Source organism: Gambusia affinis, linkage group LG11, assembly GCF_019740435.1.
Source record: "Gambusia affinis linkage group LG11, SWU_Gaff_1.0, whole genome shotgun sequence".
NCBI classification, from domain to species: domain Eukaryota; kingdom Metazoa; phylum Chordata; class Actinopteri; order Cyprinodontiformes; family Poeciliidae; genus Gambusia; species Gambusia affinis.
This window is the reverse complement of record NC_057878.1, coordinates 5,307,103-5,416,102: the sequence shown is the minus strand read 5'-3', so window position 1 is coordinate 5,416,102 and position 109,000 is coordinate 5,307,103. Positions and strand designations below refer to the sequence as shown.

General features: G+C 40.5%; 7 protein-coding genes across 12 annotated transcripts in view; 5 read left to right on the top strand and 2 right to left on the bottom strand.

Moving 5' to 3' along the window:
• Nucleotides 1-1,615: 1,615 nt before the first annotated feature.
• si:rp71-68n21.9 (kelch-like protein 9) lies at nt 1,616-19,070 on the top strand. Its single transcript, XM_044131730.1, has 11 exons — nt 1,616-2,112; nt 3,085-3,138; nt 6,555-6,688; nt 6,821-6,984; nt 7,131-7,263; nt 8,411-8,607; nt 9,101-9,176; nt 9,284-9,841; nt 10,757-10,936; nt 11,030-11,143; nt 16,956-19,070. The coding sequence occupies exons 1-11, from the start codon at nt 2,057-2,059 to the stop codon at nt 17,453-17,455; spliced, it is 2,166 nt and encodes a 721-aa protein (XP_043987665.1). The 5' UTR covers nt 1,616-2,056; the 3' UTR covers nt 17,456-19,070.
• Nucleotides 19,071-23,112: 4,042 nt separating this feature from the next.
• Nucleotides 23,113-33,267, top strand: hsd3b1 (hydroxy-delta-5-steroid dehydrogenase, 3 beta- and steroid delta-isomerase 1). 2 transcript variants are annotated; one of them, XM_044131728.1, is made up of 4 exons: nt 23,113-23,242; nt 24,064-24,701; nt 28,911-29,075; nt 31,265-33,267. In XM_044131728.1, the coding sequence occupies exons 2-4, from the start codon at nt 24,551-24,553 to the stop codon at nt 32,071-32,073; spliced, it is 1,125 nt and encodes a 374-aa protein (XP_043987663.1). In that variant the 5' UTR covers nt 23,113-23,242; nt 24,064-24,550; the 3' UTR covers nt 32,074-33,267. The 2 variants fall into 2 exon arrangements, with proteins under 2 accessions (XP_043987663.1, XP_043987664.1); XM_044131729.1 differs by having other exon boundaries at nt 24,284-24,701; nt 31,265-33,212.
• Nucleotides 33,268-33,926: 659 nt separating this feature from the next.
• pla1a (phospholipase A1 member A) lies at nt 33,927-56,179 on the top strand. Of its 4 annotated transcripts, none has more exons than XM_044131722.1 (11): nt 33,927-34,378; nt 40,002-40,212; nt 41,533-41,710; nt 45,380-45,488; nt 47,989-48,090; nt 48,408-48,500; nt 48,677-48,859; nt 50,937-51,026; nt 51,117-51,222; nt 54,883-55,038; nt 56,049-56,179. In XM_044131722.1, the coding sequence occupies exons 1-11, from the start codon at nt 34,312-34,314 to the stop codon at nt 56,137-56,139; spliced, it is 1,386 nt and encodes a 461-aa protein (XP_043987657.1). In that variant the 5' UTR covers nt 33,927-34,311; the 3' UTR covers nt 56,140-56,179. The 4 variants fall into 4 exon arrangements, with proteins under 4 accessions (XP_043987657.1, XP_043987660.1, XP_043987659.1 ...); XM_044131725.1 differs by having other exon boundaries at nt 33,928-34,378; nt 48,695-48,859; XM_044131724.1 differs by having other exon boundaries at nt 33,928-34,378; nt 45,377-45,488; nt 48,695-48,859.
• Nucleotides 56,180-56,588: 409 nt separating this feature from the next.
• On the bottom strand, nt 56,589-69,297 carry popdc2 (popeye domain containing 2). 2 transcript variants are annotated; one of them, XM_044131727.1, is made up of 4 exons: nt 68,164-69,016; nt 63,544-63,652; nt 63,004-63,424; nt 56,589-59,485 (listed from the first exon to the last, which is right to left on the bottom strand). In XM_044131727.1, exons 1-4 carry the CDS (start codon nt 68,655-68,657, stop codon nt 59,403-59,405), a joined length of 1,107 nt encoding a protein of 368 aa, XP_043987662.1. In that variant the 5' UTR covers nt 68,658-69,016; the 3' UTR covers nt 56,589-59,402. The 2 variants fall into 2 exon arrangements, with proteins under 2 accessions (XP_043987662.1, XP_043987661.1); XM_044131726.1 differs by lacking the exon at nt 56,589-59,485 and having other exon boundaries at nt 62,864-63,424; nt 68,164-69,297.
• A 1,597-nt stretch (nt 69,298-70,894) lies between these two features.
• On the bottom strand, nt 70,895-74,197 carry LOC122840107 (cytochrome c oxidase copper chaperone). The gene is made up of 4 exons (XM_044132277.1): nt 74,105-74,197; nt 72,840-72,968; nt 72,651-72,759; nt 70,895-71,067 (listed from the first exon to the last, which is right to left on the bottom strand). The coding sequence occupies exons 2-3, from the start codon at nt 72,959-72,961 to the stop codon at nt 72,675-72,677; spliced, it is 207 nt and encodes a 68-aa protein (XP_043988212.1). The 5' UTR covers nt 72,962-72,968; nt 74,105-74,197; the 3' UTR covers nt 70,895-71,067; nt 72,651-72,674.
• Nucleotides 74,198-80,803: 6,606 nt separating this feature from the next.
• Nucleotides 80,804-102,101, top strand: hcn5 (hyperpolarization activated cyclic nucleotide-gated potassium channel 5). The gene is made up of 11 exons (XM_044132530.1): nt 80,804-80,991; nt 82,679-82,865; nt 83,382-83,486; nt 83,574-83,711; nt 91,292-91,453; nt 91,601-91,694; nt 91,795-91,922; nt 92,654-92,800; nt 93,374-93,611; nt 95,916-96,084; nt 101,975-102,101. The coding sequence occupies exons 1-11, from the start codon at nt 80,807-80,809 to the stop codon at nt 102,099-102,101; spliced, it is 1,680 nt and encodes a 559-aa protein (XP_043988465.1). The 5' UTR covers nt 80,804-80,806.
• A 1,303-nt stretch (nt 102,102-103,404) lies between these two features.
• The window catches only part of ska3 (spindle and kinetochore associated complex subunit 3), a 7,099-nt gene continuing 1,503 nt past the window's right edge, over nt 103,405-109,000 (top strand). The window contains exons 1-9 of the mRNA XM_044132448.1: nt 103,405-103,710; nt 103,817-103,878; nt 105,263-105,437; nt 105,552-105,978; nt 106,723-106,778; nt 107,092-107,285; nt 107,365-107,568; nt 108,483-108,659; nt 108,768-108,841. Of these exons, the coding sequence (XP_043988383.1) occupies nt 103,593-103,710; nt 103,817-103,878; nt 105,263-105,437; nt 105,552-105,978; nt 106,723-106,778; nt 107,092-107,285; nt 107,365-107,568; nt 108,483-108,659; nt 108,768-108,841 (1,487 nt within the window). The 5' untranslated portion in view covers nt 103,405-103,592. The remainder of the gene's footprint in view (nt 103,711-103,816; nt 103,879-105,262; nt 105,438-105,551; nt 105,979-106,722; nt 106,779-107,091; nt 107,286-107,364; nt 107,569-108,482; nt 108,660-108,767; nt 108,842-109,000) is intronic.

The window sequence follows — 109,000 nt, the reverse complement described above, 5'->3', positions numbered from 1 at the left end:
AAGTGAAAATGGAGAAATTATAGTGCTTGTTTGAATTTATTATGTGATTAATTAATTTATATCCTAGTTCAATAGATGTGTATTTATATAACACACCTGAAGTCATGCCTGGTTAAATGTTTGCGTCTCCTAGCCGTTTCCTTTGGCTCGATGTTTGGCCTCATGAATCCGTAGAGCTCATTGAAATTGTTTGGTTTTCTAGTCGGGTTGAGCGTGCGGCTTTTCGACGGCCTTTCCAGAAGCTCAGCAATAGCCAGTTTCAGTCTTTCCTAAACTGGTTGTGACGTGTTGGAGCTCCCCGTCCAGGTTTCAGCTTGCAACCCTCTGAGTTGAGATGATGCAAAAGAACATGGAGGCAGTCTTTCTTCATTGCGATTCCCTCCATCTTGTGTAACACCAATCGGTCTCAATGCTACTACGGCCAATTGTGTCTTCCTTGATTTGAAATCCTCCCATTGACTCCAAACATGCTTGTTATTTCGGCCAAACCGTATCGGTTGTCTCTCATAATGCTTTTCTACATGTTGATATTTAGGTTGCTCGTGTGCGTAGCTGTTTTTGTCAATATGATTGCTGAATCTTGAACCCTCTCTGTTCATATTGGGGTAAAACTGATTGATTGAAAATGGGTCTTTCTCTGAGTAGATAGATTTTCAACAGGCAAATAATGTCAAAAACATTAAAACTGATGTTGTATTTGATGACTTAGACTATTGTTAAGCTTCTGGGATGTTTTAAACTTTAGTGACAACATTCGTCATCTGTGTGTCAATCAATCAATCGAGCTTATTTGTATAGCACATTTCAGAAACAAGGCAAAGTGCTTTACATCATAAAACCACAAAAATGAAAAGTCATAAGAATATCATACAGTCACCGAATTAAGACACCAGTTACATACATCAAAATTGTCAATACACATCATATTCCAGTGATTATGGGCCAAAAGCGACTCTAACCAGGTGGGGCTTAAGCCATGATTTAAAGGAAGTCAGTGTTTCAGCAGTGTGGCAGTTCTCTGGATGTTTATTCTAGATTTGTGGTTCATAGAAGCTGAATGCTGTTCCTCCATGCTTGGTTCTGGCTGGGTTTTGGTTAACATCCAAATACATTGTGCAGATGCTATTCAGTTTGAGGTTTCACAGCCACCAGAGCTGAATTAGGAGTGTTTAAACTATAGGTTTTGTAGTTTTAACATGGAACTGGGGGTAATTTATCGACCACCACTCTATCCTGGGTCATTATTTAAACAGAATTGAGGAAAATTGTTAGATTGGCTTGAGGAACAGATTGGCACAGCTGCATTTTGATGGCCAAAAAAAAATTGTGGTGTAGGCGCAACTGGCTAAAAGTAGTATTTTACAAATATTGTGTCTACGATTTAGCAACATATGGATTAGAGAAAATCCATAGTTAGGTCAAACTCATCTTCGCAATTCTTATGTTTGAAATTCGTTGGTGTTTTTTTTTTTTTTTGCAGTATTGTCATTGTACTCTGAAAAATGTTTAATTCAAATGGGTCTTTGTAGGCCCAAACTTAACATAACATTCATGTTCATGAACAGCAGACGCTCTGGTTTTCATCAGCCGTCTGAACAAGTTAAGTCTTTGAAAACAAACAGAGCCTTCAAATGTTTCTGCAACCAAATCAACCTACAATGGGGGCTCAAGCTAAGACACCTGCACATGTTTAGGCATGAAAGGAAATAAAAGGTCACAGCGGTGCTGAGCAGAGGCAATGTCGTCCACCGTCTAGGAGAGCTTTCACCGGTTAAAAGTCAATTGGTTGTGTGTCACCCAGTCTTAAAAACCTTGAAAACTCAACAGAGCTCGCGCAAAAGAAGCAGTGACAGTATCTCAAATGTGACATAACTGGGCGGAGAGCAGCGAGATGCGGAAAGAGACCGAGAAGGAGAAGTGGTACAGGAAGTGACTGAGGTCTCGGTTGAGTTAAGAAACGGTGATGCTTGCTCAGATGCTCCGACTCTTCCAGCAGCTGGAGCGGCGCAGCAGACATTTTCTGCTCCATCTTCTTCTCCGAGTTGCTCTGCGTTAGATGGACAATCTGGAGGGGGGCCTCGGATCCAGTCTGCTGAGGAAGCTTTCCTCCAGGTAGGCTATGTACATCGACAAGCTTTTGATTTCTCTCTGCACTGGAAGTCGAATCATACCCAAGTTAGCTTAAAATAAAAAAAAAATATTTGATTAGTTGCCCTTCAACAATGGCCTCAGTCTCCATCATTAACTCCTAACCTATATCAGTCGGTTTGAATGTATTTTTTTTCTGCTGGAAGCCATTTAAGTTCTAATAATGGTGGCCAAAAAAAAAAAAAAGCCAATTTGGAAAGATGTCTCAAATTCATTTCTCAGCATGGGGTGCAGACGTAGCAACTGAAAACAATTCCCATTTAAAAGGATTTAAAGATTTTGTTTACGGAATTCTTTTCTTCCACAAATTTACTCTGGTACACATTGTCCAAACAACAGAACACGCAGAACCACTTTAGTAATTATTATTGTGAGGGAGGAAAGACGTTTCGCCAGAACAGTGTGCTCATTTTCTTTCACATCAATCAAACTGTTTTATATGCTTAAATGTGTGCTGGTAACTATGTAAAACCTGGTATAAAAAGTAGAATACAGTCGAGAGAAACCCCCCACTGCCCCCCAAAAACTAAACAAATTAAACTAAAAATACCAAAAACAAATCAAAGCAGCCGAAGGATAACATCAAACGCACTTAAAAGTGCACTTAAAATAAGCGCACTTACAATTTCAAACGGACATGTCTGCAGACGGTGCCGGGCGGACCCGATGTGGAATCAAGTGTGAAGATAATTACACAACTAAGCGGCAGAGTAATACGGTTAAATTAAAAAATTACAACCCACGTAGGTCGGAGTTAATTCGACCGACTTGCAAACAATGTTTCGCTTTTGTAGGCTGTTTCAAAAAGTTAACATCTGGTGCAGTTGGCGTACTCTTTCTATCAGATTGTTTTGTTTTGTTTTGTTTTGTTTGTTTGTTTTTTTCTGGGATGTAGGTTACAGTCTGCTGATTCGTCTCATTTTCTTCTCCTCGTAGGAAGTCTCACCAGCGCAACAACAGCCCTCAGCCTCCGGGGGACAACGAGCAGGGGTATGAGAACGTCTGGACTGTCCTTTCACAACATGTCGGCTCTTCGGGGTGTTTCGTAACAGCAAACAAACCCTCGGCTGTCGCCTAACCCGCAATTCTCAGACATTTTTGTTCGTTTAGTGTTACTAGCTTCAGCGTACGACATCAAAAAAAACTACACTGCGCATATTTGCAGGGGAAATATAACCGGTACAGCACTCGACGGGGTAAAAAGTCAGACAGGAAGTGATCGAGCCAGGCAGGAAGTGATTGAACTAGAGGTCCTAAACAGGGGAAACCTCTTGCTTTCCTGTTCGGAGGCCTCTCGTTCACAGCAGCTGGCAGCCTTCTACAAAACAACTCCCATCTGCTGCGAATTGAGCTTTTTTCCCCCCGCATGATAAAATGGCTGTTTGTTTTCAGACTGCGAGCAGAGCCAACCACACTTTGTCCGGTTCCCCGTTCACCGCTCCCACCGACTCCGCTTTTCTTTTCTTTTTTTTTTTTAATGTCGTCCCAATTTGATTCTTTTTAAGTCACGACGGATAATTTCTCAGATACTCTCTCTACTAGCTGTGGGAATTCTTTCAAGGAGCCATGAATCAATCTTTTGTTCACTAATTAATTTGATTCAGGCAGATTTAATGGTTCTGGGGTGGTAGCGTGCTGTGGTTCTATTTACTTCCATGTCTAGAGATGCAAAATGTACAAAAAAGAAGGAAAAAGTCGAAGAGCACTGACCAAACTATGGCAACACAAATAACATACATTTTATACAGGGTAAAAAAAATAATAAAGAAACCAGTGTCACCATTATGCTTTGTATTAGCCAGCAGGGAGTCCACGAAATGCAACCGCAGTGAATGGAAGCAGCTGAAAGTCAAATTTCTCTTCGCTTAAGCAGTTTTTAACCACACTTTGGTATTGTGAAAGTCGCACCACTCAAACATATTTTAGTCCAACTCTAGATAATTTATTTCGAAACACAGTAGTTGATTTTTGAAAAGCCCTGTTAAGCTCGGTGGACGGATGAAATAAAAAAAAGATGTCAAATTCGTAATGCGCAATCTGTTGCTCATTTGGCTTCGACACCGAGGAAAAAATAAGTCACTCCTGTGGCTAATTATCTTGAATTAACATGCAAGAGGAACACTTGCAGAGACTGGTTAGCAATTTAACTTAACCCTATAATTATTTTGACAGCGCCGGTGTCCTCAATGGACCCATCGGCTTTACATGTAAGGGGTTAATGACGAGATCTGAAAAAGGCAGCATATGTTTTTTTTACTGACGGTGAATCCCTTAGATGTGAAATACAAGACAAAATAAAAGAAAACACCATAGAAAATTATATGATTGCAAACAAGACGTGCGGTTGCTTTGAGTTGCACGAACCTGGTGGTGTTTCTTGTGCTCGACCCAGCCGTCGAGTTTCATAATCCCCCAGGGCACAAAAACAAAACCAAACCAAACAAAACAAAAATAAGGGTTTTGGAACAGATACCGTTCTTTGGCGTGTGAGTAAAAAGAGCCGCAGCCTTCGCCCCGTTACTTCCACAAATTTCATCCCCCAGCACGTCCTGCATGTTAGGATCCAAGGGAAAAGCATCTGTGACTATATAAGAACGTTATTTAATTTCAAAAAAAAAATTTCACTATTATGACAAATTACAGTTGGAACCAATTACATTACTTTAATCCTCCATATATGGTATCGGCTATTTTGCTTATGTATAAGACAATGGCTTTTTTGAAGATTACTCAAATTGAATTTTTTTTTGTTTCACTTTTGCATACATTAGTCAATATATATATATATATATATATATATATATATATATATATATATATATATATATATATATATATAAAGAAATACTAGAAAGAAAAAAAAACTAAAGATAAAACTAGCAGAGAAATAGATAAACAATATTTATGTTTCTGTCAAAATGAAGAAGACAAAGTGTGGACCAAAAATAAAAGTGTAGATGGAAGCACAAGCTATTTATACCGTCACTTTTTATTCATACAGCACAACTGAAAACAGAAAGAAAGCAGAAGAATATTTTCTGTGGGTTTTCTAAAACGTATCATGGAAATCCAGCTGAGTCGGAAAATCGAAAAACAAACTTATAAAAGAAAACAGTAAAACCTTTAAGTATTTGTTTAGCAAATGATTTCTAGACTTTAAAAAAAAAAAAAACAAACAGCTAAGATTGAAAATTATTTCACACCGGAATCTCTCTCACTGAGATACAATTTAATATCTCTAATATTTTTGACCAGTTTTTTAAAATAATAATAATAATGATAATAATAATCCTTCTCTCTTCTTTGAAAAACAATGTGAAGGCTGATTAGGATTTGTGTGTCACGAAATGTGCTGCATTTATCATTAACAACGGCACCAAACATATCCAGTAATAACAAAAACAGACACTGTTGAACCACTTTTGCTTAGTATGAGCATGCTAAATGTAGCGCTAGCTTTGAGGGTTAAGAGGTTGTCCAACCCCTACAAGCTGCTTTTCCACTCCAAAACAGATAGTTTCCATTAAAACATAAAATATCATTTGTTAGATTTACTTTCAACCAATCCCCTGTAAGAGTAAACAAAAGCTCAGAGTTGCAGCTCTGGAGGAGCTAACATGTTCCTTGTTATAATTGGGTCATTTTACATATAATCACCTTTCTAACATAATGGGCTAAGTCTATTTTTATTTATTTATTTTTTTTAGCCAAAAGTGATTTTTGGCTGGGAAAAAAAATTCACTTCTGGCAAAAATTATTTGACGAAGATGATGACAAAATTGACCTAATTGGGTAAATAAAAGTGTAATGATTTACCAGAGGAGGCGTTCAATTGTTGAAACTCCATCCTGATTTCTTATTTCTGCATTTAAGTGACTGATTGACAGGAACAAAATTTTGATTCATTGGTAATTTTTTTTTTGTTTTGTTTTGTTTTGTTTTATGTGCTTCTACAATGATCTGGTTTTGCAACGTTATTTTTTTTCTCTTTTTCTTTTTTTTTCTGTCTTTTCACCCCGCCATGAAAAAAGAGGAACCACCTTTCACCAGTGAAGTCTCTAGTTCCTCATTTTTAGATTGCACCATGTAAGGACAGCAAATCAGATGGAGGAGCTTTGCTAGTCCCACTGAGGAGAAGTAGCGTCCACTAATCCAATGTGTAAGAACAGAAAAGCCAAAGTTAGATTGTGGCTTTTAGCGACGGATCAAGTCAGAGTTAAGGAAGTGGCATTTTCAGGGGAGGACTGTGAGACAAAGGCCAAGACTGAAACATTCGATTTCCAAAATACCCAACGGCTGTTTTTTTTTGTTGTTGTTGTTGTTGTTGTTGTTATTTTTACTTCTATTATTGTAATCTGAAGGTTTTTGCATATCCAAAAGATTGGGCTGTATGTTCACCCCTGCAGGGCGAGCGGTGATGACAGCAGCGCCGGCAGGCTGAGCCGCAGACTGTCCCGTCTGGGCAGCAGACATCAGTCCAGGGAACCTCCGAGACCTCCGGCTCAGCCGGAAAGGCCTCCTCCTCCACCTGTCCAGCAAGGTGTGTGCTCTCCACCGCATCCGGCCACCACACGGTCCAACTAATGTGCACCTTTAAAGAAAAACAAAACCAGGACATTTTTCGACTATTGTCACAGCTTTCTCTTTACCCGAGTTGTGTTTGTGGTTGCAGATGACAGGATTCCACCACCTGCCCTCGCCCTGCCTGCAGCTTCGCCTCCAGCACCGGCTCCTTTCCCGCCCAAGCGGCCCGACAAATCCACCAAACCCAAGCTCCCTCCTCGGCCGCTCTCCAAGGTGTTCAGCAGTTACGAACACGGATCGAATGTGTTGCAGGTAGGAGTTGTTCCACTGCACCTTGGGGTTGAAGTAACTGCATTGTATGCTGTCATTAATGCAATGAAAGAAACTGAATTTCTAGCCAGTAATGTTGGTTATTCATGGAAAAAACACGTTGTATGGATTTCTCGTTCCCTCCAAAGGGCTTCGATATTTTCCGAGGAGATGAGACTCTGTGTGACGTGGTCCTGGTTCCTGGAGACAGCACAGAGGCTTTCCCAGTTCACAGAGTCATCATGGCTTCGTGCAGTGATTATTTTAAAGCAATGTTCACAGGTTTGTTCGACTTTCTATGATATGTGGCGACAGGCAATTTGAGAAAATTAAGCCCTTGATGTAGGAAAATGTTTGACTTAACTTGAAGATAATGACTTAAAAACAAACACAGCACACAAAGTCAATTACCCATCCTACTCTGGTAACGAAGATGGTTAAAAAAAGGCGATAATAACATAGTTGTGAGTTGCCGAACATCAGTTGTCTTCCACTTACCTGGTCTGGTAGAAACCAGCTCCTTGTTCTACGATTTGCTTCCTGCTGTGGTTCTGGACGCTCGACTAATGAGAAACGACTGCTTGCTGGAGGCGGAGACTGTGAGAAAGTTTGAAATGACTGGACTGACGTTTGGCCCAGATGCATGTAATGCACCAGTTTGAGGGCCGTCCTCCACTGCAGAGAGAGAAGCGGTGAGCCAAACAAGATGGCTGTTAATGTTAAATCAATATTTGGTTGTGAGGGTAACAAGTCCAGGAGGGGCACCCTGACATCCCTCTCACTAGTAAATTCTGGGTCTCCTTCCATTTTAAAGTGACTGGAAAACCTCCAAAAGTTTCCCAGACTTGGACAAAGCAGTCCATCACTTTCTAGTGTAGAAGCTCAGCCTTGGACTTGGAGCGAACTCCCGTCCTATTAACTTTACGTCTGTGTGCGACCTTCTGCAGTTTAGACTGAAAAAATAGCCTCAAAAAACAGAACTGGTGCATCACCTGTGAAAATGCCAAATTAAACCCCTTCAGAGCGTGTCATCACGTCAATACAAGGACCTTTAAAAAGATGCATCTGTTGCAAAGTCCTCAGGAAAAAATAGCTGGAAACTTTTTTGATTACTGAAGCTAAGTCGATAGCCCAATGTCATTGTTCTGCTGAAACAGACAGGCTCCCGATGAAACGGCACAGAAATGATCCGTCTTTCATTTTTGATTGCCATGAAAAAGGGAAACCGTGCCGACCTTTTTCACTCGCCCTCCTTTACATCGCGGCTTCTATCAAACCCTGGGCTGTAATCCTCGTCAGACGCGCCCTTTGCATCTCGCTGATTTTTGCCCTGCGTCTTCCCGCCAGCTCAAGACAAATCTCCTCAAGCGATGCAAATTCATGCGCTCACCTTGTGTCTGTCCCCTTGCACTTCGTTCGCTCTGTTCAGGAGGCATGAGGGAGCAGCAGATGAGAGAGATCAAGCTGCATGGGGTCACCAAGGCGGGCTTAAAGAACATCATAGAGTTCATTTACACATCCAAAGTCGTCCTCGACATGGGCAACCTGCAGGACACGCTGGAGGCGGCAAACTTCTTGCAGGTCATGCCTGTTCTGAGCTTCTGCAACGAGCTTCTGAGCAGCGAGGTGAGAAGCTTCTTGATGTTTTCATTACATGTTGAACAGAGCTGGTGTGTCAGCCAGGCCTCTTCCTCCAGGGCAACACAACAATAACTGCTTTTCCATTACAAATTTGCACAAATCTTTTGTCAATATTCTGCTAATGTAAAAATAAAACAACAACACACAATTTACGATAAATGCAGAATCCTGTTATTTGTGAGCGGCGTTTTGGGGAAACTGTAATCGGCAATTTTTACACGAGAGCTGTGTGAAGGAAAAAAAAATTGTTTCCATTGCAGTTTTGCCAAATAGATCTATTTTGATACGGCTGAAAAACCACCTAATCCTACAGCAAAAGAAGATACATCATAAAACTTTCAAAACTGGCACGTTTCCATTCAGACAATTTATTTTCAGAATTCAAATTTGGGCAATTTTATGGCTAATGGAAATACGGCTACAGTTTAGATGAAGCTAAACTAATTTGGTTGTTATTTCCATTTATCTTTTGGTACAGATTACCATCGATAACTGTGTGGAAGTGGAGCGGATTGCCACCGATCTGCTCCTTGGGGATGTTCTGGTGAATATTGGTAAGTTAAGACACGCAACCATCGTAGCGCTTAACATCTGTGTGCAACAAGAAAGCCCGACATACCTTGTTTCGTTTCCAGTTTATGATTGGTCTTATCAAATGTAGGCAAGTTTGTGGGGCAGAACCTGACCGCGCTGGTGGACTCCGGCCGCTACTTGCAGCTCTCCGAGACCAGCATCGCCAACGCTCTGGCCAGCAACTCGCTGGGCGGTTTCTCAGAGCTGGAGCTCTACCACATCGCCAAGGGGTGGCTGGAGCACGACCCTCCCTCGCGTCACTCCTCCGTCCACGCCTTGATGCGCCACATTCGCTTCCCGCTCATGAGCCCCGGTGAACTCATCCAGATCTCTCAGGACGAGGAGGAGGAGGGCGACCCCATGATGCGCTCCGACACCGCCTGCGTGAACCTGCTGCTGGAGGCCAGCAACTACCAGATGATGCCTTACATGCAGCCGGCGCTGCAAACCGAGAGGACGCAGATTCGGTCGGACGCCACGCACATCGTGGCGCTGGGTGGCGTGATGCGGCAGCAGCTGGTGGTGAGCCGGGAGCTGAGGCTCTATGACGAGAACACCGGCCATTGGAGGGCTCTGAAGCCCATGGAGGTGCCACGTTATCAACACGGCGTGGCTCTTCTGGGAGGCTTTCTCTTTATTGTTGGAGGTGAGGGCATCAAGCTGTCAGTTCAGACCTTAATGCTCCTTAAGCTGAAGTCGTAGTCAGTATTATACTTGAAACAAAGGGCGCTGAGACTAAGCTAAGCTAATTGTTGAGGTAGAAGGAACTTGATAGGATTTTTTCAGGATCAAATAAATGAACCGAAACTTGAAAGGTTCCCACAAGCTTCATCTGAAGTCCAACAGTTGAAGCTGTGGATTCGGTATTCACACACACCTTTCATACACCTGGGGGGGACACCACTCCCTCTTCAGTGTACCCACGCCTCCACCTTGTACCTAGTGCAGCTTTTACCAAAAGGTCACGGAGCTAGCACCACAATTTTCTGCAGTCAGCTTTCTACGTGAGCAACAATTTATATGCAGGAGTTACTAGCAATCTAGCAGCCTTGTTATCATAGTTATTTAGTGAAAAATTGTATCAATGTACACAATTCCTAGCCTGGTAAAAACCAACCCTTTTTGCTACATTTGGCTTTGTCCAGAGGGCCTGGGCTCTCTGCTGTTGATAAATAATTGCTTCCAGAAGGTGTGGACTGTGTGGAAATTTGAAACTTTATCGCTAATGTTTGTCCAATTAATTACCCATCGTTGACCCAGTCTCCTCATTCGTCAGCTGTTAACCTCTGGATAGTTGAAGCGTATTGGCCAAAGAGAAATGTCATTTCTGTATAAAACACAGCAACAAACTTCAGACCAATCAGGCAACACTTTGCACAGAGTTCTGTCTGTCAGGCCTGGTGTCGAGTTCGCCAGGCAGATGCCTCTGTGCGAACAAAACAATGCAATTTTCGTCACACATCTACATCAGTGAGAACTGATTTTGGCTCTTCGGACAAAGTACGTCTGAGCCTCTACGCTCAGTTTTGAAGCTTAACACCAGTTCTGGTTGGATTCTTAGGTCAGAGCACGTACGACACAAAGGGCAAGACTGCCATAGACAGCGCCTATCGCTACGACCCGCGCTTCGACAAGTGGCTCCAGATTGCCTCTCTCAACGAGAAAAGGACCTTTTTCCACCTCAGCGCTCTGAAGGGGAAGCTGTTTGCTGTTGGAGGAAGGAACGCCTCGGGGGAAATCGGTAGGCCCCTACGCTCAAAACTGTGAGAAATTTCTCAGAAGGCGCGTCCTTGTTGTCAGCATTCAACATCTTCTCTCTTGTCCTTTTGACCAGACACCGTGGAGTGCTACAACCTGAAGAAAAACGAGTGGACGTTTGTGACCAACATGGTGGAGCCTCACTATGGGCATGCAGGAACCGTTCACGGGGGCCTCATGTACATCTCAGGTGAGAGAACAATGCACAAAGACAGACAGGGGTACCTTTACAGTACTTAAAAGTATGTGTACAGATTTATTTGGTTGTGTTTTTGCCTTCTAAAGGGTTTCCAAGAGATTTGCAGGAAGTAGCTTAAATGCGATAAACTGGAGGATTCAGACTTAGCAGTAGAGCAAACTATTCCCTCCAAAAGTATTGGAACAAGAAGGCGAGATTTCTAGTTTCTGTCGTACACCGAAGACATTTGGGTTTCAGCTTTTATTTCCTGGCATCTACGTGTTGATGTGCTAAGCAACTCAGTAGACGGCGCCTTTTGTTTGAACCCAACCATTTTTCAAATGGTCAATACTGTGTTTGGCAGGTGCTTCTTGTTAAGCAGGTCTTGCCTTTGAGGTTGGTTGATCAAAACATTAGACATCCTTCTTGTTAAAGTGGGTTAACCAACGTGAAGACCGGAGAGCTCTTCATGGGAGAAAAGCAAGCCATTTAGGACCTGAGAAAAGTAGGGGAGCCAATCAGAGCCCCGGGACAAACATTGGGCACTGCAAGCATTTGTACTGTCTTGTATCCAGGAGAGTTTCTTCCTATCTTTTGCTTGTCTGGGAAAAACTGAAACTTTTCCTGGCAGTTAAGAAAAAAATCTATATATTAAGTACAATTATGGACTTTCACTCACACATGAGGACAATAATTTAGCAGCAGCTTATGGCAACTGAACATTTGTGTCGCTAACAGTGATTGTCATAATGTTCCACTGAATCCACTTGTGATTTCATATGTAGAAAAATGCATGATGTTAGCCTTTTTGTCATCTTTTATTTTTTTTACCGTCCATCGCTGCTGGCCTCGTTATTAGGCCAGCAGATTCTGGGCAGGCTATTTTTGTATCTGACAATTACGTCAATGTTTTAGTCACTTCGGTTCTCCAAACCGAGGTGACACAAGGCAAGTTTGAGGAAAAGCTCCGTGGTTTTCTTGGATTTGTGAAAACGAGTGTAGATGTTTTTATTTTATGAACTCTAACAGTTGAACAGCTAGAGCCAATTAGCATTCCTCACCTGTTTTTACAAGGATACTTCCTGAACGGTTTTGAAATAATAAGAGTGCTTCAGATCCTAACAGCGCTCTAGCTCAGGGTTAATGCTGCCTGTTAAAGTAAGTGACTGAAAGCAGAGCAAAGTCACATTACTGAACCCACAAAATAACACTTCCTTCTATAAATGATCTCTGTGAAAAAATGACTCATCACGAAAGGGGAGAGAGAAAGCCACATAAGTTGGGTTTTATCTGCGTATCCAAAAGGTCAGCTTCTTTTTATGTCTTTTCTACTTCCCCTCCTCAACAAGGTGCGTTTGAGTTTTGTTTTTTTAAATTGTATTCCCAGCCTTGAGAAAAGAGCTGATGAAAGCTTTCAATCACAATTCTCTGCACTTATATAATTTCCCAAAAACTCTCCATGCCACAGTTTTTCAGAGTTATGGAAAACTAGCTCTGGTGGTGAAAACAAACCAACGTGGACTATTTATCAGAGGGAGATTTGCTTCACGAAAAATTGACACGCAAATTAGCTTATGCAACCATATAACCGCATTCCCTCACAGGGTGCTTTTCACAGCTGTTAAACCACACAATGCATCTACTTTCCGTCTATCTGCTGTTCACATGGTTGATTGTCGCAAGAAAGCAGAGTGTGTTTGTTTTTTTGGTTTGTTCACAAATAAATTTCAGTCTTTCGGCACTGCAGCCTGTTTAATAATCACTCTCTGGTGTCGAATGTTTGATGCTGCCACGTTTGGCATTCGAGAAGAAAAACCAAGGACCAGCATATGTAGCTGCTGGTGAACTTTACAACTTAGAGCTTTGAGGAAACTCTACACAAGTATTAAATCTTCCCGTTTTTGGTATTTTCTGATAAGTATTTTTTTGGGGGGGGGGTTTCGTCAGGTTTTGTTAGCTTGTAGACGGCACTCTCTTAGCTGACCTAATTGAAAGCCTTTTCCTGTTTCTAGCGGCGCTCTCATAGGCCGCTCTCAACCTGATCTGGGTTTCTTAGCAACCCTTGGACAGGAAAACCACTTCTCGCAATGAGAGCGCAGTGCAACCTATAAGTTTCACATGTAGGACTGAGAACCAGGAAGCCCAAAGGCCTGTGGTTAGTGTGGGCCTCCGAAACTCAGCTCTTATTTCACTTCTCTCTTTTCCGTAGATCTACCTGTATGTGCAAAGGAGACAATGTGGAAACTACCAAACTCTGTACAGGGGTGTTACTTATTTTTCACCATTTTTTTGGATTGAAGTTAAAAGAAATTAATCAAATTGTTATCACCTTCTGTAATAGTGCAACCACAAATGTCAATGTATTTTTGCGTAATGTATTATGCATGTTTTTATACTTCCATTTGGGTCTCAACTGCTATTGTAGCAATAATTTATTTATTTTTTGGTGTCTGGAAAATGAGTGATTTCAAAAACCTCATGATTGTTGAGTAGGGAATTGGGGGGCACTGTGCCGTTGCCTAGCAACCCCAACCAAGTCAATCCATCTCCTAGCAACCCACCTGGTTTTACCGTTGTACGACTGTACAAAGGCTGCTGGAGAAGACAAGGGATTTTTTTTTTTGTTGCTGCATTCTCGTTGGTTGTGCAGAAGGCTCTACTTCTGCTTTTCAAAGACAAACGGTTATATAATTGAGCATCTGTTTGCAGCCATTTTCACGTACAGTTGTTAATGTTGAGTTGGGTGGGAGTGGGCGTGGCCATCAGCAGCTTATAAAGCGACAAGAGGCCCTAAAACTTCCTATGCTGAAAGGAGGTCAAAGTAGACAGAACTGACTAAAATCTTCTTGTCTAAGATTGATTCTGTGGAACAGGAATAAAACGAACAGGTTTTGTACAGCCTACAGTCCTGTCCTAACGCGTTCAAGGAAGAATTATAGGACTCCTTTAATGCAATTGATCAACACGGATCAATGTGAAAATTGTTTTTGCTTTTTGACAAGTTTTACAGTTTCTTTACAAGTTAAAAAATCTGAGATGCTTCACAACACTTTTATATTCAGCACCCTGATACTTCATAGAACCTGTTCACGCTGCAACTCTTTTGGCCTGTGTGTCTACAAACTAGGAAAACATTTGGAGGCTTAATTATTTTGACCCAATATGTTTTGCAGGAAATCTCATTGTTGCGTAAAATCAGTAATCATGTCTTTGAATGGCCTCTAGTACGGTTTCTTCCTGTTCTTATTGATGTACTTTCTTTCCATCTTCACATAAACTCTGAGAAGACTCCTAAAGAAAAGCACCGTGTGTCAGAGCGGATGCGGCGTGTTCGACACTGTTAGTTTTCAAAAATGTTAGGCCAACATTTTTCATTTTGGCCTAAAATTTCAATGTTGGTCTCATAAAACCAGAACGCCTTATTCCACAAGTTCTCTGTTTCCCTTTCATGGTTTGTGGCAAAGTGGCCTTCTTTTGTTTGTGTCAACAATGGCTTTTCTTCAAACGGATTATCCCACCGTAACTGTGGACCTTTGCGAGGCTGCTGCACGTCCCTGCTGTAAACACACTTATTTTGACTAACTTATCACAGTGTTAACATATAAGAAGCTTTCGAAAAGCTCCTTACACACTTCAGACGTACTAAAACTGCACTGATACTGAAAATAGAAAGAACATAGCAACTTTTGTATTAGTGAGCTTTTCTGCTGCTGTGCTGAAAACAACCTGATCAGTCAACGATTAAGACGGCAGAAATCTCCCGTCTAGCAGTTAGCCGGAGTCTCTAATCTGCAAGAACACATCGTAGAAAGTCAATAAACGTTAAATTCTTATGAACCTTTAAACACTGGAACTGGGAGACGTTTTGCCTGTCCCAAATAAACGAAACCAAACAACAGAAACGACAAACAGAATGAATTATTGGAGTCTGTGTAAACAAAAACAAAAAGTCTAGCTGAGATCAAAGCAGTGGAATAAAGAGCAATTTTTGGCAGAACGAGAGGAAATAGAGAATAACAATAAACTATTAAATAAATAACTAATCATTATTAGCGCAGTCTGCCGTAAGCAAACCTGACATTAAAAAAATCTGAGCTTTCTCTTCAAAGAAACTAACTCCAAAACAAGAAAACATAGAAATTAAACTTTATTGCAGTAATGCTATCAGAACAAAACATTTTAATGTGATTTTTCTTTTTTTTTTTTGGCTCTCATATTGCTAAAAAAAAAAAAAAGTAAGAAATGGGTCAAATTATGTGTTTATCTTGTATGTAATTGGTAATCTGTTCATTGTCATTTTGTAGTGCAGTAGATGACAGTTTAGAGAAGCAGTCTGAGGACGTGGAGCTCCGTCGCTGCGCCTTCACAGTCCAAACAGAAGCGGTACGGCGGCCCGCTATCTGTGGTCTGGAAAGCACCAAACGATTAGCGCAAGCTGCAACCCCGCACAAATATTTTCATCCTCATTACAAACACACATTTTGGCTCAATGTCAAAAGCGGTAACAATGGCGTCTACTCTTCAAGGAATTACTAACCCAATTGATGCTGAAGGCGGATTTCAGCTCCTGAATAATCATGTTTTTTTGGGTTTTTTTGTTGCTGTTTTCTAAGCAAATATTGTGGATGTAAAGTTTTCATCGTCTGACACAGTAAATACATCGTCACTGTCTGATCCGTCTCTGAACCTGGGGCACTTTTGATCCAAACCAACTGGGGATGCACCCATCTGCTTTTTTCACTACCGATACCGATACCGATATCTGAGGATTAGCATCGGCCAATACCGATACAGAAAAACATGCTATGTTAACTTAAAATGTTTCTTTAAATAAAAAAAAAAAGAAAGCAGGTATAAATTTACTGAATTACAAATTTATTTGATAACTCTGCACCAGTACAGCAAATTTAAATACACTAACAACTTCAAAAGCTTGATTAAATATGGAAACACTTTAATTTGTTCAGTCATTGCAATTAGGAGCCAATGTAAAATAACTAATAGATACACTGGCAAACACAACAGGCTGACTACTTTCATCAAAAAATAAACAAACCGTCTTTGAAATGGTTCAGAAATTATAGTAATTATTAAATTATAGCACTTTGAATATAATGTAAAATAAGTAATAAAGCATAGAAGAATAGAATTAGACTGATTAAATCAGGTCTTGTGAATTGGGCACAATTCTTTCAATTGCTTTCAGTATTGGGATCGATACAGATATCAATATCAGAGGAAAGTCTTTCCTCTGCCTACATCTCCCAGAATGCTGTACGGTCGGAGATCAGTGAATGATTCAACATCAGACGTAATATCTATTGATATTGATCATGTTTATCGCAATAAACTGTTGTTATTGATTTATTGCCCAGCCCTATTCTTACTTAAAATATTTTCTGCCATAATGTGTCACAGCAGAAATAAATACTGCACCTCACTTGGCAGGAAGGTCGTTCATCCAGCAGCCCGTTTTGTTTTTGAGATACATTTTTCTTAAAGTTGACGGGGAAATTTTAAAATATCATTTGACAATCAGGTGTTGTTGTAAGATTAAAACCTGAACACCAACTTTAAAGTCTTAAAATACTAATATTTTTAAAAGACTTTTAAAAAATGCACTGTTTAGCCTGGTGGGATACAATTTAAGCCTGGTGACCCGCCAGGCTTATAATACTCTGGAGGAAAAACTGATTTCTTAGTTTTCAACATTCCACTGGAAAAAAAAAAAGACATGTTTTCATTTTGAGTATTTAGAACCTTTGGTAGGCTTTTGGCTGCTTTTGCTGTGGTCACATGAATCTTATTCTTTACGGTCTCGCAGGTGGCATCACCCGTGACACCTTCCAGAAGGAGCTGTGGTGCTACGACCCGGTCTCCGACTCGTGGAGCCGCCGGGCCGACATGATGGAGCTCCGCGGCCTGCACTGCATGTGCACGGTGGGGGACCGGCTCTACGTGATGGGCGGCAACCACTTCCGGGGCAGCAGCGACTACGACGACGTTCTGGGCTGCGAGTACTACAGCCCGGACACGGACCAGTGGACGATGGTGGCGCCGATGCCCCGTGGCCAGAGCGACGTCGGCGTCACGGTCTTCAACGGCCAGATTTACGTAGTCGGGGGTTACTCCTGGAACAGCCGGTGCATGGTGGACATCGTCCAGCGCTACGACCCGGAGCAGGACGCGTGGGACCGAGTGTTCAACGTGCTGGAGCCCCTGGGAGGGATCCGGGCCTGCACGATGACCGTCCACGTGCCGGAGGGGTCGGTGGATGAGGCCGAGATACAAGATTGCCCGTTACCCACAGCTAAGAGCTGCTAGCCACATACATCAGGCTGCTTTTGGGGGGTTTCCAGCTTACGCCGTAGCAGTCAGAACCCAAAACAGGAAGCGGTGTGGGTTGTAACGCAAAGGTTTCATGTGCAGGCAAAGCCAGCTAGTGCAGCTTGACACACATGTCGTATTTCAGTTGTTTTCTGTCCTTTCCACAAGCTGCAGCATCTGCTCGTGTTCTCTCTGAAGACTAAAAACATGGAGCTGCTTCGCCAGACACAGAAGACCTCTGCTTCGCAGGTGAACCTTCAGTCAAACCGATTCATCCATTTCCCGGCACAAAACCGTCCGATTAGAGATGAATAAATCGAGCGGGAGCTGTCTTTCTGGAACGCGGCTCTGTTTCTCTCTTCAAGCCGAGCTCGAAGGACCGTACGGAGCTGCCAGACTTAAAATGGAGACGACTGTGAGTGAGTGCGTGTGCGTGCTAAAAAAAAAAAAAAAGCCACAGAGAGGTTCGCTTGTGTTTTTTTGCGAGTGGAACGTTTGTAGCTCAGTCATAAGACATCAGTCCCTGCCATGGCTACAAAGACCACACATCGTTATCATGTCGTAGCTTTGGAACTTCCTGTCCCCCTCATTAATTAGGCCTGTGTGCAAAATCCCTGCTTTCACACTTTGGACCTGTTGAACCGCCAGCTTTTGGCAAACAATGTTGAGCTAAGAATGTGAGAAAATCCTGACTTGCCGTTGCTTGATGTGAACATGAGGAGAAGCAAACAAAGGGCTCAGCGGTCCGGCTGCATTAATCCCAGTAGATTACGCTGGGAGAGGGAGTCTTTCTATTTACTCTCAAAGGCGACGAGCTGAACTTAACGACGTGCAACGACACCAGGTCGTCCTTATCTAAAGCCATGCTAACACACACACACACACGCACACACACACACACACTGACACTCCTGGCTGTCTGACGACTAAACTACCCTTGAATCTTTGTCCTTCACTTCCAGATAAGACAGCAGACAGCTGTGATTATGGCTGCTATGCCAAGGCCTTCTAGCTGCAGTGTTGAAATCCAGACTTCTACCTTGGGGCTGAAAATCACAAAAAACTAAAACAAATAAATAAAAAATGGAAAAAGAAAAAGAGCTTGATTGCCATGGCAGAAGAAATGGCCAAGGCTAATTTGATGGGGAGAGAGAAAGGAAGGAAGGAAAGAAGGGAAGAAAGAATGGATGACATCAAAACAGAAAAGAAAGGAAGGAAAGCATAAAGAAAAAAGAATGGAAGAGGAAAGAAAGTCTAGAAATAAAGAGGGAAGGAAAAAAAACAAAAGAAAGAAAGAAAGCTAAAATATGATAAATTTGAAAGAGCAGTTTATTTCTGTGACGTGAAAAGTATGGAAAAAAAAATACTGGAATCAAAATGTTTCATTTGATGTAATCAAATAAATGAAAACTGTAAAATCATTTCCTCGTGTCACTTAAAGCAGGAGAACAAACGTCTCATTGACCAGAAAACTGACGTCAAACAACCTTCAGGAATGAACACACTTTGCCATAAACCAATATTTATGTAATATAAATGTTGTTGTTTTATTAATTTGGTTAGATATTGTAATCTGAAATGTACATAACAGAAATAAAGGCTGGAAAACATCCGTCTGCAATGTGTTACAGTTGGTGATTTAAGCTACAGAAATTAAGTTTTCAATAATTTATTGAATATGATTATGTTTGTATGTCATAGTTTAAAGTTGAAAAGATGTACATATGTTTGTATATTGCATAAGACAAATATTTATTTAGAAAATCAGATCCTGTTATGGAGTTGGGCACATTATCCACGTGTTTTAATGGACACGTGGATGGAAAGTTAAGTGGAAGGAAGACGTGGTAAAAAAAAAAAAAAAGGTTGCCAAAACTGAAAGGATGACCAAAAGCCTTCAGAAAATTAGAAAGCACAACTCATTCAAAAACATAAAAATAAAAAAATGGGGGAGAGGAGAAGCACAACTGTGACTGGAGTCAGTTCTTAAAGCGCCACAAAACACAGACTTATCTGAGGAATGTTTTGCATTTTATTTGTACGTCAGCAATCCAAAATCTGAAAAAGAAGAAAATTCACTATGAAGATGCTAATTTCATTTTCCTTTTTAGGGTTTTAGGGTTTCCCCCAGTTTATTATAAGCCCAGCAGGCCACCAGGCTTTACTTGTGCCCTCACTAGTCTAAGAATTTTTTAAGACTTTATAGTTGGTGTTCAGGTATTAATCTTCCGATCTTTTAATAACATAATTATCAAGTGATATTTTCAACTTTCCAGTCAACTTTAAGCATTTTTTTAACTCAAAAACACAACGGGCTGCTGGATGAATGTCTGCTCCAACACCCAACCAACGGGGTTAGCAAGTTATCTGGGGGAAACCTTGACCTTTAATCACCATGGTGTATCAAGGAGCTTTTCCGTGATGTTCTAATTCACTGGGAGGCACCTGAGAACCACACAGGTTTGGAATCTGAGGTCGAGGTTTGACTAGTAAAGGCTCACATCCTACAAGATAACAAAAAAAAAAAAAGTCCCATAAACAGTCTGACGTCTTAAAGGTTTCAGCTTGTCCAAAACACAGGAAGTTGTGGGAGGATTAGTCCGGAAAAATCCCAGCGGCTGAAGTTACGATGTTGAATTTATTGTAATTAACCAATATGCCCAGTAAAACAGTGCATCTATGTTTGGTAATACTGGTCGGGAAAGGTAACAGTTTCCATCACTCAGCCACTCCACCTCCTGTAAACTAAAGTTTACAGAGCAAACAAGGGGCCAGCTACAACTAATCCTGCGGTATAATAAAAATACATCTGACCATGCATCAGACGGATCTTACCTTGAGATGACAAATCTTTCATTAGGCTGATATAACCTTGCCCCTCGCCTCCCACACACACACACACACACACACACACGCACACACACACCCACACACGCACACACACACACACACACACACACACACACACACACACACACACACACACGCCTACACAGACACACCAAGAGGAAATGAATTAGTTCCCTAAAATAGTTCAGTAAAGATTGAATCAACTTGTGTTTACTCAAGAAGGTTGCTAGTAAATTCGTCTTTATGAGGAAAGCAGAAAAAAAGTTAACTATAAACTGACAGAGGGAGAGAAAGTAATCACTTTGGCTAAGAAAAGAAGCTTAAAGGGACAGTATTAGGTTTTCCAGGCACATAGGGGCATTTTCATAGAACAACTAAGGAACTATATTACCTTCAGTTGTTACAAAAATTATATATATATATATATAAAATATGACTTAAAAGAAATTTCACTTTGTAATTTAATGCCTTGAAATTGGGCCTCTGTCTCTTGCTAGTCTGAAGGAGCTGAGTGGGGGAGTTGTGTGGGCAGGGCCGGATTTAGGAGGATGGGGGCCCCTGGGCTGGAGTCAGGATGGGGGCCCCTGGGCTAGAGTCAATATATATATATCTATATATATAGATATATATAGATATATACATATATATATATATATATATATATATATAGATATATATATATTTGTATGTGTTTGTTTTGTTTTAGAGGATGAACAGAAAATGACCGAACAGTAAGTTTTGACAACTTACAACTTTAATAAGCCAGTTGTCACAAACTACAAACAACTCTGAACTCTTTTCTAGAAAGACTAAACCACATGTTGGGGTTGAAACTAGAATATGATGCTTGCATCACAAAATAAAATCACTGAATAGTTATTGTTGCCTGGACTTCAACACAAACTATAAAACAGATTGAGTGCAAGAAATGCAATGCTCAAATCTACTTTTACAAAGCAAAGCGAGTAAAACAATATTTATACAAATATCCCCAGCATTTACAAGTCCATATAAGTACAAGTGGAATATATCAAAACTCAAACTTTTTCTTTGGTTTTAAAGTTCTTGGTAAATAGTGGAGGAAATAAATGTCAAAAAAGTGCTTCTCTGCCAGTCAGACAGAACATGGATAATAACAATATCTTCTGGAAAAAAGAGATCAGGCATACTGTAGTTTTCAGAAAATATCCTGACCCAGGTAACTCCAAAGTACTGCCCTCTGAAGGATTTTTTAAAGTTTAGGCATTTGCGTTCAGTTGCGTGCTTCCAGTCACTGAAACCAGTTTCAAAGTTTGACTGAGTATTAGCATTTCTGAAAATGCGGCATGCAAAACAAAATGCAGCTCCGGTGGATGGAGAGTAGAGCAGCCACGGTCTTTCGATGTACTCACCATTTAACATCTTGCGTTTAAAGTGAGATTTGGAGAAGTGACGCTTTTGATGCTTGTACACCTTCTGATGCTTGAAAGCCAACATTCATATTTTGACAGCTCTCGGTCCTCGTTCAGCCCAGTAAGCTCGCACGACTCGTCAATTTCCCCCAATGTGCCGGATCGGTACTGTACGGATCCACAGTCGTCTTTCCATCTGCGGAAGAAGATCCCGCTTCCACCAACTCTGACTCCACAGACGCCAGTCCAGCCACCGACTCAGTCACGGTTAAAGGTTCTGGCGGGATCTTAGTGCCGGTGTTAGCATAGCTAAGGGTTTGAGGAGCGGGGATAATGATGTTTCTGCTCCATCTCCGCTAACAGGTTTAAAAAAGCCTGTCAATTTAGGCATTTTGTTTGTCGCCTCTTTGGCGCGATGCTCTTTTTCTTTTCTCTTCCTTCTTTTCTGCTCGCTGTCATATTTCCTGTTATCCGCCATTGTACAATAACAAGCAAGCATTCAAGATGGACGTTTGCCAGAACAAATTGGAACATTTTTCATCGGTGCTGTCAAAATCATGGTAGTCATTGATTAAATTCTGACACTATCCATTCACAAAAATATAAAATATCCTTCGGGGCCCCCGAAATGCCGGGGCCCCGGGCTGCAGCCCCGGTAAGCCCCTGCTAAAATCCGGCCCAGTGTGTGGGAACATTTCTCTGTAACTCGGAAGCTCGGAAACTGCAGCTCCAAGGAGGACCTTCATCCTCGGACGTAGGTCCAACCAGGCGCTTTGCACAGCTGAATGGTTGCCATGGAGATTAAAGGACTTGTTAAAAATGTATGAAAAAATCAAAGCAACACTCCAGATGTGTTTTTGATAAAGGGAATAACAAAACATGAAGTAAAGCTAAAGAAAAATATTTATTTTACATAATACTGCCCTCTAAAAATACACACAGCAGTTACATTTCATACATTTTATGGAGCAACAAAGAACATTTCCAGAGACTGAAACCCAAACGTTAATAAGAGAGGAAGTAAAACAAGCACGGATAGCTTAAAAAGTCCTACCTTTACCCCAAAAAAAAAAAAAGAAGAAGAAGAAGAAGACTCAGCATGTCATTCACAATTTGTGAAAGAAACAAAGCACAGCCAGGTCCGGCGGCGTGCGCGGGTATTGGGGGCCATTGCCCGAGTCCGCCGTGTCCCCCCCCCCCCCCCCCCCCTGGACTGGAAGCTGTTTGTTGCTTTTACCTATAAGTGGCCAACTCTCTGTTATTCTTATATCGACTTGATACAGTAGGGGCTTCCGCACTTCCCATATCTGTGCCCTCTGTCACTTTCCAGCAGTTAAAACGGTTTAATCCGTTGTTAACACGTCGTAACCTGTTTTTCCGAGATGGCTTTAAACGCAACATGAGCGCTAAGACGCTCACGCTGGGTTTACACCTGTCCGGCAGCGAACGAGACCTGCTGCTGCTGCGCAGAGCTGCACAGGTGTGTTATAATCATAGCAGCAAACCAGCAAAACGCAAAGAACTTTGGACAGCTTGGATGCAGGTAATGTAGCTTGTTAACATGTAGCATGTAGGCTACTGGTGTTGTTTATGTTCAGCTAGCTAGATTGATTTTGCCCCACCCAAAAATAAGCCGATGACCCCCCTCTTAAAGCCGCCTTCAATTAGGTAACAACTCTGAATACTTTACAACCCCTGTATCACGCTTATAGCTGCCTATTTTAATACTTAACACAATTTAATTTGCGTTAATACAGACAGTAGCAGAAGTCCTAGCACTGTAGCAGCAGAAGCTAACTCAGGAGTAAGAAGAGCGCTCCTTGTTTGTGAACGGCAGCCAAAAACGAGCTAAGTAGCTTTGTGCTTCTGATATTTCATATATTTCACTTGCTGCATTTTATTTCAAGTATTTTAGGGGGAAGAAAGGAAACTTTTCAGCAAATAATTCAGAGTTAAGCTCTACAAACAAACAAAAAGAAACAAGAATTGGTGAATTGGGAATATTAAAGTAGGAATACATTGAGATCCACTGTACTGTTAATAAAGAAGAAATGTGTATGCATGTGTTTACATGTACGGCTTTATGTATGTAAATACCTATATACACGTGTTTAGAATAGAAAAGACTGGTAAATGACCATCGTTGACAAAATCTTAGTAAAATTTTAAAGAATGAGCCAGAAAAAAGCAGAAATAGAAGATGAAAAAACCCAGTCCTTCTACTTTAGTGAATTGAGAACATCAATAAAATTTTTGGAGTATAAAGAAGTAGGAATAACCTAATACGCTAATATATTAATTGACTTTACTCAGAATGTTTATTCAAAATACTTTCACTTTTTTCCTCGCTACCTTATTTCACAGCTGAAGATGTTACGCGCAGCAGGTGTGTGTGTTGTGCACACACTCCTAGATGTTGTCGGCCCATTGACCTTTTCCACAACTTCCTCCAGGCCTCGTTTTGCTCAGCACCAGAAAACATCCCATTCTACCCCTCAAGTAGCAGAGCCCATCCCCTTTTTTCCCACACTCCCTTGGAGCAAATAATACTTCTCTCTTTCTTTTCTTTTTTTTTTTTTTCTAGTAACTTTTCTTACAAAAAGTGGAGCACTGAGGCTGAGACAGCAGAAGGTGCTGCTGTTCTCCCACTGACGGAACACCAAGAAAGAAAACCCAAAGAAGCCCTAAAAAGTTTACACTCCTCCGCGGTCCAATTCCAGTGTCTCGTTTCGAGGAGCGTCCTCAGAAAGGAGAGAAGGGAGAAAGAAAGAATATTTCCCTTTTTTTATTATTTATTTTTTTAAATCATCATCGTTATCGTTTGTTTGCACTTTTCTGGGAGTTCCCAGCGATGTCTCTGAGAGGTGATGTTTGCGTGGTGACGGGAGCCTGTGGATTCCTGGGGAAGAGGCTCGTCCAGCTGCTTCTGGAAGAGGAGAAAGCGTCCGAGATCCGGCTGCTGGACAGAGACGTGCAGAAGCAGGTTTTGGAGAGTCTGGAAGGTAATAAGAAAAGAAAAAAGTTTCTGTTTTTCTTTTCTATTTTTTATTGTTTTTATTTTTTTTTACCCTCTTCGCCCCCATCACATTCAGAATAATGGAAAAAAGTAGCTGCGGGATCACGGCACTGTTCAGTCAAGGGTTTGCAATTAAACCCAGCGAGATGTTGTGATTGAAAATGCTTGCTTAATTAGACAGATAATTAATTCAAATCAGGAACATTTGAGCGTAAAGCAAGTCAAGTGGATAGGAGAGGATAAAAAAATAGAATGCAGTGATGGAGGATAAAGTTGTCAGAGCGGTTTGGGTCCGGTGTGTGTGTGTGTGTGTGTGAGTAGAATCAAAATAAAATATCAAAAAATCAGTCGAGATGTAAAAGCCGACACAACAGCAAACTCCTGACACACAGTTAAAAAAAAAAGGCGACTTCACGGCGCTCGGAAAGAGCAAGGACTCCAAAAGAGAACCAGATTTTGATGGACTTCATTTCCCGCGGCGTGGTATCAATAACGGGGGTTTACAGAAAGCGGGGACAGCTCACATACGCAGGAATGAAGGAAGCAAAGGATTGAGTGCCTGCAAACTTGAGGCTCTCAGACGGTTTTCTGGATTAACATCAGACATAATCCTAGCAGGATTTTCAGAATCACTTCATAAATCCCCTGTAAAGGACTACAGTTACAGGCTCGACCAAACAGTGCGGCAGAACTGACGAGTTAAGCATGAAAGGTTTTTTTTTTTTTTTACCCCTTTCTCTTTTTTGGCACCCGCAGCTGCTGTATCCTGGAATCCAAAGAGAGTCGGTACCATCCGGGTCATTGTCACTGCGCTCGTTTAAAACCGAGTCACGGATCATATGTTCAGAGCCCCTTTGAGCCGCATTTTTGATTTTTTTGTTTGAGTTTGTTCAAAGCAGCCTCGGTCCTCTTTGCTCCATTAAATTCTGAATTTGGTGTAAATTTTATGTCCGCCTGGGGTGAAAAAAACTAAACGAAACAAAAAAAAAAAGACAAGTGCAGGTATTTCGTGAATTGAAAACAAGCATTGATTTATAAACCGAAGCACATTCCAGCAAGAGGAGACCCAGATTTATGAACCACCGAGTGGACAAACCTCGCTGTATCTCTCAGAGATAAAAAAAGATTTACACATACTCAACATATCAAGCAGGTACGGCTTCCTCCTCCACATTCGGTCCGGCAGGGTTCGTTCTCAGTTAGCCATCCCTTAGAAGTAGATTTAAAAAGCAAATAAATCCTCAGATTGGTTAAAAAGCACCAGAATAATTACTGTTTTAATTCAAGTTTTCTCCAAATTTTTAGGGCTGATTATGAAGTTCACATTTGCTTTATGTCAGTGTTTCCCAACTCTGGTCCTCCAGGCTCACTGCCCTGCATGTTTTAGGTATCTCCTTGCTTCAGTCCAGCTGATTTCAATTGATGACTGATTAACAGGCGTTTGTTGAACTGCAGTCAGTTGAATCAGGCACATTAAAGCAGGGAAACCTCACAAACATGTAGGACGGTGGGCCTTGAGGACCAGGGTTGGGAAACATTGCTCTATGTAACTGTAAGCCTGACCTTGCAAAAGTTTTCATATCTCTTCAGTTTTCTTTGGTTGTTTTTTTTGCTCAAAGTTCACCCACCATCTTCGGGATGTTCTTCAAGGGTCAAAGGAGCACATCATAGTGATGTGGAAGGGAAATAACAGAGTTCATTTTTTATAAATATCTAAAAAAGAAAGAAAAGTAAAAGTGACATCCATCTGTAGAAGTCAAATAAAAACAAATATGAATATGCAGTGATCTTATTGAGCTCCTTTCTTTTCCTAGCGAACTGTTTCCGGCTTGCCTGTTCTTGCCAAGGGAAGTAATTCCCACAGCATGATGCTTCTACCACTATGTTTCACAGTGAGATTGTAGATGAGGTTGTAGTTTTGCATTTTGACCAAAAGTTCTATTTCTTCCTCATATCCTTTCCCACATCTTTAATACTTTTTGCTATATTACAGGTGCAGAATTATGTAAAATGAACTTTTTTCAAGCTTTACATCATGTTAGAATGTTATTCTTTCATCGAAAAACACACCTGGAGTGTTGCGTTGATTCTTTGATGCATATTTGAGAAATCCTCTAATCTCCCATGGCAACCATTCAGCTGTAAAATATGCCTGGGTGGACCTGGCTCTGCCTGCTAGGATGGAGCTCCTCCCCTGAGCTGCGTTTTCTAAGCCGGATCACAGAGCAGTCCTCCCCTGTGATTCCCCCACTTGGCTCCTTCAGACTAGCCAGCAGCAATTAGCAAAAACCTGGTGGAGCTGCACACCAGCTGAGCTCATTATAGGAGCTGCTTCTTAGAGAAATGCTGGTAAAAACGATGCTAAAGGGTTAATAGAGGAGCCATGTTGTGATGACTTCCTGGAGGCGGGGCTTCAGAGACAGAGCAGGAGTTTCTTAAAGTGACAGAGGCCTAATTTCAAGCTGTTAAGTATCAAAGTCAAATTTCTCTTAAGACATATTTAATATATGTAGCATTTTTATGGCAAGTACAGCTAACTTGACTGCTAAAAAAAAAAAAATCTGCTTGGAAAACACTAAATACTGTCTCTTTAAAAACAAAAGGGCTAGACCAGATCATTTCAACCGCACGCTGATTGCCTGACTATAAACACCGGTTCCCAAAACCAGATTGCTAATCCCAAATTAGCCGCCTTGCAGTCACCCACTGTTTCATGAAAGCTCTCTGCACAGAGGGAGAAACCACACACACCAGAGCGCCCGCAAAATCTCTCCTTTATTCACAGAAATCACAGCATATAGAGGCTAAAAGTCCCTCCCTTTCCCAATGGGGGATCAGTTTGCAATCTGTTGACAAATCACAAGCTTTCGTTCCGGGAAGATTCCACACGGCGTCACAGGGGAGAGTCACATGGCTTTGACCTTAAAAGAGGTCGGGACTGACCACCTGTGGAACCAAAGACGGTGGACATCTGGATCTACAAGGATAAAAAAAAAACAACATTCTCTCGATATAAATAGGTCAGACTTTTCACATTTTTATTTAGGGAAACATTTAAGACAAAAGAAGACTTTTGCAAGGTATTTGCACATAATTAAGGTGAACTATGTTAAAATAAACCGAACCTTCACCATCAGTGCTGCATCTGTTCACTTCACGACTTTTAAACGAAGCTTACACTGAATAAGACAGACAATTAATGTTTCGAGTTCCCAACTTGAAGATTTTGCATCACATTAAAAAAAACAAAGCAACGTGTTTTCCCTGAATGTCTTTCGTTCTTCTAGGCCAAAGGCTCAAATTCGTCAACTAAAAATTAGAGATGCACCGATCTGCCTTTTTTCCCGATACCGATATCTGATACAGAAAAACAGAGTTGAATTGACTTGAAATTTTCCTTTTTTTTAAAAAAACATAGACATAAATGTACTGAATTACACATTTGTTTGCTAACTCTCCACCAGTGCAGCACACTAAAACACACCAGTAGCTTCACAAGCCTGGTCAAGCATGGAAAAACAAGTTTAATTTGTTAAGTTGGTGCAATCAGCAAAAATAAGTAGTAAATTAACTGAAGCTGGCAAAAACAACAGGTTGACTACTTTGGTGAAACCTGAAATAAAATCATCTGCAACAAACCTCTCAAATCGTTGAGAAAGTGCAATTAGGTATTCAGAATATAATGTATAATAAATAAAACATGACGTCGCTCTGAGCACGAAGCATAGAGTTAGACTGAATAGATCTGCTCGTTTGGATCGGCCACATTATCCGATCTAGAATTTTTCAATACCTCGACCGATACTGATATTAAAATCATATTGATGCATCTCTGTTAAAAATACAAACCATGTTCATTTCAAAGCACGCAGAAAACATCAGCCACAATCATAAATGTGTTGACTAAAACAAAAAAAATTATGACATCAATGCCCTCCTTCATTTGATGGAAAGAACATTTCTAGTCTTGTGGCATCTGGTGGTTGCATTGTGCAACCTCACCTTAAGGTGTTAATAAATTTTACATGTTGCCCCTCTCAAAGTGCTTAATTTTAAATAATTAAAGTGATTAAATTAAGAAAAACCTAAAGGAATCAATTAGATTAGGCATTTGCTTTTAAGGATTTTCAAGTCATGTTTTGTTTTTATGTTTGACTAAGAGGTCCAAACGTCAGCCTGAATGATTCTCTTTCAGACTGCAGAGGCGAGACAACGCTGAGCGTCTTCGAGGGCGACATCAGAGACGGGGATTTCTTGAAAAAAGCCTTGCGTGGCGCATCGACCGTCTTCCACATCGCTTCCCTCATCGACGTTACCGAGTCCATGGAGTACAGCGAGATGTACGGAGTCAACGTCAAAGGTAAGACGCTCCAAACCGAGTGAAAGTCGATTTTATAAGTTGGCAATAATCTCTACCAAGTGAGAAGGCGTTGACCCCAAACAGATTTTTGATTCAAATCGCTACACTAATTTAAAATTTAAGCTGAGACAACCTTGATTAAATTCAAATAGCAGTTTTAAAAGGTTGATTTCATGACTTATTAGATGTAACATCAAGATGTGCCACCCTGGGTGTCACTGACATCTGATTGACGAAAATGCAAAGCAGTCCAATGTCGTCACGTTACCGCCACCATGTTTCGACTTTTGATAAAACTATTCCTTATATGCTTTGTTATTTTCCTCCCAAAATGTTCCACTTTGTCTTGCCAGTCCACTGAATATTTTCCCCAAAGTCTTGAGGATCACCAAGATATTTGTTGGCTAACTTTGAGATGGATCTTCGTGTTTTGGGGGGAGTTTTGGCCTTGAAACTCGTATTCATACAGTGGATCCAGAAAGAATTCGCAGCGCTTCACTTTTTCCACCCCATTCCACACGTTACAATCTTTTTTCTCAAGATTGTAAACACTCCATCATCATGATAATGTGGAAACATTTTTTGAATGTTTTGCAAATCTATTAAAATAGAAAAACCAAGAAATCACATTTATGCCTGTATTCTTCGTTTAGTACTTTGTTGATCCACCTTTGGCAGCAATTACAGCCTGAAGTCGATGATGCCACCGGCTCACTTCACCCATCTTTGGTCACTGTTGCCGATTCTTCTTGGCAGTTCTACTCAATCTTCATTGGATTGTTCACTGCTATTTTCAGATCTTTTTAGAGATGTTCAATTAGATTCTAGTCTGGACTCTGGCTTGGCCACCCCTGGACGTCCACAGAGCGGTTCAGTACTTTGGGTCGCTGTCCTGCCACCACCACGCTTCACCTCAGGGAGAGTATTGGTCTGGCGATGAGCCATACCGATTTTCCTCCAAACATGACGCCCGGCATTCACACCAAAGAGTTCAATCTTTGTCTCAGCAGACCACAGAATCTTGTTGCTCTTGATCTGAGTGTCCAGGTGTCTTTGGTGAACTCCTGACAGGCTGCCATGTTCCTTTTAGTAAGGAGTGGCTTTCTTTTGACCGCTCTACCAAGCAGACCTGATTGGTGAATTGTAGCAGAGATGTGGAGCCCCTGGTGCTCCCCGATACACGGTGGACGTCCCACGGTACACTTCCAAGAGAGAAGTGCCAATAGGAACAAGACGGCTGTTAATGTTAATTCAATATTTGGAAGCGTGGCCAACACGGACTGAACGTCTTTGTTCACTTCCTCCGCTCCTTTTCTGACCAGTATTGACTATTATCAGATTTGTGTCTACCAGTCTGGCAGAAATCAAGCCTGGATATGTAGCTGGTAGTGCAGAAACAAAAAGATGTAAATAATCACAGATAACTCATTATTTAATAGGGGGAAATTATATTTTGATATTGTGGCAGATTGGTTTGCATATAGCCAGCCATCACCTTCCTACGCAATTCTGCTCGATTCTCATCGGACTTCACTGCTTTGATTTCTCCCAATCACTTGTATTTCTCCAGCAGAATTTCGCCAATTCACACAGCAGAAGAAGTTGTAAACAATGATCAGTTTTCTGTGCTGCTTTAGAGTCGTAGTTTGCCTGTAGTTTTAGCAACGGCAGCGGAGGAAGTGAACGAAGCGTTCAGTCCGAGTTGGCCACACCTCCAAATATTGAATGAACATCAACAGCCGCCTCGTTCGGCTTGGCTCTTCTCTTTTCACAGTGGAGCATGGCTGTTCACAGCGCAGTAAGCTTTGTAAGTAGTCGGGTGGAGATTAAACCCTCCAACACAGCCCACGCCTCCAGACCGCAATCGCTTCTCACCAACCGAGAGTCCAAACCCTCTGAATGAAGCGAAGTGTAGAACAAGGATCTGGTTTTTACCAGGCTGGCTTGTTTGGATGAAATCATCATTTGAAAACTGTTTCTTTAGGCTATATTTGCCTTATAATCCATTGATTCTTTCGACTAAGAATCAATCGACTCCTTAATAGGAGTTTGTATAAGTCACCATGTATTTTCCCTTTTTTCAACAGCAACAAGAAAGTTGGCAGATGAAGAAAGGGGGAGCCTGTCCTCTCAGATGAAACTAATTAGTTGGTGATAAGCAGCTTAACTTGTGATCTCTTGCGTTGCAGGAACTCAGCTGCTTTTGGAGGCGTGTATCCAAGAGAACGTGGCCTCTTTCATCTACACCAGCACGGTGGAAGTGATGGGCCCAAACCCCCGAGGGGAGCCGATAATCAACGGCACCGAGGACACGGTTTACGACACCACCCTGAAGTTCAACTACAGCAAGACCAAAAAGGAGGCAGAGGACAGAACCCTTCAGGCCAACGGCGAGACGCTCCTAAACGGAGGCCGCCTCTCCACCTGCGCCCTCAGGCCCACGTACATCTACGGGGACGGCTGCCGCTTCCTGCTGTACCACATGGGCGACGGCATACGAAACAAGAACGTTCTCTTTCGCATGTCCGTGCCGGAGGCCCACGTGAACCCGGTCTACGTGGGCAACGTGGCCTTCGCTCACCTCCAGGCAGCCCGTGGCCTTAAAGATCCACTAAAAAGAAACGTGATCGGAGGGAGGTTTTACTACCTCTCCGACGACACCCCACCTATGAGTTACTCGGACTTCAATCACGTTTTGATGTCTCCCCTCGGCTTCAGCATTCAGGACAAACTCGTGCTGCCGCTCCGCCTCTTCTACATCCTGTGCTTCCTCCTGGAAGCGCTCTGCACGATCCTGCGACCGTTTGTGCGCATCGTGCCGCCGATGAACCGGCAGCTGCTCACCTTGTTGAACACTTCGTTTACCTTCTCCTACGAGAAAGCCAAGAAGGACCTGGGCTACGTCCCCCGGTACAGCTGGGAGGAAGCGCGCAGACGCACCACCGAATGGCTCGCCTCGCAGCTGCCAGCGGAGAGGGAAAAAATCATGTCCAGCTAATAAATTACGGTCTTAAAACTGGGAAATACGTTCCAGAATAACACACATTTCACTCAGTGGCTGAAGCCGCAGTGTGAAGGAGCTGCTCAGAAATAAATGAATTACATCTGGCTTATTTTAAACACGCAGTCACTCAAATTAACTCACGCAAGGTCCTTCACCGTTATTGGCACCCCTTGCAAAGAGGAAACCAAAAGCTTTAAAATAGATTGTGAAGGAGACTTGCTGACCCTAAAAAGCCACATGCTTGATTTATTTTCTTCTCTCTGCTCTTTCTTTCGGTTTCTCTCTTTAGTACTTTCTCTAAAATAAATCAGTTCCACTTGTTTTAGCCATTAGATTGGTACCAATCATTGTGAAAAAGCAGTTGTATTTTTTTTGCTGTTAAATAATGTTAACTTCAGTTCAATCTAATGTACAGTAATAGTTGGGAGGAGATTCACCACCGATTATAAGAAGTATTTATTTCCTAACTTGCCCCGGCGCTACTGTATAAAAATAACCAAATTAAAATGTGACATTTTCAGGGTGAATTATCTTTCTGCACCAGGAAGGACGCCGTCTTTCACTATGCGTTTGTATCAATAAATACGTATCGTTCTGCTTAAGTTGGGTAAAGAACGTCTCTGAGAAATCGTGCGCTTAAAAACAGAGTTTTATTCCAGATGTCCGTCTAATAAAAGTCACAGGGAAAATTTGTTTTTCTCACGCCGCATTTTCTGTTTTCCTCACCAATTTGGTGTGGAGGTTTTTGTAAAAGTCGGACTTTGAGGGATTTATTGGTTGATGCCACAATGGAATAAATCAATTTTCTCGTCACAATGTGATTTTTTTCTATTTTTTTTATTTTTATTTTTTTGCTATATTGAGTTTATTCGAACGTGTAAACTCGTGTTAATTGTGTTACACTTATACTGGAAAAATATTTACAGGGAAACAATAACACAGCACGCCATGAAGATATGATTATTATTAATCAATAAAATGAACCATTTCAATCATAAGTAAAATACAAACGGACAGTTGAATTCAAATAATAAGCTTTCAGTTTTATGAGTTGTGATTGGTTGATTTTTGACTGTATTGTTTAAATGAGAAAATCAGAAATAACTTTAAGATTATAGTTTGTATTTGTGTAGATTCCAAAAATATATATATATAAAATAAAATTTCTTTAAAAGAAAATATACAAAAGGACCCAGTGTGTGTTTTTTTTTCTCTTCTTTCATGAAAGCAAAATATATCAGAACAAAAGCTATCCAGATTTCCATTTCAGATCATAATTTCTCCACTTGTGTTTTTCATATTTTTCCGAGAAACTTTAGATTTTGGGGAAAATGTCCCCCCGTATTTTCGCGGACGGCTGCCAAAGTTGGCTTTTATTGCACATTCGTCCCTTTTCCCACTAAGGTCTTCGTTACTATTGAGCTCTGAACCCCATTAACACAACAAGACTGGCAGCTGCAGCTGCAGCTCAGACCCTTGACCTCTTTCCAGGGAATTACATCTGTGCGTGTATTCGTGTGACTGTGAGAGGGGGGGCTATGTGTGTGAGTTTGATTTATCTTTTTAAAAAAAAGAACAAGAAAGGATGAATTATATAAGGGAGTTAGAAATCGAAAGACAAATAAACCGATCGACCTCTTCCTCCCCGTCTCTCTGTGAGCTTGACCGCCGCTCACTTTCTCAGACGCTCCTCCTCCGCTTTCTTCCAAAGCGCAGAAACCACACAAAGCAGTGGGCAGCTAGGCCAGAGTCCAGCATTTTTAAACAAACAGCCATTGAACACAAATGAGGTCATGGATTCACCACCAGGCAAAGACCTCCAACTAGTCGGTGCCTCACTACAAAACACAAGCTGGGCGGAGGGGTGGATGGAAGACGGGAAAACAAACCGGCCACCAGTAAATGTGAAGGCTGGGATTAGCATAAATGGGGTAGAGGGGGGGAGAAGACGGGCAGAGAGTTGTTGTGGAGACACAAGTGGTTTAACTGGATCTTCACGAGAAAAGAAACACGGTTGACCAAAACCCCCAACTTGTTTCTCTTGCCTCATACCTGCTGGCTTCCAGTTAAAAGCCCGGAGTTTTGTTCCAAGGCTTCAGAGCTGGGATTTCCTCCCTCCGTCCACCAAGCAGCTGAGGCTTGCTAAGCTCTAACTAAAGCTCTTTGGCAGCCACCGGCCTGATTCAGTGCTCACTTACCAAAAAGAAAAGAAAAGGAAAAGAAAAAAAAAACATGCTTTGGGAGGACAAAGCCATTCTCTTCAGCATTCTGCTGGTCTACAGCTCATCACAGGTGGTGGGTAAGTCGTCTCTTTAGGCTAGAAACTTCCTCGGCGAGGCATTCTTTGGATGTCTTCTTGCATTTGGACAAATTGCACGTCTGCAGGATTTAAATGGGAAAATACCAATGAGCTTTCTCAGCTTAGACATGTTGTACTTGCTTAAAAATGCCTAATCTTAGAATCCAAGCAGTCAGTGCCTGTTATGTAAATAGATACTCATGTCTGTAGCCATGCTAAAAGAAAGTGTGCCTCTTTTAAATATGGTTTTATGTATTTCATGCATGTCTATGCCTCTTTTATTTTATTTTTTCTGAGTTTTCCCAAATGATTTAACTGTGACTTCTTTTTTATGCTGTATTAACAGTGGAGTTTGTTGCGTATGTGCTACACATACAAGCAAAGTTAAATTACACATAGCAGTGATCAAAATGATGTAAGGTGGAGCTTTGGTGTACTCTACCCAATGACTAGCAACTTAAATCTTAGTGATATGCACACAGAGTCAAATAATTCAAGTGTTGTTCTTAACAAATAGAGTATTCTTAGTTTAGCTTTTATTTAGTATTTTTACAGACAGGAAACTGGACACTCTTAGTGTACGACCAAAGCTATACAGCAGTTTTACTCCATTCGCTTCTATTTCTTTGTTCTAGATACTGACTTTTCTATTCTTGACACAACTTCCGAATACAATGGAAGGGCAAATTATTGTAATAACTTTGTGCAATATTTGAATTACCTTATGATCATTCAATCCAGGCGTGGGGGCTTTGGTTGTTGTAATCATAATGTCATTCTTGTAGCTGCCCTTCCAGATTTGTTTTCTTCCAAACGGCGTGAATTGTCGCGGGAGGCCGTGTCAAACCGTAGTCCTTGACGGCCACCGCCCTGCCACCTTTAGTTGTGTCCTTGGTTCTACAGTCCTGCTTACCACCTGATCCTTTAATTAAAGAGTGTTGAAGCATAGATGCATCTAATGAGGGTACAACTAAAAAAACTAGGACATTGTAAAAAAAGAAAAAAGTTATATATTTTTTGCCACTCATTTAAAAAAGCAAAACCCACTTTATAGATTTATTACACATGGTGTAATGTTTTGTAGTTTTGATTATTTTGGCTTAATGATGAGAAAATTTCAATGTCTCGGGAACTTAGAATATTAATAAAAAGTTAAACAGATGTGTCAGGCTTTTGAAAAACATGTTCATTTCTATGCTCTCAATACTTCGCTGGATGTCCTTGGCACGGAGGCGATCAACCTGTGGTTCTGATGAGATGTACCGGAAGTCCAGATTGCTTCGAAAGCTGCCTTCAGGTTGTCAGCATTGTTGGGTCTGGTCTCTCTCGTCTTCCTCTTGAATATATAACCCAAATATTCAGCATGGAGTGAAATGTCTGGGTAGCGTGTCGATCAATCGACCACCAGTACAATCACTGACGGTACCAAGTCCTGCTGTAAAATTAAATCAGCATCTCCATCCAGCTCATCTGCAAAAGGAAGCATAAAGTGCTCTAGAACTTTATGCCTTCATTGAATGTGAACTTTAGAAAACCCAGTGGAACAGAACCAGTGGGTGATATGGCACACCAAGCCATCAATGTGTGTGGAGACCTCACATTGGAAGACTCCACAGTCTGGAGTTGTGCCCCTCAACTCTTCCTTCAGGCTCTGGGACCTTGATTTTACCAATGAAATGCAGAAAATACTTTAATATCCAAACAGGACATTCAACAGTCTAGCCCTTTTTTTCACCTTAGCCCAGAAGTGTTCTCTCTGGTTCAGGAGTGACTTGACAAGAATGTATCATTTGTAGCCTATGTGGAGGATTCGTGTCTTAGTGGTTTTTGATGCACCGACTCCAGCCACACTCCACTCCTTGTGACACTCCCTCAAATTCTTGAATGGATTTTGCTTGACAATCCTCTTAAGGCTGCTGTTCTCCCTGCTGCTGGTGCAACTTTTCCTACCACACTCGTTCCTTTCACTGAGTCCTTTGAACAAGCTCTGATGCAGCACAACCAGCTTCTTTAAGAATGAACTCTTGTGGTTTACCTTCCCTGTAAAGGGTGTCAGTCACTTTCTTTTGGACATCTGTCATGTCAACAGTTTTCTCAAAGACTGTGAGAAAACATAGACAAACAGACAATGTGGAGGATAATAAAACCATTCAGGGTGTTGTATGAGTTCATTAGCTAATTGACGTGAAGCCACGATGTTCCAATATGAAGGTTTTTCCCGGTATTCAAAATCTTTGAGACCTTGAATTTTGGATTTTCATTATCTTTAAGGCATAATTGTCAAAATTACAACAAATAAAGGCTTGAAATATTTCACTCTGTTTGTAAATTAATCTGTATGAACGGCACAAAATATTGAACTTTTACATGGTATTGAAATTTGTTGAGATGTCATAACAGACTGAACAAAGAGTGGGACACATTGCAGATTTTGCTCCATATTGACACTATGAGACTAAACATTTACTCTGCATATATCTATGATGCAACTCTCTAGCTCCATCCCAAATATGCTCTATTTGATTGCGATGCAGAGCTCAAAATGAGCAGTGAGGTGACGTCATTATGTTCAACCAATTGCGTCATTTGAACGTTTCCCCCTGCGTTGTCCTGCTGGTAGCAGGCAGCTTCCGGAACATGGGTACACTGCTGACATAAAAAGATGGAGCAGGTCTTCGACAACACTCAGGTAAGCTGTGGTGCTTAAACACATTTATTATGGACTCAACACCGGCGGAACTACGACCGACAGCGAAAAGCGACAGTTTCCCGCCATTCAGGATGAACCCAGCACGCGGAACGCGGAAGCGGCAATTTTATTGTATCCTCACCGAGCAAGCTCCAAATGAATGGGTGTGTCTGTTGAGCCGTTTACACCTAATTCTGACCTTACTAGATAAAATGCGTTTCACCGTGTAACATTTTTCTCCTCTGACATTGACAAGACGCTCTTGTCCGCACAACCAAGGGAAGAAATCCCATTTCATTATTGGGGGGCACAATAAACAGTTTGTTTTTTTTTGGTGTTTTTTTTTATTTTTATTTTTAAGATCAATTTTTTGGTGGGGGGTCGTTCAAGTCACACTGAAATGTAATGTAAAATGTGGTTTAAAAAGTTTACAATATGTGTTAATGTGGGAATGCACATCAAACGTGTTTTTCTCAAACTGTTGAGACCCAGAGAAGTCAGTTGATCTGAGTTTGGTTCAGAGTCACTGATCTAATCTCTGCTACACCTTTACAAAAATGTAAGGCTCTAAAATAAAACAAGTTTTATTGAGTAACTCCACTTAATAAAATTTCTCAAAAATACTGTTTTATTGTAGTAACTCTCAATAGAGATTATGTATTATTTAAGTTATAAGTTTTAAAGTTGTTTTATTTTTAAAGCTTTTTTTTCTGGCTTTTCCATGTCCTGGATGGCTGAGAATTTATAAGTAGGGAGAAATAATAAAAATTTGGGGAGTATCATGGCTTAAACCTAACGTTGAAAGCACCTGCGTTGTTACAGAAAAATATTCAGATTTTATTTTGTGGTTTTGGAGGCTCTACGTTAAAGATGATAAGAAATAAAAGTATACTTTTTTTCCCCTTTTTTTTACTGTCCTCTGCAATAGCCCCTCTGCTCATACAGAGCTGTCAGCTAGTGGTAAGTTCAGCCTCTCCAGGTTAAAACTCTCAAAAGTTAGAGAGACCAATAAGACTGAAATATTGGCTACCTTTGACAGGGAAAAATAGCTATGTTTATCAAAGCAATGTAGCCAGTTTTGCTAATTTTGATTTCCAAGGCATATCGGGGCAGTTATCATAATTCAGTCAGAGTAATGAAACAACGAACTGTAGTTTGATTTTATTGTTAATGTGTTTCTTCCTATTGAGCAGTGAAAGTAATTTAAAGGTGTTACGTGTCTTTTGCTTTAAGTATTTACTTATTGGAGTTTTTTGTTAGCCCTTCAGAGCCAGAGCTAACAGCTAGCTCCTCACTTCAGCGGCTCGTTCAGAGCTGCTGTTGCTCCGCCTACAAGTTGGACTGAACCATTGTTCTAACAATGGTGGGTGTGGATCTAAAAATTCATCATCATTTCTTTCTTTAATGAAAAGGCAGAATTATTTAATTCTTTGTTTTTTTTGCCTTTTCATATTGATATAATTTTAATACAAATATTTCTTTTATGATTTCCTTGGGGGGAACAATTCTAGACTTTTTCAAGATTGAGGAGGTCCAGACTCCCCCACCCCCAGAACCCCTCAGGATTTCAGCCCATGCATACAACTGGTGCTTGCTGGATTTATTTATTTATTTATTTATATTTTTCTACCCATTATTTGAAAAAAAAAAAAAAAAAACTGAGTTGGGTTGTGTACAAATCCTAGTAGATTCAGAAATTTTCTGACCAGCATCCTGCGCCAAGAGCCACATTCAAAGTCAGTGGGGTCAACAGGTGTACCTAATATTCTAGGCAGTAGCGGTATATCAAAAACCCTAAAACTGAAACTCTTTTCGCCAGAGAAAAATAAATTCGGCAATAAAAATGTACTGGCTATTATTCTGTCACAGTCATGACACATTACACCATTATCTGGTCCCTATTGATGAAAAGTCTTTGGAAAGATGTAACAAACATAATATAGAGATCTCACTGGTGCAAACTGGAGGAGAGGAGGCACAGCTGTGGTCGGAATTACAATCCGGTGTTGTGTCCGTACACGTGCTTGTTTCCCAGCATTTACACCAAAGCTGAATCCTAATCACGTCGAGTTCCTTGTTGCTCATTGTTTCTGCAAAAAATCTGCTCATTATCCAGGGAGGCTGTGGTTGATTTTTATTTGTCCCTCAGAACATGAACTGCTTAAAACCCTTAAATTTTACTTCAAAGAATTTACTCCCTCTTTGACACAGATGTCTTTCATGACCTACTTTTCACTGTAAAATGCATTACCTATTCTGTTGAGGAGACTTGGTAGAACTAGTAAATGCTAATTAAATGCAAATGCATTTGGTGGTGGTACAAATGTTGACATGGATACAAATAGATCCCACATGCTACTTGCAGTCGAAAGCGTTTGCCAAGAAAGCAAAACCGAAGACACGGAAGAATAAACAATAAAAAAAAATGTAAACATCAGATCATTTATGTGGAAAGAAGCCAGACTGCAGTTAAATATATCACTTAGTGGTTTGTGGGGTGATGGCCAAGAGGTGTGTGTTGGTGATAGCACAAGGGCGACGTTGCCCAGGGCGATCTCTGGGTTGGTGTGAGTTGACGGTCCGATACAAATGCAATGCATTTTTCTGCTTTGGCCTGTCAACTTTCATGCCAAATACAGTCTTGATTAATTATGTTTAACCACACATTTAGGACACTATCTAAGGATTTTATTCTTGTAGCTCAAAACTGCTATTTCTGTAGCATTTTTAAAATGCCAAGACAGCTGGAAAGAAAGAAATGTATTTGGGAAGTATGATAAATATTTTAAAACACTTTAAATGTTAAAAAGTGTTTTAAATCAAACAAAATCAGGTGGGAAGACACATACATTCCAGCAGTTTCTGTCAAATTTAGGCTTTTTCAGCAAAAACGTAAATAAATACTCCAACATTTTTTTGTGTTTGTCCATCAAGCTTCAGCTGAGAGTCAGGAGGACGGCCAGTGCGCTGAGCTCAACAACACCAGATGGCAGGAGTACCGCCAGCAGAGGGTGGAGGTCCAGTATCTGCTGCTGACCAGGAAAAACCCGGACTGCGCGCAAAAGTTTGACCAGGACTCTGCCGGCAAGCCCACGTCTTACTTTAACACGTCCCGTCCGACGAAGATCATCATCCATGGATTCAGGTGAGTCGAAGGTTCAGAAGGAAAGATGTTTTCTGAGTTGGACAACAGAACGACGTCTGTGCAATTTGGCTTAATGTGATCGTATGAATGGGTTTTTATTTTATGGTTGAAGAGCCAAAGGGAAATTTCCATTAAAGTTTTTATCTTATTTTATCTGTCCCACGGATTAAAAGGATCTAAATATGAAGATGGTTGTTATTCACTCAAATCTGATGATGGAGTAAAATGGTTAATCAGCTCCTTTTTATAACTTTAAAGGGCCAGTATTATGTGTTTTCCAGACACATAGTGCCATTTTATTTCACAATCAAGTAACTATGATACCTTCAGTTATAAAAATGCTTTATATCAAATGTCACTTAAAAGAAAAATTACTTCCTAATTTAACACCTTGAAATTGGGCCACTGTCTCTTTAAGAAACTCAAACTCTGTCAGAAACTCCACCTCCAGGAAGTCATCACAACATGGCTCCTCTATTAACCCTGAAGCAACATTTTGTCACTGAGAAGTAGCAGATGCTCAGTTCCGCCAGGTGTTTGCTAATTGCTGCTGGCTAGTCTGAAGGAGCCGAGTGGAGGAGTAGTGGGGGAGAGATGCTCTGTGACCAGGACTCTGCCGGCTTTTAAACTGCAGCTCAGAGGAGGAGCTGCGCCTTGAGGGTGGGGCTAAGTCCACCCAGGCGTTTTTCAGAGCTCAACGGTTGCCATGGAGATTTAAAGGATTTCTCAAACATGAATGAAATAATCAAGGCAGCACTCCAGGTATGTTTTAGATGAGGGAATAAAATCCAGAAAGATGATTTTATATAATATTGTCCCTTTAATTGAGATTAAGAAGAAGAAAATGGTTAAAAGGTTGGAAGACATCTAGAGGCTAAACCAAACTTTTGGCCCACAAGGCTCATAAAAGCTGTGGTGACACACTTTTGAACGGCTGTCCTGTTCTTCGATTACAGCACTCAGGCAAAGAGGGAGACTGTTTATACATCTTCCCGCAGACTGACTCGAAGGTTTCTTTGTGTTTTTTTGTGTTTCTTTTGTACTCTTGTAAACATGGAAACTAAAGTTCTCGAACCAACGGAACAAAACGTCTGACAAACTTAACACAGCTCAACTCACGACCTCATCAAAACAATCTGGCAAATATAAAACCACATTTCGTTGATTTATTTATTCATTTTATTTTTTTATGTAGTTTCTGCTTTCATGGACCGCGGTTGACCCGCTGCCTCGGTTCCAACAATAACTCCACTCTTTTCCTTGTCTGTTTTTGCTGCTCCAACCCCAACTGAACCCCCCCCCCCCCCCCCCACCCTGCAGCGCCCTGGGAAGGAGGCCGTCCTGGGTTGCGGACCTGGCCCAGGCCCTGCTCCAGGCGCAGGATGCCAACGTGGTGGTGGTGGACTGGATTTACGGCGCCTCCTTCGCCTACAACCTGGTGGTGGAGAACTACAAGGAGGTGGCCCTCCAGGTCTCGGTGCTCGTCAACCAGCTGCAGGTGAGAGGGCCTGCAGATGCTGGTGCTGGACGGATGAAAAGAAACGAAGCAGAGAACGTGGCCAGGTTTTTATTTGTTTTCTTTTTTTTCTTCCCCCACACAAACCAGTTTGAGAAATTCAAAGGGCTTCAAAGAATCTCGTATCGGCATGAAATAATTCCAACCAGGTTTGACTGACATGGTTTATAGTGCTGGGTTTTTAATGCTTGTCTCAACTTAAAGTCATCTGTCTGTCTGTCTGTCTGTCTGTCTGTCTGTCCATCTTTTGCAGTAGCTTATTAATAAAACACCAAATTCGAATCTTGAATTAGTTACAACATACATTTGACAATGTTTGGTCACATTTTCATGTAATGTAATTAATTTTTTTTCGGACAGTGCCCCTCAATCAACGTTACCCACAATTCTTGGCAGTGTAAACATGCAGGAATTCGCACAATAGCTACGTTTCATCCTTGGTTCTAAGACAAGTCAGCAGAAGAAACAAAACGCCTCACTATGCAACGCTCACAGGACAGAAGTCGGCACACACAGTTCTATTAAAGGAACTATGTGTACTTTTAATAGAAAAAAACCCCACTTGACAGAAGAAAATATTTACACAAGAAATAACTAACTAGAAATGGTGTAAAAATAGGTTCCAAGATCCTCTGCCATAAGCAGTGGAAGACATTGTGAACTGGTTTGCTTTCCACCAATGCGTGAGGAAAGCCTCTTCTGATTCCATCTGTGCACATTTTGAAATATCGCATTAGAAAAGGCTCTAGGAAAGAGCAAAATTCAAAATAACTTCCTCAATTTTTGAAAAACAAAAACAAAAAACGTTTTTATTTTTATTTTAAAGCATTTATGAGAAGGAGTTAATGCAAAGATGGAAGCACATTGGCCGAATGCGTTCTGACGTAGCAAACTTTCCCAGCCAGTGTTTGGTCTGTGCTTCACTACAGGCACAAAAATCTGAAAATTTCAAAGTCCAAACCTCCAGCTCAGAGGGGAGGAGTCTCTTCATTGTACTGATATGTGTGGTCTGTGATAGTTTGCGTAATTCTTTTAATATTTGACTAAATTATGCTTCACCAGTAGATGGAAAAACGCCTAATTCGCATTTTTCTTTCTTTCTTTTTTTTTGTTTGTTTGTTTTTTGCAACCTTTTAAAAGTTGGCTCAAAATTCGCCTGTCAAATCAAGTCAAGTAAACTTTATTAGGAGCAATTTGCTGCACAAACAGCAGCAAAGACATCAAAACAATCACACAAGAAAATTAAAGATAAGTTCATATAAGCCTGTTGCAATAATTAATTAATCGCATGATGAATTAAAACAAGCTCAATAATTTCCTCTTGCATGATTTATCGTTTTTCTCTTTCGACCAAAAGCTGCAAAAGCTGATTAAAGTCTTCAGTCTGGTGCTTTGGTCTCAACTAGTCCCTTTTCTTGAAGAACAATTTTGTTTACAGAATGTAAAGTTTATGGAAATTTGAGAACGTGATCTCAAAACAACAATGTTATCATTTATCGCGATTCATTCTGATGGGAATTTATCGTCCAGGGGAGTCGGTTATCGTGACGGGCGTACGTCCATGTGACTGTGTGGACCTGGACTTGACAGCAGCAGGGATAAATAATTTTTTGTTTTTCAGCGTGTTGGTCTTACAGTTCTGTATCTCCGTTCAGATGGGGAAATTCTGCCCACACAGGAAAACTGGGATAATCCGAAAACACGGCCTGTGTTGTATGGAAATGACAACAAGCTATAAAAAATTTTTAAAAAGTGAGATAACTTGTACTCCTTCTTGACACAATTACGCCCTGGGCAGAGAGCCATACCGCTGATACCAAAAATTGCCACTGATTGCTTGTGTGAAAAAGAAAAGAAGAGCAAAAACAAAACACACACGTATGTCTTTAAGTAAAAGCTCTGAATCTGCCTCCTTTTCTCGCTGTGTATCGTGGAGCTGCTGCCAGATCTCCAGCTACGGCCGGCTGCCTCATCCACATATCTCAGATTTTTTGGGTAAATTCTGTGGCACGAGTCCTAATCCAGAGATATCACATCTGAATACTGTACGCTTCTCTGCTTACAAAGTAGATGCTATTCCATGAATCATATGCCATGAATCGAATACTTTTGCACCGCTCCGAGGAAGAGATTTTGTTTTACACACACACACACACGCACACACACACACAAAAACATGACCGTGAGAAGAAAAGCGCAGAGATTTATATAGGTAGAGATAGTGGAAGTGAATCTCACGGGTTCACTCCTCGCAGCAGCCAAAGCAAGAATCCGGCTGGAGCCGCGGCGCGTCGCCAGCCAGACATTTCCAGGAAAGTAAATCCGAGTCGAATGGGAGTCAGGCTGACCTTCCCAGCTCCACAGATTGATGCAAACATGACCTTGAGTGCCTGTCCTTCCCCCTCCCCCGGCTGTGTTTTAAACGCTCACAGCAAAGGCTATCAATAATATCGGCGAGAGCGGCTCACCGTATTTACTACCTGTAAGTTTGGCGGGACGGTGCTGATTTTGGAGAGTTCTGCTCTCGCTGCAAAGTACCAAAGCAGGCACAGGCGTCATTGTTTTAAGACGTTCGTGCGACACTTGATCGTGTGTCGCTGGTTCGTCGTGAATAATGCAAGACAGATGGGGAGGGGGGGGAGAGAGGAGAGAATTTTATTTTGTCAAGTTTGTCGGGTTTTCTTTGAAATTCTGCAGAACAGCCATTATTATTTTGATGGGATTTAAACTTTATGGCTTTGTGAGTAAAAATTTTTATGAAGCAAACGGAAGAAGATTAAGGCCACTAATCAAAGAAAGAAGAAGTCTGACTTTTAACTCAGCTTTCTAATTCTGTGTACATCCATGTCAAAATCCGAGTTAATAACCAAACATGTTCCGATGCTTGTCAATTATGCTGCTAGCAAAAAACGTCACAACTCAAATATTCTCCTCGTTATTGGACCTGCATTTCATCCATACGGAGGGCAGTCTGAGTTTTAAGACTGATGGCGCATAAATAATTTAAACAATTCTGGTTCTGAGAAAAAAACCGTCAGAAGTGTGAGATTGAAGTCAGAGTCTTACAGCGTCCATTGTAGATATGAAAAAAGAGAATAGTAGGAAACGTTTTTCTAGAAAAATCAAGGAAATTTGAGTTTGAAAAATGGAACATTTTCTAGAAAAAGCACTGACATTTTGAAATTAATCTAAGAAGTTTTGGGGGGAAAAAAATGTGGGAATTTTTGAGTTTGAAACGTGGAAAATTTGCTAGGAATAAAAAAAAAAAGAAAAAAAGTAAATTTCCAGAAAATTTCCAAAAGACGAAAATGTTAAACTTTTAAACCAAGTAATTTCCAATTTTTTTTCCTCTAAAATTTCTGAGATCAATCTCACAATGTCAGTGTCTTTTTAGCATATTTTTTACTTGTCAAACTCAGAAATTTCCTTGTCTTTTTTTTTTTCTCTCTCTCTAAAATTTCTGAGTTTTTTGGTAGAAATTTTCTCCTGTTTTTTCTTCTCTATCTACAATGACAGCAGTACGCTGTCGCAGAATTCTGAGGACAAAAGCCAGAATATCTTCGTCTTTTTTAAATGATTGTTTTCAGTGGCTCTAATCCTCTTCTGTAGCTTATGGTGGTAACGTGGCAGTAAGAATCTTGTTTTCAGCAGAAACACGGCTGCAGGCTGGAATCCTTCCACTTGATCGGGGTCAGTCTCGGAGCCCACGTGGCCGGCTTCGTGGGGACGGTGTTCGAGGGCAAGATCGGAAGAATCACAGGTGAATCCGCAGGGCCCACTGCTGACCGATGAGCTCAGGAAGGGACCCGTCTGCAGCTCTGCTCTTCTGGTTTACAAAAACCACGGAGAAGCAACCTGCAGAGCTGCTGTTTGGAGTGTTTCCTCCACAGTCAGACAGAGAAGAGTCTCGCTTTCAGCCTGGGGATGAACATTAGGAGGTCAGCAGAGCTCTTCAGATGATCTATGCAGCACAATGCGCCGCTGTTCACTGGAGCACGAGAGGCCCTGATGTCAGACTGGGGAGGATTTGCTTCAGTTTGAATGTTTCAGAGGCATCACTGACACTGGCCTGAACATATTTATGCTAAAAGGTGAAATGTGTTCTGTATGTCGGCTGTTGTAGGTGGTGGGGAAAGGAGGAGCAAAACTCTGGCAAAAAGATTCATCTCTGACATTTTCTAGAGAAAAAAAAGAAAATCAAGGAAATGTCGGAGCGCCAAAAGTTTAATATTTTTTGATACATCGCAGAAAAAAAAAAAAAAGAAAGAAATTTTGTGTCTACAAAAGTCAAAACGTTGCCAGGAAAAACTCCTACATTTTGAGAATGATCCAAGAGATTTTCTAGAAAAAAAAAACACAAAAAAAACCCCAAAACAAAAACACAGGAGCATTTCAGACCTCCAAAAGTTGAAAATTTGCAATAAAAATGCAGCAATTTTGAGATACATCTCAGAAAACAACAACAAAAAAGAAATGTTGTATCTCCAAAAGTCAAAAAGTTGCAAGGGAAAACTCCTAATTTTTTAGATTAATCCCAGAAATTTTCTATAAAAAAAGAGGAAATTTCAAAGCTCCAAAAGTTGAAAATTTCAGAGAGAAAATCTCAGAAATTCTCCAGAAAAAAACGTGGAAACTTTTGATCTCCAGAAGTTGAAGATTTTCAAGAAAAAGGCTGACATTTTTTTTTATTTCATCTCAGAAAATTTCTAGAAAAATTAAGAGAATTTCAGATCTCTGTACGTCAAACATTTTCATCTTTCCAAGCTCAGAAAATGTCCAAGTTTCCTCCAGAAAATGTCTGAGATTGATCTCAAAATGTCTTTTGGCGAAAATTCACTCCTCCTTTTGTGTGTTCTATTTATTTACAATTGTTCTACTTCAAAATCAAAATTCAATTTTTGGAAAAAAAATATAAATCTTTCAAAATTCCAAACACTTTCCTCTGGATCATTTCATAAAAAGTTGAAATCACTGATTGAAGGTTGGAGGTTTTTAAACCTCTTCATTGTTTGTGTTGGAAAGATAAACTTCTTCCAGTTGTTTTAGACATTTTTAATTGTTGCTATGACAACTGATAGACATTAAGACACGTAGCTGCTTCCTTGTAGGCGTTTCCCGCTTGATGTCTGACTTTATTTCTATGTTCTCTTGTCTTTCCTGTTATTAAAGTTGCTCAGAGAGCTTTAACAACATCATGCCATATTTATACCGAGGTGAAATGGAGTCAGACATTTATAAGTTACTCAGAAGTAACGTGAGCTCTGAAAGCAACATCACTGACCGAAACACAGGCAGCTTATGCTTGAACTCTCTAGTGTTGCTGACTTCAAACCAACCAAAGACTCTTCTAATCTAGAGCAAATTAAGAGACTCGTCATCAGTTGTAACAGTAAGAGGGCAGGTGTCAACATGGCTGAAAAACATATCATGATATAATCGTGATCAGTCGATATCAATGATTATTGATTAGTTTCTTTGCTTTAAATACTTGAAGCACAGCCAAACTGGTGTCATGACCTTTCCTGTTTTATCCACAGTTTTCACTTCACGTGATTTTTGTTCATTATTTTCAAGCCGTTATGAGTCACAGTGGCGAAACCTGAAACTATTGCTGCGCAAGTTACTGAATAGGTTGTTGCTAGGTAACCAAAGAGTGAGTGAGTTGCTAGGTAACCGGAAAGCGAGTGAGTTAGTTGACGCGACCAACCTTGGCGACAGATGGAGCAGCTAAAGACTTTCCTCCGCCTTCATCCCCCAGAATGCTGTGCGGTTCCAGACAGGAGTTCAGTGACTGTTCTATTTATTGAACATTGAATATTCTATCAGATGTATTATCTATTGGCATAGAAATGCATCTATAGCTGCATGTGTCGCGCTACATCTTGTTATTGATTTATTGTTCAACTGTTGCTCTTCTACATGCAGTCTAACGAGTTTGGGTTGCTTTATCCTGTTACTAAATAAAGTACTCTTATCTTTGATTGTAAACTTGGATGGTCTGAAACATTTGGGTGTGACCAAAAAGTAGAAACTGAACATTTTTGCTCCCGTTTGCCTCGTAACTGAACATTCACACATTAGAGATCAGGCTTTACGTGCTCCAGTTCAGAACTATTGTCTTCATTTGTTCCCCCGTTGAGAAAAGCCTTCACTGCGTCTAAAACTCCTCAATCTCTCAGATGAAAGAGCTCAGCGGTCAGCCATGTTCAGAAACAAATTCTGCCCGTTCCCGACTGTTTTGTGTCCGTCTGGTCCCGCAGGTCTCGACCCGGCCGGCCCCATGTTTAAGGGGGCCGACACCTACGACCGGCTGGACCCCACCGACGCTCTGTTTGTGGACGCCATCCACACCGACTCTGATCGTGAGTCCACCTTCCACTCGCGTTTCCTTACTGTTGGATGGGGATGCAACGAGCCTTAAACTAGGCGCTTCATGTGTAAAACCTCCTGACTCCTCTTAAGTTTAATGTCTCTCCGAATGCCATAATTTAGTTTGGTTTATTACCTTAGCTCTCCATGAGAAATTTTGCTGGAAGGAAGACATGGAAACTATAACGTCTTAAGTATTTGTTTCAGTCTTTTCTGCTTCCTCCCAAGTAAAAAACCTCTCCAGTATTTCTCTTTCCCTCTCTCTCTCTCTCTCTCTCTCTCTCTCTTTCTTTTTTTTTTTTATTGCCAGATTTTGGCATCTCCATTCCTGTCGGTCATGTGGACTTCTTCCTGAACGGTGGGATGGACCAGACTGGATGTGCTCGTTCCAGATTTGCCTCAAGTGGGTTTTTGAAAAGCCTTTTTTGTTAACTTTCCTCGCCCCCTGACGTTTCACCAGTATGTTGTAGTAAAAGTCAACAGCCTCTCACCTGAGGGAGGAGATTTTATTAATTTTTTTCCCCTCCGCTCTCATTTTGATCTAGTGTCTGTCAAAATCCGGCTCCTGTGTGTTGTCAGTTTTTCTACTGTTTCCAGTGTACGGTTATGTGATTTGTGACCACATGAGGGCGCTGCACGTCTACATGAGCGCGCTGAACGGCACGTGCCAGCTGATGGGGATCCCGTGCGCCTCTTATGAGGACTTCCTGAAGGGAAGCTGCGTGGACTGTGGGGTCTTCAAGGGCAGGTGTCCAGCTATAGGTAAGGACTCTCCTCAGTCTCTCACACTTGGTCTTATTATAAAGCATAAAAGTAAAAAATAAAATGCACAAACCCATCTTGGAAGCTTTGCATTTGTACTCAAGTTTATTTGTGATGCACATTTCAGCAACAAGACAGTTTGAAGTGCTTCGCATCATAAAACATCTCACGGTCACCAATTATGAAACAAGGAATAAACATTATATTTTGTCAAATACCATAATCAAAATCATCATTACTCATCAAATATGTTGATCAATGTTCCGGTTACTTCTAATAAAAGTCAACTAAACAGGTGCCTGGATTTAAAGAAAATCAGTGTTTCAGCTGTTTTGCTGTTTTCTGGACGTTTGAGATGTATAAAAACTGAATGCTGCTTCTCGTTGTTTAGTTCTGGTTCCTGCTGGGAACTTCAGTCGTCCAATCCTGGAAATGTTCTTCAGGTGATAGAAGGCCGACTTTGTAACTGTCTTCATGTGTCTCTGAATGTTCAGGTCAGAGTTCATCACTGCTCCCAGGTTTCAGGCCTGATTTGTGTAACTGTAATAACTGAAGCTGTGGATTGACTCTAGATGGTTCCTCTTTAGGTCCAAAGATAATAACTTCAGTTTTGTTTCTGTTCAGCTGGAGAAAGTTGTGGCACATCCACACATTGATCTGTTCTGGGAATCTGTGCAGTGATTGGATGGATCCATAGTCACATGGTGACATTGTAATGAAGAGCTGTGTGTCACCTAATCTTATTTCTTGTTATAACCTGAGCTAGAGAGAGCATGTAGATGTTAAATGGGAGGGGTCCCAGGATTGAGCCTTGGGGCGTCCCGCATGTGACTCCTGTCCACTCCTACTGAGCTACGTTTAAATTGTTGGAGGCACTTTTATATTTATGCATTATGACACTTTTAACCCCAACTCTGATTCTGCCAGTGTTTCTTCTCCCCTCTTTATGCTATTTTATTTTGGAGAACACAGATGTATGTGATTTTCACGGCCGGATTTACAAAGTTGTGAGCCCTCGGGCTGGAGCCAGTTATGGTGCCATATCCAACACAGAATAATTCTTCTAGTAATGCAAATTACAATACATTAATATGTTGTTTTATACATAAATTGATTCATGGTAGGTTCAATTTTTGTATAAAACATAAATAGCCCTATTTTATTCCACCAAAAATGACATTTTTTTAAATATTGGAATAGTGTTTTTTCATAAAAATCACCAACGTTTTGTTACAATTCATATAAGTTAAGTCCAGGGGCAGAAAATCATAACATCATAACATGTCTTCTTCCTGCTCGTATTTGAACAGACGATGTAAAATTGCATGTCAATTGGTCATGATAATGTGTTTTTCATTTTTATTATTTTTCTTCTTTCTTGCTTTTACTTTTGTCTGTTTGAAATAAATAAATAAATAAATAAAGTACAATCCATTTATTAAAAAAGAAAAAAGCATAGTAATAAAAATCTTTATGTCCCCATTAAGCTGAAGCCCTGGGCTACTGCCCTACAAGCCCTTCGTAAAGTCTGATGACTTTATCAACACTCTTAGTTTCTGTAAAGAAATTTAATTTGCAACCTTGATCAGAACTGTTGGTGGTGAGGTTACACACTGCATGTACAATCACAACACAGAAATGGAAAACCTTACTGCCTGTTAGAGGAATATTGTAATTTATGTCATAAAATAACAGCAACAACTAAATATATCCTTTAACACCAGCAGATTCGGTCTGTCGGCCTGGTTTTATCACACTGCAGCTTTCATCAGCACCTTTTTATTTTATTTTTCTGTAACTTTCCAACCCAGTTGCACATTCCTTTGGCCTGGAGCACATTATTTTTTATAACTTCACAATATTTATGTTGAAATCGTGCCCTTACTGTCAAACATCTTAATGTTTTATTCTGTTTTTCTAAATATTTTATGTTCAATCTTTGCTGTGATCGTCTGCCATTTTGCAGCACAGAAATTTCCCCATTTTCTGATGATGAATTATGTTTCTATTCTCTATTCTGTTGTTTCTCTGAATTATGTCCAACTAGAGTAAATGGTGCTGGTGGTGTGTGTTGCAGGTTTACAGGAAAAGAGCGGGATAGCCACGTCACCCGTTCCCGAACAGCAGAAGGTCTTCCTCCTCACGACTTCTTCGCCACCGTTTTGTGGTACGTTGGGAACTTTTCCAAACATTCTGCAGCTCTTCAGTCAACCAGATGAAATGTTTGATGAAATGAAATCAAACTTTTCTCATCTAGCGCATCATATCCTGCTGACGCTGGAAGTTTCCCCGTTGGATAAGAGTGCAGAGGTGGAGGTGACGCTGACGAATTGGAGCCAGGGAACGGAGCACCGCTTCAGACTGTAGGTGCAACCTAACTATCCTTCAGTTCAGATCATCACATCACTTATTGTGGCACTGAGGTTTCATCTTCCTTCTTCCTGACTCTTGGTGATTTACAGATTTCTTTTGTTTTTCCTTTTTGTCAAAAATATCAGCGTGTTTTGGCGCCCAAACTTTCTGCCGCATTGGCCAACATTATCAAATTGAAGAGACTAGTCGGGTACAAAAATTAAACTTTTTCTTTCAATAGAAAATTTTCAAAAATATTTTGTAGTGTTTTTTTTTTGTTTGTTTGTTTTTTTTGTTTTTTTTTACATACTCACCAAGAACTGTCCGATATTTTAATATAATGAACAAAGTAGTCAAATATTTGGAGAAATGGATCGCAAAGCGAATGAACCACTCAAAACATAAAAAGGAAAAATACAAGAAGAGCAGAATGTGGGTCAGTCTTCAAAAAAAAAAAACTTAAAAAAAAAATACTTGATGTATTCAGTTCACTTTAAAAAGGCAGTGCTATGAAAAATTTACTTTTAAAAACTGGTAAAAATGTTGTTAAAGGGTTAATAGAGTTTCTATGTTATGATGACTTCCTGGAGGCGGAGTTTCAGAGAGAACAGGAGCTTCTTAAAGAGACAGAGGCCCAATTCAAGGTGTTAAATTACAAGATCAAAAACTTTTAAGTCATGTTTAATATATACATATAACATTTTTATAACAACTGAAGGTACTTGATTATGCTATTAAATGATACTATATCCCTTGAAAATACATGATGAATGTGTGCATCAAAGTCTGCTACTGAGTAAAAGCTCCTCCATGTATATATTTCTACTTACGATGAAACTAGGATGTAAGAAAAACAAAGTTAAAAGTTAAAAAAAAGCATATCTTAAGTTACTTTTTTCCTTTTTAAGATTTTAATTTGTGTCTTTATATATCAACCACACATGAGCTTTAAGACACCCTTCATCCTACTAGACGCTCAATATTCCAAACTGGGACACATTGTCAGAATCGTCCATACTTCACAGATGTATCTTCGTTTGAAGCTGTACACATGCTGTCTCATTTCTTCGTGATTGGATCAAAGTGATGTATTCAGTTCACTTTAAAAAGGAAGTGCTAAAAACCGATTCAGTTTTCACTCTGAAAGAATCTAAATGTGTGGAGCTGAAATATTTTTCCAGCTTTGATCGATTTTCTTTTTTCTGAGTCAGTGTTTACTGCAGCCTCAGATTAGGCTGTTGGTTTATTAGCGCTAACCCGGTGAGATTATCACTCTGCTGTGGACGCCTTTCATCTTGCAGACGCTAATCCCTTTAATTCAGCTGTTCACCAGCTCAGCTCAGCTCTCTCTCTCTCTCTCTCTCTCTATCTATCTATCTATCTTTCTATCTCTTTCTCCCCGAGATTCCAGCTGTTCCGCTTGGAGGACAGAACCTCTGGGAACCAACATCCAAGTCGCTGATGTCTCGTTTCCCTCCTGTTAGCATTTCTTGAAGCTCCTGACCTGTATCCACACGATTTTCATTCTTCAGGCAAATATAAATATAACAACAAGCAGGCCCACCTGTGTTCCCTCTAAAAACCGAGCGTAACACCTCAGGTACCACAAGTAACGCAAACATAAAGAAACACGTTTGGTTCTTTTTTTTAGACTGATGCATGCTGGAACAAAACTGATCCCCTTATGCTTGCAGTTAAATCTAAACACATTAATTTAGGATAAAGTAGTCCAAATATGACTTTTTCCCCCCCTGACTCCCCCCTTTATTTACCCTTGGGTGATGGATAGTAATGCAGCTGCCTTACCAATGTGCTCGTAAGCAAATTCTTTGCATGCATTTCCTCCCTGAAGGGTGAGCTTCTATTCTGAGCCGAGAGGTGCTCAGCTCCGGCCAGGTGCAGCAAACCGAGGCAGGAACGCTGAGAAAGCACAAGCAGCTCCGAACGAGTTCGCCAGGATTTTCTTCTTCCACTCTTCGGCTTTTCTTTTAACACAACAGACAAAGCTCGGGGTCTGAAGATGTCTGTAGTTGGTGGCCGCTTGTAAATTGTGGGATTTATTAGGTTTCTTTGAACATTTTGGGCCCAGAAAATGCATTTTGTGTACAGAAAAAGCCATGCATGCATGGAAAAGAATAAGCGACAACATGCCTGAAAAATAACTAGAATTTTAACGTTCATTTGAAGTTGATGAAAAAAACGGTTGTATATTGTAATATTGTTTCTTATATTAGAGTAAAAAGTGTCCTATTTAAAGGTTGTGCTGCCTGGTTGTGAGGTTTTGTTTAAAGGGGATAAGCAGCTAACTTTAACTTGTAACTTTTATTTAAAATTGATTTATTTTTTTCTTTTACATATTTATTGAAATTGTCACAATCTGGTGATTATCTGGTATGAGACAGATAATCTGTGAAAAATATCGAGCTTTGTAAATTAGAAACAACCAATCAGAGGTCGGCTAGTTAGCATAGCTACCTATGACAGCAGATAAGATGTTTTCCTGTAACGGTAAGTTGTTTCTCCGCAGTTATTTACATTTAGCAGCGCGTGCATGAGATTGATTGACAGCGCCAAGACCCGCCCCCTGGCTCTGATTGGCTGTTTGTGGTGCATTTCTTCAGACAGCAGTAGCAGCTCAGGGAGGAGGTGGAGGAGATCGATCTTTTCGCAGATTATCTGTCTAATATCATACCGTCATGACATGGGGACAGTTTCAACAAACGTAAAAAAAAAACATATTCTGTATAAAAGTTACATACTGCAGCTTTAAGTTGGTCATACCTTTTATTTTTAAAGAGATGGTGTAGAACTCAAGCGTGTCGCCATTTGATGTGTCATTCCATTTTAGAGCTTTCTTGGCACATCAAGATCGGATAAGAAAGCATATTAAGAACCGTGGCTAGCTGTGTTGTTGTCTCCGTTCACCATCAAGCCTCATTAGTTGGTCCCAGAGGCTAAAGCTAACGGCTAGTGTACCTCAGGACTGTAGAGAGTGTCTACAGTGCCCAGACAAAATGGCTCCATTTCCCAAAAATGATTCAAAGTAGTTTTTTCCGAACACTGATTTATGAAGCTTTTATCTGTTGTCATGTTTTTAGTGGGAGGTTGTTTTACAAAGATGTCGATTATTATTTACATGTGAATTAAAGGAACGATGCAGAGTCCCAATGACAGGTCCACTCAAACTGAAAAATGGGTCAGTGCACAGTAATGATCTGAAAGAAGAGTGTAAAATTCAATAAAACTAAGTTTAAATTTTTAAATCTTATTTTCTTTTAAGTAAAAACATTGCTTAAGTCACTGTGAACAGAACATCCTTAACATCATGCTTTTATAATGTGTTTCCTCTCATGAAGATGATTGGTGGTGCAACGCCCCCTACCTCCATTTCCCATGTTTGCAGTCATCAGCTTCTCTGTAAATAAGCACCCAATACAAACGTAACGGTTTCATAGTTCATAAAATAATTTTTTTAGTTACTTCTGTGACTCTTTTAGAAGTTCTTTCAAGAACCTAGATGTTCTTAAAACGAGGTCTCTTGTTCTAACGTTTGACTTCAGCCTGCAGTTCATCTGAATTTATACAAAGTAAAGACACACAAACAACGATGTCTGTGATTGTTCAAAAGACATTCAGTGGCATTATTCCCACACTCTTTGCGCTTCCTGCAGTAAGCCTGAAACGACGGTGTACCGGAGGGTGTTGGCTCACCCCGTGGCCCTGTGCCAGATCGACTCCATCAGGCTGAAAAACACAGGCGCTCGCCTCTACAGGCAGGGAGACGTCCACGTCAAGTCTGTGTGCGTCTCGGAGCTGCCGCGCCGCAGGTTGGTGCACGTTCAGCAAGCTGGCTTTTTAGCTTTCTCTGCCGTCCGATGAGCAGAGACAATGTCCCGCTCTTTTTACTGACTGTAGGTTTCGCTAGTAATGCAGCTCACACACTCTTAGTAGGTTGTTTCCTATTACAAGTTCTGCAGAGAAAACATAAAATGTTATCATTAACTTTTGACTAGTTTCTAGTTCAGATATTGTAGTAGACTTTAAAAAAAGGGAAAAACTAACTTACAAGCAATTTTACAGCAAGAAACACGAGCTTGTTTTAAGGAAATAAGTCCCTAATGTTGATGAAAAAGTACAAGTACACTGGCAGATTATTTCACTTAGAACATGGAAAAAATGTCTTCTTATAAGTGAAGTAATCTGCCAGTGGAACTAGTCATTTTTAACATGATTATTAAGGAATTATTGATTAAAACAAGCTCCTGTTTCTTGCTGAAAAGTTAATTATAAGCTAGTTTTGTCTTATTTCAGGTATATTCGCACAAGAAACTAAACCGAAAATACGTGATTTTGTGTTTTTGCAGTGTGTGACTAAAACTGAGAGGACTCTGACGGGTGTTTTAAACGTCGATATGCATAATTACGTCCAACTTGTTGGGGGGAAACGTGTAGATGCTATAATTTCCAAATATGTTAAATGTTTGCCACTGAAATAAGAAGAAATGCATTTAGGATCGATTTAAGAAGAGAATATGGCAATTGTTCAGGGCGCCACGCCATCAAAGGGTGGCAAAAAGTTATCAATTGTGCTTATGAGATGTTTTTTTGGGGCCTGTTGAGTCAATAGAAAGTGGGTGTACTTATTTCCACTGGTGAATAGAGAGAGGCTCACATGCAGCAGTATTAATGTGAAATTCTCCATGTTTCCAGTGGAAGTGTTAAAAGCCTCTCCACAAAACATTTGAATCATTTCTGACCTTTTTACAGGTGTTAATTTGCAAACGTTTTCGGTAATCTTTTTAAGATTGTGTTTTTTTATTGTTATTTTTTCTGCCAGCCACGAGGCGCCGCTGTGTGTGAACGACATCGACGTCAGGCGGGGCGTTCCCTGGTCGCACGACTTCGTGCAGGTGTGTGGCCCTTCGTGACGGGCGAGTCCACGCCGAGGACAGCGAGTAGAAATAACATCAAAAATTAGACATAAGCTCGTTACCGTGGAGACCGTTTTGCATCGCCGTCATCTTGTTTGGATCAGAGAAAAAGCCTGTGAGTTTTGAGGTAATAAAACATTTTTGGTAACTTGGATACTTAATCTGATTAAGTATCCAACTGTGACCTGTTGGGTTTTGTTTTCATTTCATTTCTGAGTGAAACGATTAATTTGTCCTTAAAGACGAGTTCTGTCTCCGAAAAATGTTTACAAGACGAAACTTATTATATAACTCTGTCTTTCTCTTAGAAACACCTTCAATAATAAACAAAGCATCACTGTCTTTTTTTGTTTGTTTGTTTGTTTGTTTGTTTGTTTGTTTGTTTTACAAGGTAGCAACATTTCCAAAAGAGGATGGGGAAAAAAGAGCAAAAGCAGACCGAGAGGTAGTGTTTTTCTTTTCTTACAGTCAATAATTATGGAAACATTTTTAGCTGTGGAGAAAAAACAAAACAAAACAGAAAATAGTTTTTCAGGCGACGTTACAGCGTGCTGTTTGAAGATATCTTCAGGCCCTTGTAGTGATTTACAGTCAGTGAGTCTGGATTGTACAATCGCCACAGTCTGTATAATCCCGTTAAAAAAGAAAACATATGCACAGAAGACATTTGGAAAACATTCACTGCACACACGTACAACAGCCTTATGGAGAAACGTTGGCCCCATTGATTGTTTCATTCTCTGTCGTTATGAATAACAGAAACGGCTCAATTTATCGCTTTAATTTGCATACTTCATCGCCGGTTGTAAAACTCAACATGTGAGCTACAGGCATGTATGGAGTCATCTGGGAACAAAGGAAGAAAGGACATCTGCTGGGGAAATTCACCATCAGAACCACAAGCTTTCACACGTTTATGAAATTAGAGCAAGACATCGCGCGTTCAGCTCGAAGAGAAACTGAACCATTAACTTCGACAAAATACGAGGGGAACAAAAAACAAAAAAAAACCCAAGTGGATGAATTCATCGAAGGCGTACTCCGTCCAACAGGAGGATCAGGATTCAAAGAAATGGAAAGAAACACATTTCCTCATTACAGAAACGAGGAGAAATATGGAACTCTCATGAAAAGTTTTCCTCACATGTTCTTCCAGGACCCAGTTAACGCTGGGATTGTTTTCCCGTCTAGTTCCAGTGAATCAGATCCAGAGGATCCGTGCGAGACTCATTAGGGTAAACACTTTCATTTGTGAGACGAAACGGTGTCAGTAGACGTGAATCTTAAATCGATACGTGAAAAATGTATGTTTTGAAAATGGGAAGTATGATAAATCCCTCCATGAAGGTCTTAACTAATTGAGTTTATTACCATTAGAGGGATGCAACATCTGCAAAATAAAGAAATGTATCATCGTCAGTAGAAGAGCTTGTGACGATAATTTGGATGTTTTGTTTTGCTTTTCTTTTGATTCACGCATTCCTTTTAAAAACAAAACAAAAAAATCTGTTGAAGGTGAACAACTTCTGGCAAAAACATCTATCGGTGTAAAAAGTTGGATTCAAAATAACGTTGAGGAGGCCAACTGTGATTTTCTACTAGATTTTTACACATAATCTCACGTTTTCCCCTAAATGTTTTGGCACATCTGACTAAAAGGTTCCTGTTGAAGATCATGCGATGTATTTTTGTTTGCTAAATGCAAGAATGAGCTAATTCCTCTCTATTTTCTTTAATTTCTGAGATTCATATAGATCTGCTTAACGTATGACCTTTAAGCTGTATAGCTTGTGTTTGAGGTTTTGGGTTTCCTTCCACAAGCTCCTCCAAATAGTTAGCTAGAAATTAGCATTAGCATTCCTCTTGACAAAACGGGTTTTGCTACGTTTACATTCTACCTCTTTTTTTCTCATTTTTTATGGTTTGGTGATGGTCACTTCAAAAAAATCGACTTTGTTTTCCTCAAGCCCCTCCTCCACTTAAATTTGGTGATATTCTGGTCGTCCAATCAGAAGAGCCGTTTGGGACCAAGCTTTACTCGACATGATGCTGCCAACACTGTAATTTATTGCTGGAGTGTTGCGCTCATGCTAGCAGTGTTCTTTATATTTTTAACTAAACCTAATTGTAGTTGTTGTAGCCAAAACTCTTAACATTAGTAGAGATGCACCGATCAAATATTAATATCGGTATCAATCCCGATTTTTATTTATTTATTTTTTTTAAATGTAGATCAGGTATCAGTGACATTGTGCCCCATCTGTAAGGGTAGATCTATTAAATCTAATTCTATGCCTTGTACTCTGAGTGACATCATGTTGTTGTAGCTTCTTTATTATTTACGTTTGACCAAGGTAGATAGCCTGTTGTTTTGGTCATTTTCAGTTTATTATTTATTTCACATCGACTCTTATAGTGGGAAAATGAAAGTTGTGGTGTTTTTACATGTTAGCCCGTGAAGCTACTGGTGGATTTTAGTGAGCAGAATTATCAAAGAAAGTTGTAATTTGGCACTTCTATGTCTGTTTAAAAAAAAAAAAAAGAAGAAGAAACATTTCAAGTCAATTCAGCACTGTTTTTCTGTATCAGCTGATTCTAAACCTCAAATATCGGTATCGGTATCGGAAGTGAAAATAGTGGATCGGTGCATCCTGAAGATTCTGTTTCATCAAACCACAGAACCTGCCTCCATCAATTAAGGTTTTTATCTGCATTGAAAGACTGTTATACGTCCATATAGGTAATGGCTTCTTACTCTGAATGTCCTTTCGTCTCTACTAGGTATTTTGTTCATGTTCTGGGTTTCATTTGCGCATTTAACACCAAAACCCACCCTCGGCTGGCACAGAAAACCCGTCTCTTTTATAAACCGTATATATGGATGTTTCTACAGCGTTTCTAACAGAGAAGTGTGCCAGAAAAAGATGAACTCGTTCAGAGTGAGGAAACAATTTTCCCCCAATGCTTTTCACTGAACCTAAATCCATTTAAAAATGCTTGTACACCAATAAAGAAATAGTTCGCTAGCATAATTTGAAAATAAAGTAATCTAAATAGTGCATCAGTGTGACACGAGAACCTAATGTGGCGTGGTTAGGGTGACGGGAACGTGTGTGTTATCAGCGTCACTCGGCAAAATGATGCAGGGAAAAATAACAAAGATGAAATGTTCCACATGTTTGGGGCTGAAGGAGGTCCGGGTAAGAGTCTGCTTCGTTCTGCTGCACTGAAGACAGAAGAAGAAGAAGAAGCAGCTGGCTTCACAGCTTGGGCGTGTCGGTGGGAGCCAGCGGAGCTCTGCGTCTCTGGAACCGAGGAGGTAAATTCCCATCACCCTCTCTTCCTGCAACGGTGAATATCAGAGGGTTTTTTTAGATTCAGATCTCAATGAAAAATCTCATTAGTGCATTCATTTCATAGTTTCCTCTGAAATAAACTACTACATTCAAAGTCCAGCTAAATAAAACGGGTATAGAGTCAAAAATATATATTTTTTAATAAATATCTACAACAGGAAATCTGCCATAATTTTTAAAGGACAACCCCTCTGTTACTATTTTTATTTTTTTTTGTTCCCTACATTTTCTTTTAAGGAATGTTGATATTTGGACATCATTTCCAGCCTGATAAGAAAAAGAAATTCGTCTAAATAAAGATTATTGGTACTTTTACAGTCATTATGTTGTGAAAATTAAATACAAGTGTTACGCAAAAAAAACAAAACAAAAAAACAATGAAAAATAGATAAAACATGCAGTCACTGAAAAAAAAAAAAAACAATGGAGCTCCAACTTTTAAAATGAAGTAGTTAATTTGTTAGCTGTAACACAACAACGCAACACAAGCATTTTTCTAGCACCGGCCACAAACCTGGCAACGAAAGTAGCAAATAAAATAAGTATGGTAGTAAAATTACCCACATCCGCTCAACTTTCACGTTTTGTCATGCTACAACCAATAAATTTTCTGTGGGTTTTATTTGACAAAAATAAGTAACACGTCTCAGATTATGTATGAACCATTCATCACTTGCTTTAATTACACAATTATCCGATACCTTGTGTTGAATTTGTTAAATATGATTGTAATGTGACAGAAAATGAAAAGGTTTAAAGAGTCTGTCACAATAGGACATTTTGCTGGACGATAAATTGTCCCACAAGTTATTGCGATAAACAATAATATCGTTGTTTTGAGACCATTTTAAAGTAATATAATAGTGACGATATAGTAATCATGCACACATTCTCAAAGATCAATAAACTTTAAATTCCAATAAAAATTTAACACTGGAAATGGTAAAAAAAAAAAAAAAAAAAAAAATTTATATCCAAAAAGGACTTAGTTGAGACCAAAACACCAGATTGAAGACTTTTGTCATCCTGTTCCAGGGAGAAAGAGAAAAGAGAAAAACGATAAATCATGAAAGTGGAAATTATTGAGCTGGTGTTAATTTATCGTGAAACTAATTGATTGGTTGCTTATTGGGACAGGGCTAGCTGTGGATACTTTTGTGTTTCTGGGATGTTTCCAAGAATGAACTGCATTCTTGTAAAAAATTAAATTAAATTAAATTAAAATTGTGACATAAAATTGTCAAATATCTAAACCTAAACTAACCCAGAGGTGCAACAGAACAGGAATGATGTATTTTGGTTTGACGGACCAAAATGCTTTTTAGCTGCTTCACAGCTGTCCTGCAACCCGAGCCGAACTCTGACCTCCATGAAATGTGATCCTCCACCTGTGATTGGATTGGACCAGTGCTGCCACGGCGATGGGAGGGGCGGCGTGCCAGGGCTGAAGAGGGCAGCGGGAACAGATAAGCAGGCTGAAGGCTGAACGGTGGGTACACCAGATTAACAGCATGGCACTGGATTTTGGTTTTTTCTTCTTCTTTTTTTTTTTTTTTTTACATCCCCTGAATTTCCAAGCTGTAATCCCTAAAAAGAACACAGCTGCTTTGAGCCGGACGTCACAGCCGCTCTGCAACACAGACCCACTGCAGATCATCTAGCAGAACGGATAGCACTGACAGCACAATGTGTTTATAGCTGTAAAAACTGTTTTCACTGACAAGTCTGAACCAGTTTCACTCTGTTATTGCTCCAAAACATGACTGTGCTCTTTACGTACAGCAGCTGAAACAAACCGACTGACATGGAGGATATTTTAGCCTTAAAATTTGATTTGAAAACAGGAAAAATAATCCAGACAGCCCCACAGCAGAGAAGGCAAGCAGCATTTTTTATGCATCTCTATGTTACTCATTTCAGACATGAGTGCCAACTACAGCTGGAGTTACACGGACTGAGTAAAAAAAAAAGAATAACACAGCAATACACCTTATTTATGTTGTGTATGTTTGAATTACCTATGTTTTTTTTAGGGGGTTAAAAAAAAACATTTGAGACATTGCATACATCATTCTGGATATTTTTTTACTACTCTTTCCTTCTATGTTTGCAGTTTTTTATTAACCTTGAAGATTTATTTATTTTTTGTAATTGTAACTATATCTGTATTCAACTCAACATGCAGGATTTTTTATTTTTTTATTTTTGCGAAGCCCATTCTGTTTTGTGCATTGAACATATTTGTGTTTGTTTTTTTTAACTGCATGTAAAGTCATTTTTTAAATTAAATATAACAAAAAGGTTGTTGCTACATAATCATGTGATTGATCTTGTTTCTTGTTTTTATGTTTTTCATAACTCTTGCATTTTTATTTATGTATTTATTTTGCATTTGACACAATGGTTTCAAACACGAGTTTAATTGTTAGATGCACCAAACCAACACAAAACAGCAAAATGTGGTTTGTGTAGTCCCTTTTACTCTTAATACCTCAAAATAAACCAGTCGAGGAAAAAAGTGCATCCAGAGTTCTGCTATGTGTAATTTAATCTCAATATAAACAAATCTAGATTTTATTGGCAAAAAGAAATTAACTGTTGAGAGAAAGAAGATTCTCCCGCTAGTTGTCAGAGATAGAAAGCATGGGAAAGAAAAAAAGGTGTTTGAGACCAAAGCTCATTTCTAGATCACCTGCTAAAAACACCAATACAAAAACACCAATACTAGAAGAAAATATGTCGGAGCTGCTAACGACTTCAGACGGAAGGGAAGCCGGAGGACAGCAGCCCTAAAGAGACTTGAAAGTTCATGTTCACACAATTTATTTGTGCCATTTTGCAAAGAAGAATGACCAAAAAACGTTGAGTCTCCGGTTTGAAACCCTGGTAGAGGCATTTTCCAGAGCATCTGCGGCTAATATTGCAGAGAAGGTTGCTTCCAGGCCTCTCAGTCAGCTGAACGCTTCTATAGCTACCATTTCCACCCCCTTTCATAAATGCTTGCTGTTGGTCTTTCACAAGAAAATTCCAATACAGTACATTGAAGTTTGGTCTCTAAAATGGGACAAAATGCTTTTTAAAAAATAAATATCTTATTTAAGAGTCTGTCTACACGTATTGACAAGGTTTTCCCTAAACATTAGACGTATTTGTGACTAATTGCTAATATTAATTGAACCATATTAAGCCTCAAATTGTTAATTAATGCCATGTGAATAAGTATTGAGTATGAGTTATCACTTGAGGCTGTGATTTTATATCCCTTTTTTCACTATTATGTCATGTTAGTAAGAACTGTGCACTGCAAGTCATCCCTGCACACGAGGCCCCCATGCACCCCAATGCAGCCAAGTGAGGTACTTACATGTAGCTTAAGTGGTGACCCAGTGTGTTAGCTCCAGCACCCTGCCTCTCTACCTTAAATAATCTTTCTCACTGCCATAGTCCATTAAGGAGCCCGCCACATCAGCAAAGTCCTCCAGGACCAGGCTAGTGGAATCCTCACCAGATGGCATCTCCGGGTCTGTGGTCCAGGGGCGCTGATGGGGACCTTCCTCAGTGGACACATTGCTTGTCCTTGGTCCCTGTTGGTCAGGTTTGAGGGCCCGAGACGGTCCGGGGTGAGACGACTGATAGGCTGGTTCTAGGTCTTGGCTGTGTTGTTCTTTGCTGTCGCTGCCGCTGCCGCCGTCACTGCCCTGCGAGGAGGGCGCCAGGACGTGGTAGAGGCTCGGCAGGCGGATGTCCAGTAGCACGCCGCTCTTTATGTAGAGCTTGTTGTTGAGGTTGTAGAGCTTTTCGGAAATGTCGTAGCCGAGCATGACGGAGAAGAGGTTGTCAATGTAGCGGTCCTTGGATATCAGCATGTAGAGACGGCGGCGACTCCACGAGACATAGCGGGAGTCTTCTTCTGCTGTCAGCGTCACCTACAAAAAATTCAAAGACCTCTTGAATTATATTCCTTACAAAAAATCTGCTTTGTTCCTTGTTGGCAATGTTATCTCCCTGAAATGAGTGATAGTGTAAATATGAAGTGATCTCATACCTGGAACTTTCCTTCTTCATTTGGTCTGAGAGACTCCCACTCAGGGGAGTCAAGGAACTGGTGCCGGTGAATGTAATGCAGGAACTGACCCTCCAAAGATACATTGATCCTGTAAGTGAGAATAAAAGAGATAAAAATGGTAAATAGCCTGTACTTGTATAGTGCTTTATCAATCCAGAGGACCTCCAAAGCACTTTACAGTATATTCAGTCATTCCCCCATTCGCACTCTGATGGTGGTAAGCTACTTGATGGTAGCAAGGCAGCCAGACAGAAGGCTGCCATGCACCGTCACCACTGGGTCCTCTGACCACCACCAACAGGCAAGACAGACAAGATGTCTTGCCCAAGGACACGACAGAGGCAGAGAGGGTGGCAATCGTACTGACAACAAAGAATCGAATGCAACACAAACTACCACCACCATTGCCAAAGTCATCAGGTGAAAAACTGGGCAGAGAATAAATATAATATTGAAAACAGAGGGAGGTGGAGGTTTCTCCAGTCCCACTGAGTCTTGCGAGAACAAATGTTACAGTATCTGTCCGACTATCTATTAATTATGATTCCCCTCGCCGAGGTCTGGTCCTGAAGGTTGCTGGTTCAGAAAGAACACACAGTAGACTCCCACCTATGGAGAGCTACTCTGAACCATTTGCAGAAAATCTGTCTATTCGCAAATTTTTTTACACCACATATTCTATTGGAAGCTGGAATACTTAGGAGCAATGCTACATGACATGCTTTGACTGGCATTTGCAAAGCAACCAATACAGGTGCACCATTCATGTTCATTTCCAATGACTGGCTGTAACCTCAAGAGCGGAGACAAGGAAGACGGTGGCGGTTACTTACGGCGATTGTGCCAAGATGGTTTCCACTGTACGTATTAATTCATATTAAGGTATATTTGATGTTTGAACTCTTTAAATAAGCTGCTGTAAGGGTTCTTAGAGGAAGCCTCAAGTCTTCACAGATTTAAACTATTTGCAGCCAGTTGTGGTACCTAGCTCCTGTGGTCCACTACAAACATCCCTCTGCATTGAGACACTTGGAGAGACCAAGACATTTCCTAGCAGGAAGAGTAGGTTTAGTCAATTTAGCCACTCCTGATTCTGCTTTGGGACGTCCAAGGGCCTCCAAATGTCGGCCTTTATAGGCACCTTTATCAGAGCGCCTTCTTCTGATGTGGAGGAGCACAGCGTCTTCTCTAAGTGGGCCAAATGTATTGCCAACAAACAAACAGTTTGTTATTTAAGGTTATTTCAGATGTTTGCCATTTTACAGCCCCAGAACTGCAAGAAACTCACATCCAACCCAGGTTGGAGGGAGTATTCTACCATTTCCTGGTTGACTCTTCACACTCAGCTTCAACTGGCTCCAGTGAATGCTAAAGGCCGTAGGTTGAACATACCAGCAGAACCACACAACTTGCCAAAAATGAAGAAGGGATTCTGAGGTTCCCAAAAAAGGTCACTTGCCTCAACACAACTAGCAAACCACAACAGACAGAATCATGAACGAAGATTAAAACATGCGAGATGATCCAGTTTAATTGACTGAGTGTGATCAAGAGAAGATAACCTTAATAAAATATTCTTTGTCTTGTGACCTTGTCTGGAACATGTTCCCTTTTTTAGGTTTTACTGGCCCTAGTGGCCTTTATTTGAAAGAGAATTAACAGGAAAGGGAAGAAGACATGCGGCAAGGGTCACCAAGCCGGGAATCAAACATTGAAAAAGTAACTTGTGTAACATTTCACCACTTCCGTGAAAGGAGCTCTTCAGATATTTGTTTATTGTTCCAAAGCTGTCTCAGTTTCATTGCCAAGATTTAATTCAAGGTAAGGAGAGCTGTCTGCCTCCACTCTCCTGTTGCACATAGAAAAGATATCACTGAAACACTGTCGGATTGCACTGGGACCCACACCGATGAGTCACGGACAGAAATAATCTGTGTACAACATTTCTCTTCCGTAGCTTCCACAGATCCGACGCAGCTCCGTTTTGAGGATGTTTGGATGAAGAGAACACATTTCCTGTGAGGGTCAGAAGCTGCCAAGAGTCTGCAAGACTCAGAACTTTGACGTCTAATTTTAGCAAAGCTGCTGATAGTAGCCCAATATTAGACTTTGTTGTTTAAACATGTAGGGGGAAAAAAACAGAGAACCCTCTCTGGCAACTTGACTTCATATATGGAGAAAAAGGTTATCTTAAAAAGGGGATCAACTCAAAAATAAATATTCATTTAAAATTTTAAAGAGAAATACAAAATTATAATTTTGAAAGTTGAGGAGGGCCTTCAGCCAAAGTGAATAACCTAGACTTTAAAAAAAACAAAAAACAGTCCATTTCAAAACCAATTCTTTATGACTAAGAAAGTTGTCAATATGAACCGAATAGAAAAACACATAGTACGTTTGTGGTTTTCATAGCCAAAAATAGCAATTTTTTTTTCATTAAATTGATCAAAGTGATTTTAAATCAGTAAGTCATTTTCTTGTGTGAAATTTTTCTCAAACGTGTCAGTACACCACATGAACAGGGAAAAAAAATCTCCGTTCTGGGAAAACACTAAGAGCCTAAAACAAATACAGCACTGTGAAAGTCAGATATAAATAGATACATGGAAATAGTAGTAGCCCCTCCCGAACCGCCATTTTTTATTTTCTTTTGATAAACTACGATATTTACAAGTGTCACATGAGTGTTGCCAGCAGAGGGCGCTCGGCGTCGTATGCAACAGTTGCTTAAGCTCTGGCCGCCAGAAGAAGATCGCCAACGAAGGAAAGATGGCAGAGACAGTGGGAGGAAGATAGAACTGGTAGATGGCTGTACAGTATTCAAAGAAAAGTTGGTGCAATGAGGAGAACGGGACGAAATAGAAAAGAGGAAACAGTTATATCTAGGTTGCGTTTTGGACATACAAGGTTAAACAGTAATTTATTTAAAATAGGAAAACATCGAACTGGAAGTTGTGATTATTGTGGTCAAGAAGAGACGGTAAAGCATGTTTTGTTGTTCTGTACAAAATATTCTGTTGAGAGAAGGAAATTAATTAGTCGGTTACAAGAAAATAAATTACAGTTAAATTTACAAGATATTTTAGAAAAATTTCTACTTCTAAAGATATAAGTTATTTAATTAATTATCTCAAGAAAACAAAATTGATAGAAAAGATATCAGTTTTTTTTTGTTTTTTTTTTTTTGTTTGAGGGGGGTGTTTAAAGTTAGCGTCCCGATCCACACTCCATTCCAGTAGATGGCGGTAATGCACATCTAAAAGTTGCTTGCCAACTGCCATAAAAAAGAAGAAGAAGAAGATCGCCAACGCTTGACGTAGAAGTGTGGAGAGGACGCGCCTAGTAGCAGCTCCTATAACTTGCTATTTTGTAGATAAGCGGGGCGGTAAATTATATATAGATGATAGATAATAGTAGTAATGTCCTAAGTACCTTGCCACAGAACAGAGCTAAAGCTAACGAGTGAAATCACACGTTCATTTTTGATTGCAGGGTGGCGAAAATGGCGGACTCGTGGTCCGCGGCGGTGGCAGAGCTTTTTCCAAGTTTGTGTGAGCTGAAATTTATGACTTAAACTGAGTAAATATCATGTCTTTTTTTTCCAGTTGTTAAAATCTCTATATAACTAACCAGGACTCATATGTTTTCATGCAGTTAAATTTATTATGGTGATTTTATCTGGTAATGTACGTGGAAATAACATTGTAGAAATGTAGATGGAAACAGTAATGGAACTGGTTATAAGAGCTGTTTGCCACTGTTTGATAATTGGGGTTTACAGTACAACTGCATTGTGTTACTGTTACTGTAGAGCAGGAGAAGCTGGCCAGTGATTGACGGAGCCACCCGCTGTTTTGTTTAGTTTGCAGTTTATGCAAAAACCGAATATGCTGAGCGTGTTGTGGTGGCGCAGTGGGTTAGCACGCCCCACGCTTGGAGGCCCTAGTCCTCAACATGGAGGTCGCGGGTTCAACTCCCGGTCCCGACGACCTTTGCCGCATGTCGCCCTCTTTCCTGTCTGCCTACTGTCGCAAAAATACGAGCCACTAGCGTCGCAAAAACTCTTCGGAGTAAAAAAAAAAACCCTAAATATGCTGCACCATCATTTTCAGCAGTGTAACTGTAACACAAACTGCAATTCCATTTACGGTAATAATTATGCAGTTTGACATTTTGAAAATAAATTAGCTTAATGGAAACATGGGGTAAATTTGAAAACACTCATGTTTTGGTGCTAGGATTAGTTTTTATTTTATTTTATTTCGGCCGTATCGAATTTGGTTTATTCCACAAAAATGCAATGGAAATCCTTTTATTTATTTTTTTTTGCATCACACGATCACCAACTGGGGCAACATCCGCTGATGTTGCTGCTGTGGATGTTGACGACAGAAAGTAGCTGGAGGATGATGGTGTGGCATGTTTCTTAACGGTTTGAAAATGCTTATCCACGTGTGGATTTTAACGCCGCACCTGCAAAATTGTCCTTTTTTTTGACATTAGCTGAATATTGACAAAGTGTTGCGCGCATTTGTAATGGAAACTCAGCTACGGCTAGCTGTGTCGGTAGGGTTAGCGACCTCAAAACGCATTCCCCACCTCCCAGACAGCAGAAAAGAGAGCTGGTCGATGTAGGTCTTGCCCTCCAGGGCGTACGTCTCTCCGGCCTTCAGCTCCACCGCCTTGTTTTTGAACGCCTTGGCGATGTTCTTGAACGCCTGGACTGGCACGCCCAGCGGCAGGTAGACGGCCTGGTAGAGGGAGGTCAGCTCCTCACCGCGGAGGCCCTCCTGGTGAAGCCGGTAGAGGAGGTGGCAGATCTGCAGCAGGGCGGCCGCCAGCAGCAGCAGGTTCCAGGAGACGACGTCCGGGCCGCACACGGTCAGCCAGCCCCACACGGCGAGGCACAGGAAGGCGAGCGACAGGAAGCCGAAGATGAAGAGGGCGCCGAAGGCCCCGCTGCCTCCCATGTAGCCTAGAAACAGGATGGTGTTGCCCAGGTGGTAGAAGGCCCCCTCTGTGCTGTTGCTCCAGCCGTCGCACACCGGCAGAGAAAACAAGCCGTCCCACAGGGTCGAGTTGTCCGCGCTCATGTTTGCAGTTTGGTTGGACGCTCAGAACAAATAACGGAACGGCGACTGAAATAACTTCCTACGCACTCAGAGTTTGGAGAGCTACAAGCTGCAGTGTTTGGGTACAAAATATACAGCTGATTCTGAGTATAAATATATATAAAAAAGATTGTTCCCTTGCCGTGCAGTGGAAAAATTCCTCAATGTGAAGAAGTTCTCACGGCTCTGTTTGCTCCAGAAACACAGCTGGAATGGGTCTGTCCTTCTCCTCCCTCTCTCATCGCGAGTCCCCTTCCTCTGTCCTCGTCTTCGCTTTCCCGCCTGTTGCTCAACGCCGCCGGCCCGCACTGAGGAGCCAACAGATGGAGAAGAAGGGATAAGGGAGGGGACCCCGATAGAGCCTTAAAAGGATAACCATGTTTGGAATTGAAACCCAAGGAGGAGAGTGAAGGGACAGAAAGCAGGCCCACTACTTGACATAACAGAGAGAGAGAGACAGGAAGCCTGGGGTGAGAGATGGGCTACATGACAAGAAACAGACAGAAAGAAAAGAAATGTCACACACCTAAAGTTCAGAGTTTTCTCCAAACTCGATGAGTCCAGTTCCAGCTCTGTGTCTTCACGGGGGGAGCAATGAGTATTTAGAGGCACAGAAATAAACAGAACCGCATGGGAGCTCAGGTTTCAGGTGTAAACAGCTGCTAATGCCGCCGCTCTGATTGGGAAAGTCTCCGCTCACAACTCCCATCACAATGTCTCTGCTACGACGGCGCATTGGAGTGAATTTCCGCCAAGAAACTCAGAAACTTTCTGGAAAAAACAAGGACATTTCTGAGCTGCAAGTCAAACATTTGTAATAAAAACACTCAGAAATTTTCTGGCAAAAAACTTGGAAAGTTTTGAGTTTAAAAAAGTTGAAATGTTTTACTTTTGAAACTGAATGTTCACAAGTCCAAAAAATTATTTCTAGTAAATTTCTCTATTGATCTAAAGTAAAAATCTCGAGTTTTTTTTCTTGCAACTTTTGGAGCTTAGAAATTTTCCAGCTTTTTCTTGAAAATTTCTGCACTTAATCTAAAAACGTTTGAGTTTTCTGGCAGAAATGTACACATTTTTTTTTTTTTTTATCTACAACTCCTCAATACAACTCGAACTAAGCTGATATTAAATTATGCAGTGTCATAACACATAATAATTGTATTCAAAATAAATATGTGAATCAAACTCATGTACAATGAAAACGGACTGGAAGCGAAGAATACTTTTACAATGAACAGTTCATGCTCTAAATTGGGTGCTGGGTGAGTAACTGAGTTGCTAAAAGGCCAATTTTAGTGACTCATTTCATATTTTCGAATAGTATAATTTTTTTTTTTTATGATGATGATTAATCATCTGAGTTATTGTAATGTGGGATGTCTTGGAAATTTCTCTGCTTACATTCTGAAGAGAGCAACAAACAGAAAACAACCACATTACTGAAAGCATAATTTTTCTAATACCATCAATAATTAAGTCATTCTTACTTGGATCAAAGTTGAGGGGGGAGAAATGCCTTAATCTGTGTTACATTTAGAAAGATGGCCCCTGTTTTCACTGACAAATCTCAAAGTCTCTCCTGCTTTACTGCAGATCATTTACTGTCCTATAAGTTTCAGTTATCGCATTGAACTTTTCAAATCACAAGTTTCCTCCAAACGTGTTTATGACTCCATTTAATAAATCCTTGAGCGAAGCCAGGCGTGACAAAATAGGAAGTGTCCCCTTAAGAATGTGGCGCTGCAGAAGGAGAAGAGCTCAATAACAGAGGAGCTTCCAGTGGAAAACATTTCATTCTGCGTTCTGTTCCATCAGCAGTTTGAGCTCAAAGTTTGAGTTTTTGCCGATTTAATAGCCGCTTTAAGCGAGGTTTGAACTGCCTGATATTAAGCAGTAGCTCTGATCAATTCCAATATCTTGTTAATGAAGTGATTTCTTTAAAAATGAAAGGTTGACTAAGTGTGTAAAAGACAAACCTGTGTATCGCTAGTAGCTGTTTTCTAGCAGTGTGAGGATGCATGTCCACGGTCAGACACACTTCAGTGACACACTGTAAAGAATGCAGATATGCCAAGTATTGACTTTGCAGGGTCAAGAGTTATTTTTAAGCATAAGTGCATACCAGGGGCAGCAACTGTGGGCCAGCCACCCTTTTCAACAGGCATGAGAGGGACACCTATTTAGATAAATATATGACTGATAAAAGAGACTGAAGGGAATCTCGTTGCATAGGGCTTTTATTCATAATCACACAGCAGAGTTTACAGAGTTAGAAAAAATATTTCACTCATAAATCCAGCAGTTCGAGTGCTTCTGTATCACGTTTCCCTTCCAGAGGAGGTATAAATAAAGAAATGAATGTCCAGGGTCGTCTTCCACTCACACCATCACACTGCAGGAGAGAAAAGACAAAACCAATCAACTTTTGAATTTATCAGTTCATTTTTATAGATTGATTTGACAAAGTGCAAATTAACTTTGAGAATAAAGCGAGCTGGGGCTGCAACTAATGATTATTCTGACGATTAATCGGACAAATGACACTTTCTACATGTTTCCAATTCAACCACTTGAGCATTTTTTTACACGACATTAGAAATGCATTAAAATATGCAACTAATTCAAACCCTTTTATAAATAGGAAAAAAAAATCAAACCTTATGCAAATCTAAACTGGGTGAAGCAAAAACTAAGTCACTTGAGGAGTTTTCATAGACAAAGGTGTTTTTATCTTAAATGCAAAATGTATATATTTTTTAACAGTTGGGACTTGATTACTGCTTTGAATAAAAATGTTTTGTACCAATCGTTTCAGCCCTAAAGTAAACATGTAAGGTCCAGATTTTCCTACATATTTAGGAAAACGTTCAGCACACCCCATGATGACATGCAAGAGCCAATAGTGTTGAAGTATGAGAAAATGTTTCGTTTCGACGACACCAACCACAAAACTAAAACTGCGGAGTCAAACAGCTTCAGGCTTGTTTCCACATAAACAAGCAGGATCCCTCCTCAGGACTGCTTTTCATCTGTTCTTGCACGCTTTGTTTGAACTGATTCTGCCGTTTGTGCATAAAATCTGCGGCGACTAACAACCTAAAGCGACCGTATCTGGAGCAGATCAAAGATGGGCATTTTCACGGTTCACAGAAAGGGCAGATGGCAAGTTACACACCACACTGGCTCAGCTCAGCTGGGATTTAGTCTGTCAGAACGCATCTACAACAGGCAAGTGAAGTTCATAAAAAATTATAATGTCAAAAAGGGAGGTGTGGGGGTGAAGGTACGTTCCTTTACTGGTAGAAGAAAGATGTTGTGTCATTGTTGGTCTGCAGGAAAGTGAAATCAGCGGACAGAGAGCCAGATGAATCTGGTTTTACCAGCTATTAGCTGTTGGCAACAATTCAAGCTGAAAATGCTCTAAGGATATGAACCATCTGAAATCTCTCAAAAGAAGTTTCTGACATTTTCTCAGCAGAAAAACTTATGTTGCTAAGCTAATATAGTTATATCGGTTAAAGCTGAGACACGCTAGTCCTCTTTAAATCTACCAAAAGTGGAGGAATAAAAATATTGTATTTTGTCTCACATTTTTGTGATGGTATAGTTAGCATCCCAGCAATAAACCAATGTCCCGTCAGCAACAAGTCATAGTTTGGACCGTGCGTCCATACAGATCTGGCTTTTTGGAGACCAAAACCCTTCGTGTTCACCCAAATGATCCGTTTTTGAAACCAGGGTCCAGAGTGACACTAGTTTCCTTGTTGATGTGAGGTGACTCTCTACAATGACGTTGTAGCTGTTTCTACTGTCAGGCCCTTTCTCCAAATTTCTCCAACATTAAACTTAAAAGTTTTATTTTCAGCATGAAAACACAATACAGAATTATACTAAACTAAAAACTATCAGTGTATGAAAGCGTGTGACCACATGATGGGACCACAGAGCCAGAAGTTACAGGAACCAAATACTTACCACACACACGAGCACAAAATGGAGTTAGATCTTGAATCCAAGCGACCTCATGCAATCTTTATGTGCCTCGATCAGGTCTCTGCAGTTCTCCTCTCCCTTCTCGATGATGCTAGCAGAGACAAACATGACATAAAGGTTTTCCCACAAACAGAAACAGAAACATTTCAGTATTTCTGGCCCGGTGCTCACCAAGCATCTCTGACTTTTTTGGTCTCTGGACAAGCACAGCATGGCTTCAGAGGCTTCTTCTCCTGCTCAGTGCCATCAGTCACAGCAGGAGTCTCCACGCTGGCAGCCGAAAGGGACGACATCTTGGAGCTACAATACAGAAATGAGGACACGGGGTTCGTTAGCCAGGGTTCCAACCATTTCAAAAACATATCCAGACCCAGTTCTCTACGTTTTTTTACACGATAAATGTGCCACATTGCAGGCATTGGAGGACCAAACCTTTACCTACTTAGACTATAATTCATAAAACAAAAGTAAGCAACCAAAAAATAGAAATCTCAATATAGCAAAGCCTTTTTTTTAAAAAAAGTGTCTAAATTTAAAAATGGGATTCTAATTTGACATTCACACCACACAAAGTCATATATTATAGATTAGTGTAAAAACCTTGATCTAACAGGGTCCAAGATGGTAAAATGGTCCACTTAGATTTTTGAATGACAAAGTAAAAAACACACATTTTCTCAGTCAGATTCATCTACATAATCCATCAATAAAATTTATTTGTATAGCACATTTCAGCAACAAGGTAGTTTATAACAAAGTGTTTCGCATTGTTTAAAAAAAAAAAGCATCTCATAAAAAAATAGTCAACAATTGAGCAAGCTGTTTTTGTGATCAAAATGATCAAAAGCTGAACTGGAAATTGAAGGGCATAAATAAACCCAGAAATGCAGCTTCCGGAACCGGTCCGAACTTATACAATTTGAGGATTCTTTTGAGGCTCTTTCAGCATTCCTACTAAAATGAAAATAAAAAGCACAGAACTATCCAAATTACCAATCATTTCATTTCAAACAATGTAAGAATATTTTAAACGTCGTTACTTTCTTGTGTTTTTCTCACAGTGACAGATGTGGTGATAAAATCTAGAAACCTGAAGAGCCAAAAAACAACATATACACTTCAGAAGTTTAACAAACAACGCAAAAAAATTCTTGGCAGAATTAGAATAGTTCTTTCTCGCGTTTGATTAAATTTTTGGCCTTTCTCTGCTTCCATGTGTTGTAATTTACCGCCGTTTGGTAACTTTCAGGTGCGTTACAAAACGATTACATAAAGTTAGCTAACATTAGCTAACATACAACGCTGATAAACATTAGCAGTGGTGCCCGCCGTACCGAGCAAACGCCACAGTCTAATTAAAACCACTTGAACTACAATATCTAAAACTGTAGCTGATTAGAAACAAGAGTAAACTGTGTCGAGAAACGCAAACTTACTGGTAACAGAACCTAGCGCTAGCGGACACTTCACCTTCAAACAGCAACTACCATGTGAGGAGAAAGGTCACGTGTTTAACTTTGCTTACTCACATGACTACAAACGTCAACTGGGGATTCTGGGAAATGTAGTTAATTAGTTCAAACGGCGTCAAAGCCTACACAAAAATCTAATATTCCATATTAGAATGACAAGGTAACTTATTTAGAGTTCCTCCAGATAGAGTAAAGCCACCCACCAAAACCAAAATTCATTACTGCATTACTTTTATTATTTATAAGCGACATTGGTTTCGGTGGAAATAGATGCGCACCATTTCTCACCCGGTGAAGCAATAGGCTCCTCGGGTAGCTGTAGGCGGGCCATTTCAGACGGTGCTCCTCTGGACACAAATACAGAGTAAAAGTATACATTATACTGTCATAATGTAGTAAAAGTTATACTTTTACTCTGTCATTGGTAATGATGTAGCTATTTCGAATCGTTCACAGAGGTCACCTGTTTCCTCCCACACTTCATCACATTCAGCCAATTCAAGCGCCGGCTGACTGCAGAGGAGTGCGTCCTGTATCTCCTTTTCCCACCGTACGGTACACAACGGCACGAGAAAGGTTTTGGCCATCTTGCTGCACGCACGAGATAAATATGATACAACTTTAAAAAAAAAAAAAACACTTTCACTAATAAATCCAACATTTCAATACGTTGTCGTGCTGGATTTAATATTACCTTCTATAAACTGTCGATACTTCTCTTTTAATTTGCTGAGTCGTCGTGTTTTGTTAATGTTCTGGATATTTATACCACCTTTATTATGTAAATTATGTGAGGGGGAGGGGTAGTTATAGTTAGATGAGCCTTCTCTTCATACTATATTGTAATTACTATTACACCATAACGACTACAATTGTTTTGTTACCAATGTTGTGGCTGTTAAGTGAGCACAAGAGTAGATTTTATTTTTATTTTATTAAAACCAGGTCAGTATGTAAAGACATAAATAAATAAATAAATAAATAAATAAATAAATAAATAAATAAATAAATAAATAAATAACATACTGACAAAGGTTGAAATGTAAATCCAACATCTTCATATTGTTTCCATTACTCTTTCCTACGTATGGAGATTAAAAGATGACATACAAACAGTGAAAATATTTCCTTAAGAATATAATAACAATTCCATCTGCATCCCCTCTGGACACTGTCTTATTAACTCTAATTAGATGTAGCTGTTAACATGCGAATGTGAGGCAAAATGTACATTTACTGATTCACTGCAGGAGTGAGGTGTAATTTAAAAAATCCCTCTTGACTGTAAATCATTTTCTTGTTTCATATTTTTACTATCTTTGTACTTTTAGTAAAAATAAAATCTTTGCTCTAGTGCCACTCAAGGTGAAGCGTCTCATTCAGCTTGATTTTCTCGGCCGCAGAGATGCCCTGTCGTAGATGGTTTCATTGCTCCTCGGCTGTTACGTAAGACATATATTGCTGCTGCTGAGGTGCGAGGTAGAGTATTACAACGGTGTTTTGGGACTTCTGAGAAATGAAGCTATTTCCTGTCCTACAGATGTGTGTTTTTGTGAGTTCTTTCACAGGTCTGGCCTGCGTACGGTGCATCAGCAAAGCAGTGCGTAAGCAGAAGAACCGAGTCACTTACTCCAGTCCGAGGGCCCAGCTGTGTGCTAGATAAACCGGCAAGTAAGCATTTTGTTCATTTGCTCATTTCTGTGTGATAGATATGCACCTTTTGTTAAAACATGCCCCTCTGCACACTCTGCTCTTTTGAAAATCAACGTAAACCTGAGAGCGTGTTAAATACCCTTGGATTCTTGCTCATTTTATTTAACATGTTTGTTTGTTTTGTTGTTTTATGTGTTCTGAACTGAACTTTGCCTTCAGGAAGGAGCAAGGGTTCAAAGCCACATTACAAGTCCTGACCATCTGCCACCTTCTCTTACCATCTGCAGGAAGCTTCCAGCGTCTTCTGGAAAGACGGAAACATAAGCATTTTTTTTGTCTGGGGTCACTGTTTGGGAAGAAGCACGCAAATACCGCTTTCTACAGCAGGATGCATTGGCTAAATCTGGAAGGCGCCATGTTTATTTCTTTATTTATGTCTGACTTTTTTGATATCTTTCTTTCTTTTCTTTTTTTTCCTTCTTTCTTGTTTGCACAGAATAATCAGGCCACAGCAGAGAAAGCTCTGCGACGGTCTATTGTTTTTCAAATGTACACATTTCTGTGAACAAATTACCTTTAAATAATCAAAACCTCACCAAACCTTGCAGTGGAATTTAAAAATGGCACGGCCAAGTGGCTCAGCAGCGCCCCCTAGGCTCAGTTTAATTTGGTTTCTGTCTGCTCTGCGTACCGATGCTCAGCTGAAACTCAAGTCAGGTTGAATTTTTAGCCTGAGGGAACGGCCTGGTTCTAATCTTACAGCTGATTTTTTTCAACTGTATTTAAGTATGAACTTTAAAAGTAATGAGCAATAATTGTGTTTTTTCTCAATAGAATGGCAAAAAAACATAATTGTAATGTGATTTTTTTAAATTCTTTTTTTTTAACCTGTTCACAAATAAATTAAATATATATTGTAATAAAACAAAATAGAAGAGAACAAATTATTTCAGGTTCAAAATGGGTATCAGACATTCGCCTTGACATGAGACAGATTTACAGTTTCCTAGCTTTTAGGACTAAACAATTTTGATTTTGTTTGCCAAGAAAATGTTTGTAATCTAATCTGAGCAACGAAATAAAAAATATATATATATAAAAAATAAAAAAAACTTGCAAGTTTATTGAACGATTGAAAAAAAATAACTTGACTATTTGTTTCTCTACTAACTATCTTATTAAAAATCATAGAAATTGTTTGTTGTATTGTCCTTCCACCCTGACAAAATAATCATTTACACCAGTGATTGTTGCATGCAAACTTCTGACTGGGACTGTCGAACCATGGATGAACCAATAAAGACAGAATACTGTGTGTTGTAGCCAACACTTTCCATTTAAGAAGACAGAAGTTTGACATTTACATGTTAGATCTCGTCCTAAAAAACTAAAAGAAAAAAGCTTAAAAAATAAAAGAAACAATCTGCATCTGCACCAGCTTCTCATTATCTCTCACCAGCAAGAAAAGCATACCCACAGCATGACACTACCACCTCCATGCTTCACTTTAGGGATGGTGATGTGCAGAGTCAGTTTTGCGTTTTGACATCCATGTGTAATTTTCCATCTACTTTAGAAATATTTACTCCTTTAAATTCTCTCCCATGAAATGCAAACGCAGTACGGCGGCTTTCATGAACGCGTACAACCTTTCGTGCACATGGGAATGGGTGACAGATTTTCTTTTCAAATATGGAAGCTAAAAATAAAACCGTCGATATGAGCATCTTCTGAAACGTCCAACTGATGTTCAGAGACGACTTCGCCCTGACCACAAACCTGGTATGATGGATTTTCTTTTCATTGTGGTGACCTTGTGAGTCCCGTTTAAATCCGGCGTCAAAGCCTCATGTACAGATGGTAAATAAAAAAAGAAAAAAAAGAAAAATTTGTAGGCGAAAGATCCAAAAGTACTCTTGATCTGTCGGGGAGACGTGATTCAACCCACAGTGTATCTGAATTATACGGAATGTTTTTGGCTCCTTCTTCCAATATGTCCAGAAAAGACGGCCGTAAAGAGCAAATTATTTTCAAATGTTTGTAATGTCCTTTAGCTTATTTTTTAATCCCACTGTTCCTCACTTAAATCTGCGAGTCGAAACAAGATTATAGCGGATGGAGAGGATATATTTTGATGTTTAACAAGCTTTGCAGACTCTGCAGATACAGCATTTTATTCGGTTTTAGGTCACAAGAGGCTAACGTGTATTTGGGACAAACATTGAGACAGAGACAAAGTGTACCTGAACATGCAGGCCGTTTATCTCAGAGGTTAACTTTATATATATATAATGTGTTTTCTTAGAGCTTTTCAACCTGGATTAGAATCTATAAAATTCAGATATTATTCGGGAAAACTGAAAGGATTCAATAAATTTACACACTGTAATACATACAATGATTTTGGTATCCGTTGTATATAGATATTAAAGCGCATAAGCTCTGTTTTCCCTGAGTTTAAATCAGATGTTTCCCTGCTTCAAGTCAGTGTGAGTGAATAGGATAGATATTTAATTTTTTTTAAGAGTTTGTGAATACCTTCTTCAAAGTTACAGTTTTATTAACTTGACCACGACTCGAGAGCTACTGGCTGAAGCTGTTACGGTTTGAAGACGTGTCCTGCTGTGGTTTGATCAAACCAAAAACGTTTGGCCAAAATGGCCACGGCAACTTTAGGAGGAAAAGGAGGAATGTTCACTAAATTTAGGGAAATATGGAAGTAGTTGGTGGCGGAAACATGTTGGGTTGATCTTTGGAGAGGATGGTAAGCTCAGGCCTGTCACCATAACAAATTTTGCTGGACGATAAATGGTTCCGGAAGTTATCGCGATAAACAATACAATATTGTTGTTTTGAGACCTTTTTTAAGTAACATATTGGTATAATGGCAAAATAATAATGCAAGAGCACGTTCTAAAAGATCTGTAAACTTTAAATTCTAGTGAGCATTTAGCACTGGGACTGGAAGACATTTTAAATATACAAAACAAATAAAATTAATTTTGAAGTCTTTGCAAACAACATGTCCTTCAGAAAAGGGCTAGTTGAGATCAAAGCACCAAACCGAAGACTTGACTCATCCAGGTTTTGGTAGAAAGAGATAAAACAAGAGACAAAGAGTAAATCATACCAATGGAAATAATTGAGTTTGTTTTAATTCATCATATGATTAGTTGATTTATTAAATATTGTGAAAGGCGTAGGTGCACTTCCCCAAATAGAGGACTTCATGGTCAAAGGTTTATGTAGAGATATAGAAGCAACATAAAGACGTAACAAGGACGTTGAAGCTTGGGCCAAACGAACAGCGACCATAAGCAGACCACCAAGTTACTTAAGAAGAGCCTTAAGGACAGCAGAGTCAATGTTTTCAGTGGCTAACTTGTGTTTTTGAAGCCCTGTACTTTTTCCCTGAGGACAACGTAACAAACAAAGCGTGACTGGGTGACTGCGGTCTACGCTGACTGTTTTCACCTTATTCAGTACCAGTTGGAGGAAGAGGAGCCCCTACAATCTTCTGAACTCTGTTAGTCATCGGAACAGGTGTGTTTTAATGTTTTTGTGTGCCTGAAGTACAGCCTGCGCACCACACTGTACATCTGTGGCAGAGGATGCTCACTGTTTTACTTCTGTATCATTTTTGTAACAGATCTAAAAATAGGCCAGCCTGTTTTTGGTTTTATTAGAAGGAACAGTCTCCACTGACTTCACCAAGCAAAGTCCTCAGTTATGTAGGTTCCTCCGAATTTGAGGCAGACCGTTTTCTCCATCTCTACCTCGATGACGAAGGGTAGGGATTTGTCTAAACACCGTTGAATGGGATGCTGTGCCTCCTGCTTGTAGTGGACTCCGTTACTTTGTCTAATGATTTGCCACCACATCAGAAACTTCAGGAATTGTATCAGTAGGGACGGTTACATGTGCAGGCCCAGGTGAAGGGGCTAAACATTGCTGGGCCTAGCACAACACCCTGTGGCACTCTTGCATTCAGGATTCTGTTGGGTGATGTGAGGTTTACCTCCCTGACATGCAGTGGTTTGTTGTGGAGATAACTCTTGATTCATGAGACGTCGAAACCCTTTGGAAGCAGTTTAAGGAATGTCCCACACTGACCAGGTGAGCTGAAGACTTTAAAAAGTGTCCTCCTGGGTGTCTTTCGTGGGTTTGAAATGTTTTCTCTTCTTTGGAGTTACGCAAGAAGCAAAGTAGCACAAAGGGGTAAAAACTGACGCGTTCATTCATTATGCCCACTGTCAAGAACTCGCGATTAATTCTTCTGTCATCTTATGTAATGTAATTTTTTACTTTATCCAAGTTGTCTGGCTCAGATTAATTTTCTCCCTTCGTATTTTCTAAGACAATAGAAACAAGACACTTTTTCCCCCCCAGTCATTGGTTTCACTCGGTGCCACATCCATCCCTGTTTTTGAGTTTCTTTCTGACTGTGCTGTATGCAAACAATGCTCAAGGAGTTGGTTGAAAGATCCAAGTGTACTTTATGTACAGCATCAGGTAACCGGGCGCAGGGTTTAATTACATGCTCCGTGGCCCAGACTGAACCCGTCCCTGCACATACTGCCAGATGCCTGGTCCCCATGACTGTGTGTGTGTGTGTGTGTGTGTGTGTGTGACGTTCTCACCCACCATTGTCCTTAGTATTAATGCGAGCTGGACATGTCCTCGTGACATGGCTTGATTCATTTGAGGATGAGACACAGATACTGAATAGTTGATGAGATGGGAGGCGTACAGGGCCGGGGTGAGGAGAGGGAGGAGAGGAGAGAGGGAGGGACCGAGCAGGAGAGGCGGGGGATCCACTCAAGCTCCACTCGGCTTCAGCTAGTCCGGGAGGCTGGATGTGAAAAAAACACCTTGCGACCAAAGGAGTGAGGCTGGGACTGCCAGAGTCAGACGCAGTTATCCCGAGAAGAAGAAGGAGCAGCTGTGGGGCGGGTGGTTGGCTGGCGGGATGGCCCGTGCTTTTGACTGATCGGAGGGAACTGAGGAGTCTCCATGGAGAAATTCAAAGGTCCCACCACAGGATTTACCAAGGCCACCTGTGGATGGAGAGCCCTGCTTCTCCCGCAGCTGAACAGGCAGTCCCTGTACGTGTACGGCAGCGAGGTGGCCGTGGAGAACGAGTGCAAGCGCCAGCTGGAGAGCGGAGTCTTTGTCATTCACCCCTTCAGCCCCATGAGGTACTTCAGACACGCGGCGCTGCGTCTCGGGACGTCTTGCGTTCGGCACCCGGTGCTCAGAATGAAAAGCAGGAGCGGATGACAATGGAGGAGATTGTCTAAGTATTAGAAGCCATTTGTCATTTCAATCAGTTGAAAAAGAAAAATTGTTCAAATTAAAACTTGACTGACGTTTACAGTTTAAAGTTTCTTCAGTGAGATGGCAGGGAAACAGCTGAAGTCACTATGCATAAAAGTCTTTTAATGCAAGTTTTTACAGGTTTATTTGTAGATTATTTCCATGCACATGCTTGGTATTATTTTATTTCTTTTATATTTAGTCATATTTTTTTGAATTACTCATGTATATATTAAATAAATTTTATGTCACGTATTGCTATATTTGTATTTTCTAATATTTAACACTTTGGATGGAGTAGCTTATCAACAAATAATCAATTTCCCCTGGCGGATCCATGAAGTATGTTCTACTCTATTCTATTCTGAAGTTGCCCCTCCCCAACCTACTGCTGAGCACAGGTGACTGACAGAATGCCTCGACTTTCTTTTCCAAGTATTGCTGTTAGAAAATCTTTTCTGTTATGAAAAACACAAACAATAATGGCTCAAACACTACACCAGTACCATCCACCACTTGATTCATTTTTTCAAATCCGGTAACGGTGTGAAACTAGTCAGTTTTGTTTTGTTTTTATTTCCTGCGATATGTTGACACATTTCAGGTACAAACATGGAAAAATCTAGACACTACAGGTTCAGTTGCTTTAGTTTCACAATACCACACTGACTTTTAGCACAACATAACACAACATGTTACTTAATCAATGGGTTTATTACATAAAGGGAATTACAAAATCAAATTTGTAGTTTTTATCAAATTTTTGTCATTTATGTTGCTTCCTATGCAGCAATAGTTAGCATAATGATGTATGTATTAATGTATCAAACATAGAGTATGTTACAATGGACTTCAAAATATTTTCTTTAAACTTGTGTTTTACACTTCTTTCTTGTTTTGAAACATTTATTCATGTCTCTTTTTTTCCCCCTTCAATCTTTGCTATTAAATCTTCACAACAAACTGATTAACGATCCTCCAAAAAGCTGTAAAAAAGAAAAAAAAAAAGAAAAAATTTTTATATTGTTAATTTAGAAAAATACAAAATTTTAATTATGTTTATTTACTGGCAAAAAAAATTTTTCATCTGGAAAAAAAAAAATGGCGCCATGATTAGTTGCCCCACGATAATCCACTTACAGTGGATGTAACTAGAGCATTTTTGAGGAATGTTTCAGTTGATTAATGTGTTGATGCGCCTTGATTGAATTAATAACCCCTTCCTCAGGAACAACAATTCTGATCTATATTAGATCTATACGTTGTTATTAGTCTGTAAACAAAGCAAAAGCAGAGACAGAACTAAACCTTTGGGATCAGAGAGCGGAGAAATTGGAGCCAGGCAATTTAAGCCGGGTTGACGGGATGTGCAGTTACATTATCACAGTGTTCAGGACGCATAAAGCGGCTTGTCCCACCAACTTCAGCATGAGAATTTAGTTTAATCTCATTGAAAGTTTCAACTCTCAGAAAGACAAATAAATAAAATTTAATAAAAAACAAACAAACAAAAAAAGAGGCTATATAAACTTCAATTCTTTTTTTACTTCCGCATCTGCCCTCCTGTAGGAGTTACTACATCATGGTCATGATGGCCATCACCTTCCTGAACCTGATCGGGATTCCCATGGAGATCGCCTTCCTGGACGGCGACAGCGGGCTTGCGTGGGAGAGCTTCAATGTGTTCTCGGACACGCTGTTTCTGCTGGACGTGGTCCTGAACTTCCGGATGGGCATCATAACGGAGGACGCCGAGGTGAGAGTGGCCGCCCGCTCTATTTCCAGACACAATCTGGACGGAGAGATAATCCCCTCACCGACGGGCTCATGCAATCCATCCCCGTCCCATCTGTAATCCACTCAATACACGAAAGGCTAGATTAACCTCCCATCCTCAGATACGGGCAACATTGGCACCTGCTGTGCGGTTTTATAATGGGGGATTAAAATGAGCGTAACGTTTCCAATTAAGCATCCTTCTGTCAATATCCCGTTTGTTTTCCCCGAATCACGGAGTTCTTGCTAATCACCAATGATGCGTCTGTGATGTTTTTCAACACAAACATCTGGATTTGCATCTGGATTACTTTTTTTTTTTTGTCCGTTTCTGCGAACTTCTGACATTCATGCAAGTCTTCTTTATGGATACAAATCCGATCCAGCATGATGGTTTATTTCCAAAGTACTCCCTGAATATAGGATCAGATGGAGAGATAACACTCTAAATCGGTTCATGGCACAGGCTACATCCGGTCTCCGTCCTCTCTTTCAGGAAGCTATTCTGGATATCAAAAAAATCAGAGTCAGCTACCTGAGGACGTGGTTCATCCCGGACGTCATAGCAGCTTTCCCCATCGGATACATCCTGCTGTTTGCGGTAATGACAGTATATATATATATATATCTATATGCCGCCTGCGATCTACATCAAAACAAAAAACCCTCACTGTGTGTGCGTTTCCAGGACCTACACTACCACAACGATGACAACCCATCCAAGGCCAACAGGATGATGAGGATACTGATGTTCGTGCGGATTCTCAGCTTGATCCGGTTGGCTCGAGTGTCCAGACTGGTCAGGTTCTTCAACGAAGTTGAGAAAGTAAGTTCAACAACTATTTTTTATTTTTTTTTACATTTGTCTCAATTCAGGGTGGTACTTTTGCTGTGTTCCGCAAACAGTATAAATAAATTATTATTATTGCAGAATAATCTAGTTTAGGTTTTACTGTTCTAGCAACGAGCTGGCAAAGGCAGTCCAGATCTCTTGACTCATGGTCAAGAGATCTGTACGCCATGGTGGAAAGTCGTGGCTTTTATGTATGGTGTTTGTACTGTTCCCGTTACAGTAAGCGATTGGAAACTTCTTGAAGGATAACGTGTCAGAAGACCTTATCTTTCCTTCTTTATGTTCATGCCGATTCCTTAAGAGATGGCACTTTGGTTGGGGAGCTTTGTTGGCAATATCAAAAACCGACCGACCGACTGTTTCTGCCGTTTGCTTTTTGTATGCTATTATCTACAAAGCGGAGGCTCATTTCTTTTATTTGTCAGTTTTCTCTGCTGTTAATAAAGTGTCTTCTCACGACACCTACATTCCCTGAGTCCATGAAGTATTTCTTAACATTTCTTTTAACCATTTCATCTGGCTGAGTTTCTGGGGGGGTTTTGCCCCTTGTCTGCAGACCTGGCTCTAACCAGTTCTTCCTCAGTCGGTCCCAGCCAGATTCCTCTCCATTTACAGACACCTGGTTTTAGAAACCACCTCCTGGGTGGTACAAGCCAGATCTAGCCAGATATTGTGTGCAAGCAATTGGATTTTTATAACTGACTCTCTCAGGTGTTGTAAAGTCACAATGAACTTCAATGGTCCAGTCTTATTTTATTGACAAACAATTTTGAATAGTACCCGTGAAAGAATAAAAACATTTTTTTTAATTGTACTTGACATAGCGCTCTCCACTGCTGTAATGGTACACTAGAGGGACCCAGAAATTCAGCCACGACACAGGAGTGAGCAGTAAATCTGATATTTATTAAAAGGCAGCTTGAACCGGGCACAGGATCGTCAGCTGCAGCACTGCGAAGGGGGGGCGAAAAGGAGAGGTTGATGACCGGAGAAATAGCAACAAAGGGATCAGTTAGCGTATGTGTGAAGGGAAACACTAACCTGGCGTTCAGTAAATGTGGGGATCGGCTGAGGAACAAGGAGTGGAGCAGATGCTGCGCTGACGCAGAGCTCGGGACGAAGTGTCTGGGGAGGGAAGCGCTGATGCAGGGCAGCGTACCAACTTGTGGGGGAAGCAGAGAACCAAATCCAGATCCTGAATCCTAGTCAGACGGGCGGAGGTCATACACGATCGGGACAGAGAACAGAATCCGTGGGAGTGGGCGAGAGCGGAGTTACAGTAACAGGCGTGGGTCGAGATCCAGAAAGGCAATCAGTAATAGTCCGACAAGGGCGAGGCAAAAGGGACAGGTCCGAGGAACAAGGCGTGGTCGTGATTATAAGGGCGAGGTAAGAGTGCTGGAAAACTACTAGCTGAAAGCTATCGATAATCTGGCAGCTTGGTTGTGACTGAGGGAGGTTTAAGAAGGAGACAATTAGGGAGAAACACAGGTGCGAGGAATAACGGAAATGAGGGGCGTGACTTGGATTGGCTGAACAAGAAACACAGGGTACACTGTAAACATCACAGTACCCCCTCCTCAAGGTCCGGCCCCTGAAGGACCACCAGGCTGGTCGGGGTGATCACGATGGAAATCTCTGATAAGGGTTTTGTCCACAATGTGGCGGGAAGGAACCCATGAGCGCTCCTCCGGCCCATAACCTTCCCAGTCCACCAGGTAATGGGTGGCACGGCCCCACCTTCTGGATCGGAGAAGACGCCTCACAGTGTAGACGGGACCCCCAGCAAAGAACCGGGCGGGAGGAGGGGGTTTGGAGGAGGGCATGAATCTGGAAGTGGCAACAGGCTTGATGCGTGAGACATGGAAAGTGGGATGGACCTTCAGAGAAGAAGGCAGCTGGAGGCGGACGGCCACAGGATTCACCACCTTGGAGATGGGGAACGGTCCGACAAAACGTGGCGCCAATTTCTTGTTCGCCAGGGGAAGGTCCTTGGTTGACAGCCACACCCTTTGACCTACAAGGTAAGCAGGAGCCGGGATCCTGTGTCGGTTTGCTGACCTGGAATACATGGCAGACGTAGTTAAGAGAGCCCTGCGGGCCTTTCTCCACACCCTGAGGCACCTCGCTGAGGCATGGGCAGAGGGAACCATGGCCGACCGCTCCTGCAAGGAAAAAACAGGTGGCTGGAAACCATAAACAGTGTGAAAGGGAGACAACCCAGTGGCACTGGAGGGAAGGGAATTGATGGCATGCTCTACCCAGGGCAAGTTCTGTGCCCACTTGGTTGGATCCTGTTCACAGAGCATGCGGAGCTTGATCTCCACTTCCTGATTAAGACGCTCAGTTTGCCCATCCGTCTGTGGATGGAAACCTGAGGAGAGGCTCACCTGGATCCCCAGCTGCTTACAAAACTCTTTCCAAAAACGAGAGACGAATTGAGGGCCACGGTCAGAGACAATGTCCCTGGGAAGCCCATGAAGTCTGAACACCTCTCTAGTGAGGATCTCACCTAATTCCTTAGAGGAGGGCAATTTCACAAGGGGAACCAAGTGTGTCATTTTGGAGAAGCGATCGACTATCGTGAGTATGGTAGTGTACCTGTTTGAGGTGGGTAATCCTGTGATGAAATCCATCGAAATATGCGACCAAGGCCGGTGGGGAACAGGTAGAGGGTGAAGAAGCCCTGCTGGGGGTCGGCGAGAAGGTTTAGCCTGAGAGCAGACCCGCAGGCAGAGACAAACTCTTTGACATCCTTTCCCATGTTCCTCCACCAGAAGCGTGACTGGACCACTCTTAGAGTTTTGACTACACCAGGGTGGCAAAACAATTTAGATACATGGCAAAGCTTTAGTACCTCAGGGATAAGATTGTCAGGTACGAAGAGGCGTTGGGGAGGACAGCCTGGGGGGGGCCGTTGCAGTTGGTTGGCCTCCCTGACCCGATTCTCAACCTCTAGCCGAGTTACCGCCAGCCGAACAGACTTTGGAAGGATAAATTCTTCTGAACAAGTCACTGGTTCGTTCAGGGGTTCATGAATCCTGGACAATGCATCAGGCTTCACATTTTTGGAGCCAGGCCTGTAGGACAAAGTGAATACAAAACGAGAGAAAAAGAGGGCCCACCTGGCTTGCCTGGTGTTGAGTCTTTTAGCTGACTTGAGGTACTGGAGGTTCTTGTGGTCAGTCCACACTAGGAAGGGTTCCTTAGCTCCTTCTAGCCAATGTCTCCATTCCTCCAACGCTAGTTTAACTGCCAGCAATTCTCGGTCCCCCACGTCATAGTTGCACTCAGCAGAGGAGAGGCTTCTAGAAAAGAAGGCGCATGGATGAACCTTATCATCCTCATACCTCTGGCTAAGGATTGCGCCAACACCAGACTCCGATGCGTCGACCTCCACAATGAACTGTCTATTCAGGTCAGGAGAATGGAGAACTGGTGCAGTGGAGAACAGGTGTTTAAGTCTTTGAAAAGCCTTTTCCGCATTAGGGTTCCACTGAAAACGAGACTTGGGAGAGGTTAGAGCATGAAGGGGTGAGGCAATAGAACTGTAATTGCGAATGAACCGCCTATAGAAATTAGCAAAACCCAGGAACCGCTGGAGTTGCTTACGGTCTTGAGGGGTAGGCCAATTCAGCACAGCGGAAACCTTGCGGTCCTCCATGGATAGCTGGTTGGGGGAGACTAGAAAGCCTAAGAAGGAAGTCTGGGACACATGAAATTCACACTTCTCAGGTTTAACAAACAGGTTATTCTGTAGTAAACGAAGAAGCACTGAACGGACATGGTTGATGTGTGAGGGTAGATCCTTAGAGAAAACCAGGATGTCATCTAGATAGACAAAGACATAAAGACCAATCATGTCCCTAAGAACATCATTCACAAGGGCCTGGAAGACTGCTGGTGCATTAGTCAACCCAAATGGCATCACTAAATATTCATAATGCCCAGTAGGGGTGTTAAAGGCAGTTTTCCATTCATCTCCCTCCCGAATACGCACTAGATGATACGCATTCCTTAGGTCTAATTTAGTAAAGATGGTAGAGCCTTGGATGCGTTCAAATGCAGTGTCTGTGAGTGGGAGGGGATAACAGTTCTTGATGGTGATGTCATTGAGTCCTCTGTAGTCGATGCAGGGGCGAAGTGAACCATCCTTCTTTCCTACAAAGAAAAATCCTGCACCAGCAGGGGATGAGGAAGGACGAATGATTCCTGCTTGGAGGGCCTCCTTTATATAGTCTCGCATGGCTTGGTCTTCAGGGACTGAGAGTGAAAATAGACGACCCTTGGGTGGGCAGGTGCCAGGAAGCAGGTTAATGGCACAATCATAGGGGCGGTGTGGAGGCAGAGAAGTGGCACGATGTTTACTGAAAACCTCCTTAAGGTCATGGTAGTCCTTGGGGATCCCTGAAAGGTCAGGGTCCTGAACTGGGGAATCCAAGGGAACTGGCCCTGGATGATTAGCAGCTTGAAGACAGGTGGACAGGCAATGAGTGCTCCATCCAAGGACCAAACCATGGACCCAGTCAATATGTGGGTTATGTAGTCTCAACCAGGTGGCACCAAGAATTAACGGAAGGTTAGGAGAGTTGATGATGAGAAAAGAGATGGATTCCTGATGGTTCCCTCCCACGATCAGTCGGACTGGCTCTGTCTCCAGCTTGACCTGGTGTAAAACATGACCGTCAATAGCCTGGACCTCAGTCTTCCGAGTACTTTCTCTTAATTTCAAATTGAGTGAGCGGGCTAACTCCGCATCCATAAATTCAGTGTCGGCTCCAGAATCAACAAAAGCTGCTAAGGAGTGGGAGCGACCACACATAGAAATCTGCGCATTGATGGTAATTAATGAAGATTTAGTAGTTGTATGTTGGTTAAGTAGAGCGCTACAGACTGAAGGAACTAACCTCTTGGAGGGACATTGCCGAAGTTGATGGTCATCACTGCCACAGTAGAAACAAAGGCCCTTCTTGAGCCTCGCTCCCTCTCCTCGGTGTCAGCCTGGAGCGACCAATCTGCATAGGTTCTGGTTGGTCCTGGGAGGGAAAGGAAGGTGGTTTGGGCAACGATGACCTCATTGTGAGCCGGGAGGGGACTCCCAAGGATGTAGTCGGGTATAGTCGGTCGGAAGCCTTCTCTAGCCTTCTTTCATGCATCCGTTGATCGATCCGTGATGCCATGGTTTCGAGGTCAGCCAGATCCTTAGGGGGGTCACGAGTTGAGAGTTCATCTTTAATGCTTTCGCTCAGACCTTGGTAAAAGGCATCACACAAGGCTTCATCATTCCAATCACTGTCAGCAGAAAGGGTATGAAAGTCAATGATATATTCATTAATACGCCTCTTGCCCTGTTTTATTCTCCAGAGCCCTCGAGCTGCCTCTCTCTCAGGGAGGCAAGGATCAAAAACACATTAATTCCTTGGAGAAATCATCAAAACTGTAACAGATGAGCGAGTCTTTCTGCCATTCAGCCGTACCCCAAATCTTAGCTTTGCCAGATAGTAAAGAAATCATGTAAGCAACCTTAGCTCGCTCAGAGGGAAAAGAGCTGGGCTGAAGCTCAAAATGAATCTCACACTGGGTAATAAAGGGCCGACATTGGCTAGGCTCACCACAGAAAACCTCAGGGGGTGAAAGACGGGGCTCCTGCGGAAGAGGTAACCGCACCAGCTGAGGAGGAGCTTGTCGTGGGGCAGCCGAGGCACTAGGAGGCGCTGTGGGTTTTGTCAACTTTGACTGCATAGACATCATTTCCTCCATATTAGCTTCCAATTTAATAATGGATTTCTCTACTGGCGCGCCATTCCCGTGCGATGGGTCCATAGTGGCCAGATTATACTGTAATGGTACACTAGAGGGACCCAGAAATTCAGCCACGACACAGGAGTGAGCAGTAAATCTGATATTTATTAAAAGGCAGCTTGAACCGGGCACAGGATCGCGTCAGCTGCAGCACTGCGAAGGGGGCGAAAAGGAGAGGTTGATGACCAGAGAAATAGCAACAGAGGGATCTGTTAGCGTGTGTAAAGGGAAACACTAACCTGGCGTTCAGTAAATGTGGGGATCGGCTGAGGAACAAGGAGTGGAGCAGATGCTGCGCTGACGCAGAGCTCGGGACGAAGTGCCTGGGGAGGGAAGCGCTGATGCAGGGCAGCGTGCCAACTTGTGGGGGAAGCAGACGAACCAAATCCAGATCCTGAATCCTAGTCAGACGGGCGGAGGTCATACACGATCGGGACAGAGAACAGAATCCGTGGGAGTGGGCGAGAGCGGAGTTACAGTAACAGGCGTGGGTCGAGATCCAGAAAGGCAATCAGTAATAGTCCGACAAGGGCGAGGCAAAAGGGACAGGTCCGAGGAACAAGGCGTGGTCGTGATTATAAGGGCGAGGTAAGAGTGCTGGAAAACTACTAGCTGAAAGCGTTCGATAATCTGGCAGCTTGGTTGTGACTGAGGGAGGTTTAAGAAGGGAGACAATTAGGGAGAAACACAGGTGCGAGGAATAACGGAAATGAGGGGCGTGACTTGGATTGGCTGAACAAGAAACACAGGGTACACTGTAAACATCACAACTGCATTTAAATTAAATTAAATATTTAGATCATTACTGTCCAATCTACTAAATTAACTACATGAAACAAAACAAATATTTTTCTTTAGTTTTTAATTTTTCACATTCTAAATACAAATGAAACTATCACAACAGGTCTAACTACACACCTGCTTTGGGCCTCTTACCAAAAAATAATGTGCACAGCAGTGTTTCAAAAAAAAAAAAAAAATCACAAGACTTGAAGTCACTTGACAACAAACTAACAAAACAGCTTTATCCACTCAGTTTTAGATGTCCTTGTAGTGCATAAAAAAGCCAAATGAAGCAGTTTTGTGGCTATTTAAATGTAAATAAGCTTGGGGGATGAGATCGGTTACACCAGCAGGTATCGGCCGATTGCCGGTCACCCGAACAATCGGTGCACCGCTATAAATGATCATGTTATCAAGCAGTGTTTCTATTAAATAAGCAAATTAAATGGGGCCAGATTGAGTATTGAAGAGGCACCCATTTGGCCCTGTAGGTTTATGTTTGAACTGTTTTTTTGACAGATGAGAATCATTACTTATTTAGGTGTAAATCAAGTTGTTTGGGTAATCTGACTAAACTGTTGGTTTGTTTGCAGCCCAGGTGATCGTCTGACCGCTCCCATTTCTTACTCTGCCTTATTTAGTTGTACAACTGTCATTTGATCGAACCGCTGACCAAAGTAATGAAGCCAGAACTCGTACTAACCCAGAAGAAAATGTAATTCTAATGCTCTTTTGATTAATACTTACCCCAATTTTTATTTCTTTTTGGTCCTTCTTGAACACCATGATTTTCTCATTGTTCGCCGTTACCATGCAGATTAGTGGCTAAAACACATGGAAAACATTTCTAGGCAATATGACTGCACTATATGGCAGTCTGATGCTTTGATAACAAGTTGTAGATACACTAGAAACTTCATGTACATTCACTGAAATTCACACTCTTTCATGTTGTGTCTTCTCTGCAGGTGTCAAACGCAAACCTGGAGGTAGTTCGGCTCTTCTTCCGCATCTTGTCTCTCTTCATGATGATTTTTTTGCTGTGTCACTGGAACGGCTGCATCCAATACTTCGTCCCCATGCTGGAGGAGTTTCCCACCGACTGCTGGGTTCGGAAGGAAAACCTGATGGTAAAGGCCACCAAACCTTTCCCCAAACGTACAGACAGTACAGGATGACCAATTTATCAAATTAGAGGGCCAGTTCTGTGGATTCTTGGTGACATGGTGGTTTGGCTAACCGGTTACAATATAACGACGTCGCCTTATTTCTTTCAGAACTCCACAGTCATCGTTAAATACTCTTGGGGAGTTTTCCGAGCTCTCTCCCAGATGATTGCTCTCTCTTACGGATCCATGGACGCTCCAACAAGTCAGCCGCTACCTCTTTCTTCAGGCATTTCACACTTAAAAAAAAAAAAAAAAAAACACACAAGTACCCAAAGGTTCTCACTAGTCCTTTTGCTCTCCAGATTACATAGAGATGTGGATCGTCATGGTCAGCATGGTGTCTGGCTGCATGATGTACACCATCCTCGTAGCCAACGCTACGACCATGATCGCCAACCTTGACCCAGCAGCCAAGGAATACAAGAGCAAGGTCCTTATATTAGCCCTTAGCGAGTAAAGTTGCTGGCTCTCCTTTGTTGTTCTTACTGTGTTTTTTTTGTGACGAGTATATATGTTAGTACAGAAACCTTGATATAGCTACAATAACTAGTCCCTGCTTAGACATTTTTATCAGCAAATACATTTATGACTGTGGAAACTACAAACATGTTTCAAAATTCAATTCAGTTCAAACTGCATTCTATAAAAAGACTATAAAAGCATAATATAAATATAATCCACAATTACTTAAATAGGAATCGGTGCTCACAAACATTTATACCAGAGCAGACTGAATGAGAAATGGGAGTTACTGATTGTCGGATGTGTGAATGCTAAAATAATTCTGCTACCCAAACCATTCGGTCTCTCTTCAAAAGTGAACATTGACATATTTAACAAGTTTACGTACCGCTAATTTTTTCGTACAACATGTTTATTAGCACTAAAAGAGTCATGTTTAGCCAATTCTGCAGGTTCTGTGGATAAAATAATTAAAATTGCGATAATCAAGCAGCACTTGCTGTTAAACACTCTCTCCTTCATTTGGCTCAGACACAAAGAAAAATGTTTTCAGCATGCTGGACCGTTACAGAAAAAAGGTTCATACTTTTAAGCTTTTTAGATTTCCTAGTTCTAAGAAATGAATCTTGAGTCCTTTAAGCATTATACTATGGAATTACATGCTGTATAATTGCTGGATTTTTTTGTTTTTTTCCACAGATGAGTCGCTTGGAGCACTACATGACCTTCATGAAGCTTCCACCAGAGTTGCAGCTTCGCATCAGCAACTACTACCAAGCTCGCTATGGAGGGAAATGGTTCGATGAAAAATACATAATGGACACGATATCATCATCACTCAAAGAGGTTAACCTCATCAATACACAACTATCCCTAAACATACTGGGATACATTTTCATACTTTTGCTAAGTTGTTGTAATGAAACTTTTTACTCAAAGTCACTAGTCTTTAAGGTATAGACTAAGTGATGCTTGAGCTACAAAACCTTGTTATCTGTGACATGTGTACAAGGGTTCCCCCAGAAAATTTGCTAACCCCGGTGGTTGGGTGTTAGAGCAGTCATTCATCCAGCAGCCCGTTGTGTTCTTGAGTTAAAATTTTTTTAAAGTTGACAGGAAATTTGAAAATATTAGTTTATTATCATGTGTTATTGAAAGCTTGCAAGATTAATAACTGAACACCAACTATAAAGTCTTAAAAAATGCAAACATTTTAAAAAGACTTTTTAAAAAAAGCAATGCGTAGCCTGGTGGGAGCAGAAGTAAAGCCTGGTGACCTGCCAGGCTTACAATACACTGGAGGAAACCCTGATATATGCACACTAATTGTCTAACTTCGTGTTTGGATCCTTACATTTCTAATGAACATTTCTAATGAACCCCAACATGGGTAATCGTTTTTTTTCTTTTCTTTCCCAGCAAGTCCTGATGGTGATGTGCAGCCAGCTGCTGAAGAAAGTGCCAATGTTTCAGAACAGAGAGGAAAACTTCATCAACGACGTCATCCTCAAGCTACATTACGAGGTTTTCCAGGAGGGAGACGTCATCGTCCGACAGAATGTCCCGGGCGATCGCATGTTCTTCATCGATCACGGAGAGGCCGTGATGGAGACCGAGTCGTACGAGAGGGAGCTCTGCGACGGAGACTTTTTTGGAGGTATGCTTCGATTTGTTCCACATCTCTGGTTACATTCGGAGAACTTCAAATTGTATATTTAGTCATTTGTAAAATAGGACGTGATATTTCCCTCATTGTGATCACTATTAACTCATCACAGCAATTATTATTATTCTGTCTACAGCTGTCCTTTTTACAACGTTGCTAATGAAAGTTGTTCTGAATCCGCTTCCTGTGATTACCTTGTGTTTGATTTTGTAAATTCGGTGGAGTTGACGGTATTGCCACTGTTTTTCTTTCTAAACTTCACCCAAAAAAGAGAATGGAGATCCAACAAAAAAAAAAAAGAAGAGTCAATTTGCTTCATGTAATTGAATTAAGTTGATCAGACTTAATTCATTTACATTTGTTTAACATAACTTAATAAACTTGACATTTACTTGGAAAAAGACAAATTTTATTACTCGTAACAATGGAATAAGACATTCCAACTATCGTAAGACAGCTGAACACAAGCATTTGTGTTCAGCTGACAGCAAAAAACAACAACAACAAAAAACGGCACCTTTTAGCATGATGCTGCCACCACCATGTTTCACCTATTGGCTGCTGTGTTCGGGGTTTCAGTGTCAGTCCTCCTCCACTCATAGCGTTATTTGCGTGTAAAACCAAAAACTTAGATTTTATTCTCTTCTTAACAGAGTGTCTTGGTCTGTGTTTGAAATTGGGGTTTTTGTGACTTTCTTACAACAATAGTTTCCTTTTCGCCAGTCTTTCATAAAGGTCCATGTTCATGGAGTGCCAGGTTAACAGCTGTCCAGTGGTTAGATCCCCCACCTCAGCTGTAGATCTATGAAGCTCCTACTATTAGCCTATTTTGGCTAATAAATATTCTCCCCACACAGCCTGTCAGTCCAGGTGGAATCTCACATCTGAGCCAGACTCTTTTCATTTTTTGTAAGATGGATTAAACGAGGCTCTGCCAAAAAAGTTCAGACCTTGGAACCTTATTTTAAAAAGCTAAATCTGATTTAAAAGTTCCCTACAACCAACGTACTCCATCGAAACCTCAGAGGACTTCACAGAAGATCTGAAGTACATGCAGCTGGACTCTGTATGCTAATTAGTAGAGATGAACCGATCCGATATTAATACCCGTATCGGTCCTGATATTGGAAAAAAAAAAACCTAGATTGGGTATCTGTGACAATTTGCTCGTTCCATAAGGGCAGATCTATTCAGTGTGATTCTTTGTGGTCTGGACAACATCATGATTTCTTATTAATTTTGCATTATATTTACAATCCCCAACTGCACTTTCTGAACCATTTGAAAGAAGGTTTGTTGCAGTTTATTTTTTACATGTCTGATCAACGCAGTCAATTTGTTGTGTTTGTTCACTGATTGAACAGATTCAAGTTGTATTGTTTTTACATGCTTGACCAAGCCTGTGATGCTATCGGCGTATCCAAGTGTGCTGTGCCGGTGCAGGGTAATCACATAAATTTGTAGTTCTGTGTTTCAAAGACTTTATGTTTTAAGTCAACTCAGAAGAGATTTTTCTGTATCAGATCAGTCCATACTAATCCTCAGATATCTGTATCTGTATCTGTATCGGAAGTAAAAGAAAAAAAAAAGTGGATCGGTGCATCCCTACTAATGAGGTGGCCTGTGAAAACAGTTGGTTGCATTGTGTTTCATTTAAGGATATCAGAGTAAACGGGGCTAAATCTGATTTCATGGTCACATAGCAAAATATGACATTTTTAAGGCTTTTTAAATGTATTTGCCATACTTCCAATTTCATTTTGATAGTAACACTGTGACATTTAATAGTACCTAGAAACCAATTAAATTATTTCTTTGTTGCTTTTTTTTTGGCACTTTTGTGACTGTATTTTGGCAGAACCGCATGTTGAGTTACTGTCACAGGGCGTTCTGTCTTTACAAAATGTGTTTCTGAGCATGACAAATGCGTTTTTGAGAATGCCAGTTTCGTCCTTGTATTTATGTTTGGCTTTGGCAGTTCCAAGCTTCGCTGTGAAACCTCCTCCTTTTTCCATTTGGCAGATTGATCACATATAGTGACTTTTTCTTCTTCTTCTTCTTCTTCCTTCGTTCCTCTCCTCCCTCTCTCATCCGTACTTTAAATCATTTGCTTAATTCAGTGGCTTTTTAGGCTGGAACCCGTCCCAGTCCGATTGGCACCGGAGCCCGTCGGAGCTAACGGCTAACGTCTGTTCGTTTTAATTTCAGATTAACCGTTAGAGCTCACCCGCTCGCTCAGTCATTAAGGCTCGCGCGCTCATTGGCCTTCCGTTTTTCCCTCCCGTGTGTCCGCAGAGACGTGCGTGCTGACCAAAGGCAAGTATCTGGCCACGGTGAAGGCGCTGACCGACTGCCAGTGCTTCTCCTTGTCCTGGGACGACTTTCAGGACGCGCTCCGGTGCTTCCCGGACATCAAGAAGGACCTAGAAAAGATGGTCCTCGTCAACGCCGACGGCGAAGTTGTGTAAGACTCGCTCCTCCCGTCCCCCCATTAAAAAAAAAAAAGTATGAACTGTTTTTTCTGTGAAGGAATCTGAATCTAACCCTATGCACCTCCGGGGCATTTGGATGGCTAAAGGAGAGCAAGTGAAGAGGTTTTTTTGCACATGAATGAAAGCTGAGCACTTTTTAAATGCCACAAGACTATGTAGAGTTTTTGCCTTCTCTTCCCCTTCTTATCTACACCAATCAAAGACCTCAACATATAGGGCATTTGGGGTGTTTTGCCTTTTCTTTTCTTTTCTTTTTGCTGAACTTTTGCTGTGTATTGCAAAACCAAAATTCGTAGCCACTTATTCTCTCCTGTCACGTTTTGGAGCTGAAAATTCTTCTGGGAAATGTAGTATAAATACTTAATGGAGAAAAAAGTATTCATTTCATAAGCTTGGATGTGTCATATGGATGGTTAACAACAGGCACAGTGCAGGTCAAAGGGGTACATACACTTATTATGAGTATACATTTTATATACATTTTTCTTTTGCTTTATTTCATTTCTGTATTTCATTTCGAATTCGTGAAACAACTGAAATAAATCAAGAATGAAAAGGAGCAGAGCATAGTGTAAACTTATAATATTTCTGTGGAATCAGATAAAGAGAAAATTAGCTATTCAACTCACAGACAATAGTTCAAATATACACAAAAAATACACACGAAAACATTAAGTTAATTAGTGGCATAATGCTTCATCATAATGATTTTTTTCCAGATCTCTTAAGAGCAGAAAGAGATTTAGATTTATTTTTAATTTCACCTCACTGTCAAGATTGTTCCATAAACTGATAACTTTCATTTAAACAAAGTTTTCCACCATTGCCGTCCTGAATCTAATTTGTTTTTAAAGCTCTGTTCCTTTTAAGTTGTATTTGCTTTCTCTTTACCAATTATCTCTACCGATTCGTCAAATGTCAATATGATTTTTTAAAACTATTTTACATTATTATTATATGTCATATTGTCACCTTCCTAAAATAATAAGTAATTTTTAGCCAAAAGTGATTTTATTTTTTTTTTTGTAGTTTGGCAAAAAAATAAAAAATAAAATAGATTTAGGTAATTATTTAATGATGTTTTCACCACGTACTCTTCGCAGGAACATTACGCAGGACACCGTTTCACTGAAAGCTAAGCATATAAACTAACTGCACGTTTGAATGATACGCAAATTTTATGTAATCCAAGCAGATTAAAGAACTGAGACTTATTCACTGAGACTTAAATATGCATATAGGGCTGCAGTAGCATTGGTTAAAGGTGTTTTAGTGAGTTGCAGGGAAACCACAGTCTCCTTGTAGCCATAAGCGAGGCTCTGGCGTAATTCAGCCCTTATATTCTCGGCAGACATGGAGCAGCTCGTTTTGTTATGTATGTACATCACTGTATACATAAGTAGATGTGTATATCTTTTCTTTTTGTTAATTTTTTACTTACTCGTATGCTATTTTTTTTTTCTTTTATATGGCTTGAAATACAGCAGTAAACTAAACTAAGCCAACATGGACAACATGTGAGGAACAGCCAAGAATTTAACTCTTAAAAAAGGGTGTTTAAAATCCAGCTGCTCATTTAAATATATCCAGAATTATCCCAGGACCTTGCTGATACAAAAAAAAAAGTGGTCTCTTAGCAACCGATGTTAAAATGTTGTGTTAAATTCAAACTAAGTCTTAGTTTTTGGAATCCATTGAAGGTATTGCATAGTTATCTCCCCTAGAAAAAAAAAAAGAGAACAGTTTAATGCATTACTAAATGTTAAAGATGATCATGGCAATTCCTGCTAATGACTGGCATGCAAGTTTAATGTTTTTTCTTAGCCGCAGTCACACAGTGACCGCTGTGGTTTTTGTTTGATGCCAGATTGCAACTTGCTTATTTTTATTGTGTATTTTTTTTTTCCAACATACATTTAAGCCGTCGCTTTACCCAAACCCCATTAAAAGTCAATTTTGTAGCTTATTATAGACGCCAAACAGCAAAGTGAGAACAAAAATATAGAGAAATCAATGGACTCCCACAGGAGACTGGAACTGTCCATGTTCAAGGTGAAGCAAAGTGAACCAACAGTCGGCGCTTCCTGTGTTTTTCCGCCCCGCCCTCTGCAGAACAAAGCGCTGCGGAGACCTTCACGCTGAAGGTCAGTTTACAGTCTGATTGAAAGACCCAAACTGAAGCTGGAGGCTGTTTACTGTTAACAACAACAAAACTAAGATGGTCAGTAGATTTTTGATTTTTGATTTTTTTTAGCCACTGTTTCCCTTGACAGTGTTTGCACTCTGCCATGTTGCTGAACCACTTCTGGAGAATAGTTCGACCGGAGCACATCCGTGGTTTCCATGAATATTAAATGAACGCCGTCTCTTGTAGCTAAAGCAGGTGTGGGTCATTTCTAAGCCACGTCTGACGTTTTACGTCCATTTTTTGTTTTTAACCTCATTAGCAAAAGACTACGTGGTCTGTTTGTCCTTTCTTCTTTTCTTCTTTTTCTCTGTAAAAAAAAATAAAAAAGTGGCCTTAACTTTATGGACAAACATTACTACAATAGAGCTGGGCTTGATTATGCATATCTTGGTCTCCTTCAAATTAGTTGTAGATCTGCTGCCTGCTCTCCTTCCTCCAGATATGATCTGTATTTACCTCAACGTCGTGGCAAAGATGGAGATCCAAGGCTGATCACCGTAAGTGCACAGGATATAACAGTCCGGATGCCTCTTAGAAGAATGGATGTAATGTTTTTCAAATTTGTAATTACTCCTTTAATTTATGTAAACTGTTTTATTTTGTCTGAAATAAAGAGCAATAAAGGGAACCTACCTGAACTCTAGATGAAGCTCTCTGTTTTCTCATGCTTGTCCGCCGTGCGTGTAGCTTTGCACGAGTATCTGTGACTCCTCTTCAGATTTTTACCATGTTACAACCACAGATATTGATGTTTTCTATTGGGTTTTTTTTTTTTTTTGATGTGACAGACTAAAATAAAGTAGCACATGATTCAGAAATGGAAGATGGTACACGGTTTTCCACATTTTCTGTATTCAGTTCCTTGAATCGACATTGTGTGCAGTCGCAGTCCCTTTACCAGACTATCCTGAAATATTTGTCATTCTTCTTTCTAAATACTGGTACATTAAAAAAGAAATGGAACATTGCATGAAAGATGCAGTATTATTGGTGGACCTTTTCTTACCATACTTCTTCCTTCCACTCAATTTCCTGTTAGTATGCGTCAGCGTTGGCCTTTGTGTCTTGTGTGTAAATGACTGATCCGTTTCATGAGTTTCCGTTAAGGTTCTTTTTCACAGCATTCTCAATTTGGGAGGCAAAATGTTGGGGTTTTTGTTATCTATAAGCCATAATAATCAAAAGTAACATCAAAAAATATCTATGTGGAATATCTATGTGTGATAGATGTACTACACTGCAAAAACGCAAAATTTTACCAAGTATTTTTAGTCTAGTTTCTAGTGCAAAATCGTTTTCGGCAACATAGAGAAGCTTGTTTTAAGTGAATAATTTCTTAATATTGATGAAAAAGTTTCAGATTATTTCACTTAAAACATGAGCAAAATGTCCTGTTGGAGCTGAAACTGTTTGCCAGTGGAATTAGCACGTTTTCACCGATATTAAGGAATTATTGACTTAAAACAAGCTCCTATACTTGTAAGACAGTTTTGTCTTCTATCAAATGGACTAAGATATTTGCACTAGAAACTAGACCAAATATACTTGGTAAGATTTTGTGTTTTTGCAGCATTCAAGCTGGACAGAGAGGATCCATGGATGATTAAATTGAAAGGATTTCTACAGATTCCAAGTTGAATTTATAGGCGTTTGTAACACGTCTGTCATTGCGTTGGTCGGACATTTAGGCTCATCGTCTCCATCCCCGTCTCAAGCTTTTCTCAGTTCCTGCTTAAGAAAATAGCACGATGCTCTTCGTGATGGTGATGGTTAGTTTTTTTTTTAATTACGTATGTTTATGCATGCGAACAACAAGTAGTCCTTCAAAAGAGCAGCACACTACCAAACCTTTCCTTCTTCCCTAATTTCAGTCCGATTTTCTGCCTCGTTCAGCATTAACGTTAATCCATCAACTTTGGCTCTCTCCGTCCTAAGCCCCTTATTAAAAGCACTCTGGACTCATTTCAGTTTGGGGGTTTAGAAATGTTTCTTAGCAGCAGTGAATGAAAAGAAATGATCTAAAAATAATAATAAAAAAGAAAACTCAATAGTGGCGTCTCCGGTAGTTTGAGTTGAAAACCAGTCCGTCTGTCGTTGTGTGGTTCCCCCTCAGCGACACACGCAGACCCAGCCCAATGTGAGCGGTCACTTCGGAGGAAACTGACCTCAGTAATTCCTCGTTTCTTACATAATAACATCACTTGTATGGTTATTTTTATGCCTTGACCTGCGTTGAACTAGGATTTACAGCGTAAATTACATGCAGGCTTTTAATATCATCATATTTTTTTGGTGTAGTATTGGTGTCATTCAGCCATTAGCTCATTAATTTCACTCTTTTTTTTTTTTTTTAGTTGGAGAAGGAAAACATTTTCTTTTTTTTCCCCCCCTTCAGCTGGCAAAATATTTGCCAGCTCAGCTTCTTGCAAGGTTGAGGCACAGATGATCTAAATATTCCTTTTATTTTCACAGTCAGGACATGAACACAGCGAGCTCCTTTCCCCAGAGGGCCCAAATGTTTTCTGTCACATTTATCTTTTTGGTCTGGAAACCGGAGGTTTTATCTTGAACAGCTGTGTTCCTCATTGTTCCTCTTATAGACGCGTTTGGGTTGAAGATAGCGTCAAAGATGGTTCTTGCTTCTTCAAGTTATCAGGATTCGGCCTCAATGTAACGATTTTGTTCATGCTTAAAATGAATTTGAAGATGCGTAACGTGTACACAGACACAGAGACTTTCACATCCTTCCTACAAAACTCGAATTGACGGCCTCCAAAACAAGACGACCTTTAACCTCTGATGAATAGTTTATGTCTTTTGAAGCGAATCATCAGTAAGGTCTTACTAAATTTGCAGATATCAGATCGGTTAATTGGAAAGTAAATAAATACTTATGGTTTTGGGATGCTAACCAGCGGCTCCCAAGATGGCCGCTTTGACAAAATGTTGCGTCAAATTCGCATTCTAAGATCTTGTTACGCCTCTGTTGCTTTTATGAGTCTCAGAAATGAGAGTAGCGCCACATCAGCTTATTTTTACTCAAGTAAAAGTAAAAGATAGTGACTCAAAAGTAAGAAAATATATGGTTGAAAAGGCTACACAGATACTGAGTGACTGACCAAAACAATCATTTGATATTTAAAACATGAATCTGTAAACTGACAGAAATATAAAGTTATGTGGAAACTTTGGTATTTTAAAGACCAAAATGGAAGTAATTCACGTAACTAACAATAATAATTATGAGACAAAAGTAAAATTCCTTCATATGTAAAACTTTAGCAAAAGCTGCACGTCTGTGTCTGTGAACTTTTGGTTAAAACAAGCTTGGTCTTCATTCAGGAAGTTACTCACAGTGGGTACAGAATCCAGAAGCTTTACTCAAATGAGAGTAGCGGTACTTCCATCTGAGACTGAGTGGGTCACCTTTTTTTTTTTTTTTGATACAAGTTCCAAAAAAAATGTGTGCGCGAGACAAAGTGCGTGTGTGCCGATAAAGTTTTTTGAATCTCTGTGCCGCCCTAGGATTGATTCCCTCAATGTGATGACTTGTCAAATCCGACACAATTAAATTTTAACGATGCCTGCTGGGAAACCTGGAGACTGCACGCCTCCAATTGTTCACCCAGTGTTTGGGCTCGCAGCTGCGTCCAACCTTGCTCTGTCACCACCAGGACTGCAATCAGAGGAACACAGAGGGCGTTCGGCTGCTTTTCCTGCCAGCAGACCTTTACAGGAGCGCCGCTGCACCATTTTGGTACGACACCTGAGGCAAGAAGAGCAAAACAGTTTTCTACCTAGCAGGGAAAAAAATAAATGAATAAAATAACTATTGTCCAGTTTTGTGTTTGTTTTTTATTTTCAAAAAAATTTGAAAATTTCCCTGAGTAATGAAGTATGGGCTTCTACTGAAGAAAATACTCCCCCCCCCCAAAAAAAAAAGAAAAAGATTTTTTTTTTTTTTTATTATTTGGTTTGGACATCTCAATATATATACTGGTCATGCTGGTCATTAACATTAGTAAGAAAAAATAATGTACAAGTGAACTTTAATAAATTTTAACTAATAATTTGGAAATCCACGATGAATGCTGCAGTGGATATAGAAACTAACAATCATCTTAAGATTTTTAACAGGTATGTCTCTATTTATAATTTACTTTTTTGGCACTAGTAACCATTATTACCAAAGTTTACCCGACGAAACTTAAAACCTGGAACCATTTTTCTTGGTTGTTTGGTGTCTGATAGTTAAAATGACCCCAAATGTTTATTTGCTATTTACAACACCAGGCTGTTTCGGTCTGTGACAGAGACAGTCTGATGGTGGTCCTCTGATTCTGTACCGGAGAGAACATCCTAACTAACTGATGTACAGCACCATCTTCTGGCAACCGAATGTAATTACGGGACCGAATAATAAATATTTTTTAATTGGACTCGTGCAGCTCATGTCAGAAACATAAAAAAAAACAAAAAAACAACGAAAACATTCCTCCATCCATTGTCTAAACCCGTTTGTCATTGCTGCTGCGTCGAGGGGGACTTGGTGCCTATAAAATTAATTTAAAATTATGTTTGCCCAAGACTTATATTATTGCCAACATGCCATAATTTTTTCATGTGACGTGATAGAGTGGTTCTGGTTTTATGCTGTCAAGTAGGTCAAACTTATTCTAAAATAAATATATATATATATATATATATATATATATATATATATATATATATATATATATATATATATATATATATATATATATATATATATATATATATATATATATATATATATATATATATATATATATATATATATATATATATATATATATATATATATATATATATACATATATATGTATATGTATACATACATATACATATATATGTATGTATGTATGTATGTTTGTGTGCGTGCGTGCGTGTGTGTATAAACGTTTTTCTTCATTAATAATATAACCTCACAAGTTTAATGAAGCCACCACCATTTTCCCAAAGCATTTTCTCACTGAATTAGATGTCAGCTATTAAATTGATCTACTATGCTTTTTTTTCGGTTCATGTGAGTTATGGAGAGCCATGCGGTATGCATAGGGGGCGAACATGGGAAAACAAACACATTTAGTAAAAGAAGAAGAAAGCACTTCCGTTTTAGCCGGAAGAGGCGCCAAAATCGAAAAGTTGTTTTCTAGCAGCGAGAGAGCTGGTAAACAAACGAGTCGTCTACACTTTTTGATTTTTCACGTTTTGTTTTAATCCCTTTTGGTAGATTTGGACTCCTATTCCAAAATGGAGCCTACCCGAGACTTTTTCTCCAAGCTAAGGAAGATGGCGGTGACTTTAGAGGCAGAAACCGAGAAACTACAGCAAGCTTTTGAGGGCCGTAGAAACGAGGATGGTGATAGCGGTGAGAGAGGGAGCAACAAACTTTGCTGCTCTGTTCGTACTCCTAAACATGTTCTGATGTATCTCGTTATGTACATATGTGTTAATATTGGTTTGTTTCATTTTAGACAGAGCCGTCCGAGCGATGCGAGCATATCATGAAGTGAACAGTGATGTCAGCAGTCTCAAGGTACACCTGGAGTATGATACACCTGTCCGAGTCTCGGCTTTAACCAACAGATCTGTAACACCAGCACAGCATCCTGCGCCACTAACGTTTGTTTTATGTAACTATGTGCGCCGTACCTGTGCTAATATATGTATTTTTTCACTTGATAAAAGAAATAATATGTTCGGTTAGTTTTTCTTTGTTTGGTTGAAAAATTCATTTGATGTTCTGAATATGTATGTGTGGCACAAAAACGAAAATGGACAGCCAGGAATAACCTACTTTCTCAAACACTTCTTTATCGGTAAGAAGCAAAATGCTACCAGTTAGTTAAAGTATCTATAGTTTGACAAAGACGGATACTATGAATTTAAATGCCGTCAAACATAATTAGCTTCACTAAAACCCGTGTTTCTTTTACTACATGTAGTTTGCATTTTCCTTCATCTCCTTTTTCATTTAAGGTGAAGAGAAAAGAGTCCTTTCAACAAACTTCAATAAACAAATCTTTTCTGCAAATTCATATATTCCATTAAAAAGTCAAGCAGGAAAATTAAACGCAAGTTGTAAAATATTACATGTAAGTTAATGTTGGATGAAGAATTATTTTTTGAGAAGCTGGAGGAGATTGTTTATCTTCGAGGCAACAGGACATTAATTTGTTCAGTGGGTACAGAGGCTCTTGGTTACTAATATGTTTTGTTTTTCTTCTACCTTTCTTTTTTCCTGACAAGTAGTCATATAAAAGCCTATAGTTACTTGGAGGGCAAACATCTTGTAAATTGTTTCAGTTGCTGAGGTGTATGTGCCTGAACTGTTATCTTCCTTTGTTTTTAAATTAAAATACACAAAAATAACAGGAAAATTGCCATTACTATACAATTTTTTCCCTAAGTTAAGAAAATCTTCTAAAAAAAAAAAAAAAAGAAATTGACGGCATAGAGGCCAGGCAAATTTTTTTTTAAAGCCCATCTCTTATGTTGGGCAAAACTGACATTTAACACATCAGGACTTATTGGAAAGTGTAATTCTTGACAGTCTAATGTTTCTATATTATTTGCATAGCCTTTAATTTTCCTATTTGACATAACAGAACTTTAATGAAGTCGAATGATTAAAATGTTTCAATGTTAGTGCTGAAATTTAAAAGTTAGAGCTTCTTATGGTGAATATTAGTTGTTGTTTTTTTTTCTCTTTTTATCTATTAATTTTAAACATTTATTTATTAATATACTCCTTGCATTGGATCAGTATTTCCTTACGCATTCATAATTCTCTCTTTTTTTAAGCCTATGGCTTTTGCATAGAATATATTTAGATGAGTGCAGGAGACAGTCATCAGCCTGGAGGACAACATTTATGATGATTTTCATAATGGGTCTTCTTCTGGTCTGTGCTTGTTTAGGCGCAGCTACAAGGAGAGTTGGCTGAGCAAAAACAGCGAGAGGAGGAGGTTAGCAGCTTCATTAAGGCCTGTAGAGTGATGGAGCAGAGGGTCTCTAAAGACATCCACACAATCAGGACACACCTGGAAAAATATGGTTACCAAGCTCCATCTGTTGGTACAGAAACTCCAAACAGTAAGCATTGATTAAAATCTCATTCCTTCATTGTGTCTTTGAAATGTTTCAAATCTGGAGAAACACCAGTAAGATTCTCTTGACTTGAAGTGGCTTTTTATTCCCCTCCATCAGACCCAAACGATCGAGAAGCAGAAGAGAATGAAACCAGCTTAGCATCCGAAGAAGACGAAGGCCAGGAGGAGGACGAGAGGACGAACTCCACATCGCCTCCAAAAGCGGCGGATCCCTTCGCCGACTTGTTGCGAACCCCTAAGCTCTCCGATTTTGGTCTCTCTGAGTTACAGATGAAGAGAGCGCTGGGTGGAGCAGAGTGGTGCGCCGAAGTTCCCCCCATGCCGGAGTTGAACCTCCCGCAGCCCTCGCTCCGAACGCCCGCGCCACCACCTCTGGCCATGACTCCTAAATGCGCGCTGCGGATGGACGACGATGACCTGCAGACGCCCCCGGTGCCTGATTTTGGCATCTCAGAGCACACAATGTGTCTGAACAATGACTTCACCGTGGCTCTGTTCGGGAAGAAGCACCTAAAGCTTGACAAGTAAAGTCAACTGAATAATGCTAGAAATATCTTCTGATGATGAGCTGGATGTCTGCGCATTCCTAAAGGGGCATAGTGCCATTTTGTAGCACAATCAAGTAACTTTAACTTCCTAATTTGACGCCTTAAAATTGGGCCTCTGTCTCTTTAAAAACTCCTGCTCTTTCTGAAAGGAGGTGATCACAGCATGGCTTCTCTATTAACTCTTTAACAACGTTTTTACCAGCGTTGCTCTGAGAAGCAGCTCCTATAATGAGCTCAGCAGTTCCACCAGGTGTTTGCAACTACTAATGGCTAGTCTGATGTCATAATATTGCCCCTTTGAATGGGGCAGTACTACACTGCCCCGTTTTACATTCTGCAAAATTTACACTTTTGAGCTTTACATCATGTTATAATGTTATCCGCTCATCAAAAACGCAGAATGCCTCGATTCTTTCATGCGTGTTTGAGGAATCCTTTAATCTCCCGTGGCAACCATTCAGCTGTTCAAAACACCCAGGTGGACCTAGCCCCGCCTTCGAGGACGAAGCTCCTCCTCAGAGCTGCAGTTACCCACCTTCCGAGCTCCTGCCTCACAGAGCATGTTGACATTTTGGATGAAATTCTTGGCACAACTATGCACTAATTTGTCTTGGTCTACCATGTGGAATTACTATTAAGTATATAGTATTAAATGCAGGAGTGATATTTTGAAGGTCACTGTATTAGTTTCGGTGCTACATGTGTGTTTTTCCTCTACAGACCTTCAGAAGATATCCCATCAATTAACAAGGTGATGGAGAGTTTGCAGACTAAAGGTATGAAAGTTTCCTCTGTGCTTCACTGCTGCTGTTCTCTGTTAGATGTTTCTGATTGTTGTGCTCCTGTTACATTTTAGGGAATTAAATTGCTTATTTTCTTACTTAAAAATTAAAATGTGTTTATTTGTACCTTCTAACATTTTTCTATTGTATAAAAAAGGCTTGAATAAAAATCTGCGGAATGTGGCAATTGTTTTTTTTGTTTTTTTTCTTTCCATCCGATTAATCGTCAGAATGATTGATAGGGTCAATTACTGAAATAATCAATAGCTGCAGCCCTCCTTATGATGTTATCTATTTTTGTGTTCAGTTGACAATTTAGAGTCTCCGGAACCGCCTGTAATTTGCACCCCAGGCTTCAAGATAAAAAAGCCAAACGGTCACCTACCGTCACAAGAAGCAAGAGACCCAGAGTCCCCCTGTCGCCATGGAAACCCGTCAACGACCCCAGAGGTGCCTGCGTTTGAAACTCCATACGTGAACCGCCTGGTCAGCGGCAAGAAGGTATAAGAATATTTCATGCCTTTTACCTCCACTCAGGTTTTGATTGTATGTTTTTATTTTTTTTTTGTGATGTTTCCAGACAGCAGAGCCCGAGCCAATCAGCTCGCAGGGTGACGGAGATGGTAACATCTTCAAGCTTCAAACGTCTCCCTGTAACGGAGCGAGCGACTCCAAGCCCGCCTGGGTGAACAATGTGCCAGAAGTGACCTTCTTTGGCGTGGAGGAAAAGGAGATACCACAGATGCCCAACTTGGAGTCTTTTTTGGGCAATTCCCTTCAGACCGTAAGACCTGAATAATAATGTTTTCTCAATAGGTTATCAAAAAAGCGACACTGCGGTTAGAGCCGCAAGTTGTTTTGTTGCTTTATAGAGTGAGAAATAAAGCATAAAGATAAACCAGTTTTCTATGTAAATTTACTCAACCATGTTCTGAATAAATGGAGCAGTTTTGCAAGTGTTACCACTAAGCCTGTCACAATGAGCAACAAACCAATTAAAATGAGCGCAATCACTTCCATTTGGACAACAATCGACAGAGATGTGTCCCATTAATGTAAATGGTAAATGGACTGAACTTATATAGAGCTTTTCCAGTCATTTTGATCACTCAAAGCGCTTTACTCTAGAGTCACATTCACCCATTCGCATTCACAAACACACAGTTGGAAAGCCGCCATTTTGAGAAACACTGCAAACATTTAACACCGGTAGGAGGTTTGTCTGCACTTCCTGCAACTTTTGCCTGTTTTCCCTGTCTAAGCTGAATGACTATTATTTTTTAAAATGCAATTTTGATTACAGAGACTTCATAATCAATTTTGATTATGGTTGTTTCGTTTGTTTTATGTTGGATATTTAAAATGTTTTCCGGTTCCAGTGTCAGATAATTACAGATTAAAGTTTGATTGATTTTTCAGTGATTTTTATTTTTTATTTTTTTATTTTTATTTTTTTTACTTGCACTATTATGCCATTATATTTATTGTATTATTTGAAAAATGGTTTCAAAATGAAAAACAACCTGTGACTGCCTTTGTGTTTGAAAGCTGGCTGAACTGAACTCTACTAAGTCATGTATTATATCACTCTATGTGCAAAAAAATAAAAAAATTATAAATTGTATTCGAGCTTAACCAACGGAACAACTTGAGCAGAGATGAACTCGTCTGGTTTTATTTGCCGGTGCCGACCTGCAGAACAATGGCCGGATGCTGACGCAGCAGGTGGGAGAGGACACAGGCGTGAACAGTCTGGACCTGGACGGACCCACCCAGGAGTTCAGCTTTGGAACGCCTCGCATCAGGATGAGCTACCAGGAGCCCAGCACCCCCGAGATGCCAGACCTCAGCTCGGTTACACAGGATATATGCAAAGTAGGAGTCGCTTCGTTTTCTGCTAAGATTGACAAGCTATTCTTTTTTTCTTTTGTTTATTGCGTGATAAATTGAGTCTTTCTAACCCACTTTAGTTTCATTTTGCAGCTTGTATCGCAGGTTCAAACAAAGAAATCTACCTCTGCACATATTGCCTCATCTGTCAGCTCAGAAAAACACAGGTACTGCGTAAGAGTTGTTTTTGTTTTTTTTGTCAAACAAGTTCTGTTTAAGTGATTTCAGTGAGTTCATGATTTTAGCATTTGAGTAGCTTGTCTTTTTTCAATAAATGAGATCATCATTTGAAAATCTGCTTTTGGATTTGCTGAAGTTTTCTTTGG

Coding starts and splice junctions, on each gene's coding strand:
- LOC122840107 (XM_044132277.1), bottom strand. CDS start 72,961: ATGTCGTCCCTTTCGGCTGCCAGCGTGGAGACTCCTGCTGTGACTGAT. Junction 72,760..72,839: donor AAAAAAGTCAGAGATGCTTG/GTGAGCACCGGG, acceptor TGTCTCTGCTAG/CATCATCGAGAAGGGAGAGG.
- popdc2 (XM_044131726.1), bottom strand. CDS start 68,657: ATGAGCGCGGACAACTCGACCCTGTGGGACGGCTTGTTTTCTCTGCCG. Junction 63,653..68,163: donor TCTTTTCTGCTGTCTGGGAG/GTGGGGAATGCG, acceptor TCTCACTTACAG/GATCAATGTATCTTTGGAGG. Junction 63,425..63,543: donor ATGAAGAAGGAAAGTTCCAG/GTATGAGATCAC, acceptor AATTTTTTGTAG/GTGACGCTGACAGCAGAAGA.
- si:rp71-68n21.9 (XM_044131730.1), top strand. CDS start 2,057: ATGGACAATCTGGAGGGGGGCCTCGGATCCAGTCTGCTGAGGAAGCTT. Junction 9,177..9,283: donor GGATGTTCTGGTGAATATTG/GTAAGTTAAGAC, acceptor TATCAAATGTAG/GCAAGTTTGTGGGGCAGAAC. Junction 10,937..11,029: donor GAACGCCTCGGGGGAAATCG/GTAGGCCCCTAC, acceptor CCTTTTGACCAG/ACACCGTGGAGTGCTACAAC.
- pla1a (XM_044131721.1), top strand. CDS start 34,312: ATGCTTTGGGAGGACAAAGCCATTCTCTTCAGCATTCTGCTGGTCTAC. Junction 51,223..54,882: donor ACGGAGCACCGCTTCAGACT/GTAGGTGCAACC, acceptor CGCTTCCTGCAG/TAAGCCTGAAACGACGGTGT. Junction 55,039..56,048: donor TCGGAGCTGCCGCGCCGCAG/GTTGGTGCACGT, acceptor TTTTTCTGCCAG/CCACGAGGCGCCGCTGTGTG.
- hcn5 (XM_044132530.1), top strand. CDS start 80,807: ATGGAGAAATTCAAAGGTCCCACCACAGGATTTACCAAGGCCACCTGT. Junction 83,487..83,573: donor GATACATCCTGCTGTTTGCG/GTAATGACAGTA, acceptor GTGCGTTTCCAG/GACCTACACTACCACAACGA. Junction 91,923..92,653: donor CCAAGGAATACAAGAGCAAG/GTCCTTATATTA, acceptor TTTTTTCCACAG/ATGAGTCGCTTGGAGCACTA.
- hsd3b1 (XM_044131728.1), top strand. CDS start 24,551: ATGTCTCTGAGAGGTGATGTTTGCGTGGTGACGGGAGCCTGTGGATTC. Junction 24,702..28,910: donor GGTTTTGGAGAGTCTGGAAG/GTAATAAGAAAA, acceptor ATTCTCTTTCAG/ACTGCAGAGGCGAGACAACG. Junction 29,076..31,264: donor GTACGGAGTCAACGTCAAAG/GTAAGACGCTCC, acceptor CTTGCGTTGCAG/GAACTCAGCTGCTTTTGGAG.